General features: G+C 40.4%; 3 protein-coding genes across 9 annotated transcripts; 1 reads left to right on the plus strand and 2 right to left on the minus strand.

The window, feature by feature from the left end:
• Positions 1-4,659: 4,659 nt before the first annotated feature.
• mfsd14a2 (major facilitator superfamily domain containing 14A2) lies at positions 4,660-20,491 on the minus strand. The gene is made up of 12 exons (XM_068340288.1): positions 20,267-20,491; positions 18,555-18,650; positions 14,822-14,884; positions 13,706-13,833; positions 13,480-13,594; positions 13,044-13,262; positions 11,811-11,924; positions 10,675-10,746; positions 9,565-9,677; positions 8,337-8,434; positions 7,752-7,909; positions 4,660-7,670 (listed from the first exon to the last, which is right to left on the minus strand). The coding sequence occupies exons 1-12, from the start codon at positions 20,348-20,350 to the stop codon at positions 7,458-7,460; spliced, it is 1,473 nt and encodes a 490-aa protein (XP_068196389.1). The 5' UTR covers positions 20,351-20,491; the 3' UTR covers positions 4,660-7,457.
• Positions 20,492-21,627: 1,136 nt separating this feature from the next.
• On the minus strand, positions 21,628-54,330 carry LOC137612492 (myosin IXb). Of its 3 annotated transcripts, XR_011038846.1 has the most exons (43): positions 54,005-54,330; positions 52,892-53,732; positions 49,105-49,199; positions 48,848-48,910; positions 48,477-48,576; positions 47,279-47,379; positions 45,379-45,502; positions 45,051-45,140; positions 44,718-44,834; positions 42,998-43,132; positions 42,468-42,589; positions 41,021-41,162; positions 40,418-40,607; positions 36,545-36,620; positions 36,254-36,346; positions 36,088-36,127; positions 35,820-35,942; positions 35,034-35,114; positions 34,825-34,935; positions 34,350-34,472; positions 33,848-33,997; positions 33,527-33,657; positions 32,690-33,031; positions 32,391-32,472; positions 31,973-32,170; positions 30,854-30,960; positions 30,652-30,734; positions 30,295-30,479; positions 29,142-29,249; positions 28,811-28,981; positions 28,687-28,728; positions 28,495-28,606; positions 28,334-28,407; positions 27,996-28,188; positions 27,641-27,769; positions 26,698-26,803; positions 26,412-26,543; positions 26,094-26,217; positions 25,725-25,825; positions 25,505-25,641; positions 23,332-24,041; positions 22,416-22,573; positions 21,628-22,291 (listed from the first exon to the last, which is right to left on the minus strand). XR_011038846.1 is itself a non-coding variant. In XM_068341034.1 (40 exons), exons 1-39 carry the CDS (start codon positions 53,666-53,668, stop codon positions 25,509-25,511), a joined length of 5,406 nt encoding a protein of 1,801 aa, XP_068197135.1. In that variant the 5' UTR covers positions 53,669-54,330; the 3' UTR covers positions 23,038-24,041; positions 25,505-25,508. The 3 variants fall into 3 exon arrangements, 1 of the variants encoding a protein (XP_068197135.1); XR_011038847.1 differs by lacking the exon at positions 31,973-32,170 and having other exon boundaries at positions 21,629-22,291; positions 52,892-54,330; XM_068341034.1 differs by lacking the exons at positions 21,628-22,291; positions 22,416-22,573 and having other exon boundaries at positions 23,038-24,041; positions 52,892-54,330.
• Positions 54,331-60,325: 5,995 nt separating this feature from the next.
• Positions 60,326-67,652, plus strand: LOC137612253 (uncharacterized). 5 transcript variants are annotated; one of them, XM_068340691.1, is made up of 4 exons: positions 60,326-61,778; positions 64,802-65,449; positions 66,037-66,187; positions 67,125-67,652. In XM_068340691.1, the coding sequence occupies exons 1-2, from the start codon at positions 60,768-60,770 to the stop codon at positions 65,345-65,347; spliced, it is 1,557 nt and encodes a 518-aa protein (XP_068196792.1). In that variant the 5' UTR covers positions 60,326-60,767; the 3' UTR covers positions 65,348-65,449; positions 66,037-66,187; positions 67,125-67,652. The 5 variants fall into 5 exon arrangements, with proteins under 5 accessions (XP_068196792.1, XP_068196796.1, XP_068196793.1 ...); XM_068340695.1 differs by lacking the exon at positions 66,037-66,187 and adding an exon at positions 66,517-66,552; XM_068340692.1 differs by lacking the exon at positions 67,125-67,652 and adding an exon at positions 66,517-67,118.
• The last annotated feature ends 76,527 nt before the right edge of the window (positions 67,653-144,179 follow it).

Here is a 144,179-nt window from a genome sequence, read left to right on the forward strand (position 1 = left end):
AATGGGGTTCAGACATTATTCATCCCAGGCTCTTCCTAGACGCCAGTCTGCAACAGTTCCCCATCACAGGAAGACATTCTGCCGTGTGTCAGGGCAGAGTGGTACATCCGCCGTATGTCCACTTCCCCTGTCCCAGAGTGTAAGTGAGGCTCGAGGAGAATGGCTATAAAGAGACCTCTTCCTGCTGACATTTACGGTGTTTTCAAGGACAATAACTCATGGTCTGAGCCAGCCTGATAGATGCACTGCTTTTCTCACGTTAATGGACACTCATAATAATAGTAATGTCACTGTGGACTATGTATGGCCTCCAGCACAGGAGGCCGAACGTCAAACATGTGAACACTCTTCCGCTCTCATGCTTGAGGGCTGAAAAATAAATGTGCTCTGATACAGATTCTGCAAAAGAATACACCTCAAACACGAGCACAAGTAGCAGATTCACGCTTGTGCCTTAGAAGTGACATGAGTGGCTATATTCTCTGCAGTTCTCAGCAAAGTTGCTGTTGTAAACTTGCCCTGTCCTTTTTCTGCCAGAGAGCTCCTGTGTTAACCCTGACAATGCCTGTAATTTCTGAAATTATACTGTTGACATTTTGTATAAGCGACAAGCAGTGGAGGCCACAAGTTATTTTTTGTTGCTATGAGAGCATAAAACATATTAAACTTGTGTCTGCAAATCTTAATTTGTCGAGGAAAGAAAAGTGCTTTTAAATACAGTACTGTGGCGGCCATCTCTCTTATACCATCAACTGGAATTATGAAGCCCACATAGCACTGGATGCACAGCACTTTGTGCTGATGAGTTCATTGTAATTAAATCCTCGTCAGTGTCCAATGCTGTTAGAGGGCCTGTCGGGAAACAATATACATAGATTATAGCTAAGCATCTTATTATTATCACCTCTATCCGGGGTTAAGACCACAGGACACCTGCTGCCCCAATTTAACACTTTGTTGACATCAGTGCTTTTCAATTATTTTCTGTTACGCACCCCTAGCAAGAAGAAAACAATTTGCCACAACTGTAAATATTATCAATTGTCCATAAAATTGTTATAAGTACACTTCTGCATAACATTGTATCTTATAAACATAAAAGAAAACAAAAAAAAGAAATATAGTTCAATTTATAACAAAAGAATAATTTTATTAACATAATTTTTTACTCTATAACAGAAAAGTTTTAAGTGCATCAATTTGCCTGAACTAAAAAAAAATGTTGAAAGTGTAAACATTTTTGCCCAACTTATTGAACTATTTGATATTGAAAAATAAAATTAAATACAATCAATAAAATAAAATAAAATTCTAATTCAGTTCAGTAACATTAACTAAGGAGCACAATATATAAAACACCTTAACCTACAAAACAAAAATGAATGAAACAATTTGTGCTGATGTTTTTCTTTCTTTTCTTTTTTTTTAATCAAAATGAGGAAGTCAGGATTAATGGCTACAATGAGCATGTTCTTCAGTGCCTAGCTTTTCAGAGCGAGGTTGGAAGCATAATATTGAACTCTAAGCTCCTGCTCAATGTTTCAGCTCCATTGCTATGGTGGGTGCTTTTTTGCACTGAGCAGTTTGGTACCCTACCTCACAAATTATGATGCTAACAGAGCTCACGGTTTTGCTGAAGTAGCATTTGCAAAGTATGATGATTGTTAGCAATATTCTGCACGTTTTTGCTGAAAAAACTCCAACAGCTTATCAGCATGATTGAGGTGTAATGTCTTTAAGTTCCATCTTCATTAGGCTTCATGCTGTCTGCTGCAAGCATTTTTAGACACAGTAAACACATCGGGCTCTCCTCGTCTCCCACTGCAATCACAGTGAAGCTCAGCGCTACAGACAGATCTTCATAGTTCCTGGAACTAATACTCCCTGCGCACACCTGACAATGAGAGCGCTACTGTTAACTACATTAGTGGATGTGCAATTACACTTTGTTCTAGCAAGCAGGTAGTATGTCGACAGAATATATATTTTTGCAATGCTCTCCTCCTGAAATAAAAAAAGCATGCTCCCTAGGGTCACACGCGCCGCCCCTGGCATGGCACCACGTCCCCCTAGGGGGGCGCGCCCCACCATTTGAGAACCGCTGGTCTACATCATCGTATTTCAGCAGATAGAGGAAAACACCAGCAAATCAGTCTGAGCTGATGTGTGCAGTTTTATCTGTGATCATAGGGGAAAATGCTTCATTATGGAGACAGTGGGTGTCAAATGTAAATGTCTCTTAATGTCTGAAAAGCAACTGTGAAAGTACACAAAAGGCACCATCAGTCAAAGACAGGGGTCGGGAACGTTAAACGCAAAGAGCCATTAGGACCCGGTTTCCACTGAAAACACTGGGATCCAAAAAGCACTTTTTGACATCTAAAATGAAGATAACACTGTATATATTGTTTTTTTTAACCTTTATGCTTTGTTTAAACAACTATAGTGTGTTGCTTACAGTGCTACAGAGAACATGAAATCTTATTTACATAATGAATATATTTTGCACCCTTAAAATAAAAAGCATAGTTGAATTTGTCTTACAAATGAATTAAAAATTTGAACAGAAATAATCCATGTAGCAAACAAAATTTTTAACAATATTTTTCCAATTTACAACTGCAATAAAAAAACTCAAAAACAATTGGATATTTATATTTTATCGTCTCAAACCACATGGAGCCACTGCATAAGAATGAAAGAACTGCGGGTTGCCGAACCCTGGTCTAAGATGAGACAAAAAGCAAGCAGGTAGTATGTCGACAGAATAGAAATTTTTGCAACGCTCTACTCTTGAAATAAGAAATGAGTTTTTCAAAAAATCCTCTATTGACCACGATTAATGTTCATATCCTGCAATCCATTTCTTCATACGTCTGAAGTAAAACACATATTGCACATTTGAAATTAAATTGATCAATATATTGTGATAGCAGATGAGATGATTTAATGCTTTTATTCGATTAGTGAACCTTTCCAGTGTTTTTATTGATAATGAGTCCTAAATGCTGGTTGTGGCTTAGATGGCAGAGTGGGTTATCCAATACCCTCAAGGTTGGCGTTTCAAATCCCACTCCATCTTAGTCATTTTCCATTGTCTCCTTGGGCAAGACACTTCACCCACCTTCCTTCCAGTATCATAGACAGGTTTATGAATGTATGATGTCAGGTTTGGTGGCCTTAGGATTCCATCTGCCTTTTGCAGATGACATGGTGCTACTGGAGGCTGCAGTGACTCAGGTAGTGGAGCAGGTTGTCCAATGATCAAAAGATTGGCGGGTCGAATCCCACTCTCCCCAGTCATCTGTTGTGTCCTTGGGCAAGACATTTCACCCTCCTTGCCTCTATTGAGGGTATTTGCTGGTGTGTGATTTTTCCAGTGATGGTCAGAGAGCCCGTCAGCACAGATTGGCTGCCACATTTCCATCAATATGCCCCAGGGCAGCTGTGGCTACCCATATGGTTTATCATCACCAAATATGAATGAGGAGCAAATGAATAATGAAACCATTGTGAGTACTTTTGAGTGTTCAGAAAAGTACAATATAAATCTAATTATTAATAATACTGGCCTTGTTGAATAGTGACCTCTAACTCGCACTGGTATGGTTTTCAGCCAAGTGTGAAGCAGTCAGCTGAAAAAGTGTGGAGTGTCCAGTCCCAGGAGCAGCAGACTTCTTTGGGTCTTAATTACGAGCGAAAAATGTAACTTGAAAAAGACAGGTGAATCTGTTGTGTCCACAGTGATGCTTCTGCTCTACCGGTCTGTGGTGATGACAGAAATGAGCCACAAGGAGAACCTCTCCATTTACTTCTCTGTCTACACACCAATCCTCAAACGTAGGCTCAGGGTGAGGTCAGGATTCCGGAGACACTCAAGGTAGAGACACTGCTCCTCTGCATTGAGCAGAGCCAGCAGTGATGGTTCGGGCATCTGGTTAGGATGCCATGGAATACCTTCTGAGGGAAATTTTCCAGGCATGTCCGTCTGGGACGAGACCCAAATGAAGACCCAGGCTTCTCTATCCCTATGATAGACAAGTACCATGCACTCAGCAATTACCTTATGCCTTTCAAACATTCACACAGGAACCACTTACCATATAGACATAGAAAAAGCAGTAAAGTTTCCAAATTGGTAGCTGCTAATCAAAATAAAGAATCAACCATTACTGAGAAATATTTTCCTCTCTCAAATCTCAGTAGCTACTATATTACATAATGAAACTAAATTAAAAACAAATTTTTGTGGCTCTTCCCTTGTAGAATACTTATTTCAGGAGGTCAACGAAAAATATAGAAAAAAAATGTATTGCCTACATGTAGCTTTAATCAAGGTTCCTAACGCAAAAAAGCAAATGAGCTCAAGTGTATTAAGGTCTGTATGAAGGTAGAAGAAACCATTAGAGCTGCAGTAAAACTCTGAATGATTGGATTAACTGATTAACAACAAAGTTAGCACACTAAACAAAACCTTTGAAATTAGAAATGTTAATAATGAGAGCTAATAACATTTTCACAGACAGAATAACATCACACAGACAGAATTTTGGCTCTTTCCTCACAGACCTACAGTATCTAAATCCCTTCATTACCTCTACCTTCATTACCTCAAGATGAAAAACACAGTTCCCACCACAAAATTCACAGAATCAAGCATTTCATGGTACAATAAACCTTTAATAAATAGTTTGTCATTAGTTTCCCATATTTACATAATAACCACCATTTACTTACTTGCCGTACTCATTCTTGAATGACATTAGGCACAGAGAGAGAGGGATTTCAGGCCACAAGCCACATCGCAGTAAAGTAGGATTGGCAAGCAGGTAGGTCTTGAGAAATATAACTGCTCCATCCAACCATGTACACCAAGATGTGTCCATCCTCTTGAGCAATAAATATATAGATTTGCAATAGGTACAGGTGATTCAGGACATTTACAGTCATCTGTTTGGAAGCTGCCTTCATGGATTTTTGCAGGATGTGAATTTATGTGTTTATCAATGCGTTGGACTAATAATTGATTAAAATGAAAGAAAAAAAAAAGAATATTTAGTGGCGTTCGGTCAAGGAACACCCCAACAGAAAAAAATAAAACTTATAGGTTAATTGAAATAGTCATATTATTGACATGTATATCTTGATGTGGAGCATCCAGTGATTTTGTGAATGAGATTATAAATGAAATTCACCAAAGTAAAACACTTTTTGTTAAAGACTAAGAATGAAAATGGACTGATGGACATTCAAAAATTTACCAACACACCACAATATTGAAAAGATTCCTAGAAATTATTGAAGTTTTAAAAAGCTATTAAATAGCATTAAAACTTCCAACCTCCAAACAAATTAAGACAATTGAAACAAAAAAGTCACTCAAGTACAAGCACACATACAGTATGAAAAACAATGGCACAAATATAAAACATTTCCCTCCAGATGTTACGCAGCATGACGCCGTTTTTTTTTATTCCTTAATGAGTTAAAATTTGTTTACTTAAATGCACTTCAGTCACATATAAGTTCACTGTTAAAATAGCAAGGATAGTTTACCAGTTGCTGACAGAATGAGAACACGGAGAACAACGTGTCACTGACGCCAGGCCGCAGGACCGGACCAGTGAGCTCAGGTTCCGCTGACACCTGAAGCTGTTCAATGTGCGCCCTCCTCTGGCAAGAAGGGCAATAGCAGCGTTTTCACCTGATGGTTGGGATGATGTACCAATTCCAAACGACTATAATAAAAGTTGTTTCACTTCTGACACTACAAATTTGTAGATATGAGGTTCCAAATTTCATTGCCTTTCATATAATTTGCTAATTAAATATATTTGATATTTTGAGGAGACAGTACATAGCATGAGGAGCTGTTTGCCGTTAGCAAAACTTGTTTTTTTTTTCTCTAACTTTATCACAGCTAAAATGACAGTGGAGTAACCATATGAAAAGTGTATATCAACTTTTAAAAAAGCACTTTGTAAACGTTCCTAGCCTGAAAGGCACCACCTTTTTCCTACAAGTGGTGCAGGTTAACAATTGGTTTATCAGTGATCAAATTGCTTCACTCTGTGGAAGATCCAAAGCCTGTTATATGTCACAGACTAGTTTCACGGTGCTTCAAAATGAAACATTCTGAAGTAAATTATTTGTACAGTTGTAAATTGTCTGTTACAACCATTTTGTGTGAGAGATTAAATGTCAAGAGTTCAGTAAAACCATTTCATAGTTCTAATCCAATCACTACTGCAGGCATCTGCACCCACCACAACGGGCTTTGAATGAACTGCTGTAGCACAAATGATATGTAATAATGATACACCTAATATTTATTCAAAGACCGAACGTTAAAGAATCAGGCGCTGATTAAAACATTGTGGGTCCAAATGGCCATATAAAATAAAATGCTGGTTCCGTGAGCTGTAATGTCAGAAAATAAAGGAATAGGAAGTGCATTAAAACAAAAAGGAATAAAAAGGGTGTAACAGCTCTGATGGGAGCAATAGCATAACATTACAGAGCCTTCTCAGACCTTGGTCTTCATACAGGTTACATTATATACATAATGTCAAGGCAACATTTGTTTCTTGAGTAAGAACTTGAAGCACAACCGCCTTCAGTTTGAACAAAAAAAAATTATATAACCAAAACTTGTCTACTTATCTAGAGAATGGCAAGTAAACATTGAAACAGTTTCAGCAAATTAAGTGGTCTCTGACACACACTGATTTCAGCAAAAAGTGTACAGTATTGTTTAAATAAAAATATGGTCTAAGGAAGCTTTTGAAGTCTGAACTGATCAACCTATCCAAACAAGATTAGGCAGCATCTCAACATCGCTCTGCAGGTTCTACCCACAGGTTAAGAACTACGCGGTTCCCTGTTGAAGAAACAGAGAAAGAGCTTTGTTCCCTACTTAGAGAATTTAACCATCTTCAAGCTTCTAAACAGATGATAGCTTGGGAAGAGAGCATTTACCTAATGTTCAACTTCTGGTTTGTCACACTGTAGCTGGACAAACAGATAAAGTTGCCACTTCAATATGAAGAATCACACTGGGATTCAGAATCATTTGTGATATACGCCACTCACTCCAAACCAAATTGCTTCTTTAATTGCACCAGGAGGAGGCAAGCTGTTGTAGACTCCACTTTTTCCTGGATTCCAACACAACCAAGTGTCTCATCTCTTCACAACAGCCCAAACAATACTCAGCACACTCGGTACATTGGGTGTTCAGCCAGTCCTCAAAATACCCTGCTATAAAAAAGAAAAGGGCTACAAAAGAACGAGAGCCCACTTTTGTGCTGTAGACACCAAACACCTCTCAATGGCACGTAAGTCTGATGTGTGCCTGAGGCTAAAGTGTACTCATCTCGTAAAATGTGTGTATCCTCGTCCATGTGTGCAGGTGGGTGTTGGGTCTGAGTGAGGGTGTCTTCCACCCTTAGCTGAGGCTATACACTGCTGTCCTCCAGCAGAGGCTCCTTGCCTTCAGCCCCACTGCCTTGAGGGCTGTGGGAGTGACTCTGTGCTCCATTGTTGTGCTTCTTATAGGCGCCAGTCCTCATGCCAGGGCCAGTGTGCTCTGGGATAAACAGCGCCACCAGAAGAGACAGCAGCACTGAGCAGGCACCAAACAGGAAGGGAGGACCTGGGATGATGGCACTCTGACAAAGCAACAGAAGGATATTATAATGTGTGGACATCGTCATTTCTTATACAAACTTAACATTATTGTTCCTGCTCACCTCATCAGTAGGGTTAGCCATGTTGGATTTGGCACCTTTCTCGGAGCCTTCAGAGTCTGTCAACTCCACATGGAACAAGTAGAAAACAAAACCGTAGAGCGCAGGGCCCAAACCATTACAGAGGCCCCGAATTCCAGTAATCATCCCCTGGACCACACCTATACACCAACAAGTAAAAACATTATCAGAAAAATCTGTAATATAGTGCATGATCACAACGAGGTAAAGTACATAATTAACTGGAATACAGCAATCACTAGTTACTCGCGGTTAATGTGTTCCAGGATCACCTGTGAAAAACGAAATTCTATAATTTAGCGACGAACTCTTCATTTTATTATTTACTGACATTAAACCACCTTCTATCTGTACTACCTTTTCCCACACTCTTCCGGATACTGTTAGCCAATTACATGTGCCATTACATGTGTCATTACATCACGTGACTACCAGCACGAACAAGTGAGGGATTACTGTACAGCAATTCTTTCTATACTCTATATACATAACACATGTTATGTTAACAGTTTAACTCTCATGCAATTTTATTTCAAATATAAAAGCAGGGACAGTTGAAAAACCTACCTTGTTGATCTGGGTCAGCATTACGAGACACAATAGCGCTGATGGCAGGGAAAGTGATGCTGGACATGGCTGCAACAGCCCCAGCAGCCCACATCATCCTACAACCAGCAGCACAGATTTGAAAAGTGTACAATTAATATTAAACCTAAAGAACAAAGGGTGGAGCTTTTGAAAGTAAGTTAAAGGCTCCACATTGGTTAGCACTGTATCTTCTTCTTTTCCTTTCGGCTTTTCCCTTCAGGGGTCGCCACAGCGAATAAGTTGCCTCCCTCTAACCCGGTCTTCCTCTAGGCCTCCTGCCTGGCAGTTCAAAACTCAGCATCCTTCTACCAATATATTCACTACCTCTCCTCTGACATGTCCAAACCATCTCAGTCTGGCCTCTCTGACTTTATCTCCAAAACCTCTAAAATGTGCTGTCCCTCTGATGTACAGTGATACCTCTACTTACGAATGTCTCTACTTACAAAATTTTCTACTTACGGAATTTCTCAGCAGGAAAATATTACCTCTAGTTACGAAATAAATTTCGACTTATGAAAGGTAAAAATACAGTATGGGCTGATACTCGCAGCTCCCACAGGTTCCTGAACGCAACATTCTCATAGCTGCTCTGCCATTGGCTTTTACCTAGTATCTTCCTGGCATCCCATTGGCTAAGAGGGACCTCTGTCTGGAGGTAGATCTGTGTTTATGCAGGGCCCTCGTCACTCAGCCCTCAACCCGTGAGGTGTTCTGATAGTTTGCGCAAATATACTGTATTAACTTTTTGAGTATTCACTGTGGACCCTAAGGAAGTGACGGAGAAAAGCCCTTAGTCTAGCTTCAACTACTCTTTCCCATAACTTTATTGTATGGCTCATCAGCTTTATTCCTCTGTAGTTGACACAACTCTGCACATCTCCCTTGTTCTTAAAAATGGACTGTAGGTGTGTAAATCACATTGCATATGATTATTCCTCAATTAATAAACAAATCATAAAAAACTGAGTTCCGAAGTGTTTTTGTAGTTTATGTACACTGAAAGGTTAGAAGAAAATGTAAAATATTCATGATCATGCCATTAATTTATATATTTAACATTGTACTGGTGATGGAGATGGAATCTTTGATGGTCCCAAACAATATTTCATGAATGAATTAGTGGAACCAAACAGAACATCACACCATAAATATCTGGTTGTCACTAGCTTGAAAAAGTGTGCATGCTGGTTTGTCAGTTACTGACCAGGGTTGAGAGCCAAAGCCATACCACGCCAGCTGGAGGATCTGGAAGCCGAGTCCCAGCAGGATTGTGTTCTTATTACCAATGGAACGCATCAGAATCCCTAACACCACTGTCTGTAAAAGAACACAATGCACATCACATCATCATTAGTTATTCAAAAAACATTTATTAAATGAAATTTTCTTTGTAAGATCTGGATCAGTCACTTTTGATCTGTCAAAAAATGCCTAATTGCATTTGCAAAATCTCAGGTATAATCTGATCTTGGTTAAGGTCTGTAGAATTCTTATTGTTTTCTGACAGAAATTTTCCCTGAATATTACTTGAGTGTTTGATGTGTAGTACATGGGAGTCATTTTGTAGATTTTGTTCAACCAATGTTATCCACAGTTATAACCACGATTTATGCACAGGTACACTCTGCTTACATCATCTTACGTCATTAATTGGTTCCAGGAGACGCGATGCAAGTTGAAAAACGAGGTCTAGTTAACTTGTCACCAGGCTACACGGAAGATAACCATTGCCAGTTCTTTGCTGTACTTTATTTATGAGTGCATTTTCAATAATATTAGGTTGTTCTTAAGATAAGAACATCAGAATTGTAGTTTTTAATGTATCACAGAAAAAAATGTTGCAGTCTCGTCTTTAGACACTTTTTCGACATGCGGATCACAGAGACTGCTACGGGCTTATAATATATTACGTTTTATTCCCATACATACAGGCCTACAGTAGAAAAAAAATGATATAAACTTGACTTTTAATTTTCCATGTACATGTAATTTTTTTTGAAAACTGACGTATAAATGACAACAACGCAACTTGAGGCACACCTATATTTGTCTCATCCAGAAATGGCAAAGAATTCTCAAAGAAATATTCTATAAAAAATACTTTCCAAGAAACATATTTATAACATTTGTAGAAATCCTGGTAATGAACCCATAGACAAGCAAAAAATATTAGTTCCTGGAAGAAGTAATAACATACAGTGTGACATCATGTTATCAACTTTGGTTACAGGAAATTGAGAGAAACATTTTTTATGCTTAAAATAAATAATAGCAGCATTACATTCAGTTGAACAGCTGGTTTATTTTTCAGTACCTGAGCTAGTATTGAGAGGATCCCCACAACAGCAATAAAAGCAGCTACTGTCTCCGATGAAAAGCCAATGACCTGTGGGTGCAAAAGACTTCATTAACTCCAGGCACGACATGACAAAACAAGCAGTCAAAGACAAGCATGTGCTGAAACACAACCTCTGTAGTTGTTTGTTGGATTGGTCAATGTGATTAAAATGTGGCTAACCTCAATGTTGGCATGCCAAATACTGGCTGCTTAAAATAATTTTCTCTTTTCACCTTTTTTATGTTCTATAAGTGTTTAAGTAAGTTAGTATTAAATATGTAATTGTTTTGGATGTGTTTTCTTTGTTTTAGATGAAAAATACATAATTTACACTTCATTTTAGACTCTGGGAAACTGATGGTTAGGATTTTTTTTTTGTTAATGCCTGCTGTTAGTATTCCAATTTAAACTAACAAAAGGGCTCCTGTCTTCTGTTGTCTCTACAGTATTTATGTCAGATATGCAGCATCACAACTGCAGCAGCTGGTGCCATGTGTATCTGCTTCTTGAGCAATGACTGGTCTGTCATGAATAGACAACTTGACCTTAGAGGAGGTGGAAAGGTGTGCTCATACCAACTCACCTTTTTAAAACGGTTGCTGAGAAGTATGAGACTATGGGCTTCAAACTTGCCTGACTGGTTTATCAGACGCTATTCAAATAAGTTAAACTGTTTTTATTTGAGCTACTGAAAGAAGCCCACACATTTACTGTACTTAAAAGATATCAGATTCCAGATGCTACAGCAACTTTACCAGCTGGCCCAGCTCTGTTTTGGTGTTTTAAACTATATTAGTTTTCCAATTTTAGCATTCTGCTGCGACACCAAAAAAAGAGAACAGCCATAAAACCTGTCTTAAAGTGACCTGTAACAAGTTCAGTCATTTATTGATAGTAATATAAATAGATTATATTGTCTCATGCTGTTAAATAAACATTCATGTTAAAACCTGTAGCAACTGCAAGGGGCTGTATCATCTGAAAGGGGCTGTAATTGTTGATGGTCAATATATGAGATTCTTCATTAACATTTAAATGATACAATTGAATAACTAGTGACAAAGGTTTATGACATTTCTGGAAATATGGAAGCAGGAAGAGCAGAGTATTACCTGTCTGAGATAGAGGAAGAAACTGGAGTACTGGCCGGCCTCAGGGAGGTAGGAAAGAAACACTGTGATGCAGATGAGAAGAACCGTGGAGTCCTGGCCCACCTTACGCAGAGACTGGTGAATAGAACAGTAAGAAAACCTTCAAATTGTAGCATAGCTAAATAATTTCAAATACGAGAAATTTGGATACATCCTTTGCACAAGTTGCCTGACCAGTCTTCTACATAAACAAGCTTCAAGAATGTTTAACTACAATCACCGAATAGTTTATCTTGTGAGGAAACTAGAGCTGTAATAGAAATACAGTTTGAATAAGTTTATACTATTGGTCCTGAGACACCAGGCATTTCTACTAGTGTGTGCTCTAGACTTAAAAAATATCCTTAAGTATTTTTGAGTTCATCTTAAACCAATACTCTCATGTCCACAGGTAAGTTTGCTCTCTAAATACTCCATTGTCCATACCTATTAATGAAAAGACTTACCCTACCCATACTTCTAACAGAAGAGACTAAGAACAAAATTCAACTGCTTTATACTGTGCAAGACAAAATAAAGCATGATTATCATCAGAATTCATGATTCAGGCACACTGAACCAGCATGGCTACCACAGCATCCAGCTAGGCATGCCATTCTATATGTTTTGTGTTTAGTTGGACCATCATTTGATTTTCAACAGGATAATGACCCCAAACAGTCCTGCTGGCTGTGTATGGCCTAATGGATGAAAAAAAGAGTGATGGAAAGCTTGGTCAGATGATCTGGCCTCCACTCTCACCTGACCAAAACCCAACTGAAATGTTTGGGAGGCAAAAAGGCCAACACTTGTTTGCACCTCTGGGAGTACAACACAACTGTTGGAAACCATGTCAGGTGACTTCCTCATGAAGATCATTGAGGGAATGTGAGGTAGTGATGAAAGCGAAGGGTGGCTATTTTGAAGAATCTAAAATATAAAATGTTTTCATTTTTTTAACCACATTGTCCTATGAGTGTTCAATGTTTTGATGCCTTCAGTAAGAATCTACAATGTTAATAAAAATGAAAATGAATAAACAAATAGATGAATAATATTTTTTTTTAAAACATTAAATAAAAAGGTCTAAACTTTTGACTGGTAGTGTAAATGGATGATAAAAAACACAGTGGCCAACTGCTGTTGTTGAAAACAAGCTTCTTAAAATTCTGGGTTATAACTGACTGAAATTAAACAGCGTATTTTGTTTCTCACAGCAAATGGGTCTGCCTGTTCCCAGGAGATGGGAGCTCCCCATGATGCTGGTCTCATCTTCTCTGGCAATGACTCTGGTACTGCCACAAGGATGAAGCAGATGTCGAGCAGGGCAACAGCTGTGGCCAGGATCACCACCAAGGTGTCACCATAAGCCACAGACAAGTATGCTCCAATTGCGGGACTGGTAACCAGGCTGGCAGCAAATGTCGCAGATACCTGGAAGATGGAGGAGCAGGGGTAATAGGGGAAAAGCATGTATATGTGTATGTATGTATACCTTGTTTAACAACTTTGTCAGTTCAAATAAAAAAATAACAGATACAGACTCAAGAAATTACTGATAAATTGCTGCTTGGATTACATCATCATTCTGGAGGTGTTTAAAGACAATCAATCAACAGAAAGCTGTTTAGGTCATCATCCATGCGCTTACCAAACCATAGGCCGTGCTCCTCTCATGTTCCTGTGTTATATCTGCCACATAGGCAAAGATCACAGAGAAGGTGACAGCAAAGACGCCAGACATTGAGATAACTGCAAAGTACCACCTGAATAAAAGGAAATGGTTTGGCTTGTCAGCTCATACAATCTGAGATTCTGTAAAAAACAACAACACTTAAGCTTTTTTTCAATGTAATTGACTGATATTGTGCACTCACCATGGGCTGATCTTCATCAGTGGAATGGGAGCACAGGTGAAGAAGACTGTGAGCAGCAAGAAAGACTTGCGTCCCCATACATCTGACAATGCTCCAATCAGGGGAGCACTGAGAAATGATAGTAGGCCCTGGAGAGGAAGTGGGGAAGAAATGGGAAGGCCATAAGATAGAGATTAGTGGACCTAGCAGAAAAAAAGCAGTAAATAAAAAATGCAAGCGATCACTTGCAGATAGAGATTATAATGCATGGATAAGTTTTCCAACAGCTTCCACAAAAATAAAATTCACATGGCACAGATGTGTACTCATATTGATACAAGTGCAACCAATAGCTATACAAACTCTCTTCTTTGGAGAATATGAACTCTTTCTATTAGTTAAAGTGGCTTCTCTGAACTATCTGGTATGATCAAGCTTCAGCAGCTAACACTCTAGAAAGAACTCTAAATAAAGAAATTAAGACTTTTATTAGCCATCCATTAGCTGCTACCTCTTCACGTGATTAATGGCAAGCAGATTTGCACAAAATGTCCCCACTGAACTACCAAAACCAGAAACCTGCCACCTCATGATGCACATGAAGCTCTGGTGAACTCACAAATTAAGTTTTCATTTTTGTCACAAAAAATTAATGTTTTTCTTGTTCTTTCATAATGCTAAGACATTGTTAAATTCATTTTCCACATCATTTTAGAAACTGTCTTCTCCAAAAGAATAGATGGTCACAGTGTAAATGACACACTTTGCCCTCACTAGTGCTTCAGTGAGATATTTAGTGGCCAGACAGAGAACCTCTGGTTACTGGACAGCAGGCAAATGTTAACATGTCACTGAATTACTGTCAAGTCAGTTGTTGCTAAACAAGAATGCACATGCCCCGCAAATATTCTAAAAACAAGACAAACGTACAGCACACAGTTTAGACAAACGCCTACCCAAATGCTCATTTAAAGACATTACAAGTCTACCAACAAAGTGACATTGGTTACTGTTGAGTAATGCCAATATACAGACCAGAGATGGCTTAGCAACAAGTGTGTTTGCCTTTTTCAACATTACAGTGACACTTTAGAATGACAAAATTTGTTATTCTGTTTGCATGTACTGATGTGTTACCTTGACTCCATGGATTAACCCATTCATCAGGAATGTGTGTTGGGGAAATGTCTGGTGCAATACCTGCAGAGTAAACACAGATAACACCAAATAAATACACTGCATCCACAGAGTGAACAGCATACAATGAACTGTATCACTTGGCAGTAATTAAAGTTAGGGATCAAAGGATATGTGGTAGGATTGGACAAACATCACAATAAAAAGTGAATCATTAATACAGTTACTGAGGCCTATGAACCACACACTGCACATTCACTGGAATATAAAATAATATACTGTTGACCGCTTGCATGTAAACATCTATAAATATTTGACATATTTAGTCAATGACACTTATGTTAAACATACACAAGGCAGTAAGCAACTGCAACATGTCGCGCATCATCACATTAGATCAAAACTACTGCTTTGAAACCTTGTTTTGATCACCAAAGCGGTGATGTATAGTAATTACATCCCGTTTCAAAGCGGTGATGTATTGTAATTACATTACATGAAAATAATATGATGACCTTGAGAAAACTAGGTCAAGGTCAAAGTTAAACTTTTGTAGAGTCAGGAACAGGATTAAGAAAGACGAGGAAAAAGGCCAGTGTAAGACCATAGATCAAAGCTAGTGATCTATAAAAAGTAGGTCAAACCACTAAGTAGGTCAGAGTAATTTTCTTTAATTCAGGGGTGTCGTGGGATGTTGCAGTCTGTGACTGCCTTGGTTCTAGTTTACATTTGTTCGTAAAAAAGTGTGTCTTTATAAAGAGGGAAACTTAAAGACTAAATGTAAGCTCTTTGAGTCAGGGTTAATTGAGAAAAGTCACTGTCATATAATGCCTGAGTCGCAGAGTCAGGCAACATTGTTCATGACAGTGCCATTGTAGGCCTCATACTATGCTTGGCTCTGAGTATTCTCTAGTTAAGGGTATGAGAAGTTAGAGTCCACACAAGCTCTGGTTAATATTTAGGGATACAGGGACAGCTCATGACACAGACTAACATTCCTCTCTATTTTTCTGGAACATCAGTTACCCAGCATAAGCACACTGAACTCTCCTTGAACACTGCTGCTGCTGGATACTAACAGAGCTATAAGCGCACTAGAAGCATAAAAGAAGTCTTAAAGCTTCAGGCACCTTCTGATTAGTCCAAAACACTCACTATTTGCTTGAGATAGCAGTTTCTAAACAAAGCAAGTTGTGAATGAAAATAAAACACCAAGGTTAAAAAAAAAAGAATAAAAGCTTGAAATTTTAGGTGAAATTTGTGGAGAGCGTGAAAGTTCACTTTCCAGTAATATTACATCATGAAAGAAGAGCATTTAATTATAAGCACGCAATGGTGATTTATTCCTCTCAAACAACTCAAAAGCAAACAACAGTGGTGGATATAGTACAACACAAAATATCTCAGCTGATTCCCTTGGTTCCATATGGGATTCAGGTCTGGAGAAAGTGCGATTTTGCAACATCTAAATAAAAATGACTTTGGAGTATTAACATTCTGCAATCATCACGACGCAAACATCGTTTGAGAAACGATTCGGTGAGCTCAGAGAGGAAAAAAACAAATTATCATTTCCTTTTCCTCCAAGTCTCGATCCATCCCTGTGGAACAGGGGTCAGAAACCCCTTGATTTTAATTTTTAAAAATTTTTTATTTACCAATATGCATTGGGAGTGCATCTGTAGTGTACCTGGCCTCTCACCCATAGTTGCTGGGATAGGCTCCAGCATCCGCCCTGACCCGAAAAGCGGAAGAAGTGGTAGATGATGAATGCATTTTTTAAATTTATCATTTTTGCTGTTTATTTACTACTACTACTGTTGCATACCTTAACATCTAATTTAAATTTTTTTTAAAAAGTCCTTCAACTTAAATATGTGTCACATCAACGTCAATAGCCCTTGCCTTTACCTGCAGATGGCTTCTGAAGTGTGCGACCCCTGCACTAACCATGAGTAAAAAAAAAAGAAAAAAGAAAGATCTCTGAAGAAAAAAAGAGCATGGAGATATGTCTTCCCCTTCACCGCCAAAGACATTGGATTACCTGTGAGCTTAATACATGGCGACAAAACATTGTGAACCACAAAGAAATGTAACGTTGAAAGATATTTTCAAAACAAGCACTCAGAATTCGCCGAAAAATAACCAAGTGAAGATGAGCGAAAAAGCAATTTCTGAACTCCAACAGAAAGTTGAACAGAGCCAACTTTCAAGAACTGGATCAGCTCTCCAGAGTCAACTACAGTTTCTGGCTTTGTGGCAGTTCAGGTTATTGTAAGGAGGGGTAAGCCGTTCACAGACGGAGAATACATGAAAGAATAGTTTATAAAATATCAGAGCATCTATTCTGACTTTAAAAACCAAGGGGAAATTGTTCAGAAAAGTTGAGAAATACCTCTTTTTGCAAAGACCTTCAAGGACAGGACCATTAAAATATCAACAAACATCACTAAGAGGCAAATTGATGACATCAATTCAGCTTAAGCATTTTCAATTGCTTGTGACGAGTCTAGTGATGCAAACGACAGTACTTTTATGCAGATTTGTTAATGCTGATGGGCCGCAGGAAGAACTGATTGAATTTATACCGCTAAAGGGCGAAAGGTGGGGACAGGAAGAAATCCAAAGAGGATGAGCGCACACTGAAATGGACTTGTCACAAATTATGTTTACTTTTTTAAAGCTTTAGCCAAATGTTTTACATTCAAGTGGGCCAGTTTTTATTTAAATTTTAGACAAATATAGGAAGGACTCAAAAAGGCCATCATAGTTGAGTGTTTCAGTTATTTCAGAACAGGCTTACACATACCCACTGCATTTTTGTTTGTTGTATTCAGTGGCTGTAACAGGTGAAATTTAAAATAAGAATAAAACTTTTAAAAACCTCCTTTAACTCACTGGTTGCCATTGCCATCTATAAATGTTAATAATGTTTTTAAATGGGGGGAGGGCTGGGGGACAGTCTGGCAGTGCTCGTCAGTGGAAATCAGACTTCAGTCTAATCATGGAATTTAGCGTTGTGACGACTGATCCGGTAACGGAAAAGAGGATGGTGAATCAGAGGAACATGGAAACGTTGCAGCAGCTACAGTGCAACAATGTTTGCATCATGAAGTTCACCTGTAAAGGTTCCAATGCATTTTAGCTTCATCCTGAAATTTCACCCAAAAGCTTTGAGTGTTTGCTAAAATCACAAGTATTCTTACAGCTTTGCTTACATATTTGATTGATTTTGATGCAGCAATCATCAATCAATCACTAACGTATTGTTCAAAAAACTTTGTAACTTTTTCTAATAAAAACCCTCTAAAGTAATGCTGCTTGAGTTTCAGCACACTGACAAACGAGTGGCCTTTGTTCACACAAATGTTTATTGTGGCCTTACAACAAAAACACTGATAAACTTATTAAACAAAGATGTTGTCCCTACACCATACAACTACACTACTTGATGTCCCTTACATATTTCTCAGTCCAGTACTGCTCAATATATCTGCCAACAAATATGAATGAAAACAAAAGCAAAAGTGCATCACATGGGAAACCAAATAATAGGGTTTTAAATTCCATCATTTCATACAGTAATGGGTCTTGTGTGATTACAGTTAGTGCAAAATGCAACTCTTTGGCTATGTTCTCACAGAGATGTAGACCAACAACTATATTACAAACTACTACAGTATATTAGTTTTCATATCAGTGTTTCAATGTACATATATTTATCCTGGCTTACCGTGAGCATTGGAGTGGTAAGAAGCCCCCACGCAAAAAACTCCAGAAAGACAACCACAACAGCATGGTAAACACTGGGCTCACCGATTCCCTGAGGCTGGGTAGAGGGAGCAACACGCAATAGAATTTGGTTAGACAATCAACAGTCCGGAATGCATGTTAAAAGAAAATACATTGGCAAATTGAATCTTAAACTGATTACAATTCTGTTGGACAGCCTGCTGTTCAATAAATGACAGGATATTTTGATTGAGTTCATAAAACGTTAATTGTGGAATTAACCATATACAACTTCAAAAATATTTTAGGTGTGTTAAGAAGCTTCTGTTTATGCCTGTACTGTTTATACCCTTGTCTGTATTTCAGAAATGGTTTTTGATAGGCTTATTTGGACAGGTAGGGTATGGCCCAGGTCTACAAGGTGAAGACACAGTACGATAGCGTCAGCATAGATGTTGAACTTTGGCAGGACACCCAGATTCATAGTTCAGAAAATTATTAGGTTAGCCAGGGTTTCCACAGAAATTTGCTGCACACTTACCCTCTGATTTAATTTTTCATGGCCCCGTGTGAAGAAAGAGAAAGTATCACAGAAAACTACCACCTGCTTAATTCCACATGTCTGTAACCACAATAGCTGCTTAGCTGTGAAAATAAGGAACCATTTGTAACCGTTGCTTTATATGAATGTTGTAAGTTCCCCTTAATTGTGACAAATGTGTGAGTCTGATATTGCTCAAATGTGGACACTGGATATTTATAATAGAACTTATAACACAAACAGCAGCAATGTCTCACTGTATTCACATCAACTTTAACATGGGTCACCTAATTTGGGACAATTATGCCTCATCAAAACTGAAAAAAACATCAACAACAACAACAACACACACACACACACACACACGAACCACCCAGAGGTAAAAGTGTAAATGAAAAAGAGTTAATCCAACATTTTAAATTACATTAGTAAATAAACTTGCTAACTTACACGACATAAGTAGTATTTAAGTCAACATTAGTTAATTAATGTTAGTGCTTTTCTGAATTGTTTACTCAGTGTTAACATCGTGTTTCCAGTGTTTAAACCTTATAACCCCAACGCTGAAATGCTAAGCCTCGTCTCACATACTGTATAAATCAAACTATCGACTCATGATGTCGATTGCGTGACAAGATGCCTTAGTTTAACTCTGAAAAAGCTCTCCAAATCAAATATCCGCATCTACCAATTCGGTTAAAAAAAATAACCCAAATTAAAAACATATGCTCTTGAGCTAATGTTAACTTAGCTCCATGCTGTTCCTCGGTGATGCACTGTCACGGGTAATTTCAATAAGACCTCAACAAACGCAAGGTCAGCTTAACATTAGATATTGACCCAAGTTACACGAGTTAATGTTTCAGGAGAATTGAATTGTTGTGGGAATTAAGAAAAACAGGGGCTAGAGATTACATCGGGCAGCTAGTTCTACCTGAGCTGACGTGTTAACGACAAGCAAATGTAGGCCGCTCAACATTATCCGAAGCTAGCTGATAGCTAGCTGCTGTGTTAACGTTAGTTAGCAAAGACCCAGCTAACGGTAGCAATTCATCAGATTCCAGTCACAATACATTTAAAGAAACAAACAGGCCTGCCCAATAACTTCAATAAATGAGAGCATTGTGCCTCAGTGCCAAGCTGAGTTGACAGAAAATAAATATTTAACTCACACTTCCTCCATCTTTTATTATAATTTTCTTTGCAAGAAGAATGCTGCGGTTCAGCCGCTTTTTCTTCTTTTTCTCCCCCGTCATTGTTAACGTATGTCCATTCTTGTTGTCAGAGTGTCATCATGGCGCCAATCAAATGTAAAACACTCTACGGATACCGACGCTTTTAACACACAGGCAATTTGATGCAGACAGTTACCAGCGAGCTAACTAAGTGATGATTTCCTATCCCCACCTCATTTGATTTCGTCTTCCTGAACCGAATATTGCCCCACCCTTCTAAGGCAACGTCGCGCAACAATTGGCTGCCCAGAGAAAGACGAGACATAAACAGAACATTTCATTGGCTTTGGAAAACGCTGGTTCTATTTGCCCTCAAATGGGGATTTGCGAACATCACACGCCGGCGGGTTCAACGTCCTGAGAGGAAGTTCCTTATATGGGGCCGCTTGTGTTTACGAACCGATTGTACAAAAAGTTCAATAGTTTCTCCAATTCCGATGAGAAAACAGTGTGTTTTTAGAAATAAATAAGACACAATTCAGGGACAGCCCTCGTTCTGGAAGCCTTCCACATTGTGGAAAATTAAATTACATGTCTTAAATGTTACCTTTTTAAGATTGGAGTAAAAATGAATGCTCACATGTTTGGAATTTTTGATATATATATATATATATATATTTTTTTCTTCTCCATTCGGCTTTTCCCTTCAGGGGTCCCCACAGTGAATCAGTTGCCTCCATCTAACCCTGTCTTCTGCATCCTCTTCTCTCACACCAACCACCTTCATGTCCTCTTTCACTACATCCATAAACCTCCTCTTTGGTCTTCCAAAGATGATAGTCGAGCTTTTACTGCAACACATGAGACATGATGTCATGTATGCTAGTGCATATTCCTTCTAGATTACTTTACTACCTGAACAGTGATTTCCACATTTTATTATAACATTAAAATTTGAAGTTTTTGATGATGTAACTTTCCAGAGTTGGAAACATCCTGTTGCGAGTATTGGACACCAGGAACCAAAATCAGCAGGATGTCCATTACGGTGCCGACACCATCCTGACCTCCGTTGAGCCTGTAATCTGGTGGAGAAACTTTTCAAAATCATCTGTACAGAATGAGATCACAGTTGGGATTGAGCTCGTCTTCATCGGAGGAGCATTCATAAACTCAACAGAGTCTGCAGCAGAAACACAACTGGACGGTCTGATGTTTCCTTGTTGTTTTGGCCATAGATTGGTTGTTGATTGTGTACATGAGCAAGGCTGGAAGGAAACTTAATAAACGTGCAAAGCGAAGCTTTCATTTAATCCTTTTTAGTTGAGTTTTGCCCATTTTTTTTGACAATGGCACAACAGCATTTAGAAAAGCTTTCACCCCCTGCTGTTCGCAAACTGACAGACGACGCAAATATAAGAGTTTCCATTTACGCCAAAGTTGACATACTTTGTCTCGTCCCTGCTGTTTGGACTCTCTGCTCAAAAACATGAAAATTGTTGGAACAGTTATGACACTGTAAAGTTATGTTAACTGGGAAGACCATGTATAGTTATTTCTTCTAACATAGCAGAGGCCTTACGCCATATTGTTCACGTGATTCCCTCTGGCAAATGCACAGTGATTGGTTGGGCGCTTGATTGACAGGTAGAGGCTGGAGTTGGTGACAGCGTGAGTCTTTCAAGTGAGCTTATTCAAATATGTAGGAGGGGAGATCTCTCCTCTGGACATGTCCAAACCATCTCAGTCTGGATTCTCTGACTTTATCTCCAAAACCTCTAACATGTGCTGTCCCTCTGATGTACTCATTCCTGATCCTATCCATCTTGGTCACTCCCAAAGACAACCTCAGCATCTTCATCTCTGATATCTCCAGTTGTCTCCTGTCGTTTCTTCAGTGACACTGTCTCTGGGATCAACAGTCCGGAGAAATGGAAAGTGTGGAAAAGAGGTGAAGAAACGTGTACAACCAGGATGGTACGGCTGGAGAAAAGTGTCAGGTGTGACGTGTGATAGTTTCATCTAAAATGAAAGGAAAGGTGTACAAAACTGATGAGACGAGAACAGTGATGTTGTTTGGTCTGGAGCAGTGGTTCTTAACCTTGTTGGAGGCACTGAACCCTGCTTGTTTCATATTCTCACTCACCATCGTGTTGGGTGTTTTGACCTCCTTCTCCGCTGAACCCGAGACGATCGAACCCGATCGAACCCAGGTTAAGAACCTTTGCTTTAGGTGGAACGTTTGGTTTTGACCAGCCTAAAGGAAGTCCTGTTGATGTTTTGCTCTTCTTTATCTACCTTGACCTGCATGAGGAAGAACCTACTCAGATGTAGTCTAAAAAGCATACTTAGTAGATATCAAAATAGGCATTAATCACTAGGAATAAAATTTCATACTCTGTTTTCGGAAGAAATAAGCTTGACGAAGAGCAAAACAGGTTTCTGAAAATTACTTGCTCATATTCAATTAGTATTTATGATGAAACTATATTTTACAGCAAAATTTAATCTTAATTTTTTTTTTCTGGTATGGATCATAATTGTGATGGGTTATATTCATGACTTCATTGATATAATAGGGAAAACTCCATTTCTTGAAAGATGAAGTAAAATTTCTTCAGTATAGTTTCTTCAGATAGAACAACAAAAAGGAAGAGATCAACACACAGTATATACTGTACAATAAATAAACCACTGAATGTTATTTAAGTTGTGAACTACTTTCTTTAGAAAAACTGTTTGAATGGATTTCCAAGTTAACTACTAGATTCTTATTCTATTAGCTTGTCTCTTTCCTATTTATTTTTAACAGTGCTTTTTTGCAGTACAGTATATACATAAACTTGTGACAAAGTTGTATTATTTGTGACAGTCATTATACATGTTCTGCCATTCACATCACAGCAGAGGACATTGTATAGTCTGTTGGTTGATGACAAAAATTCAACTGCGCAGTTGTTTATCCCAATATGTATTAATTACATATTGTGTATTCTGTAAAAAGCGCTATTTTATATGACCTCCCTATACAGACAAAATCTGCTTGCAATAACAGTAAATACCAGTATTGGCAGGCCGAAGTATTTTCAGTCAGTTGAAAAGACAGCAATATGACCATGGTGAATCACTGGTCAGTCTCAAGTTAGACACCCAAGGTAAATGAAAAACAGAAAAACACAATAATGCACAATAACAAACACAATTAAAGGAAAAAAAAGACCACGCCAATCTGAATTATAGAAATTCATTCTGCTTCTGCAATTGATCTTTGTGGTACAATTACTGGACATCATTAAACATCATAAAGTCCCATTACTAACAGAGCAGTTCAACTCGAAGCAACATTCAATAGAGAAATATTATAAAATCATAAAAATTGATGTAAAATCCTCTATTTAAAAATCACAAAATGTGCCAGCATAAAGAGGCTGAATCCGTCATAAAGACTTTTAAAGTGGTTGTCCTCATAATATCTCATTAAATACATTAAGTACTGTACTTTGTTTCCATAGCAGCTCTGATAAAAGGAAATGTCTGTAAAACAAAAGTTCATCTTCCATAAACACACTTACAATATTCCAATTATTGCAACTTCTGGTTTTATACTTTAAGTCTTCATCCTCATCGATTTATGGAGTCGATTATCTGAGGCCACAGGAAGCACGTGCACTAGGAAAAAACTCTATGTTCAGCATCTGTTCTGTCCGTGCCAGGTTTGAAGGTCTCTTTAGGTCATCCAGTTTCTGAGTTTTCAATCACATGGTCACCTTATCTGATAACAAAAATGTCAGGCTTGTAAAATTGTGTACAGGTAGTTCTCAACCTACAAACACAATTGGTTCAGAGAGGCTGCTCATAAGCTAAATTACAATATACTGTATACTTGAGGGCATTGCTAGTCTAAATACAACTAGAACCAAGGCAGTCACATCCCTCAACATGGCAAACACAATCCTGAAGTCTGTTTTCCCCTGAATTTAAAATATTACTCTGACTTACTTGCATAGGTCAAAGATCAAAGCTAGTGCTCTGACCTACTGTCATTGATCAAAGCGCTAGCTTTGACCTACGGTCTCACTCACACTAGCCTTCTCCCTCGTCTTTCTATCTTATCTGGTTTCTGAGAGAACAAAAGTTGAAATTTGCCCTTGGCCTACTTTTCTCAAGGTCATCATCTCATTTTCATCCCCACTGCTGCCCGAGTAATGTGCTTTTTATTTCATCTTTCTATCTGCAATGGTTGCAAAGATATTTGGTGGATTCACTAACTAAGGAACGAACGAACAGACGAACCCCCACTGACAATTACAATACAGTACATCACGGCTTTGAAGAGGAATGTAACTAGAACCAATGCAATCACAGACTGCAACATCCCGCGACACCCCTGAATTCAAAATTTTACCCCGAGCTACTTGCATAGGTCAAGGATCAAAGCTAGTACTCTGACCTACTGTCATTCATCAAAGCACTAGCTTTGATCTATGGTTTTACTCACACTGGCCTTCTACCTCTTCTTTCTATCTTATCCGGTTTCGGAGTGTACAAAAGTTGAAATTTGACCATGACCTACTTTTCTCAAGGTCAAGGTCATCATCTCATTTTCAACCTCTTTGCTGCCTGAGTAATATACTTTTTATTTCATCTTTCTATCTGCAATGGATGCGAAGATATTTGGTGGACATACGAACGGACATACGGATGGATGAACGAACACTGACAATTACCTGTACAATACATCACCGCTTTGAAGCGGGATGTAAAAATACTATTCTCTCAGTCTTACGAGAAACAAGTAATTGGCTGAGTTTTTTTGACATGACATATAAAGTCCTAATCTATGAGGTGTTAATGTTACGCTGGTCAAAGGGGGTTGTGGCAGAAAGCGGAAAGTAGTCCCATAATGTTCATAAGTCAAATGTTTGTATCTTGAGAACTACCTGGACTGGCAAACGTTGCTGTATTAGTTTGTAATTGTGGATTATCAACTGGCATAACAAACACAACACGCTAAAAAGTACACACAAAACGTGCATAGAGGGGATGTATTTATGATTAACCTCAAATGTGTATAATACATTTATTTATATGCTTCTGTCATGTGTTAATCTGTATTATTTTTCCACACACAGATGGCTATCATGAGAAGATGTCAAATGAGTGATGCATTATCAGAGTCCTTGTTTAGTGTTGTACGTTCCTTTTAAACTCCAGAGGAAGGTTAAGATACCTTACCTAGCTAGTGACCTTCCGAATCCAGGCTACCCAGTCTATCATCTAGGCTCTCAGAGCTCATTGATGATGCCGAGTCCAGGTTGTCATTGTCAGAGTTCTCCTGCTCAAAGTCAGGTAACCTGCAGGCTAGGTCCAGCCTGAAAATAACAAGATGATACTCTTCAAATGAAATTCATAAACATAATGCATTTAGCACAAATAAAAGAAAATATAAACTCACTTTTCTTGTTTGATTGACTTGATCCTATCAATAAGGGTTCTTTCTGTTTCATCTGCATTTATATCCTCTGGAACGTCCAGCTCTGAGGGCTTTTCAACAATCTTCAACAAGATCAGAGAATAGATGAGCTGTCTGCTCATAAATGAAGACACTGACAACAATATGATTTTAACAATACAGTCCTAGTTTTATTTGTTTCAATTTTTTTGAAAAACTGAACATTTCTTCAACTACTGTAATTTACTATTTAGATTGTATCACAAGCTTAACTATCAAGTAACAGCAAAACGTATGTTGCTTTTGTCTGATGTGTAACAACTTAATAGAAATAAAAACATTCTGAGGAAAGTTGGAGACTTAATTTTGTACCGTGTTTTGCCTCCTTAGTTTGAGTTGATTGACAGCCAGGGCCTCTGCATACTCAAGTTCTTGGATATTCTGCATCATCTCAGTGTAGCGCCACAATTGCTCAGTGATCAGGATGTCTACACACCTGCAGGCAACATTTTCATATACCACCATGAATGTCACAAGAATAAAAAAAGTACAATGGAGGGAAGGGGTTAGATAGAGATAGGTAAAGAGATAGATAAATAGACAGGGATAGAGACAGATAGAGAGATGGCAATAGATAAAACTTCTTGACGATTGGAGAGTTAGCATATAGGATTGTACAGCATGACTCACGTTGTAGTCTTGGACACATCTTTCATACCAAGGAAGGGGTCGTCGAAGTCTGGTGAACGCAGGATACAGGGGGCAAACACAATAGCGAGCGAACTTGGTGACATCTTATTGTGTTGTTCATCCTTTGCAACTCTAGAAAGACATACACATGAAAAAGTCACTGGACTATTAGCAAATTATATGAAAAAAAACAGGTCAAATAATCAGCATTATGAGAATTTTTTTTAACATGATAGCATATAAATTATACATGAGGATTACAGCTAAACAATACAGATTATCCTACCTGACAAGGTGAAAGATGAGCCGCTCCAATGTGTTGTAATTAGAGGGGGGAAGTTCATCAATCTTTTGGTATACAGCTCTTATTCTCTCACGTTGCTCTGGCAACTCTGGGGATAATCAAATATACACACTGTCAACAATTGACATTCAGATTGCAAGTCTTTTTAAACTCCAACAAAGCGGTGCTCAGCTTAAGGGCTTGTGAGTTGCATTGTGGAGAATGTAGTGTCAGTGCGTGAAAAACACCAGAGGGCGGCTGTGGCCTGCGAGTCTAATAGTAATTAAATAAAATCCAGGGGGCCATAAATAATTCATTTGTGGGCCGGATTTGGCCCCCGGGCCTCGACTTTGAAATACCGTATGCCCTCGCGCATCAACACGCGACTCCACCTCATTGCAGATTTTTGGTAGACAGTCACGTGATACCGTACGCGCATTCTATTGGCGGACGGCATCCGGAAGCACGCTCGTTCCATCAGTCTTGTACTTTCGTGAGACACAAAAGTGCTTTAAACAGTCGATAAGAGTGTGGGAAAAGGCAATACAGATAGAAGGTGGTTTAATATCAGTATGGGGAGGGTTCATAAACATTTTAATTACCATAAATAATATGATACATAAATCGCAATCTCGATCGCAGATTCCTCAATCGTGTGTGGTTCCACAAAAACCGAGGGCGCACTTGTATGTGCCTTAAATTAAGCTAGGTCAAATTTAATTCAAATTTAAATTCAATCAAAGACAAACACTACATAAAAAATCAATTATTAGAAACCATCAGAAATTATTTAATGTATTGTCTACTTTAGAAGAGGTCAATCTTTAGAATTCAGAAGAATATTAAGCTTCTCCCCACTCAACCAACCTGATGGCCTGATTTTTGTCATAGACACAGACGTGGCTAGTTCATTTAAAATAGCCTTTATTTACTCAAAATAACTCACCCACGGCATGCAGAAAGTCGCTGTAGAGGTCATAGGTCATGAGCGGATCTGGTAGCTCTCTAAGCCAACGCTTAACCAGCCCTGTGATGGTGTGGATGGGATAATTGTCTAAGCATGCTCCCTCAGGATCTGATGCCAAATGACAGAACACAAATGTTTTTCAGTCCGCACAGTTTTAGATGATGATGGCTGTTACAAAACAAATTTAGGATCAAATGATTAGAATTAAACATATACAGTCCATTCTCCAAATGTGTAGCATTTTTTATTAATTTTTAAAACAAATTAAACAATATAAAGATCCTAGTTTTATGTGGCTCTCTACCCTGATAAGCAATCTATGAAAATTTCTTACTCGTCTCCAGTATCTGATGAAGCTCCCTCGCGCGACAGGCAGAACCTGATTTGCGGTAGATACCCTCTGTGTAGAGGCCATTCATCTCCACATGCATTAGCAACAACTCCAATACTTTTGGCACAGGATTGACTTTACTGGTGAGGACACAGACCTGTACCCCAAAGTGAAGGGAGCCCGGTACACTGTCATCCTATCAAATAGGATGACAAAGGGAGTAAAAAATGTGAGAGATTCATTTACTGTACAATGAGGCTCTAGAAAGCAGTATGGTTTCTGACTTATTCCACACTACTGCAGAATTTGTGCAAGTACTCAAAAAGAATTTCAGTTCCTACCAGCCTGGAACAGCGTGTTGAGCAGTCTGTGATGATTTTGCTGAGGCATTTCTTGTGACATATTAATTTGCATGCTAAAATAAAATACAGAAAAAGAGTTTAATTCTCACAGTTTTAAAGTACTCTGAATTTTTTGTCTCATCTTGGCGCTCTGAACTCACAGCTACACATATAGGCTTTCTCCATTCCCCAGATGTATGAGCCACACAGGTCACATGACTGCATAATATTCACCTGATAGGTGCTGAACAGGTGATCAAGAGGATTCTCTGGCTTCAGAGAGAGTAGGAGCAGATAGTGCATTGGAAATTATAGTGGAAAACTACAAAGCAAGTAAATAATATTAAGCTTACACATTTTTCCTTTTTTCTCCTCTTCTTTGTCATCTTAGTGGCCTGAGTGATGCCAAGAGTGAGAGGAGTGAGTCATGATAGTTTATATTGATCAAGTAGATGAGTCTGAAATTCTCAAACTTACTTTGGCAGGTTCAAACTCAGCTCGTTTTATCTCGCCCCTAATGAAGCCGTCCAGCACAGACTGAAACAAGTTGATCACCAGTGTGACCTCTGCTTCTTTCTTGGACCCTGCTAATGTGCTCACTTTGTTCTGGTAGCCCTTCATTAGGTCTTTGTAGGCAATTTGAGGCTTCTGTTGTTTGCAAAGCATGCAAGAAAATTAGTCAGTTACAATATAGAAATATTCCTACAAATATCATGCATGACAGATGTGCCTGTAAAAAGATAGATTTTTCCTAATTTCTTCCTTCAAAATTGTTATTTTTTAATAAAGGGGAAGACGTGGAACTTACCTTGACAGAAAACATGCTTTTGATAGTCTCTCTGAACTGCATGGTGGCTGTGAGGAAAATTGTCTCTGTCTCTGACAACTCTTTAATCCTTGCTCGAAGTTCATTTACCTTGAGGGAGGGGGTACAGAGATGTTACAATAAGTATTAGATACAAGCCAATAGTCATTTGGTTTATATCTAAATGTTTTTGGCTACTGAGGCCCAAAAATATTAGACTATTTGGTGAATTTATACAACTGAAGATAGAGCTAAAGAAGCCTCTTGGATCAGAGTTAAAATGTCCAGCAGACTTTTTTTTGCTCTTTTTGATTAGTTATAAAAGGTGTCAGTTTTAAAATCAATTTGTTATGATTTTTTTTTGTCTGTAATACATCTCACAAATTATACGCAATAGTTTTATAAACTTTATCGAACTTTATTTATCCCCCGTAGGGGAAATTTTCTTTCCACTCTAGCACATTGATGATGCATATATATACACTGTATACAGTATATGTGAGTACAGGCCCACACACACACACACACACACACACACACACACACACACACACACACACACACACACACACACACACACACACACACACACACACACACGGCCTGTAGGCATACAAGTTATAAGGAGGTAGACCATACGGCAGCAACTTCTTGGTGCACAGGAATGAGCAGCTCATAAGGGGGACGGCGCCTTGCTCAAGGGCACCTCAGCACCTCCCAGTTCATATGCCCAAAAACTAGCTTCACAAGCATTAACCTTGATATGTACTTACTGATTATAAAATTTGTAATTTGTAATGTGTTTTTCTGTTTTTAAGGAAATGTGATTTTTAAAGGTGACACTGGAGAAGAGTCATTTTCTCCATCATATGAATACATTAGCTCTTCTGGACTCATACTGCATGTTGATAAAGTACTCCTACAGTGCTTAACTGATAGCGTCCTGTGATGGTTCTATGGCATCTATTTTGTTAAAAGATTTTTCTCAATTTCAATGCGATTTTCCTGAAATTTATTTTACAGAAGCATTTTTCTCGTGTGGACAAACATTGTATGCATTGCATGTGGTTCACAGATGGCTTCAAATTGTATAAAGAAAAACAAAAAATCCACATCATCCATCACCACAGTCTGCTTGTCCTGTTGATTATCTCACCTGACTCCCAAGGAATTCATCTAGGTTTCGTAGCTCATCGGGGTTGGTGATCTCACGGGCCAGGGATGCGTTCCACTCCATTACTCGTGTGGCCCGGCTGATTCGAATGGTAGGGTTGCGAGAAACCCTCCCACTATTCTGATTTGGCATTTGGTAGTTATGTGTAGGGTAATTGGGTAAAGTCACTGCAGTCAGACAAAAGAATGTGGCATCATCATCAGTTACATCATCAGTTACATCATATACCGTTCTTTCCTTTTCTTCATTGTCCTCAAATGATTCACATTTTATTGAACTACATTGAATTTTGTGTTCATATTTAAACATCTGTTACTTTGGAGTAAAACATTAGGTTACCTGCTTTTCCTGGAGATGGAGAGTCATTATTTGAGGAGTGTTTAGGTGACCGCTTTTTTAAGAATTTAGTGAGGAACCAAATTCTGTAGAAAAAACATTCTACATAAATAACATACAGCAACATCATACAAACATTACGTATGGCCAAAAACGTCATGATAGACCCTGAAAACACTTGACTAATGTATTTGAAAGGTTTTACCTCTCAGGGGTTATGAGTTGCGACTGAGTAGATCCTTGTTGTCCTGAGTCCTCATTTTTGCTCCTCATTGGAAGACTGTACCTTGACCCATCAGGTTCTGCTAGTATCTGCAATTGCATCACAATGAGCATCGCAGAATTATTCCAAATACAAAAATCAATGAACCAACACATCGATAAAGAGTCCTTCTATCCCACCACGTCCCCATGCAGCAGCTGCACCATAGCTCCTTCACCACAAAACCAAACCACGTGCAGTATGCATGGTAAAATAGTGGCGGAATAGTATAGTACTTAACAACTTTTATTCATCATGCAAAGCTCGACTCCCTTGTGCCACCAACTCAACTTTGAATTTGTATGCATTAGTAGGACAAAAGCTAGTTCATTTAATAGTGTGTCAGGTTGTTATGAGCGTTCATCATTTACACATGTGACAAATCTAGAGATTTTCAACAGTATTCCCACATCAGCGTATTCAGTATTAAATGTGACTGCCTGCATATACAAACTGTTTGTTGTTTTAACTTCTGATGACATCGCTGTGACTAATGAACAATTTCACAGTGATAACTGTATGTAACCTGAATCATGCGGGTTCCTTTAATCCCTTCATATGCAAGACATACTCGATTTAACACGAGCTGTAAAAGAAATAAAGTTGCACTTATGTCTTCAAATTAATTAACAGAAATTAATTTACATACTCTAAGTTAGATGTGTCTGATAATTCACCTGAAAATATTATGCACTATAAAACATGAATCATAAACAAATAACTAAGATAAAAATGTAAATGAAATAATAAACTAAAAGAATGAGTCCCATTTCCTGTTTTACTTGATAAATAATTAGCAACACTGACATAACATTTCACTACATTCTGTTGAAAGTCTGAACTGTACCTACTGACCTACAGCTCATTTGGATTTATTGGCAAAAAAACAAACAAAAAGATCTGATATGCGCTAAAGACATGCTTGATTTCAGGAGGGAACAGCTCATTTTACTACCTTGGAAGCCTCAGAGCAATGCAACCTTCAACAAATTTTGGAAATACACATGCAAGGCCTCCATGCAGAGGAGTCATGGTCAGTCAAAACGACTCTTCCGTCACTACCTTGACCTGGGATTTGTTGGCCCGGACATCATTGCTACTGACTGAGGTCTTCAGACAGGGCGCCTGAGGCGTGATGGGAGGAAGTGGAAAGCTCCAGTATTCGCTTTCCTTGGAGTCTCCAAAGTTAACCATCAAACCGCTGCGGGCATAGGCTAAGCGCCGCTTGCGTTTGGGCTGCTTCCGGTAACGCACTCTGACCTATTTGGGCCAGGAAAGGTAATGAGGCATGGACTGGGAGGCCTTTTTGATTTGTGTGTATGGTGCATCCATTATGCGTTTTTTCAGTTTACAATACACACGGTGATCAATTTTGCCAATATTTATTACTGCTGATGATAATCACAACAACTAAGAAACAAAAAGAAAATGGATTGAATGGAAATGTTTTGAATTACAGTGAGACATGGAAAAGGGTTACCTCTTTGGTGGAGGGTGAGCTGTCAGAGCCTGACGAGCTGATCTTTGATAATTCATCAGCAGACATGGATTTTCCTTTGAACCTGTGATGAAGGCAAAATAATCCAGCTGAAATCTATTTTTAGAACTAAAATATTTTGAAACAGTCCTTTCTTGTAAAGATCTCTTCATAAAGTAGACAGCAGTTAAAACAGAAAGATGTTTTGATTGGTGAAACAAATGGGAAGCTTAATGGGGTCATGTTAGAGATGTAAAACATAGAGCCTTTCAGAATCCAGACTAGAAGTGAAAGATTCTTACTTAAACTCATCTGTCCTTTTGCCCGATTGTCGCCGCATTTCTGGACTTGAATCATCACTGTGTTTTTCCTTCCACCTCTCAGCCTTCTTCACCATGTCTTCTTGGTCTTTGTAGCGCTGAAGATGGCTCTTTGCTGGGTTGGCAGAGTGCGTATTATTGTAAACTTTAGGGTCCAGTGGGAGGGAAAGTGGTCTGTGTAGAACGGGAGGGGAGCTTCTGCCTTCTTGCTTCTCCCTGCTCCTGGCCCAAGGAGCAGACTCGCTGTTGACTGGGTCAGGTTGTTGGTTTCTGCTGGGGCTGAGCTCAACTTTGTGTTGCCTCTTCAACTCTCTCTTTGTTAAGCTGTTTTGTGAGAACAACTAAATTAGGTTTGAATTAAATCAGGAAGTCATATACAGCAACAATTATAGTTCATATGGTGGGCAATAAGTAGTAGGAAATATAGTACAGGATTTGGCCAGCAGAGAGCACTGAGGAAATTTTCAATCAGCAGAAGGTAAGGCTAAATAAAATGTTGGTTACATGTGCATAAACAAATCAAGTCAAAGACTTGTTATTAAATAAACAGTCAAAATGTGATCATAAAGTAATATTTTCTAAATACCCTAATTCAATCAGGGCATGTAGGAGTAGGAGGTATATAATGCTTACTGGATTAACCCAGTACACATTTCATGTTGGGATAACAAAATGTAATTTCATTTTGGGGTGTCTCTAGGATCCGCTTATGAGACTTTTGGTGTCTACCTTTTGATTTCTTACATTTTTTACATCCTCGAAAGTGAGATTTAAAGGAAGTTTACTGTGTAAGTAATTTTGGTAGAGGTACATATTTACTTGTCACGTCCAAGTCGGGTAGTGTTCCTGTCATCCTCATTGTGTGGCACCTGCTTCAGCGAACTTCTCCATGCTGACTGAATAACTGTAGCAGCTTTATTTTTCTTCTCATAAAAATCACGCCAGCTCCTCTGAAATACACCGATTATGCTTTGTCAACTTTATTCTTTATTTAACCTCAGAAACATGTACTTTCTGCTGGGAAACCCCAGCAGAGAGCCAACAACATTTTTGGAATGTCATTGGATAGTCTTGATAATGTTTGTGAATTGATTTTATATAGTCTTTTAATGAATAGTTCTTTTACACAATAAATGGTACCTGTATAATCATAGATGCATCTTTCTTTTGAAGGAAGTGAAGCCTTATCAGACAAGCACGAAACCAGCGCTGCAGTATGATTATGCGACGCATCACTTCCTTATTTAGAGCATCTTGAAGCAGTTGTCTTGCCTTCTCTTTCAGGAACACCTGAGTGTATGGCAAGCAGACACACATGATGATTCCACTGGATCTATGGTACATTTTTGGCACATAGTTTACCGCTTATACAACCTTTCTGTTTTTGATGAATTCAGCACAAAATGAAAAAATTTACTTTACAATGCCCTTCAATTATGAAGCAGTTGATTTGAGAGATCACCTGATATGATTTTGTTGGATGTTTTTCAATCAAGACACTACACAAATATACGTAGTAATCACAGATGACCCAAGAATGATTACATTTCCAGCTATGGCAATGTTACTTTCACTATTTGGACATTTTTATACAGAGGAGTTAAGGACAGAATAAATTAGAGGGATGATAAAGAATTTTAACCTGGGATTTTCCTATTTGGAAGGTGGTGTTATCCATCCCCATCCTCTCCAGGAGTTGGCTTATGTGCTCTGGTGTTCCCGTAGCTCCTCTAGGAAGCAACAATCTGTACTTCTTGATAAACTCCTGTTATCAGGAGAAAATAATACAATAAAAAATACAGAACTAAGTTAATGATTTTTTGCATTGCACATTATATATAACATAGTGCAGTTTTTTTTGTTTTTTTTCACAGCGGACCGTGTTTTTCGTCCTTTGTTTCTAAACAAGAGAGAAAAGTGTAAACTGTTAATGTGTGTGAGAATAGTGAAAAAGTTTGTAGTGAGGGATTTTACAGCCCTAAAACATCTAAAATAATTGTAAAAAATAATCTGATACTAATACTTTGTGGATTTTGCTTACTGCAGGTTTTTGAAGTTAACTTCCGAGATTAACAAGGAACTACTGTACATAACATCAAGGTCAAATATTTACCCACCTCAAATGTATATTTGGCACTGTAACCAGACTTCTGGATGTGAACCATCTGCAGTAAACCGGTGTATCGGACTTGCTGCAGCACAAGTTCCTCATCAAAATACATCGGCTTCTGTAAAGAACAGTTCCCCACATTAGGAATTAATCCATCCAGTTTAATAAAAAGGACCCAATATACCAGGATTCTGTGACAGATTCAGATGACATTACCTTTTCAGAATTGGAGCGAAAACAGAAAATAAAGAATGGCTCAGCTTTGCTGAGCTTCTCAATTAGCTTTCTGAGTGACACCTGAAATAAATGCAGATGCAGTGAGTGCTATTTGCTGCTGACTTGTTATGATGGCAGGTTAAACAATGTTAACAATGTTGAGAAAAGTATGTACTGGTGCTCTGAAGAAGGTACTTACCACTAAATTAGTGAATGAGGCTACAGCTGTATGTAGCTCATGTATGTTCCACAAACATTCTATTGTCAAATAACAAATACTGTAACTATATACAGTGCGCCCTCGTTCCTTGAGGGTAATGCGTTCCAGGAACCACACACGATTAACGAATTCCGCGATAGAATGACAAACTATTTATCTTATTATTTATAGTCATTTAAACGTTTATGAACCCTCCCCGTACTGCTATTAAACCACTTTGTATCTGTATTACCTATTCCCACACTGTTATCTACTGTTGAAAGCACTTCTGTGTTTCACGTAAGTCCAAGACTCACGGAACATAGCGCACTTCCGGATGCCATCAGCCAATAAAATGTATGTACGGTCACACGTGACTGCCTACCAAAAATCCGCGATAAAGTGAAGTTGCGAGCGTTGATGCGCGAATGTGCGAGGGCGCACTGTGGTACTACAGGCGTATTATAAAACTGTATGCTGTATAAAAAACTGTAGGAAGACAGACAACACTCCATGAAATGATAGTCTAATAAAAATGAAGTGTCGTTTTGAAAGCATTAATAGTTATAGATACAAAGAGGACAAACCTGAATCTGAGTGCTAATTGCAGGGGCCTTTGCCTGGCAATGAGGTTGACAGATATATTTGCTGGCCTGGTCATGTGCGGTGAGACCAACAATATGTTGGAGTGAGTGAAAATCCATAAGATTCTGTTTTATAAAGCAAAAATTCCATGAGCTTTAAGACAGAAACATGGCTAAGAATAAAACACAAAGACAGATGAACTAAAAATTACTGAAAAAATGTACTACATAAAATTCTCCATCTGCACTGCATCCATTACTAATTATTTACCTTTGGAATAAGCTGCTTCTGTCGACTGCCTCTACTTTTCCTGCAGAAAATACATAAGAGTGTTTATTAGCCAGACAGAGCACTAGAAATACCATGTAAAACGGAGAAGGAGAAAATGTCAGGAAAATCTTCACCTATTTAATCTTCATTTATGTAATCCACTTACTTTCTCTTTTCATAATTGGCAAAGATGTCTTCAAAAACATCAAAAGGCACTTCATCAGAGCGATCAAAGGAGAAATCCAAAGTCAAGCTATTGCTGCAAATGTCAAACGGATAAATGAATTTTATTGACTTTTTATTTGACTTTTTCATTGAGTTACATGAGACAATTGATCAAGAGCAATAAGAAATGGATGGTTTGCCGAGTTAATGATGAAGTGTTCATGCTCTTTAAAAAGAAAAAGGAATATTTGTTGATTCAAGTTTCATGGTTAGTTTGAATACAAAACTTTACCTGGACAATCTATTCATAGCACCGCTGCACTGTTTGATGTCTTTAAGGGACTTGCGGGAGGCTTTTCTTGCAGCTACTGTAGTGAGAACACAACAATGTCATTTGAATGTAATAAAAAAAAGTCATCAATACATAACAAAAAAGGTCAGATGGTCATATTCAGAAAAAACTATATAGCTAGTCCTCAAGATATACATTCAACTACTGCAACCCCCACCGAGCAGCAGATAGGGAAATTACATTACAGTTGCTACGTACGTGCATCACCATTACTAATCTCCCCCTTTTGTTCTCCATGTGTCTGTGAACATCACTTTTCGTATCTCCTTACTTTACCATTTATCATGGCTCATAACTCAAAGGCTAGTGGCTAGTGATGTTGGCAAAAAGCGTAAGGAAAGTGATATTGGTGGTATTGGCAAGTGCTTCTCACTCTTGTGAGGATTTAAACTGCAGTTTCCCCACACTTAAAAGGGTACTTGTTTCAGAAGATTGGACTGGAATTCACTCAATGACCAGCAATCCACTTTTTTTCTTTTATTTATAAGTGGTTAGGTCACACAGGTGAAAAACCTTATAGAGAACCTTACACAAATAGAAATTCTGAAAACCGTATCCCAAAACCACAATAAAACAATATACACCACAAATACTTTTAAAACTAATTTTAAGCCATTTCTACTACTAAAAATGAACCCTAAAAATAAGTAGAAAATACCCACATTTAAAGCACCCAAACAAATTAAATACATTTTAAAGCATCGTTCAACTATTTTAACCTAAGACATTTTTGGCAGCTTTCAGCTTTTCCATAAATACAAACATCACAATAATCAAATTACTTGAATCTCCTTTAAAATGCACATTTCTAATTTAACTTTTCATCCACTTGATATTAAATAAATAACATTTTACCATGCACTTTAATCAGTACATTAGGTTTAACCCTGACCACATGATTAACCAAAATCATACTGCAAAACTATTTCTAAATGTTCCCCGGCTCCTTCTTCCTTCTTTGAAACAAGGTTTAATTCTACAGTCTCTTCTTCCCACATCCAGACATTGCAACTGTTCCTTCCAACAGCTCCCTCTTCACTGTCTTCTGTGAGTGTCTCCAGCTCCACTGATTGTCTGATCATCTCCACGTGTTGCACTCAATCTCCGGCCTTCCAGCTTGGAGACACTCCCAGAGCTGATACACCCAGGCAGAGGGGGCACGGTCTGAAGTTCAGCTTAACACCTCCCACTCAATCTTCCCACGGAAACTGCCGGAAAGATCGCACACAGTGAACTTGTGGTCAGAGATTCCCTCCTGGTCTTCCTGCCTGCTCTTCCACTGGCAGCAGGACCACCAAACATTGTACGTCCCGGTGAAGCATTATGGACTGAAGGGCCCTTTGGATGCTGGAGACAGAATGCTTGGAGGCAGGATGTAGCTGTCTTCCTGTAGCACACGACGCTCTTCCTCGAGATGGCTGAACTGGGGAAGACTAGCAGTCTTTCTCATGGTGAGTTGAGCAACCTGCTGGCTTGTCCCCAATGTTAACTCTAGTGACTGCATATTTACCCAGCTCCTCTTCTTCAGAGTCACACCACAGAAACCTATGCAGATGCACCACTTGGTCTTCGAGCCACATTGAGTTGTACATTCTTTTATAAGTCTCCCAAAGCAGCAAACCTACCCTCTGGAACCACAAATGGAGCTGAGGATGCCAGGGCCCTTTAACAGGAGATCACTGACACTCACCCCTCTGCTACTGTTCCATACCGAATTTATGGCCAAGTGTGGGTTGGGTGCGATGAGGTGACTGATGTACCACACTGGACCTGTCCATGCGTGAAGGATGTCTTTAGACAACTTCATTGCGGCTCTGCCCTTGACCATCTCTTGAATATGAGCAGCACAGGCAGCCTTCCATTGTGGCTCCCTGGCCAGCTGCCTCTCCATCCTCAGAAATGTGGCTTCAACTGCACTCCTCTTGCTTGGTAGTGTGGCTGGATCTTCTGCCCAGGGGTACTTGGCATGCCAGTGAGGCTTCCCACTGTGGTCATCAGCACCTATGTATGTGAAGCCGCTCTTTGCCACCTTCAGATCCCATTCTTCTGCGAGGATCATTTCTTTACCGCCTGGTTGACAGTTTCCACAACGACAGTCCCCACATCTTGGGACACTAACACTGTCCCATTTCAACCACTGGAGGAAGTTGGATGTAGTAGCTGCAGAACGGGATTGCTGAGATTGGATGGCAATTGGGGCTTGCTGGCTTTGTGGAGGACGAACGGGGACTACACAGGTGTGTTCTTCATACTTAAAAGCAGCAGTTCTCATAGACTTTGCGAAGTGCGCTCTTGATGTGTGGGTGCCAGCAACTGTCTTTCCCATTGGTCCATCCCACAGCATTAGGTCCCCCACTGTGCGGATTTTCTGCGGAACCAGTTGACCCTCCTTATGACTTACAAGGAGGTGGATCTCTCTTGGCCTGACCAGGTCACTCAGTGGGATGTCTGAGAAGAACTGCACTCAATCTCCAGCCTTCCAGCTGGGAGACACACCCAAACCTGATACACCCAGGCAGAGGGGGCGCGGCCTGCAGTTCATTACAACACTCTCCGATGGCAACTATGTCTCTCACCAGCAATAACTCCTCCCTCCTCCACTCTAAAGCATTGGTCCTCAACCTTTTTTGGACCACGGACTGGTTTAAAGTCAGACAATATTTTCACAGACCGGCATTTAAGGTAAAATAACATGATATGACCAGCAAAAAACTAGCATTGTGCAGTCAATTTAGCAGTAATTTGTGTTGCTAGCCAAAGCGGCCCTTTTAAGAAGGTAGACATGTGACCAAGGCAAGCATCTTGCATCACAAGTGACTCAAACAGATGTGGTGGAAATAGTCTGCAATTTTCTAAAACAAAACAACATTCAGAATCAGATGATAAATAAAATGGAAATAATATAAGTTAAGTAAACTTTATGTGCGACCCGGGACCAACTGACCCACTAACTGGTACCAGTCTGTGGCCCGGGGTTTGGAGACTTAAAGTTATACTACTACAGTATGTTATTTCATTCATGTGTTGTTTTTGTTACTTTTGCATTTCAAGTAGTAATGGCATCTAAATGACTTCAAATGATGAGTACAGATTAAAATTTAAGAAATACACACAAACAATTCCACTTACAAGGCGCCCCAGAGGTATCCGCACCACATGCCAAAACCACCTCAGCTAACTCCTTTCAACGCAAAGGTACAGCGACTCTACTCTGAGCCCCTCGCGAACAGCAGTGTTTTCTCACCTTATCTCTAAGGGAGACACCAGCTATCCATCTGAGAAAGCCCATTTCCGCCATTTGTATCCGCGATCTCGTTCTTTCGGTCATGACCCATCGCTCGTGACCATGGTTGAGAATAGGAATGAAGATTGAACGGTAGATGGAGAGCTTTGCCTCTCAACTTAGCTCCCTCTTTGTGACAACAATGCGGTAAAACGACTGCAATACCGCTCCTGCTGCCCCAATTCTCTATCCAATCTCATGCTCCATTGTTCCCTCACTTGTGAACAAGACCCCAAGATGATTCAACTCCTTCACTTGTGAAAGGACCTCATCCCCCACTCGGAGAAGGCATTCCACCGGCTTCCTGCTGAGGACCATGGCCTCAAATTTGGAGGTGCTGATCCTCATCCGTGCCGCTTCACACTCGGCTGCAAACCGGACCAAACAAACAACCTCTCGGAACCAATTGTGTTTGTAGGTTGGGGATTACCTTAATTAACCTACAAACACAATTGGTTTTTGTCGCCAAGTTGTGACATATTCCCTTTTATGCAGCTGAAAAATCCTGGTCAGTAACTCAATCAACCTACTCAGTTCTGAACGTTGCTGTCCCACATTCTTGAATATTGTGAGGATGCGAATGGTGGCCCGCAGGACTCCCCATCTAAAGAGCGCTGCTGGACTGGATGCAACCAGGTGGTGCAAGAATGCCCGCTCACTGCTACGCAGAAGGGATACGACTTCAGAGGGAATGTTGTCTGAGTTTTTTTGCTGGAAATCCTGTCGGGGGAGAGCCATTCATTTATATCACATCATTGACAAACTATGTCCTGCATGTTACTGTTGCAGTCACACAGATGGGGAATTTGTTGTTCTCCCCATTCATTACACATTCACAAATTCAAATTCTTTTTGCAGGAGAAAACAATATTAATCATTCACATGTACTATTGTTACATGATGGAACAAAAGATTGATTAAGAGCTTTTCCAATAAGTGATAAACCAATAATCAATGGAATAGCCATAGAGATGGACACCCAAGATTAATGTCACTGATTCAGTACACAATAAGATGTGAAACGTTCAAAATCACTCCTCACTTCGTAAGTTATGGCATGGCGCTGCCCATTTAGTGAAAACTTGTAATTTACTTTAAATAAAAATGCTTGCATTGTGGGAAATAAACTTCACCTTGATATGATATGTTACTCTCCCAGCAAAGTGTTGAACTGCAAAAGTCTGTTCTGTATTTGAACAGTGTACCAAGAATGGGTTGTCCTGTTGGTGTTGCTTCAACTTGTCCAACAGTGTTTCAGCTGTGGTCTGAGGGAAACTTGAGATAAACAAGTACAATCGATTTTATCATCATATCTGGGAATGATACCTAATCCAACTTGAACCAAGTAATTAAATGTGTGGATAGAGATAGATGGAGATATAGAGAAATCATATTCTCATGTACAGACAGACGAATGTACAGATAAGGCTAACACTACAGTACATCTGACAGCAGCCTAAAAACTGATTGATAGACTAGAAAGGTAGGTTAAAACAGTGGATATACAATCAATCAGCAACAATTGGTGACATGACATATAAAGCTGTACGAAACTAGAACAATTTGGACTACATAAATGATTGAATCTCCACACTAATATCATTAAGACGTTACCTTTGGTTTAAACAGTAAAGATTCAGTTCCATTCATTACAATTTGTTTTCTCTGGTGCTGATTTGGCTTGATAAACAAAACCGCCTGGATGAGAATGTTAATATCACATCAAACAAAACTGTTCCACATATAAAATAATTTTATATTTTTAGGGACAGTAAACTCATTTTAAAGTGATATATATTTTGTTTATCATTATGAAAGAATAAAAATAAAAACATTTCCTGATGTCTGGCATCATCCCTGGTGTCAGGGAAATCTTAAAATCTGCGCTGCAGCAGCAACGTCGTGTGGGGTCATGTGTCATCAGCGACACCCATCGCTTCGTCAGTCAGGGCAGCCATTACAGCACATCGCATAGGGGCCTGAATAGTTTGCAGTTATAATGCAGTTATAACATCGGGTCATAATTATAGGGGATAATTACACCCCCAGCTGGGTTCACAGGGAACTCCTCTTCCGTATCTGATGATGATATGATTTCAGATGATTTCATGATAAATAAATGATAATGTTGACTTGTTATGTTGTCGCTAACTGTGTATTTATATAATGACGCTGATATGGATTCACCCCTTGTCCACCATTGCGTCACTTCCACTGTGAGAGAGCGCATCGTAACTTATGATATATTTTGTTTGTCCAAGGTCCCCATTGCTCATTAAAAAAAAAAAAAAAGCCACCAAAACATTTGTTTGGTTATGTACTTCAAATAATACCCTGGGTTCATTTTGACTTTACTGTCCCTTTAAGCTTGTAAAACTAGCTGCCATTATAGGCCTGAATCAAAACTTTCAGGGTTTGATAGTAATAAAAGTCATAACAGATGCAAATAAAGGAATTACTTCCATCTTTGCTCTGAGACCATTTATGAAAAACCAACTTACGACTATGGCCTGTAAAAAATGATGTCATCACATACATTGTGTTTATTCAGGGCAAGATGGAGGATAACAGATGACCTACTTGCTCTCATCATTTAGCAGGTCAAACAGTCCTGTTGATTCCGCACTGATCAGCTGAATGCAACCGCTGTTGTCAGAGTAGTCAAAGTTTTGCCACCTGATGCCCTCTGAAACATAAACTTCCTAGAATACATTTGAATTTTATAAAAAGGTTATTTAGTTGAAGCAGAGTTAAACATTTTTATCTGTCGCACTGACTAAAGTTATTTACTGGTCTAAAGTACACATAGAAATGACAAGAAACAGAGAAACTGCTGTGTGCTGTTCTAATACTGTTTTGTTTTTAAACCTTCATAAAAGTAAAAATAACAACAAAACATAGAAAACAACAACTAAGAACATCAAGAACCTTTACAGTCAATCTGTCTGTATTGGCATGTAAGGACTGATTTCTGATGACATTATTTTATATATTTATAGAGGAAATTAACAAACAGGATACAATAGAAATACACAAGACATGCACTGCAAAGGGTACTGGCCAAATTGGAATGAAACCACTTCAAATGTCATTAAAACTGAAAGACTTACTTGTTCAATCTTGAAGATGTGCTGGTTGACATAATACCGTAGTCTCTCACTGGTATAGTTGATACACAGCTGCTCAAAGCTGCTTTTCTGGAGATTTTCGAATCCAAACATATCCAGGACACTGATGGACAAAAACTAAACACAAAACAATAGTTTTGTAGTCAGCGGTTTCAAGGATAGTTTTACAGTTTTCATTCATTCATTCATTTTCTAGACCCGCTTCTTCTGCTATCGCGGGTCGTGGGGTGCTGGAGCCTATCCCAGCTGACAGGGGGCGTGAGGCAGGGTACACTCCAGCCGCGACGCCAGTGCATCATGGAGCCACATGCATACAACCACTCATGCACACACTCACGCCTACGGGATATTTGGGACTGACTGTGTGCCTAAAAAAAGTACACAACTACATATACAGTAATCCCTCGCTTGTTGGTGCTTCGAATGCCCGGCTTCACTACATTGTGGATTTTTAGTAGGTGGTCACATGATACCGTACGTGCATGCTATTGGCTGACACCATCTGCGGCTGGTTTCAGCCCGAAAGGACGACGTGGGCCCAACCTCTAGTGGACTCACCACCCACCGAGGAAACCATAGGGGACGAGTGCAGTTTGGATTGGGTGGCAGTCGTCAGCATGGGGCTCAATCTCCAGACAAAGAGTCTTGCTCTTTAGATATGGAATGCCACGTCACTGGGGGGAAAGGAGCAGGAACTTGTGAGGGAGGTTGAGAGGAAATGAATAGATAGTCCAGCTCACCTCCACCCACAGCTTGGGCTTTGGAACTCAACCCTTGAGAGGGGCTGGACTCTTTAATTTTCTGGTGTTGCCCATGGTAAGAGGCAAACTGGTGTGGGCTTGCTTCTAGTCCCACAGCTCAGCCGTCATTTGCTGGAGTTCACCCCAGTCAACGAGAGGGTCACCTGCCCCCTGCACCTTCGGGTTGGGGTTGGGTGTTGTTTTGGCCTACGAGCCACACAGCAGTGCGGCATACCCGGCCTTCTTGGAGTCCCTGGGAGGGATATTAAATAGTGCTCTGACTTGTGACTCCATTGTTCTCCTTGGGGACTTCAACACTCAGGTGGGCAGTGACAGCGAGACCTAGAAAGGCGTGACTGGGAGATGTAGTCTCCCCAACTTGAACATGAGTCGTGTTCTGCTATTGGACTCCTGTGCTAGTCACCGTGTGTTCATAACAAACACCTTGTTTGAGCACAGGGATGTCCATAGTGCACATGGCACCATGACACTAGGCCAGAGGTCAGTGATCGACTTTGTTGTATTTTTTGGAGACCAAGGGACTTCATCTCTGCTTTTTGCAGTTGATGTTGTTCTATTGGCCTCATCAAACCTGGACCTTCAGTTTGAACGCGAGCGGTTTGCAGCTGAATGCGATAATGAGTGGGATGAGGATCAGCACCTCCAAATCCAACACCATTGTTCTCAACTGGAAAAAGGTGCTCTGGCCTCTCCTGGTCAGTACAAGTGTGGGCATCCCTGCTGAGACTTGCCCCTGCGACCCAGCCCCAGATAAGCGGTTGAAGATGGATGGACAGACTATCCTCACATATCTGATGTAACACCCTTCTCTTGTTCCAAGATAGCTAAGTGACCAGACTTCTATTTGGTTGCATTCAAGAAAGAATTCAGTATAGTTAAATTCTTTAAATGCTAATGTGACCGGTGCTGTAATGATACCTAAAGTTTATCACATCACTTACAGGGACTGATTCCTCCATGTCTCGTCTATTGAGCATTGCATGGTTGATGCGAAGGATGATCCAGTCAAATAATGTGCTATATAAAGACTTGGCCATGGAGTCCCGCATCATGGAGGCCTAAACACACAGAATCAAACAAATCACTTAAACATTAATCTCAGCAATACTAAAACAAAAAAAGATGACAAAACAACTTTGAACTGTGCACACACCACAATATGAGACAACTTAATGTTAAGCAGGAGGATTAAGAACATGCTATTGTGTTACTCAATAAAATAATTGTATTTAATTATTTATTGATTCATCGTAAGTCTATATTGACATGACTACCTCTTGTAATGTGTACGGTGTCTCGACGGTGGTGTTGACAGTCACTATTTTCCTTTTGGTCAAAGTCTTTACTAGTAGTTCCTTTTTCACCTGAAACAAAACAGTAAAAGCATTCTTAAGTACTTTAACTTTTATTCATCAACAAGAACTAAAATATTAACTATAATCTGTTCAGATTAATGTGTGTTCATTATCAGCACAGGATTTTAAGAAAGATTAGAAATTAACTGCAGACTCTAAACAAATCCAGATGTATATTATGTAGTGTTGTATTGTATTTAGTGTATCAGATAACTTTCAAATCAGTTATTTTACATTAAGAACTTACTTTGAGCAGGTCAGACACTGTGGCTAAAACTTCTGCAGGTCCAGCCTCAACGACTTGGGTCTCCTCGGACAGTGTGTATGTCACATTACCCAAGAGCAGGATGGCAGAGAGGGTCGAGAATATGCTGCATATTTTAAATACACACACACACACACACACACACACACACACACACACACACACACACACACACACGGTTTTTTTTTTAAAAGTGACTAACATCTGGGAGCTGTATGGAGGACTTTAACTGCAAAAGAAGTTTTGTGAACAAGAAATTGCAAAATAAATGACCAAGTTGTTAAACAGTGATATTTTACATCAACAGACATTTTATTATTGCATAACTATTTTCACCTGAATTGCATCTGATTTTTTTTTTCTTTTATATGCTGTGACTTTTCTATTTGAATCATGAAAATTTGTGCTTTACTTCAAGCTAAGAATTCTTCTAATATTTTCTTTTGTAATAGAAATTAACATTCATGTATTCTGATGTCTCTTCATCTAATACAGTGTTTCTTTCATAGTTGCAAAGAATTCACCAAAATGGCAGCAATAACCTGAGCTGCTGACAAAGTGGTGCGCTGGTTAGACTAAACATTGTTGTGTTTATGTAAATAAATAATTGTAAGCACAACTATTAATTTGGGAACAGTAATTATTAATAGCATTTATATTTCCATTATCAGCTACAAATACATAAATGCAGATTAGGTCAGCCATGCAAATGCAAGTAATAAAAATGCATGCAAAGGAAAATTCTCATTTTATTTTTATGGTCTAAATTTTATGAACAAAGTATCATGAATGGATGCCTGTACCCTAGGTATTATGGAAGGTTTTATGGCCTTAATTAGGCAGGAAATAAGATGAGATTTGAACTGGAGATTCATCAGCAAACCAACCTCAAAACATTGCAAACTGCTGCCATTGCCTTTATGTTCACACTCTATCCTGAGGCTGCCAGACACTTGCCAACATGCTTCCTGCATTTTTTGGTCCTGTTTGACTTGACAAGCTCTGACATGTTGCTGACCCCAGAGTAGAAATCACAAACTCTGCCAGGAATCAATCAAATGACAAAGTTATACCTTTTTTTAATTTTTATTTTTACACAGCCTGCAAAGCTGGTACATAAGACTCCTGCCATGTTCTTTCAGTGAAGAATTTGATAATTTATATATTTATCATTCCTTAAAAACAATGAAAGTGTACAATTATCACATAATTTGAATTTAAATTGTCACACTTTCACTTTACCTACCCACCTCCATCTATTATCATGACACTGTAATCTTGATCAATATCCCTACAACAGCATTATCTGAGTGTAACTCATGAGAAAACTCTCCCTACGGGAGCAAGCTCAGCATAAGTGTTAGGATCACCTTTAATGAAGGATATTCCTTGTTTCCAAACTATACCACCAGAAATGTCCAAATACAAAGCTTACCAGACTTCAATCAATAGTCAAAAACAACAGCTTCAGTCATTCTCTGTAAATGGAGGCCTAGCATTTCAAGGTTAAAATAGCCAATATTTGTGTGTTTCCACATTCAACATTTTGACCAGAAAATTCTGTAAAAGGTTTGTTGATTTTAAACTCAAATTCCAAACAACCACAATATTCCATCCCTCATAACCATGGACATGCATCGCCAACGACAGCCAATCTGAAGAGAATCAGTATGTCTGCTAATGAGTAAATCCACAAAAAAGAATGCAACGTCTGTCAGAGGAAAAGAACATCCTTAATTGGCAAAATAATATATGTGATCTTTAAAAAAGTAGGGTAGGCACATAAAGAAAGGGAAGGGGAGCTGGCTGAAGCAAAGAAAAAGGAAGAGTTATGAGTGAAAACTGTGCTCTGGTGGTTGACTGGCTCAATTAGTGTACATACTGTTTCTTGGTGGAAGGGAGGAATCCAACCATCTCCATCGCCTGTTGGAGCCTCTTGTACTCCTGACCAAGTTTCTCCTTATCATCTAAGTGGAGGTCTTCCTGCAAAAATAATTGGAAGAGACAAAGACAAGTGTTGGCATGGATAGTAGTCTGATAATTCATTTATTTAATAATAGTTATGTTTTTCATGATCTCTTTGATCATTTTCTCTGGGGCGGCAGTGGCTCAGCGGTAGAGCAGATGTCCTGTAGACAGATTGCCCCAACCATCAGCGGATCGAATCCAACTCCCGCCAGGACATCTTCGGAGGGAGTGTGAGCTGCCGGTGGGAGGTGTCAGCTCACCTCCCAGCCACTGCCGAGGCGCCCTTGAGCAAGGCGCAATCCCCCCTACAAGCTGCTCAAGTGGGGCGCGTTCCTGAAGCTGCTCCCCATCACTCTGCCTCCCTATGTGTGTTGTTTGATGTGTGTACTAACTGCTAACTGCATGCTTACAGGCCCCCCTGTGTGCTGTGTTTCACGGGGCCTGTGTGTACACTGATTTTCATAAAAACTAACACAAAGAACATGTAAAAATACCTGAGTCACTATGTAATTTCCCTGCAGGGATTAATAAAGTGTACTTCTTCTTCTTAACATTTGATATTTTTGACTCGACAGAATTTACACTATTAGATTTGACACCTTGTATGCATTAAAGCAACAACAACAAGAAGCACATTCCCTTATTACTTTTAGAATTAGTTCAGACCACAGCTGAAATGCTGTCATAAATCACAGATCAAGACCGAGCACAGAGCAATAGTTACAAACGGAAATCATTTGTAACCGTCTGTGAAAATTTACTGTATTGTCACCACATACTGTACATGTCTATTACGTGACTTGACATTCACCAACATGGTGAAGTTAGCATTTTCTTGAGTTAACATCAGACCTCAAAAGAGCAGCAGCATTTTCTAGACATGAGTTCATAGAACTAGACAGACCAACATCTCAGTGTAGTAACAAATTATAAACAAAAAATGAAATCAAGCCTGGTTTAAGGTGTATTTTTATAGTTACATGGAGGTTTGTACAATTTAATTTGCATTATGGGTCTGCTTCTTTGAACATCTATCACATGTGGTTTAACACAATTTCTCTCGTTTCTCTCTGACTGCCTCTTTAATGTGTGAGGATCAAAGGTATAGGTACCTGCTTGAGGTAGAGATAATCTTGTATCTTTAACAGATGAAACTCCTCCTGCTCAGGTTTGGTTGCGCCTATCAGCAGATAGTAGAACACATGGTAGTTCCTGCAGTTTAAAGAATGGAGATAAAGTGAAAATAGGCGCATGTTACTTTAATTTCATCTCAATTTTTTTTTTTTAACATGCAGGAGGTGATGTAAAAGTTTCAATTTGCCACCTCCAGGAGGTGCTGAGACAAGAGATCGGATTTCAGAAGATAATCAAACTGCTGACAATGTCATAAGTGTCATCAGAGAGCTGCAAAATTCTCCATCTGGATTTTGAAGCAATGTGAATCAAGAACATTATTGAAAGGATTAAAATGTCTTCACTGTACCTCTCACTCTTTTCTCTGGATACCAGGCGGGACTTTTCTAATAGATACTTCTCAATAACTGCCCTGCAAAAAACATGCAAGATGACATTGTCAGTACAAACATGTGGCCCCTTATTGCATTTGCCAGCAGGAAAAAGTGAGATGAAAAAGAATTGTTAAAACAATAAATATATCGACCAAGACACAATGTTTTGATTTGCTGCAAAAGCCTTCAAGATTCATGGAACCAGTTCAAAAAGAAAAAAATGATGCCTCACCCTCGGATGACACCGCTCTCCAGATAGTTGAGCTGGATGAATTTCCCAAAGCGACTGGAGTTGTTATTCTCTGAAGTCTTTGCATTGCCAAAGGCCTGTTTACAATAAAGGGAACATATGTTTTAGCTTTACGTAAACAGAAAAATGTGTGGGCATATTTCTCACAGACAATGGCATCTAAACCTAAACATTTTGGATGTTTGCAGAGCAGCCTTCAAAATAGCTCACTTTGATTTCTGGATGGCAGGGGATAGTTTTTCGTACCAAACTTACAGTGTGCAACAGGTAAGATTAAGTTCATCTAACGCCAAAGTAGGTTTACAACTAAAGAAGACTTTCATTATGTATTAATATGTCCTCATTAGAGAACTATAAAATTCTATAAATTGATTCATCCTCTAATTGTGAAAGTTATTGAAAACTACCTACACAATCTAACTTATATAAGTATACTTAAGATAAAATTATATATGAGTGTTGTCATTTAAAAAAATTCCACGTGGCCGGAGTCAGTGAGATGACACTTACTATTAAATTTAAAATCAAATCAAATCAAAATTACTGCAGGTAATTACGGATCAGATCAGCTTTGATTTCCCAAACTTGAACCTTTCATAAAAGGAAAAGACAATTCAGAGCCCATGTCAGATGAAAGCATGATTCTTCATTTCAGTAAGAACTGTGTTGATGTTCATGTCTTAACAGGCTACAGTTATGCTCTCTGCAGCCATTGAGGTAGACTTGCATACTGTACTGCTCACAAGCTGACAGGTAAAGTTCTGCTGGAATGTTCCAAATCACTGCACATCTGCAAATGCACACGTGATTCTCTTTTCCTAGTAGATCAATCATACTACAAATGGATGAAATGGATGGATGAAAAGCATGTGTAGATTAGTTGGTATGACAAAGACAGAGACAAGTTTCAATCCTCATGAGGACAAAATTTATGACGCATTCAGGTTTCCTCCTCTAACCGGAACTAAATCAGCATTCCAAGTTTATTACCAGGATTTTGGCTTCAAAAACTACCACAACATTGAAGTAGCAGTGTAGAATTAGAAACAAGACCATATTTGAGCAGACAAAATAAGCTGAGAAATATGTCCTCATCTAGGCTATATGAAGATGTCACCTCAGTGTAACTGTGTTGACATTCTTTAATTTTCTATCAAACAAACAAATCATTAGCTTAACTGATTATGAAAAGAAGTGTCACTTAAACCTGTGACGTTATTTTTATAATTTAAATTAACTCCCAGGGTAGACAGGAATGGAAATTGGGCTTCGGGCTTAAAAAAACATATAGAAATACTGCTATTTCATTTCTAACTGAGCATATGCAAAAAAAAAAAAAAAAAGATAAAGCTACGGTTTACATTTGAGAAGCTGAGGAAAAGAAATCCATATTAGTTGAGTTAATAATACCTTAAATGTAAATGTAGGAAATAGCACCACAGACATTTGCTCATTTTAATGAATTTCAACTTATTGCGAACATATAAAATAATTCTGCAGTTGTCCTTTTGAAAATGTACAATCATAATGTTTTTATTTTAACTTTATATTGAGTGGGTCTATACTGATACTGATGTAGTAATTACTGATTACATTACTGCATAAATTATTAAAATACCAAGATTATTATATCTACAATTATTTTGGGCAAAATTCTTGAGATTTATTTGTTGTAACCAAACCACATTTCTTTCCACATCACTTTGGTATAGTAAAAAAGCTACTCTACTATACACTAGGTGTTGCTCTTCAAGGGTTTTTGCATTTTGCCTACAACATGGAATGTCAGACAAGAAAATTCCTGCTCCACATCCAACATTAAACATTAGCAGTGATCACCTGAATCTTTTTACTTTAAATGCAATGGACTGTGTACTGCAGGCAGTGAGCAATATGCTACAATTGCATAGAAAGTTTAGACATAATACTTCCTTGGATTTTAGAGATAATAAAATACTTGACGAGTTGAACAATGAAGAAGGGAGATAAAGAGAACATGTGTGAGAATGGAGTTTAAAAAAATAGAGAAAAGAGGTCACAGGCACTTTGTTGTGGAGGTTTGCCGGCAGACCTGGCTGAGCCTGTTCTGACACGTTCCAGTTTCTGTTCGCTCTCTGGTGTTCCCTCGAAGACAACGCCCAGAATATTTCCCAAGTAGGGCTCTGCTCAAACCTTTCTGATAACCAACAAACACCTCAAACAGCAAAATGTCTGACAGGTAACACCTAAAACAATACAACCCTTGGCAAAGATTATGTTGATTCCATAATGTTTTCCTCAGAATTGAGGTGATCCCATAATTTTTTTGCTTTATAAAAAAAAAAAAAATTAACTTCCTGACTTCCACAATTTCTTTTTATTTCTTTTAGTGTTTTGTTTCTTAAATCCAGAATCTTGCAATTTGAAATTACCTTAGTATTACATCATGTCTGTGACCTGACTTTTTTCTGCAAAATTAAACAACTGAATGGACATGTTTAGATACTGGTGATTCCTTCATTTTTGCCAGGATTGTAGAAGCGCAGGGCAATTATCTGGTGGCTACTGACTGAAAATGTATTCCTGTATTTAAATCCAAACAGTTTACAACAAACTTTAATATCCTTATCATTACTTCAGATAATAAGGGACTAAGTGTCTTTTACACAGATGGCCCTAGTATATAAAGGAAGTCTCAAAGTAGCCAAATGTTGATTACAATCAACACACAAGTTACTTAAGCAGGAACTCCTGTCAGTCGGTCATGTCTCAGCCTCTACTGATTTTTCAGATTGACCCTAATCATAAATGAGCTTGTTCTTTATTTACACAGTAAATATTTGCCTTTTTATCAGAAAAAATGACTGTCCTGGAGGAAGAGGAACTTGTTGGGACTTGTTCAGAGGGGGAAAGAAATCCATTTTCCGATGTCGCCTATCGTAAGGCGGTCACAGTGAGGTTGCGCAAGTGTGTGTGATGAGTAACAATGTGCAACAAGATCCTTTATGTAAAAGGTCAGCTGGTCACTAATGGTCAGATAAACAGCATTGATTAAGTAAGTACCATCTCCGAAGCCATCAACACTTCACTGTTTCTATTAAAGTTCCACCTATTAAGCAGTAATTGGGGAAATAAACATATCATTTTTCTTTACATGAATGCATTTTAAAATGACATGTAAACTTGATGACTTGTTCTCAAGCTTTAAGGCCTGACAAAAGACTCCTAAAGAAAAAAAAGTGTGCTGCCTTGTAAAACTCGGTTTGGTTAGGTGCCAAAAGAAGTGGGTATTCCCCTAAAAACATGTGGCTTATGTATGTATCAATAATATTTTAAAACAATGTGCAATTTAACAGATATCTTAAAAGTTTATAATCCAAACGTGTAAACCTAGCCTGATATTGTAAGTGGAAGATTTTTCAAACTTTCTTTTTCTAGGAATTTGTTTTGATGAAATAAAAAAAATGGAAATATTGAAATATTTATATTGTATTTAAAATTAATAAAAATTTAAGAAAAGACATTAAAACGACTCAATTTTTGTGGTCTTTCACGATCACTTCTCTTGCTGTCACTTACACTTCCTCTTCATGACTAACAGCAGTGTCCCTCATGGGTTACATCACCCAACTGATTTGAGGTTGTTGATTATATAAAATATAGATGTGATACATACTTCCTGTAAATAACAAGTGGGTTCTTTACATGATTCTTTCTGTATTAGAACATGAATGATTAACATGTTTGTGATATGTAGCACACTTTGTGTTCTACATATCAAAAAACCTACCTCTAAGACTTGGCCAGTCCCGAGGATTATTCGTTTCAGCCCACTGGAATACGTCTGTTGGCTGAGGGCAGTCAGGCAATGGATGAGATAGTTGCAGCTCTCAGTCTTTCCTGAGCCACTCTCACCAGATATCACAATACACTGGTTAACCTGGCGGTTCAGCATAGCACGAAATGCTATGTCCCCTATGGCAAATATGTGGGGACTTAGTTTGCCTAGTGGCTGGTTCTCGTACATCTTGACATACTTGGGATTGTAGTATACAGGTAGGAACTTATTAGGGTTGATAGCAATGAGGATGTTCCCAGCGTACGTGTAGATTTTGAGCCTGTAGAAACGTTGCCGTAAAGCCTCTAAGATACTTTCCTCAGTCACAGTTTGAAGGCTACAAAGATTGTCATAGTCATCCTTGCTGTTTCCTTCTTGGTTGTCTTCGTTGTTGGCATTCTGCTGCAGTATGAAATAGTAGCCACAGGTTCGAGTGTGCCACCTCTGCGTGTTTGGGGGCCATAACAGGACCCGGTCTAAAAGGCAGTCTTCAGCCTCCAGTAAACTCCCCCCGCTCCCACTCTCCCTGACCTCCAGAAGGCTGTATGTCTGGCTGGAGTCAAGTCCCAGAGTGACCACTGCATTGTGGATGACCCTCTTTGCAGTGTCCCCTCTGCTTATCTGCAGGGGACAACAGACAGCTGGGTCCTTGAACAGCCTGGGGTAGATCTGCACGACTCGGACCTCTTCATCCACTTTAGGGGGCCCGGCTCCATTCGTAGCACTCATTTTGATATAGAGATTCACAGGAAGGCTTCAGCATAACTCACTGTCCCAACTCTGCTGGCATCCACTGTGGAAACATCATGTTACCAAATATCAATTAAAAGGAAAAATACATTCATTAGGCACAGGTTAGGCGACTATAAACTTGATATGAGAATGTCTTTGATTACATTTCTACCCATTTTATCAGGATAACATGTGTGGTGTAAATACAATCTTATCCCATTAAAATTCCCACAGACAAATCTACACAGCCATCACACAGGACGAGTGTCACAAATAAATCTCACCTTTCCAAAAAACAAAATATTCATTTCACCCTTAAAATCCCAAACATACCTGAATGCGAAGAGAAACGCAGATCTCCGGTTGCTGCAATTTACTTACAATTTACTTAGGGAGAAAAAAAAGGTTTCTGCACCTGAGCTTCCCAAAAAAAAAAAAAAAAAAAAGGTAAGTGAACACTGCTTGTTCACGATTCCAAAGTATGAAAAAAATAGTTGTTTTTTTTTAAAAAAAGAAAGAAAAAAGTAAAAGGCACCTGGGCGACGTGATTTCTTCTGTAGAGCCGTTTCTCCTGGGAAATCGGACATTAACTTGTCGTCGTCTTGGTTTATAGGCGCAAGTTACTTCCTAGGTTTCTTCACGCGTTCTGACAGGCACAACCCTCCACGAGGTCCCAAAAAAATGGAAGGGTGTCTCTTCTTTCACCTGAAATGCGTAACCTTTCATCCAGCTGGAGATAAAACTGCAGAGAAGAACGACACGGGAATCTCAAGAGAGAAAGCGAAAGCGAAGCTTCTATAACAGCGATTAGTGGTTAATAGACTTCGACCTTCCATTGTTTAAATTCCATTACATGTTATAAATCAATTAGCCGTAGAGTTTGAGCCCCATCCAGTGGCCTTTTGATATATTACAACTAAATTATATGGAGTAATAGAGTTATTTTTGAAATACTGTACAGATACATATATACAGACTAGAGCAACCTCTGCAGGTCTAAACCCCTAACGCCAAACCAGTTTAATATTCCTAGGACTGCACAACAAACATAATTCAATAAAAAAAGTTGTCTGTCCTATAGGAACAACAAATAAATTTGCCCAGATAAATGTAGAGGGTAAAATTTTGTCAAAAAAATATGGGTGATCAACTAAAGAATTCCATACCGGATCGGACGTAGCACAGGTCAGCAACCTCCGCCACCAGCGCTGTTAACCTACAGGGCATTGATGGAAATTTAGCTACTGAAGGTCGAAGATGAAGGAGAAGTGGAGAGTGGATTCTCGGACAGAAGGAGAGGAGGAAAGGAAAGCCCCAAGATCTGAAAATGACAACTTTGAATATTGGGATTATGACAGGAGAAGCTAGGGAGTTGGCTGACATGATGATATGGAGGAAGATAGACTTGTTGCGTGTGCAGGAGAGCAGGTGGAAAGGCAGTAAGTCTAAAAGCTTTGGAGCAAGATTCAATTTAATTTACAATGGTGTTGATGGCAAGACAAATGGAGTTTGGTAATTTTAAAAGAAAACTTAGTTAAGAGTGTCTTGGAGCTGAAAAGAGTGTCATACCGATTGATAAAGGTGAAACCTGAAATTGAGGGTGTTATGTGTAATATGATTAGTAGTTATACCCCATGGGAGGATGTGAACTGGAAGAGAAAGAAATTTGGATGGAGGAAGAACAAGTAATTGTTGGTGCATTCCAGAGACAGAGAGACCTATGGTTGGTGCAAATGTTAATGTACAAATGGGGGAAGGAAATAAGATTAAGATTAAGAAGCTTTATTTGTCATCATGTAATGGTACAATGAAATTTCAAGGTTAGAATGGAGAGTTGATCCTTAGCCACTGCCCCTTGGGTGCGCCGCCACTACGTGCCAACATAACCAAACGTTCCTTAAATGCATGTTTTTCCTGATGATATGGCTAAATTGGAGTACCTGGAGAAAACCCATTCAGACACAGAGAGAACACGTAAACTCTACACAGAAAGTCCATTTTGGAACTGCCTCCGGTTTGAATCCATGACCTTCTTGCTGTGAGGCAACATTGCTAATCACTAGGAATTTAGAAGGGCAGATAGTAGTAGACTTTTTAAAAAGGATGGACATGGTTATAGAGAAGAACTTATTCCAGAAAAAATAGGAACATTTGGTGACCTACAAGAACAGCGGTAGAAGCACACATGTGGGTCACTTCTGTGTAGACCAGCGGTTCTTAACCTGGGTTTGATCGACCCTAGGGGTTCGGTGAGTCGGTCTCAGGGGTTCGGCGGAGACGGAGGTCAAGACGAAATCGTGTCGGGTGTTTTTGTCGAACATACACAAACATACACAATGTGTACATTTGACAAACCATGTCAATTCGTGTTGACACGCCCCCCTTAGCCATCCCTGGCTGCAGCTGATCACGCTACATCAATTAGCCTACCTGTGCTACATGGGATTTTGCGTACTCAGTAGCCGATTTATGCCTGTGATGATGGTACGTCATCTGATTGCTTTCTAAATAGTTTAATTCATACTAACTTTTCATACAATGTCGAGCAAAAAAGGAAGTGACGAATATGTGTAACTTGAATTTAAATGTACTGTATAATGGAACGTGATGGGAGTCAGCCTTCTGCATGATTTGCAATGTTAAGTTGAGCAACTCTAGTCTGCACTGGCAAAAACAAAGGGACACTTCCTTAAGCTGCATGGAAAACAAAAGAAAATGACATAAGAGTAGCACTTGCCAAGGTGAAGCCACGCATATCTGAACTGGTCTCTCAATAACAGCAGAAGTCACACTGATTTGCAGGTAGGTCATTTCATGTGAATTCATTCACCGTCTTACTTTTGTTCTTTGAAAAAGGTAACATTAATGCATAATTCATTAAATACACTAGTAAAACATATACTTATGTCTTAAATTTAAAAAAAAAAAATTTTTTTTTGCTATAGAGAAGGTTCGGTGAGTGAGCATATGAAATCGGCAGGGTTCGGTACCCCCAACAAGGTTAAGAACCACTGGTGTAGACGATGTCATCTGAAGAGTAAAGGGGCCAGTTAGCTGAAGCTTCTGCCTCCTGTTCTGCTCTAAGATGAGTAGACAAATGGATCAATATATGAGAGGGGCACAGAAAGGAGTTGGCAGTAACACCAGGGGAGCTATACACACACACACACACACACACACACACACACACACACACACACACACACACACACACACACACACACACACACACACACACACACACACACACACACACACACACACACACACACACACACACACACACACACACACTCACACAGTATATATTCACAAAAAGATATCATTCTAGCTTTACAAAACACGAAATATATATTCATATGAGTAGTTGTGCCTTTTGACACTTTCTGTGTCTGACTTGAGATTTTTAAGGTAAGTCTTGTTACGGTTCTGTTTTTCTTGCCCTGTTGGAGTGTGGCAGGAGGTGAGACCGAGCCTGTGGGCAGGGTCTCGTCTCCGCATGTGGAGGGAGATGGAGGGAGGTGAAGATAGCCTCCAGCAGGTCTCCTGAGCACTCTACTCATTCCCTCTCACCCATAGTCCCACATTGCGGTTCTCCAAGGCGGTTCATTTTGTTCCCTTCCCAAACTCCCCACTGCTTTGGAGGCCCGCCAGTCTCCTAGTTCATGTTTTCAGGCTCCATGGGATCCGCATGGACATTGTCTCAGACAGGGGTACACCTCACAAGTTTAGAGGTCTTCTGCAGTGCGCTTGGGATCTCCATCAGCCTGTCTTCGGGATACCATCCTTAGATGAACGGGAGGACAGAACGGGCCAACCAGGCTCTGCGCTGTGTGGCCTCGCGCCTCCCCACCACCTGGTCCACCCACCTTCCTTGGGTGAGGTATACTCACAACTCCCTGGGCAGCTCCACCACAGGTATGTCCACGTTCATAATAACCATGGACTACCAGCCTCGTTTATTTCCCAGCCAGGATTCTGGTGTAGCAGTTCCATTCAGACCCAGTACCGCAGTCCGGCAAGTGTGGATGGACCGCTGAGCATAATCGTCCTTTGGCCGACCTACAGAGGACCCCTGCTCTGAACTATCAGGTGGCGCAACAAATGTGCTTGTCAGCATGGGATCGTCCCTACCAAGTCGACTCCTGGAAAATGGCTCCTCGCTTCATGGGACCCTTCCCCATAGAAAAACATTATCAATCCCAGCACTGTCCACCTCTAGCTCCCAGCTTACCTCAAGATACACCCAGTTTTCCACGTGTCTCTCCTTGAGTTGTTAGTGGATAGCCCTCTCCAGCCACCAGAGCCACCTCCACCTCCTCCCTGCATCTTTAATGACCATCTCGCATACATGGTGGACTGCATGATAGATGTCCGCAGGCGAGGTAGGGGGTTCCAATACCTTGTCAACTGGGAGGGTTGCGACACAGAAGACCACTCCTGGATCTCTTGCGCCCTCATTTTGGACCCACAACTGCTGTGGGATTTCTAAGGTAGTTGGTGTGAGAGACGAGGATGCAGAAGACAGGGTTAGATGGAGGCAACTGATTTGCTGTGGCGACCCCTGAAGGGAAAAGCTAAAAGGAAAAGAAGAACTGCTATAGGATTTCTGCCACAACCCTGGGAAGCCTGGTGAAAAACCAGGAGGCGTTTCTTCGAAGGGGCGGGCACTGTTATGATTCTGCTTGTCTTACCCTGTTAGGCTGCATTCAGACTGCAGGCATATCGGATTTCCTTCCATATCAGATTTTTAGGGCTGACTGTTCACACTGTTTTTAGCAAGTGTCCAAATTAAATCTGGTTCTCTTCAGACTGGGCCACATTATCGGCTGATCTGACAGGTTGCTGTAACAACGACGTTGGGGCGGAGGTGTCGTTCACTACGTGTAATGTGTGAGATCATATAATTGCGCCGTCGACAACAACAACGACGAACATTAAGTTTTGTTACCTTAGCGTATTGGCAGTATCACTGTCTGGTAGAGGTGGAGAAAATCTCACACACACCAGACATTGTCAACTTCTTCCATTCTTTACCGCTGCATAATGCATGACGCTCTTTCTTCTGGTGCCTTGCTCTCGCATCGCGGATATAACGTCACGGACCATCATATCCAATTGGAATGTTTGGAGCTGTTCAAACTGAGACTACTTGTCCATATCTGATATGAAATTACCTCCCAAATGTGGCTTCAATCATTCCGCAAACATCGGATATCATGTGGTATGGGACTGTTTAGACTACAAAAGAGACATCTGATATCAATCTGGATGGGCTAAAAATCAGACATAGGCAACCAGTCTCAACAAGGCCTTAGAGTGTGGCAGGAGGTTGGGCCGAGCCTGTTCGCAGAGCTTCGTCTCTGTACCTGTGTTATACTTCCACACATGTGCCTCCTCAGGTTGATTGGCCTGAGGTGTGTCAGTCCATTTTGTTTTCATTTTCTGTGCCTGAAGATTTCCTCTTGCTTTCCGGCCCGCAGGTGGTATTGCTTATCTTCTTGTGTCAAGTGTCTTGATTAGTATTTATGTTTAATCTTATACCAGTTAGAGCAGAGCACCTGGTTTTTCAGTTGGATTTTTTTGTGAGTATTCCCCTTTGTGAAGATGTTTATTTGTTATCTTGCCCCTCGTGGCAAATCCACAGCTGATTCTATGTGAACTTTTGTATTTTGAACCTGAATGATGATTTTCTGTTGAACTTTTGTTCAGTTTCTCATCTCTGCATCTGAGTCCTGGCATTCTGTGGACAGTTTACTTGTGACATTTTTAAGGTGAATAGTTTTCATATCATCTGGAGTATATCATTGCACATAAGCTATCATGACAACCAGTTGTCCAATTTTGTACAGAGATTTTAGGTGACTGAAGGTTGATCATTTTATTTCTCATTCATTCAGAAACACACAACACAAAAATCTAGTCTCACCAACAATGAAGAATAACAGAGGGCAAGTCATTTCATAGTGTGCTGCTGTAAAGCATATCCTTTGCAAAGTGAAGATTTGTTTAGTTGTTAAAATGGTATAAATTAGAAATAGACAGAAAGACTGACAGAAATACCAAAGAACAAAGTGGAAAAGGAATTTGATGGACAGAAATACAGAAAGAAGGAGATACTGAATGATAGAAACCCATTCCCTTTGTTCAAAGGCAGTGGCTCTGTCTCCTTTACTTAGAGTGCTGTCTACTACTGGTCTGTGTTAGAAACCCATCCTCCCATGTTTCTTTCCTCCTCTCCCCTCCTCCTCTCAGTCTCAGGCTGCATTTAATTGCAGAGTGCAACGGCTTTAGTTGGGCCAATCAGCTCAGCTTCAGGACTGGAACTTTTTCACACACTCTGACAGAAAACCTTATAGTCCTTTACTAGGGGAGCCTCACAACACAACTGGATTTTTATGAAGGAGAAAGAAAGACTTCATAAATTCAGATATAACTGACTATTTGAGAGAATATGCTAGAGGTGGAGAGGTAGAGAAAGAGAGGAGAGTGGGAAAGAGGAAGTAAGGGGAGGGAAGGGGAGGGAAGGGGAGGGAAGGGGAGGAAACGGAAACACACAGCCGGAGAAGGAGAGAGGGAGAGGGAGAGAGAGAGAGAGAGAGAGAGAAAGAGAGAGAGAGAGAGAGAGAAAGAGAGAAAGAGACAGAGACAGACAGACAGAGAGAAACAGAGAGGGGCAGAGTGAGAGAGAAACCGTCTCATTTGCAGCAGCAAATGAGACAACCACGAGGCGGGAGAAGGAGAACAAGACACAGAGAGGGAGTGAAGTGGAAAGGGGCCCCATCTAGAGGGTTACATCGTAAGGAAGAAGAAGGGGCAGAAAAAAGTTAGGAGAAGAAGAAAACAGGGACCAAGGAACGAAAACAACAGAGATTGAGACTAACAACTACAGGAGTGAAGAAGGGAAACAACACACAGAAAGGAAGGGGAGGGATAAGGCTTGATTGGAGAGGGGAAAAAAGAGCTAAAGAAAAGTTTTCTTTTGGGAAAACTCAGATGAGGAAAACAGAGCGAGTGAATGCCTGGGACAGAGAGCTGGGACAGGAGGTAACCAGTTGCTTTCTAAAGCATTATCCACACAAGCCTCTGGACTTCTATGGACATGTACACAGAAGGGGCACAAAGTGCAGGACAACTTCAACTTCTTCACCACATCAACACCTCCGGTCCATGTCCTTGTCAGCACTGTGTCCATTATGGGGAGCCAGGGTACGGTGATCACGGTAGGCCAGGATACCAAACAGCATCAGTCAGAAAGACAGACCAACCATCTCTGGATTTCAGGAGGGACATCCAGACTCCTTGGACCAACGATGGAGGAAGGAGAGCATTCATAGTGGATAGAGTAGAGAGAAGTAGTAATCGCAGCCCACAAAGGAGGCCTATGTTTGCTGGGCCGGACATTTACAGCCAGTCAGATGACATAGACCAACTTTGCCTGTGGGAGTTGAACCGTGCCCAGTCAAGCTACCCACTGGAGCCTGGGGTGAGACATTTCCCGACTGTCACAGAACAGTGTGGTTGTGTGGTGAACAGCATCACCAGGGCACACCCCATTAACAATGGGGCCCCACATTCTCTCCCACATCTGCAGGCGAAAGGTCAAGGGTACAGGCTCAAGAGTACTGTCAGATATGTTGCTATGGATGCGGAAGAGAAAGACTGTGGATGTATCCCTGAGAACTATCATTTGGACATGTACAATCCTTATGAAAGACATTTACACATGCCAAATGGCCACTGTGGGCCTGTGTTCTTTGAGTTAGGGGAGGAAAGACATAGACATCAGGACCAACACATCATGAAAGGTGAAACTGAAGAGGGTTGTAATGGACATGTTGGCTTTCATAAAGTATTCTTACCTACAGAAAGCCCACATAAACACTTCAACCAAAGCATACAGAAAAGGAGCTACCTACCTCCCTCCAGCATCACCCATTCTGAGCCCTCAAAATCAACGACCAACTGTGACAACCATCGGAAAGGTTTGAAGGTGGTGAGGCAGAAGAGGAGGCAAGATTTGGTTAGAGATCAAATCAGACAAGTGGTGACAGAGCTAGAGGATGTGTTAGGGGGTTTAAAACAAGTTCACATGGAAATGAAAGAGGTAAGACTGCCTATTTTTCAGGATGTGAATCCCTTACCAGGGGTCTAGTCATCAAGATGTGCCACTTTCAATTAAATTAAATTCACTTCAATTTTTATCTGTATGATACCAGACCAGAACAAAATGTTACTTCGTCTTTGTGAGATAACTAATTCCTTTATTTGCACTTCCCTTGGTCACAACGGGCCCAGAGTGTACCCCACCTGTTACCTGTAGCAGAGGAAGTGGCTGTAGACATGACAATAGTGGTCATCTTGTCTACAATGAAATGGATGGATAACATAACATAACATAACATAACATAACATAACATAACATAACATAACATAACATAACATAACATAACATAACATAACATAATATAACATAACATAACATAACATAACATAACATAGCTGTCTGTGTTCTCAGTTATTCAGGTCATGGTTATCCAAAGCTGTTTAAATCAATTCACTGGACTTAATGAAAATTTCTTGAAGACATTTAGCCTCTCATCCTTGAGACTTCTACCACGACAACATTACATAACATAGCATAGCATAGCATAGCATAGCTGTCTGTGTAGGTTCTCTGTTATCCAGGTCATGGTTGTCCATGGCTCTCCTGTGGCTCAACACAGGAGAGCCAACTCATCAGGACAGGACTCAGCAGTCTTCTTTCACCTCAAGGAAGAGGGAAACTCATTTCAAGATACCGATGTTCAGATCTTGGACAGGGAAGACAGATGGTATGAAACAGGAGTGAAAGAATCCATCCATGTCAAAGTGGAGAAGCCATCTATGAATGAAGGGGGTGGTCTGCAACATCACCTTTCGCCCATTTATAATCAGGTCCTTTCGAAACTCCCAAAAATAATTTTCTCAGCAGACTAACTCAGATGATGTGTCTCATGCTAATGACCCCCATGAGTATACAAAGGTTCAGTGAAACTTGCATGTCAACGACACCCCCTTGTAACCCCCTGGAACCCCCATCAACCACCGTTGAGGAGCCAGATAGGTTTAATTGAAATATGAATAGCACTGACCACACCCCACAGGGTTAATAAACTGGCACAAGACCAGCCACCTTCAGAACTGAAGAAGCCTCTTGGATGAGAGGCAAAACCTTTTAAAGAAACTTTCTTAGAGTCCAGTGGATTGATTTAAACAGCTTTAGAAAGCATAGAATAATATAGAATAGCATAGCATTGAATAGAATGTCATAGCATAGAATAACAACATAACATAAAACTTGTAACATAAATAAATAAATATAAAAGCAGATCATTTTGACACGTCTTGCATCTCCGGTTGGATTGTTCATTAGAACATATCAGTATGTGTGTGTGTGTGTGTGTGTGTGTGTGTGTGTGTGTGTGTGTGTGTGTGTGTGTATCAATTTCTGTGACCCACTAATTGCTCACTAAAGTTGTGATTGAAAATGATTGACACTGACCTTTAATGCGATACTGATGAAATTAGCAGCATTTTGAGCAGCAAATTAAAAAATCTGGCATGAGGCAGTTGCTTAATGATATTGTCTTAAAGTATCCCTTCTGTATGCATAAGTAAAATAGCATTGATTTACAGACGGAAGCAACTGTGCAAGGCCATATACTGTAATGAAGCATCATTACATTTAAAGAATCTGAATGATTATGAAATAAGACAATAGAAACTGAAAGACTTCAAGATTTAATTTAAATGTTAGCTGAATTATTTCTCATCACTTTAGACAGAGACACATTTGTGGTTAGAAATCACATTTGTACCAAAGTACCTGTACAAATACTAAAATGTAAAAGCCCTTTTATTGCAAAAAGGGGAACTTTGCAAGTGGGGAAACCATAAACTCTATTTTACCCATAAGAGAAGCATAATATAATTTAATGTTTTACCCCAAACCATTACCATAAAAAGCAGGGGGAAAAAATGCCTTTCTTTTCTTCTTATTCTGTCGTCTACTGCTAAAGTAGCTTTGAAGCTAAAGCAGCAAAGAAATTGTCAAAAAAGAACGGCATCAATCATTTAAAATGGCCTTATATGTAATGGTAAATAATGTCAGTATTATTATACTGATGGATCAGTGCAAATTTACTGTTTTTTTTGTGCTTGTTTTGTTTTAGCTGCTTCAGGTGGCTCTAATTCAGATACTTTGTTTACCATCAGAAAGTTTAGTCAATGGTTACCAACCAGGTTGATGAGGTTATATGATAAGCCGATAGAATTTAATGCTCTTTCTATGTACAAAAAAATCATGTCAGTCCATAATTGCTCTATCCATCAATGCCTACGTACTTCTTTACATCAACATACAGTATATACAACTACAAAGGGGCACTGAAGTTTCAAAACTTTGACCCCACAAATATGGCGATGGAAGATGAGACTGATAATGTACCTAGAAAGTATAAAGCTGCATCAGTGGAGGTAATGTCTTATTTGTTAGTGGCCTGGCAACTAATAGGTAAAAAGAGATTTGATGACAGTTCCCACCCCACACTTTTTTCTTCTTCATTGTTTCTGTACAGTTTCGGCCTTGCTTGAAGCTAAAATGTCCTTGTAGTTTTCTGTTTGTATAAATCCATTTTGTCTGCAACTTTATGCTTTCTGGAGAATACCAAAATATAAATTATTGTATGTACAGAAACACCGTCCATATCCATCTTTCATTGTAGAACATAAATGGGCATAACCAGAAGGACTGGAAGGAATTATAAAATTTTGCTAAATAAGTTGTTCTTTGCTATTATTTCTTTAGTACCTCTTTTTTTCTCACATAAACATGGTCAAAACAAAATTCAGAACTTCTTTTTTAATTTTTAATAATAAATTGTGTGTGTATTTCTTTAAGATGTCATGTTTTATTCTGAAATGTAAACTGTCTACAATGACTACAGCATCAAAGACATATGATAGACACAAAAGTTACATTTTCATTGAACCTTGTGGAGTACAAAAATTGGAAGAAATGGGAAAATAAATGTAAGAGTGATTTATTTTCAGTTCTTTCAGTTGCTAACTGTTTTTATTGTCATTCAGGTGGTCGAGCAGATCAGTCGTCTCACAGCCGGTATTGACCTCAGTGAGGATGTGCCATGCGTCATTCAGACGTCTTCCAGTAATCTTCTTGGCTCTGTTAATCCAGGTAACATAAGGTGGGCTGCACTGCCCAATACCAAGCCAGCTATCGTCCAGGCATCACAACAAACCAATGAAGACTGCATCATCTTAAGAACAAACTCTCTCTCCTCTGTTCACATGGCATCAGTGGTTAAAACCAGCTGCTTTACCCCAACCAACCACAGTAATGAAATAACCTATGAAATGCCAAGTGTCAATGGTCACTTTACTCACAAGTATCCCCCCAGACACCCCAACAACATTGGCCAATCACATCCTGAGCCACAGTCACAAAGTCTTGAACCTGAGGTGGTTATTGGTAACAGCACCTCCAATTCAAGAACTCAGAAGCCTCCTCTATATCGTCAAAATGGGCAATGTCGAACGGGCTCACGCTTGCCTCCAAAGCCTGTGAGAACCCCTGCCATCTCTGCAAGAGCCCGCCAGATGACCAGCATGGTGTGAAGGAGGGGAGTGGTTTGCCCCAGAACCACGGGGGCCTGAAACATGAGACCCTGCTACACCGAGTGGAGGTCAGAGTGAGATCAGGCAGGGGAACAATTCATGGTAAGTTCAGACAGAAGAGGACTTCTTTACTTTTACTGTGTTGTATTCCCCAAGGCTTACAGCTGATGAAGTTTACTGTATTTACCAGCAGCATAGTTTTCAAAGTCAGTATATGAAATGCTGTGCTCCTCCCTGCTACAAAAAAGGGTTTGTGTGTCTGTTTGATGTCTGCGTGTGGACGTAATGTGTCTGCCTTTGTTGATGTCATGTGATTTACCCGTCTACATCACACCGCAAAATGTGTTTCTTGGCAAATTAAATGTCATGTGTTTTCCTTTTATTGCTTTTTATGTAAATTAAAATGCACCACTCAAAATGAGTTTTCACTTGATCATATTTTTGTCATTCAATTGCTTGAATCGGAAGGTAGATTGAAAGATAAAATGTTAAGACATTTCTCTACTTACAGTGTATCTCAGGCTCCAGGGACTGAGATTTGGCAAGAACTCAAATGCTCTTGGCTAAGGAAAGGCCCTAAAGCGGGCATGCTTATTTAGGAGCTGATCGTGGCACTTACCTGGGATTGATATGATTTATTTCTATGGGTTAATGAGAAGGAATCTTTGATTTTTTCATGTGTACTAAAGCCAGGTGTATCATCATTGACTGTGAACAAGAGGCAGACTTAATAACAACATTGCATCTGTGAAAAAGTCCCTCCAGCAAAGGGAATAGCTTTACTGCGACTGTAAAGCACGTAACACATGTTTCAGCACTTCCCTCTTGTGCCGAAAATGTGTAAGTACAATCTATTTTTTTGGCAATTCCAAGTTGAGCAAGCTAAATCTGGTTTTAATCATAAAAACCCTTGGACACGTGCCAGAATGTAGTGAGGCAACCTCTTTGAATATTTGTTACATCCATATAAACGAATGCACCATAGCATAGCAAAGTAGCTCTCCATGTTACGCTGCAGGGAAACGGTTCCAATGTCGACTTTTAGGTTGAGGCAGCCAGAAAAAGGAATTGAAACAGAACGTTTGGATGTGCTATCATTTCAATAGTAAGATAACTGTTTAATCCATTTGCAGCTTTCTCAAGTCTATGTCATTTCTTTTCCTTTTCAGAGTCTTTCAAAGCATTGATCCAGTTGTATTTCAAAGGTCTGACTCGGTTGAATTTGCCACTCAAAGCAGGTCCAGTGTCATAATGATTATCCCAATAGTTTAGGTGCTAAGCAAGCCAGAAATGCCCATGTACAAACATGTATATAAACACATTACTTTAATAAATTTCAGCTGTCCTCAAATAAACATTTTTATTTTACCAATTGTATGGAATTTAAAAAGAAATACTCTTCTCAAATGATGGTTACAGATGTTAATGTCTATATTACAGCCAAGGTGGATTAGTGACCTTGATAATCTTGCTTTTAACTCATTTGTATGTATATGATGAGTTTGTCTGTATTACATAAATCTGTGTTTTCTGCTTGATTTACCCAATTCTCAACTGCCATTTGATTAAGTCATGCAGCAATTAATTGAAAACTTTAATTAATTTTTGCCATATCAAAATAAAACCTGTTTTTCCTCAGGGACACATTCTGTGTAGTAGAGGATAACTATTCCTGTGGCTCAATCAGCCAATGTCGTTATAAAAACCTTGATTTGGTTGTCACTCACCTGCCTAGTTCTTTAATGATGTTTTAAGTTTTCTGTTATTACATTTTCAGGACAAACTGAGGCCACTATGATGAGCTGTCAGCTGGTGGAAATGGAGCAAGGCCTGAAGATGGGGGTATTTTTAAAGAAAAAAATCTATTAAGAGCGGACGCATGACTTTTTTGTCAGACAACGCACAGAAAAAAGAATGGTGTTGGTGAAACCTTGGACAAATTATACTTTTACTGGTGATATAGTGGAAAATACTGCAAAGAATAAACCCTGGATTGCTACTCAACAACCAATCATATTAAAAGGAAGGTTGTTTTTTTTTAACATTTCTTATTTAATTTATTGTTGATATTGTTTTAGGGTAAATCAATTGGTTTTCAATTATTCTACAACGTTTTTAGATACTACCTGATATGTACACTATTAAACTTTATAACATTACCGATATTTTAGAAACTAATTTAGACTGCCTATCCCACAGTAACCTTGTTCTTGCTGCATGTTTTGCTGACCACTGTATGCTCCATGTTAAATAAAAAAATGGCTCTTGCATTTCGTTTCACTGAGTATGGGAAATTATTTATTCACTGAGCCTAATAAATGTATCCCAAATGTTTGAGGAAGTTGAAGTACTTCTCTGGCTCATCTGGTGATAGAAGTAACCTTAATCTGTCAGGATAATACCTGGCCAGTTTCTGTTGGTTATGTCTGAGATGTTCACTACTCAGGTTTCACAACCACCTGCTTCTATCAAAGCACATCCCTAGTGTAGACCATCCGTCTCAAAAATCAAACATCCCTAAGTCTCCCTCTAATTTTTTGTTTGTTTTGCAGATAAGAGCTGGGGAGACAGACAAAAACATGGCACTATTGACTGTCATAAATGTGTGCTTGTGTATTCAGCAGTTAAAGGGGTCATATTTTGAAAACACATTATTTGTGGTCCCTACATATAAACAGTGTTCTTTTTGTTTTGTACACCTTTCCTTTCATTTTAGCTGAAACCTTTCTATCACACATCACACCTGACACTTTTCTCCACCCGTTCCATCCTGCCTGTACACGCTTCATCACCTCTTTTCCACAGTCTCCATTGCTCTGGACTGTTGACCCTAAGTGCTTAAAATCCTCCACCTTCTTGATCTCTTCTCCCTGTAACCTCACTCTTCCTCTTGGGTCCCTCTCATTCACACACATGTACTCTGTCTTACTGCAGCTAACCTTCATTCCTCTCCTTTCCAGGACAAACCTCCACCTCTCTAGCTTCTCCTCCACCTGTTCCCTGCTCTCACTGCAGATCACAATGTCATCTGCAAACATCATAGTCCACACCATCACCACAGTGAACAAGAAGGGGCTCAGAGCTGATCCTTGATGCAGTCCCACCTCCACCTTGAACTCCTCTGTCACACCTACAGCACACCTCACCACTGTCTTACAGTCCTCATACATGTCCTGCACCGCTCTAACATACTTGTCTCCCACTCCAGACTTCCTCATACAATACCACAGTTCCTCTCTGGGCACCCTGTCATAAGCTTTCTCCAGATCTACAAAAACACGATGCAGCTCCCTTTTGCTTTCTCTGTACTTCTCTATCAACATCCTCAAAGCAAATACTGCACCTGTAGTATTCTTTTTTGGCAAGAAACCATACTGCTGCTCACAAATGCTCAGTTCTGCCCTTAAGTCTAGCTTCATCTACTCTTTCCCATAAGTTAATTGTATGGCTCATCAGCTTTATTCCACTGTAGTTGCCACAACTCGGCACATCTCCTTTATTCTTTAAAATGGGCACCAGAAAACAATTTTTGAATTCAGGGGTGTCGTGGGATGTTGCAGTCTGTGATTGCATTGGTTCTTGTTTCACTTGAAATTACTAACAGAGCCATAAGAAAATAATGCTTTATTCATTTAATCATTAAATAACAAGTATACACTTAGTTCGAAATCATTACAATATGCTCTCATAAACACATTGAACCAGTCTGGCCCTTGGCTTCAATGAAAACATTTTTTTGGCCTGTAAATTTGACTTTGACATCCCTGTACTAGGACAAATGAAGCCTCAAGAAGGTTTGCATTGGGGTGAACCAATTGAATGAAAGGCTTCAATCCTTCATGAAGCTTAATCTGCCCAACACTGCTTTCAGCTCATCTCTATTGAACTATTGATAGATGCCAGAACAACAAGGCGTCCCATTCTGGGACTAGCGATGAGGGGGTTGAGGTCAGCAGAAAGTAGACCCCCCTTTTTTGCCTCCACCTGGTGGCCAAAAGAAGAAAGACTTGACAGAGAACCGGATGCTGCCCCCAGGACGGAATCAGAACAAAACCACACTCCTGTCTCATCTGGTGGCCATGAGATGGGAGATCAAATGGATGCAGGCTTTTACTGCTTGTATAGATCCAGTGAGGTCCAGTGAATATCCTGACTGGACCTTTGTGAAAGCTCACACAAGATCCAGAAAGGGGAACAACCCAGCGAGGACGGAAGAGAGCAAGCGTAATGGTATTGTGATCCCATATGTGTCTGGAGTGTCAGAAAAGTTGAGGAGGATCTTCAACAAACACAAGATTCTTGTGTAATTTAAGCTAGGCAACACCCTCTGACAAAGGCTGGTCCACCCAAAAGACCCCACACCACACATTCAGGAGAGCAATCTGGTGTATGCAGTTAAATGCAACGAGAAATGCTCAGATGTCTACATAAGAGAAACCAAACAACCAGTACACAGGCGCATGGCTCAACACAGAAGAACCAACACATCAGGACAGGACTCAGCAGTCTTCCTTCATTTCAGGACTCATTTCAGGACACTGATGTTCAGATCTTGGACAGTGAAGATCAATGGCTTGAGAAGAGTGAAAAAGGCCATCCACGTCAAAGTGGAGAAGCCATCTCTGAACAGGGGGTGGTGGTCTGCGACATCACCTTTCTCCCATTTGCAATCATGTCCTTTCAAGACTCCTAAACATATTGTCTCAGCAGATTGACCCAGGTGAGGTGTCTCATGCTAATGACCCTCATTTGCATACCAAGGTGAAACTCACATTTCAACGACCCCCTTTGACACCCCCATCAACAATCGTTGAGGAGCCAGACAGGTTGTTGGAATGCGAATAGCACTGACCACACCCCACAGGGTTAATAAGCTGGGACATGACCAGCCACCTCCAGAACTGAAGAAGTCTCTTGGATGAGAGACGAAAGGTCTTTGAGAACTTTCTTAACGTTCAGTGGATTGACTTAAACAGCTTTGGATCACAAACAACAACAAATACAATATTAAACCATCATACACCTAAAGAATACCTAGATATCCATTGATTGCTCCTACATTACTAAGCACATTAATACTACATAATAAAAATACGGGATAGATAAACCGAGTTTGAGTTTTAGAGATCCGAAAGCTTAGAAGATGCTACCAGATGCCAACAAGAAAGCCAGGCAACAGTTTCTTGTTGGTGATGCCAACAAGAAACTGTTGCTGCAATAAGTCCAAAGCAATAATCAACATGTCACACATTTTGAAAGACTCCCACGGGCCATTACGAATATCTTGTGATGCCTTTTGGTCTCACCAATGCTCCTGCCATGTTCCAGAACCTGGTGAATGATGTGCTCTGGACATGCTTAATGTTTTTATATTTGTTTATTTGGATGACATCTTGATCTTTTCTCGTGATGAAGAGACCCACACTCACCATGTCCGCTCAGTGCTTCAGCAGTTGCTTCAGCATCAACTCTTTGTGAAAGCGGAGAAATGAGTTTCACAAACCCTCTGTCTCATTTCTTGGGTTTGTGTTTGAAGGGGAGATCAGGATGGATTCCGAAAAGGTTTCCGCAGTTGCGGAGTAGGCCCCCAGTTCTCATAAAGAGATTCAAAGGTTTCTGGGTTTTGCCAACTTTTATAGAAGTTTCATTTGCAACTATAGCTCCATAACCGCACCTCTGCATGACCTCTCTTCTCCTCAGACCTTTTGTCTGGAGTCCCAAGTGTGAAGCAGAAATTCAGGGTCTAAAGAGAAGCTTCACCTCCGCCCCTGTTCTCGGCCCCCCGTACCCCAGCCAGCGGTTCGTGGTAGAGGTAGACACTTCTGACGTCAGTCAGGGCGATCCTCTCCCAAGTCTGTTCCAAGAACAGTAAGCTGCACCCCTGTGCATTTCTGTCCAGGAACCTCTCTTCGGCAGAGCGTAATTATGACATTGGTGACCGAAAACTGCTGGCTGTCAAGGTGGCCCTGGAGGAGTGGAGACACTGGCTGGAGGGAGCTTCTCAGCCTTTTCAGGTATGGACTGATCACAATAATCTTGAATATTCAAAGACTGCTAAGACACTGAATGCTAGGCAGGCTAGGTGGGCTATCTTTTTCAGTTTTAATTTCACACTCTCCTACCGACGTGGTTCAAAGAATGTAAAGCCTGATTCCCTGTCTCGTATATATTTTCTCATGATCATGTTGACCCTGAACCCAAGACCATCTTGCCCAAGACTTGGTTTGTTGCTAATCTTTCTTGGGAAGTGGAAGACAAGGTTTAGTCAGCGGCCTAGGGTGTCACCGTACCTCCGGAGTGTCCTGTTGGTAAGCTCTTTGTGGTTCAGGCTCTCAGGGGGGAGGTGATTCATTGGGCCCACACCAATAAGACTGTCTGTCATCAATAAGACTTTGTTTGTTGTACAACGTTTCTGGTGGCCTAAAATGGCGAAAGATGTTACTGACTATGTTAATGCTTGCCCTATGTGTGCCAGTAACAAGGTCTCTCATTAGAAACCTTCTGGAGAACTCAGGCCCTTGCCCATTCCCTAACATCCCTGATCCCACATCTCCATGGACTTTGTCACGCCCCCCCCCCCCCCCCCCCCAAACGGTAACACAGTGGTTCTGACGGTGGTGGACAGACTCTCAAAAATGGTTCATTTTATTGCTCTCCCCAAACTCCCCTCAGCCAAAGAAACGGCTGAGGTGATGATGTTGAACATTTTTCGATTCATGTTTTTCCCACGGACATTGTCTCGTATCGCGGCCCTCAGTTCATCTCGCGGTTCTGGAAGGAAGTCTGCAGTCTGCTGGGCGCCACTGTCAGCTTCTCCTCCGGGTTTCATCCACAGACCAATGGGCAGGCTGAACGCCTCAACCAGGAACTGGAGACCGGCCTACGCATCACGGCGTCCAGAACCCCGACACATGGTCACAGAAACTGGTTTGGGTCGAGTTTGCCCACAATACTCTTCCGTCTGCTTCCACTGGTTTGTCTCCATTCCATATTGTTCATGGTCACCAACCATCTATTTTCCCCTCTGTTGACTCGGAGTCTTCAGTGCCCTCTGCACTGGCCTTGGTGAGGCGTTGTAGGAGAACCTGGGAGCGGGCCCGCCAGAATCTCCAACGACACTCCACCATCTATAAGGCAGCCGCAGACCGTAAGAGAACAACCGCCCCACGTTACAGACTCAGCCAGAAGGTTTGGTTATCTACCAAGAACTTACCACTTTGGGTGGAGTCCAAGAAGCTCGCTCCCAGGTTCGTCGGTCCGTTCCCCATCGCCAAGCTCATCAATCCGGTCACAGTCCAGCTGAAGCTCCCAAGGACAATGTGAGTCCACCCCACGTTTCATGTTAGTCACATCAAGCCTGTCAGGACCAGTCCTCTTGTTCCTCTGGCCAGACCCCCTCCGCCCGCCAGGTTCATTGATGGCGATCCAGTGTTCACTGTTCGACGACTCCTGTCTGCTCGCTGTCGGGGCAGGGGGGTCCAGTACTTGGTCATGATCCTGTTTGTTAAGTGTTTATTTGCTTCCCTATGTTTCATGTCTTGTCTTCCTGTTTTATTTTGTGATCACTCACCCCTGTCTGTTCCAGATTCCTGTCTGCCCTGCCCCCTCGCTGTCTGCGTGCACCTGATCCCTGATTGTGTTTCCCGCACCTGTGTCCAATCACCCCCCATCAGTCCTGCATATATTTCCCCTGTGTGTCCCCTTTGTGTCGCCAGTTCGTTGTAGTTCAGTGCTCACGTCCCAGCCTTTTGTCATAGTTCTTGTCATAGCTTTTGTGTTTGAACCTTGCTTGTTTTTTGATCTTGCCTTTTTGCCTCCCACCTTGGATACCTCTGCCTGGATTGACTGTCTTACCTGTGTACCAAACCCCACCTGGAATAAACCTTGTTTTCTGATTTTCTGAGTCCTGCCTCCCTGTGCTACATTCATGACAAAATGCAGACCCTCAACCAGGACAACACAGTCAGCACTTATTACCTGGATGTCTGGATCTGGAGGCTGAATGGGGCCCCAAAAAATCTACCATGTGATGCCCCTGCAAGCCACGAGGTGGATAATTAGTATGAAATGGCTGTTACCAATTAGCAAGATGTTTCCTATCTGGGTAGCAAGGGGGTGTTTGAGGAGTCAAGACAGATATGCTTGAATGCATTTGAATCTAAAATGACAGGTAGAGGCAGATTAAGATTAAAATTATGATCTTTATTTGTCATTATACAAAGGTACATCGAAATTACGAGGCTAGATGGAGAGTTGGTCATCATATAAGTACCTGAAGAATAAACTGGACAGGTCTAACAATACAACTGCTCTATAGACTATATGCTCAGGAGGATGAGGTCTTTTGGAGTGCAGGAGCCACTCCTGAAGACTTTTTATGACACCGTGGTGACCTCAGCTATTTTTCATGGGGTGGTCTGCTGGGGGAGCGGCATAACTGCGGCTAACAGGAAAAGACTGGACAGGCTGATTAGGAAGGCTCTGTCCAAGGATGCCCACTGGACTCAGTGGAGGTGGTGGGAGAGAGGAGGATGATAGCCAAGCTGTCATCAATGATGAAGAACAACTTCCAGCCCGTGCAGGGCACGTTAACATCACTGGAGAGCTCCTTCAGTAATAGGCTGCTGCACCCGATAGGCTGCTGTGTGAAGGAACGCTATCGCAGGTCTTTCCTTCCTGTGGCGGTCAGACTGTATAACAAGCACTGCTCCCAGTCCACCATAAATAATCACGCACACAATATGTTGACCAATGTTCAGTATCTTGTAGTTGGTATTTCTTAGCCATAGATGTGGGTTGTTAATTGTAAATTAACATATTAACAAATTGTACAGTGGAAGTCTCCACTGTACAATTTGTTCAACTTATTAAATTGGTAATATTTATATCTGTACATATGCACATATGTATGTATGCATGTATGTATGTTTGAACCCCCTTTTCCCTGCTGCCAAAATTGAGCAAATTTCCCCACTGCGGGGCGAATAAAGGCATTCTTATTATTTTTCATAAGAATAAATGTGCCTGAACTCATGTCATATACTTTTTCAAAACTTCACTGATGCAGTAGATTCAAGCTTTTCACATTTCTCAAAATAAATTAGAGTAACCTTTATTTTGATTCCTCTTCCTCATTCAGACACCGCTCCTTCACCAGTACCTCCTTTCAAGCACTGCACTGTGTCTGCCAAGCCCAACCAAATCAACTTTTACACCATCAACTGGCAGGAAGTCCTGGACAGGTGAGCGTAAGGCTTTTCAGATCTTTGTGTGATGTGATGAAAATGAAAGCTAAGAATGAGCAGTTAATCTGCCACAGATGAAAGGTAGGATGAAGAAGGCTCTCAATTACCATGAAAACTAATTGTGTAACTCCCCCTCCTCTTCCCTGGTTAATAACTTATGTGTCACGGCAGCTATTTTTACTTTGGGACTGAGTGGAATGTGAAACTGTATCCCTGGTGCCAGTTGAAAGCTAATCACTAAGTGTTAATCCAAGTCTTCAAAGAGGAGAAGCAGCCCAGCTAAGATTTAATTAAATAATGTATTAAGCACTCAGTTCTGCATGACGAAAGATGAGATTTTGATTGGTCATGGAAAGAAAACACCCTATCCTGACTGGTTTTACAGCTACTTCTGACATTACGCGTAATTTGAAAGTGTGTAAAAAGGAATAATTTCCTCAACCTCTTGTCAAGGGGTCGTTTTGGGCAGTTGCACAAATGTGTCGAAAACTCTTCCTGCCTCACACTGACAGCAAAGGTCATTAAAGCTAGGAGTCTGAAAGAAAAGGTAAAAGCTGCTCCTGTTGTGTTTTGTTACAAACTAGTTCTATTTTGACGTTAGAACAACAGTCGGATGGATGTTACAAAAAGCAGAGGCTCAGAAAGAATTTTTAGTGCATTCTAGATCAAGGCCACTTGGAACAGAAGCAGAGGAAATACTTCTCACCTGGGTGAGAAATATTTGACCAAGAATAGAAGATGCATTGTCTTGAATCAGAACAGCTGAAACCTCTCGTGTCCGTATGTGTGCTCGCTTGTCCATGTGTATCTGTGCTCATGTGTCCACAGCTGTCTACATCTGTGTCTGTCTATCTGCTCCTGCATCTGTCTGTCTGAACCTGTGCTTTTGGTAGGAGGTGATGAAGAATGAGATCCAGGTCATGAATAATTTGGACCATGCCAGCCTGATCCAGCTCTATACAGCTTAGGAGTCAAGGAATAACATCCTTGTACTTGAATAGTATGCCCCCCCCCCCTATTTTTACTAGCGGGGACCCGTGGAAATTCCACGATAAAACAATAATATCAGACTTCAAACCAAACATATGAAAACAAATGTATTGGTATGATAAACCAAGCGCACCCAACATAGTCAAAAATCAACGTGGTGACGTAATACTGACTTTGTGTTGGCAAATCATTGATGGCGCTGGACGGGCATTGCGAAGCTGTAGATGAATGTTAACAGGCTAACTGGAGAAAGAAAGCTAACTAGTCATGAGATTGGGAAAGGAGCTAATGTTAAGTGAGGGTCAGTGAGGGTCCTAAAGCAAGACCCTTAATGCTATACGAGCCTACCTTAAAAATATGAGTGAACACAATAATGACGGAGTCATACCGGCTCGGACGTCGCCCGGGTTAACAAGGTCCGCGTCAGATGCTAGGGAACCAGGGCAATCTGATGACAAATGGGCTACTGGAACAAGACACACATGGACAAGGGCGGAGAATACGGAGTTGTTGGAATGCTACTACACAAGTAATCCCAGAGAGAGGGGATATATGGGGCGGATGTGGGACCAATGGATGCTTTGAAACCCACAATCAAGGCTAACAAAGAAACAGCTGTTAGCCCAGTGTTCCAACATTCGTAACCAAAAACTGCTGTCACAACTAGAGATCGATGAAATACTACAACAATGCTACGGCAAAGGGGAGCCAGGACGCCAGGTCAGTGGGGGGATATCACCCTCCCCACAATCCGTGATTGGGTACCAAGCCCCAAAAGACATTCACAGCCTCAATACAAGAGCTGCTGACCTGCGAAGGAAGATCGTGACCCAACTGGAAACCTGGAGCCTCCGACAAATACCGAAGCTAAGTTGTCAAGTACCTTCAGAAGATCTGCTAGAAGATGTGAATGCTGCAATAAGAACCATCCCCACAGGGAACATAACTGAGACCAACAAGCTGATCCACAGTACAGCAACAGTAATCCTCGAGATGCTGGGATATAAGATCAACACAGGGCATAATAAACAATACCCTCCATGGAAGAGACGGTTAGAGGCCAAGATAAAGGCGACACGGAGAGAAGTCAGTCAGCTAGCCGAGCTACAGAAGGGGAACATGGTGAATAAAGGGGCACCCAGGAAATACAGCAAGCTCTCCATGCCTGAAGCACTCGAAACTCGAAACTTTAAAAACATTTTTTATATGCCTCTCACCCTAGTAGAGGGGTATCTGTGTGTCATCCTCAAGCTCGGGTCCTCTACCAGAGGCCTGGGAGTCTTAGGGTTCTGCGCAGTATCTTAGCTGTTCCTAGGACTGCACTCTTCTGGACTGAGGCTTCAGATGTTGTTCCAGGAATATGCTGGAGCCACTCTTCCAGTTTGGGGGTCACTGCCCCAAGTGCTTCTACTACCATGGGGACCACATTAACCTTGATCTTTCACATATGTTCCAGCTGTTCTTTCAACCCTTGATACCTCTCAATCTTTTTATGTTCCTTATTCCTGATGTTGGTGTCAGCTGGAATCGCCACATCTATCACCACTGCTCTCTTCTTCTCTTTGTCCACCACCACTATGTCCTGTTGGTTAGCCAGCAGCTGTTTGTCAGTCTGGAAGCTGAAGTCCCACAGGATCTTAGCCGTGTTGTTCTCGACCACCCATGGTGGTACAGTGGTACCTCTACTTACGAACGTAAGTAGTGCCTCTCCATGTATACTGAGCCGGTGAGCATCTTACACCCTGCTACCACATGCTGGACTGTCTCTGGGGCTTCTTTACATAGCCTGCACCTTAGGTCAGATCTACTGTGGTAGATATTGGCCTCTATTGCTCTTGTACTTAGGGCCTGTTCTTGTGCTGCCATGATCAGTGCCTCTGTGCTCTGTCAGGCCAGCTTTATTCAGCCATTTCCTCTATCTGGTGGTGGTACATTCCATGTAGGGGCTTGTCTTTCCATGTTGTCTCCTCCTCCTCCCCCTCCTCCTCCTCCTCCTCCTCCTTCTCCCCCTCCTCCTCAGATTTCTGCTGTCTGAGGCATTCACTGAGAAGTTCATCTTTTGGGGCCATCTCCTTGATGTACTCTTGGATTTTCGATGTAACAAAGAAAGTCAAGACTGTCTTGAACAGGAAGAAGCAGGCGTTCAGGAGCAAGAATGAGGAGGAGATGAGGAAGGCCCAGCAGGAAGTGAGACTCTGCCTGAGGGAAGCCAAGGAGGCTTACGGGAGGAAGCTGTAGAAGCAGCTGGGGTGCAACCAGGTGCGGGAGGTCTGGATTGGTATGAGAACCATCACCGGACAAGGGAAAGGGCACAGCACTGTGGAGGGGAATAGTTAACGAGCGAATGAACTAAACAACTTTTTCAATCGGTTCAGCTTCCCCACCACTCCCGGCTCCTCGTCCCAGGCCGCTCCACTGATGCTCCCTCCGCCTGTGCTTCCTCTCCTTCCACCCCTGCCACTTTTCCCGAGCCCACTCCCAGAACTGTGAAGCTCAACGCCCCCACCTCAACCACTGGACTTCCAACCTCACCATGACCTCCTGCTCCCACCTCTCACTGCAGACCTGGTGGCGACAACGCTGTGGAGGCTCCGTCCTTATAAGGCGGCTGGACCGGATAAGGTCTCCCCAAGACTCCTCCGAACCTGTGCTTCAGAACTGGGGGACCCCCTGCAGCGATTGTTCAACCTCAGTCTGCGGCTGGGGAGGGTCCCGTCACTGTGGAAGACCTCCCGCATCGTCCCTGTACCGAAGAAAGGACGCCCCACTGAGCTCAACGACCACCGACCGGTTGCTCTACCCTCCCACGTAATGAAGACCCTAGAGTGACTGGTCCTGGACCTCATGTGTCCACAGGTGCAGGGTGTTATGGGCCCTCTCCACTTGGCCTATCAGGGCAAGGTTGGGGTTGACGATGCTGTCTTGTACCTCCTCCACCATGTGCTCTCCTACCTGGACGCTGGGGGCTGTGCCGTCAGGGTGCTCTTCTTTGACTTTTCGAGCGCCTTCAACACCATCCAGACCCGACTCCTGCAGGATCGACTGACCTCCATGGCTGTGGACCCCTACCTCGTGAGTTGGATCACGGACTACCTAACGGACACACCCCAGTACGTCCGTATGGGGTACTGTGTGTTTTCTATGGTGACCAGCAGCACGGGGGCGCCACAGGGGACCGTGCTCTCCCCCATTCTCTTCACCTTCTACACATTGGACTTCAAGCACAACTTGGATACATGCCACATGCAGAAGTACTCCAACGACACTGCGATTGTGGCATGTATCCAGGAGGGTGATGAGGGGGAGTACAGGGCATTGGTGGCTGACTCCCTGGAGTGGTGCCAACAGAACCAGCTCCAGCTCAACGTCTCCAAGACGAAGGAGATGGTACTGGATTTCCAGTGGGCACCTCCCTCTCCACAGCCAGTGATCATTGAGGGCAGTGAGGTGGAGGGTGTAGGAAACTATAAGTACCTGGGACTGCAGCTAGACAGCAAACTGGACTGGCCACTCAACTCGGACTGTTTGTACAAGAAGGGGCAGAGCAGGATGTACTTCCTGAGGAGGCTGGCCTGGAGAGTTCTGGAGAGCAGGACCATGTCCAAAGTTAAGGCTATCATGAACAACACCTTCTCCCAGCAGAGAAGCACCTTCAGCAGCAGACTGCTGTCACACAGCACCTCCAGGCTGAAGGCTGAGGCTGAAGTCCTCCTTCATGCCCCGTGCCATCAGGGGGTACAATGACTCGCTCCGGAGGAGTGGGGGGGAGGTGGTGAGGTCAGCACGTGGTTGAATGGATTTTATTTAATTTTATACTGTTTATATTTAAATTTTATTTTATCCATCATCACCTTCACACAATGGTAGACTTCACACAGCGCTTCCCAGCATTGATCATGAAGCAGACAGATTGCTCAATGTTACCAAACATAAATACACCAAATTAGAGATCTAGAAAAAAAAGAGGAAAATAAGGAGGTCTCTGGAACTCAAATGTAAATAATTTATTCATGTTGTTGTTGTATGTAATAGATAATTGAAGATCATTGTGTGTGCCCGGAGCTGATAGTTGAGGTCAGTCTGTGGTTATGTATTTACTTGTCTTTTATTTTTATTCTGTACCATGCCTTTACATGTTTGCCCCTCATAATGCTCTCAGAAACATCCACAAGGGGGAAGCAAGCTTCACATTTTGTGCAGGATTGCACGGTGAAAAAAAAAAAAAGATGCAATCCCTGCTTAACTGTCATTCTGATTTTGTGTCCAACAGTGATGGAAAGTTCTGGCTGTGGCATCTTTGACCAACCAACCCTCCTGTACATGTAAATGACCTCAAGTATCATAGTATGACACACACACACACACACACACACACACACACACACACACACACACACACACACACACACACACACACACACACACACACACACACACACACACACACACACATTCAGAAACATGCCTTTTCAGTATGTTGTTCAGTAAAATGACAGAAAAATTTCAATATTCAATATGGTCACCACTACCACTACTTTCACTAGCCTTTGCTTTATCAACTATGAAAAACAATAAGAGGAGTTATGAAGTCTGGTACACTGAGATATAATGATTCTGTCAAGAGGAGAGTGATGAAACGGCAAGATCAACCAATTCAGGGACCAGTGGATGAACAGGGGGCGGAAAAAGGCAACAATAAATTGTTGGGGTCCTAGGTGTTTGTGTCAAATTATATTATTGATGATGGATGTGCCTTGCCCATTATGGGCCATCGGTTTACAGTTTACTATGCATTCAGCATTTTTATGCTCTCTGCTTCTGGTTCTTGTTCTTGTTCTTCTCGTGCTTAGATGAAAATTGTATGTTTTTTTCTGCCTGTCTGTCTGCACCCCCTCTCCATTCATCTGTCGGTCCATCCATCCATCCATCTGTCCATCCATCCATCCATCCATCCATCCATCCATCCATCCATCTTGTCCAGGCCTTGATAATGAAATCTTTTTCTTTTTGGAGTTCTCCGAAACAGTTTATATCTTACCAGCTTAGTATAAATTTTATACTGTTGCATACCTTGATCACTTCTTTTGTTTTATTAACACACATAAAGGTTTAAACACAGAGAACATTTAAAAAAGAATATTCAGTTGTACTTTGTATTTGTCATGCTGCATTAGTCCCAATTTAACTGCATTGCTATTTTAATATAAATTCTTTAAAAAAAAAAAAAATCTTCTCAAAGCCTTTTTTAAAGATCCAATACCTGAAAATAAAGTACAACCTATCTAAGGTTGCCTAAGATGTGATGATGAAATGTTGTTAGAATTACTTTTTTGATTTTTTAAACTTGATGCAACTTGATGATCAATGTTAGCCAAAGATCCTCTTCATTGAGTGCAAATTTAGCTTGTATTTAACATGTGTGTTCACTTTCATTAAAATGAAAGCAATGTTTTAAAGAAGTGGGTATTTTATTTTTTTTAGAGTGCGCAGTTCATTTCAGAAACATACAGTTCAGCTAGGATTGGGAAACAATAATTACAACATAATTATAATTATTGGTGTAATAATAAATAAAGAGGAGGGAATACCATTGAAAACATTTTTAACTTTCACTATCTACTGTTGAGCTTTTGATATTGATGATACCACTTTCAGTGTCTAACTCATTTAAATTGTGTCACTGAATAAAAAGGGGAATCTTACAGTTCCAACCATCTTTGTCATCCACACAAAGACAGTGTTGGTTGATATGAAAGCATAGCTGATCTCTAAGAAGTGGTATTTGATGGAGCTCTTGTGTTTGACACCGCTCACTCACCTGAAGAAATACATGGAGTGTATACCATCATAATGATGGTAAGAGCAAGAGCTGAGAAGATGAAAAAATAACACCGACAATGAGGAAGCACAGAAGAGACTTGAGGATACCTTTTGAGTAACATTCCCACATAGTATGTCTTAACTGTCAGTCTTGCTCAATCCCTTATACAACATTAAGGTCTTATTTTACAGAACCCACATGGTTAGTCAGGGATAAATGCAGACTTTATGGGGAGTTCCATGAGAACCATGTATTTAATTGTACAGAAATACCATAAAAGCAAACTGCAATACTAAAAAGCATAAAAACCCAGTGTGTTGGCCACTTTTACATGCTGCAGTTTGAGAATGCTAAGACCATGAAATTGTACGGGCAGACAAAATAACTCAGTATTGGGTTATTTTCATACTCATTCCATTTTGATTTACACAGCTGCCGTGGACACTGACAAGAGAGATGGATGACAGGGGGAAACTGTCTTCAGTCGGTATGAAAACCTGAAATTGACTCCAGCTCCTTTTGTGGAAAGTCTTCTTAGAAAACTGGACATGAACAGAGATGTGCAGCTAAAAAAGGAAAACCGCCTGGAGAATATTTACAGGACTCCAGTAAGTGAACTGAGAAAGGAATATAAAAGTGCCAAAATGCACTTTTTGTTACGTTAACCACTTTATTTCACTTTTATCAGGGAAAAAAACCCATAGTTTCCTGGGATAGTCACTGTAAACAGAAGAAAGAACAACGGTTTGAATCAGAAATGTCTTAGATTCAGTGTTAAGGATGTAGGCACTGAGAAGCACACCAAGTGAACGCTTATAGCTTATAGTTTACAGCGTCGGTATCAGTTCAATATCCTATCGGTTCAATATTCTATCAAAGAAAGAAATCTTGTTTAGTCTATTTGTTTTTCATACATCATTTGATAATACACACAATGTCTAATGTCAGGTTCAGAAAGAGTTCATACATTCCTTGATCACAACCATAGTAATAGCTACTACTCAGAACATTCAAGTAATTTGGCAAAATAGGTGATACCGATTTTTTTCAAGAATCTTTCTCACTTTTTTAAGCATTGAAGATACTAGCTCTCATTCTATCCGTGGTCCGAGGCCCAAGTTGGAACGGTGAGAAATTCAATTTAAGAGAAAAAAAGCCTCCAAGAACTGCTCATCCACTGTCCCGCCTCATTCATAAGTCTCCTTCATCCACATCTCCAGGGGCAATCTCAAGGAGCCAAACCAAAACCAGATGGACATATTTGGCCTAAAGATAACAAATAGTGCCTGAGTTCCTGTCAGATAGAGACCACCAGAGTTATAAAGTAGTGGGTAAAAAAAGGGCTTCTTGACATGCCTACTTCTCTTTCTTGCAGTATAGAACACTACTATTGATAAGTATTGCGACACAGTACATGTGGATGTAAACTAGGATTTGAGGGCTGCGGCTTGTTTGTTTGGTCTGCGTGCCATTGATTACTTGTACAATGACGGCACCGTAGTTCTTGTGGGAGTCTGTGAGAGAGGTTGCATTCATGGACAAGGTGCCATCTTTGGGTGGTAGGCTGCCAGAAGTGGTCTGAAATTCTGGGTGCCATGTTATCCTGTTTGTTAGTCGAAACACTTACAGGACGGAGATATTCCGAACAGTCTCCCTGTACATTGAGTAAGCAAGTGCACTTTGTAACAAGAATTTCCTGTACATAATTTAAAAATATTGGGTCCTGCTCAGAAGGGAGGAGACAGGCCCTAGAGTTATAAGAGGCTATGTTAAAGGTAAAATTCCCAGCTCCACATTTTGTTTCATGTAAGAGCACTAGAGTTGGCCTCGATATAAGAGGAGCCTGCTCTCTCCAAGGAGGTCCGGAGAGATGACCAGCCCGTTCTCAGGGCCTGATGTCTGGTTGCTCTGATTTGAAGGGGGGAGGAGCAAGACCACATTTATGTTCAGGTAATGGTAGTCTATGTGTCATCACATCCAGCGGTGGGTACTTGCTTTGTGACTGATTTGTTGTTAACACCACTAAGGTTTGCCCCTAATAAGAGCATATTGTGTAACCAGAGGGCAGTTGGAGAGTACATACCCCACCACGCCAATTTACGAATCCTGATATAGTGACGCTGAGACCCGCCGTATTCTGATCAGAGTGGCAAAAGGATGATATTTGCCACATAGTCCCCTAGTTGAAAGAACACAAATTATGTTGGAAACTGGGCTGACTCTCGGGAGAGGCAAATGTTCACAACAGGATCTGGAAAAGTTGGGCTTTTTAACTTTTAAAAGAAAAACGTTCTCCTCCTGAGTTTAAAATGCTGAGAAAAATTCATAGTGACTTTCCCACCATATTTTTTGTCATATTGATCTCATCAGCAGCTTAAGTAGGCTGATGTTAGCCACTAGTTATGTGACTAATGTTACACTTTCTTATCATGTTCCACTGTTTAAGCACTTTCCATAATATTGTGATTGTATTGACCAGACTTAAAATTAAGGTGATCTTTGTAAAACACATTTCTTTCATTTTTTCCACATATTGGCTTTACGTTGAATTAAAATTAAAATTTGGTCTACAAGCTTTATTCTCAGTGCTTATTTGGGCTGCAGCGGGCACATGTTTTCTACTATAACTGCTTCAAATCCACTCTATGAAAATCTATTAGCGGCAACTGGCAACCAAAAAAACGTGAACGACCAGCCAATAAACATAGAGTGGTATTTGCAGTTGTGATACTCTATATTGCCTTAGTTGGTAGAAATCAGAAAGATCTAATGAATTCCATCAATCTGATGGAACAAACAGTTCTATATCTGTTTGGTGTGTAAATAGGTAAATTTAGTTTGTAAGCAAACATGTCAACTAAAAAGACATGTCAGTGCAGTGTTTACAGTATTTTTCCTATCATCCCAAAGTATAATACTCAAGTTATAACAAGTTTGAGCCTCAATTTCTTATTGCATAATATATGAAAACACTTTTCCAGTCCAAGAACCTGAAGTACATCTATAAAGATGGGATCAATCTTTGCAGTATGTTTCATGTAGTTCCCCCTGTGACGCATTTTTTTCAGTAACAGTACAACGTGACTTTGAAATGAAAACAGCCATTTCCCGCCCACACACAGATTGATTTCCAGATGAGGGGGAAACACAGCAGCTTGCTGTGTCCAGTGTTTTCCATTGGTGGTTTCAACAGTGATCAAATGGCAACGCTGAAGCCTTTAATGCTCTGATGACCCTGCTGTTGGGTCATCTCCTTGGATCCATATCACCTCCAGGTTGGGCCCTACTGCTGGTCAGGCAGTCCCACAGTGGGTCCTTTCCATCAGTTTTTTATTTACTCTTCCCCCTTGTTCACCCCTCGGCCTGCACGGGGTCTCTGTTAAGTCTGCTAGCCATGCTGAGAGGGCTCTGTGGCTGAGAGAGACATAATCCATCAGGCCTCCGTGTGTGTACACGCTGTACTCTTTCATGCTCTAGCTCTTGCTGAGGAGTCTTTGCTGAGAGATCTAAATGAAGCCAAGCCTCTTGTTCAAACAGATTGAATAAGAGGCTTGCTCTCTGTAACTCTGATAATACAAGCTTGTATGCTGATGTGTGACAGAATGAACATGATGCAGCGAGACAAATGAACTCTTACCTGACCCTGTGCCCATGCAAACAACCACTTATCCTGCTACATTTGACACTTTTTATCTACTCCTGCAAATCCACCCATACATGCATACAATACGCACTCGCATTACTTTCACATGTTACAGCACAGACGCACACAATATTAACACATATCCATATTGTGCATCTCTTGGACATGCTCTTCCATCCCAACCACTCCTTCTTCCCTGTAAACAGTGACTGATGAACTGAATCCCACTCTCTCTCCAAAGATGGGACCATACTGAGGGGAAGAAAAGCTTAGCTGGTTCTCTGTACCATTCCTAAAAACAACTCCCATAGCCAACAAAAACATTGCACAAGTCACCCGAATGGCAACCCGTACTGCTGCTGCTATTGTAGTGTGAAATGTTTCCCACGAGCTTAGACAAGGGAGGAGGATACAATGGATGAGACAAGCCTGAAATTGAGAGGCAAGGGTCAAACCGAGGTCCTGAACATATAATGATTTAATTTCATGTCATGACAGTTCATATCTCTTGGGGCTAACGAGTGGAGCTTTGTAACACCACGTATTTGTTGGAATGCAATACGCCCACAGCGGCGATTAAAATGTATTTGTGTTATTGTTAAGCAAAATCAACATCCAGTGGGGTTTTGAACATGGGGGGTTGGCAAAACTGTAGGAGAATTGCTGATATCTGACCATATTTAAGCTAAAATTGCTGGTTAGCTCTTGGTTTGGCATTTTTTGAGGCTGTTTTCATTTCTGTTCGCTGTGCTTTTAGATGGGGGAAACGGGAAGAGTGACAGTGCTGTGGTTCATTCTTCAGTCCATATTCAGTTGACCACACAAAGAGCCCATTTTGACAGAGACATTTTATGTGTTGTGTGGCTGGCAGTGTCAGCAAAAAAGATTTACTATGTCTATTCAGGGGTGTTTTGGCTGATCTTCAAGCTCTTACTGGTAGAGGCCGCAGATTTACTGCAGTAGGGAAACACCATCAGGTAAAAGTCTCTGATACAACAGCACCGTTTTATACATTAATGATAAAAAGTGATTTACCGCAATCCCTTGTTATTCACGGTTAATTTGTTCCAGGACCACCTGTGAAAAATGAAATTCTGTGATATAGTGATAAACTATTTATTTTATTATTAACGTTTCCCACGCTCTTATAGACTGTGTAAAACACTATTGTATTAAATAAAAGTGTTTCTTTAATAAGACGGTAGTGCGCTGCGTTCCCTGAGTCTCGGGACACAGCTCCCTTCTGGATGCTGTCAGTCAATAGCATGCACGTACAGTATCATGCGAGTACAGTGGTACCTTTACTTACGAAATTAATTGGTTCTGGAAGAAATTACGTAGGTAGAAATTTACTTAAGTAGAGACACGTTTTCCATGTAAATTCTCTAATCCGTTCCAAGCCCCCAAAAATTCTGACATAAATGTTTTATAAAGCATAAAAATGCATCAAGACATGTTACAAATACATGTTACGATTAGATTATTACATAATAAATGAGAGTTGTGCATAACGTAAAAAACAAAGTATAGAGTAAAGAATAAAAATGATGGTCATTTACCTTTTAACAGCTGTCCTCATTGCTTTTTGCCCTCTTTGGTTCTTGCGCTCCTGCCTCACCATGCTGAACAACAGAGTGAATTCCAGTCCTCCTTTTGAACTTCTCCAACCACCCATGCAATGCCTTAAACTCCTTAAACTTCCTTTTGTTTTAATAACGTTGCGATTGTAGATGCATTACGGCCATATTCTTTGGAGAGGTCAGCCAAATGCATCTCTTTTTCATGCTTTTCTACTATCTCTTGCTTTGTTTGTATGGACAAAAAACTCTTTTCTTCGTCTTTTTCTTGGGGTCCATTGCGAATACTCTAAAAGCTAATATATTTACGTAAAACTATCAGAACACGTCATGGGTTGAGAGACGAATGAAGAGCACACTGCATAAACACCGATCTAGCTCCACACAGAGGTCCCTCTTAGCCAATGGGATGCCAGGAAGATATTCGGCAATAGCCAATGGCAGAGCAGCTATGAGAATGTTGTGTTCAGGAACCTGTGGGAGCTGCAAGTATCAGCCCATACTGTATTTTTACCTTTCATAAGTCAAAATTTCTTTCGTAACTAGAGGTAATATTTTCCTGCTGAGAAAATTTTGTAAGTAGAGACATTTGTAAGTAGATGTACCACTGTACCTACTAAAAATCTGCGATGTAATGTAGCCGTGCATCTTGAAGCACTGATAAACGAGAGATTAGTGTATTCCAGTAGGTAGGTAATCATTACAACAATTCTGAGTTCCTCTTTGATTTGATCTTCTATAAGATAATTAGGTTATAATTCAAAATGTCAATAGAAAGGTAAAATGTGACTGATGTGTATTTACACCTTGCATGCTTATTTATACAGTATATGATATTATTTTTGCCAGTATTAACATTACACATTTTACAAAACAGACCACATTTTGAGGAGTTGTTCAAAGACAATATAAAGACGAGCTGAATTTAAAGCAGATTTGATCTGTTTTTCCTAACTTCAATTTGTCATCATTGCAATATATTCTTTCCTCTTTTTTTGTTGTTTTTTAAAACCTGTTTGGTAATATGTTTTCTAGAAGTGCTAGGTAAAAAAGGATATTTATTATTTCTTAACAAAGTATTAAAAAAATGCATCTTTTAAAAAATATCAAAGTTATTATTATCATTATTATTATTAGTAGATCGAATGCGATTATAAAACACATGCATTTATTTTTGTAATTGAATCAAACGTAAATTATCTTATTTCCTTTAAACAGCTTGACTTCGTTGAGTCAATTTTACTAGCCATGAAATAAATGTAAATGTATTTTATTTTGATGTAGAAAATAACGTAGTGCCCCAAAAATGCTGAATTGAATTCTAAAAACAATTAAGTTCCTAATAAAGGTTTGGTTCTTCGATAGCTAACATTATGAAAGTAGAAGAATTATGCATTGTTGTCATTTATTCTTGAACATGTATGTATGTGTGTATAGGGTGTATGTGTGTGTGGGTGGGTGGGCATGAAGACTGGTGGGGGAGGAGGAAGTTGTTCTACTGAGGTAGCACTTGGAGTGCCTAACAATGTCCCACTCATATCCTGTGGCTGTCAAGATGTTGAAGACCCTATACAAACACTGTGAGGGAAAAGAAACGGGGCTCGGACTCGAGTGTTCCAGGTTTTGTTTTGATATGGCAGACATTGTGTAGAAACTTGAAAGCTGCTTTTCATTTTTTTCTCGTGAAAATCTGAACTAAGTGATTGGTCTTTTGAGAAATAAGCGAAGCATTTTCTTTGCCTACCCCTCTAGAGAGTGTTTAGTGGATTCTTGCTCAGCAAAGGTTTAACTTGCTCCATCACCATCCTCATCTCTCCTCTTTATGTCATCTCAGCAGAACCCCTCCCTTGTGGCTAAAAGAGAGATACCATCATAACCAATGTTCCCTCTAATTTTTCATATGTCTGGGCAAACACAAAAGCTTCCTGAGTCCACTTCGGATCACTGTGAGCAACATCAGCTGTGCATGCTGCGGCCTCACACAGTATCACACTTGTTCAAAACTTTTGATCATAGCAAGTTACATGGCTTGTTAAAAGAATCAGACTTCAGTAGCAATTTTCATTAGTTTACTTTTAATATAAGTGATTTGGCCCACTTGAAATGAAAAAGACAAAAATCTTGCTCTTCATGAGATTTGTAGTATTTTATATGTCCATTTGTGGCCTGGCTTAGGTCCTGTTCTGGAAGAAATGACACATATACACCTTTCAGACATAATACTTTGTTCACATTGAAACATTCAAATTTTTACACAATGACATGTGCTGTTGCTTGTGATACAGTTTAAATACCTGTAACTCTTTGTCTGTAAGATATCTAATTACTCCTTTTTTATTAGCATTTGTACTACCCAAATTTTCCAGTAGTAACGGCATTTAATGATTAATATCCATAAATTTAAAAAAATCTTTAAAAATGTCATTAGAATATGCACAAATCTCACTTAAATTTTACCGTATTTTTCACTTCGTTGTACACTTTGTCCACATTAACTGCTCCGTCTGCTTCTTGCTTTTAACTTTCTCAAAAAGAAAAAAATCTCACCTAGTTTCACAGCTTGTTCTTCTATTTGCATAATACACAAGTTCTCTGACAGCCATTCCATCTTAAAAGAACCACATTTAATTTTTGCTTTGGCTCGGTGAGTGGATGTTTAGATGACCGTACGTCTCTAATTAATTAGATTACATTAGATCTAATATTAGATATTACTGTATTTAATACTGTGATACCCCTGGTGTCGCGTAATGTGGACAAGGATGAAAACCACGGCCTTCTTTAGGCGAGCTTCATTTCGGCGTCCAGCCCTAACATGTAACAATCCAGAACCTTTCAACTCCCGTTCAGTACTCACCTCACACTCCCCCTCCCTCCAAGTCTCGCAAACTCATGCACAAGTAACACACGCGCAGAACAACTCAGGGCAGCAACACACAACAGCATCAACACATGGGATAACACAATACGCTCATATTGAATTTTATATCTTGTGCGCTGAGGCTGTGCGAGCAGTGCACAATTGAGCAGGCACGCAGCTTAGAGGTAACACTGGTCATAACCTGAGCTCACATCAGCATGGGGAGAACACTGCTGATTGTTTCAGTGTGGGAACCCACTTTCCAAAAAAAAAAAAAACTCAGCACAGAATTAGTGCAGAGTTGCTTCTTGTAAACACCTGTATCGCTCCCCCTTTTTCCCCCTCCTGACTCCTTTTTTGTCAGCAGTCTCTCATTCTCCCCATCTGGATGTCTGCCCTCTGAAAATAGCTCTTGAACACCTCAAATGCAAAACATTTAGTATATAAATCTCCTTTCTCCCTCCTCACTACACATTGGCAGCTTTAATTGTCTTGCAAAAGTGCGTTCTAAGAAAGCCTTTCTATAGCTGCATGAACTCCATGGTAAAGGCTGTCTGTTCACTGACTGACCTTAACAATTTCACGGCCCAAATTTAGACCAATGCTTTCTTCTTACATTTGCAGGAGCTTGCTGTCACTGAGTTCAGTGATGTAAAGGGGACCACCCATGCAAAAATAGATGTCATGAAGGAGCTTGCCACAGTTGCTTTTGTGGTATAGTGTAGGTCTGTGCAAACATACCAAACTACACATTGACCAAAAGGAGCAGAGCAGTACAAGCTGTTAAACAGCAGAGGGCGAGCAAAGCAGTAGAAAGAATTCTGGGCTGTTAGGCCAACCTCACATCCCTCCCATATTCTCGTGTCAAAAATAACATCTCTATTTACATTCATAGCTGTAAAGGAAATTTAAGTAGAATGCTAAGAACACCTCCTGCCAACTGGTGTTGAGACAAAATGTAACCGTTGAATCTGCGAAGAAACTGTTTTAATAGCAAGGTGGAGCTTAATAAATTTTCTTTATCATCACAGTTGTTGTTTCTTCTAATCTATTGTGGAGAAACCTTTTGAGCTGACCTGGGCCACACAATGCTAAAACATCTCTATATATTGTGAAAGTCAAGGCCTAGCCATATTTAATCATACCTTCACCCTTCTGCCTGCATCAAACCATAACAAAAAATCCCCACCACTAAACCACCATCAGCACCGCTGCCCATCCCAGCACCTCTCGTCGTTGCTCCCATGATGAGGGCCGTTGCAGGCCAATCCCAAACAGCCGCCAGGACCTTGGTGGTCTGGAGTGTCTCCGAGGTGGCACAGCCGCAGGGCTGAAGAGAGTAAACAGGACACTGGGGGATGGAGGGATGGAGGAGGGATAGAGGGATGGGAATGTGGAGTCAGCAGCCTCTCCACCCTGCCTGGGGAGGAGGGAAGCCTGTAAAGCTTGCAGATTTAGAGGCTCACACAAACACTGGACTGGCCTGAGACTGAGAGGATAAGGCTTTGGTCAGACAGAGGGGACCATCTAATAACTGCTTAATTAGTTGTCCTAAGAGAACAGATCAATTAACTAAATATGCATTTTTTTTTACAGGAAAACATTTTAAATTTCCATATTTTGCAATGTTTTGATTATAAAATGAGTCAATATTTTATGTCTTTCATTGTCCACTCTTTCTGTTTTTCAGGAAATATTTTTGACTGTTATTTCTGATACATGTGAAAAATATATGACCATTTTGATTACAAGATGCTTTGTAGAAGAAAATTACCAAACTGATAACAAACTACACATTTATTATATATAAGTTACAGATTGTTTTAGACCAGTATTATTTTTTTGAATGTATTTACACATTTAAAATAGGATTATATACATAATGTAAAATATTGTTTTTACTGTCTCGTACTTTGTAAATATTTCACCCTTTGCTGTAAGTTTCTTTATTAATTTTTGAATTTTGTCATCAATTTTTGATGTTTTTTTTTTTTTTTAAGTTTGGATGTCATCTCATCTCAACAAATAACTACGCCTGAGAATGTAGCTCAGTTGTAGAGCAAATGCTTCGTATGTATGCTGCCCCGAGTTCATTCCCTGGCATCTACAGGGGCACAAGCCAGATAGATGCAAAAGGTTGTGACAGGAAGGGCATCCAGCATACAAAACTTTGCCAAACAAACATGACTGTTCATCTACAATGGAAAAAGGATGGCACACTGTGTCGACCCCTAACGGGGCAAGCTTAACGGAATATTTCTTTTTTGCACCAATCCTCCTGCCACATAAGGGATCAGTCTTGCTTCTTTGTTGAACTGCACCCAGAACTAAATATCATTGTTGGCTTCCAAAAGGTCTTTGACCTTCATGATATCGACAGCTGTGTGAAGTCTCAAAGGACATTTGCAACTGCCACTGACCTGGTAAAATTGTTTACTGTCTTTGAGGGATGCATGAAAGTGAATTTTTATTTTGTGAATAAAAGTTCTAACATATATAACAAATAAAATCAGCCGTGAAAGTAAAAATAATCTGGAACTGGTAATTAAGCTAGCCATGACAGCAAACTGTGTCTTCTCAATTGAATTGTCCTCTGAGAAACAATGTTTATCCACCAGTAGCTTTTTTCCCCCTATTATTTTCTTTTAGGATCCACATCCAAAGCAGTGTACTTAGTTCATGTTTTCATAGATTCAGAATTAGTCATCTGGGTTTTGTCTCTGTATTTAAGGGGGAGGCAGAGATTGAGGCTGTTCTACCCGGAAATATAGGTATCTAATAGAAATACTCCCTAGTCATATTTTGACAGCAGTGGCATGTCTGGTGAACTAATGGCATGCTTCTCTTTCTGCAAGGGGATGGGGTGGGGGTGGGGGGATACTCCACCACAGGGAAGCCACAATCCTAATAGGCAGCTGAATAAAGAGAGGCAGACACTAAGTACTGAACTGGCTGCTCCTAGACTCTTTCCAAGTAACAAATAGCATCTATTGAATTAGAACAGACTTGTATGAGTCATATTATGTGTGAGGTTAAAATGGGGCAACGTATCTAAAGATAATCTGAATTTTATCGTATTTCATCTGGACATGTGCTTCCCCTTTCCCGGATTACTGATACATGTAATCACCTGTATGCAGAGACATTAGGTTGAAGACATTAAAGAAATGTTTTGGCTAAGTGACAAAAAATACAATAAAGTCAAAAAGACACATTTCAACTGCTTTTTAATGCAATATCGTCATTTTTGAGATTATAAAGAGTGATATTTTTTAAAAAGAGTCATTTAATTGTAAGAAAATATGGAAGTTCTTTATCTAATATTTCTATGTATATATTAATGGTCTCTACGGTGTTAAGGCAAGCAGGGAAGACAAAAAAAGATATAAAAACAGCTGCATTTCATAGAGAGGAAGACAGTATGTAAAAGCTCGTCAATTATTTTTCTCGTGTGTGTGTGTTTGTGTGTGCGTGTGTGTGTGTCTGTGTGATGTGTGTGTGGCCCCAATGCCGGCATCTCGTGTGTTGGCGCGCAGAGCATGAAATGGCTCTAAATTGGCTGTGTTTGCTCTCAGAGGAGTCCTCTTTTGAGATCGTATCTTAATCCCTCAGAGAGGCGGTCCTCAGGGTGGTTGTTTGTTTAATTAGTCCGTAGCCTCGGTTTTAAACATACAGGGCAAGAAAGAGTGTGAGAAAGTAAAGGAGATGGAGCTCTGTGTGTGTGTGTGTGTGCGTGTTGTCTGTGTGTGTTTCCGTTAAATGGACAGACATCCATAGAAAGAAGAATTTAAAAAGAATTTAATGACCAGGACTAACTAACTAGGAATTGGACAAGTACATAAGGCTTTTTTTTTTTTTTTTAAATTATAGGAGGTTGTAGGTCAGGCCTTCTGCCAGCGGGGGGCGCCTGTATGACGCCTGACATGCGGGCGTAAATAATAAGAAGTTGATTAGAGGCTGGGGCTCCCTCAGTGGATCTTCACTATGCCTGAATCCCAAACTGAACTGGTTGCCAATGGAACAGTAAGTCTTCAATTATCTTCTGAAGCAAAGTCAACAAGTCCCTCCTCCTCACACAGGGAAAGATACGTTTCTGTTCTTGATGACAATTTTTTAAATAGTTAGGAATATGTGCAGCCAAATGTTACATGCACAATTTATGCTATTAACAGGTATGGTCTTATGAGTCATGTAATTTTTTAATTAAATGTGACTGAAGCAAATAAATCAAATAAAAGACAAAAAGTTTAATATATATGAAAAAAATATTCCTCTACATTGTTTTGGGTAGTTTATATATATACAAATATCTATCATTTTTGTTCTATGAAAAATCAGGTGCATCCAAAAACAAAAAGTACATGTATAAACTAACAATAGTGATTAAATTGTATTGCCAGTTGCCACGTCACTGGCTTGTTGTTTCTGATGGGCCTTTGTCATTAGAATTTCTGTTTCTTTACATTCTGAGCTAATTTTGAAAAGCATAAACAATATTTTATGTTACCACACATCTCATCTGAAAAACACAGAACAGAACTGTAAACCATTTCTTTTGGAAGTTATTGTAAACAGTCAAATATGGAGTGCTAAAAACTGATTAATTATTTTTTTAAAAAGTTTCAAAAGTACTTTGCTTGAAGTTTTGTGACCCTGTGGAATATTATGGCATTGCCATGGTCATACGACATAGTATAATTTCTTTAACTGGATTGACAAATAAAACACATTTTCCTTTGTAGGTCCTGGATGGACACTTTGCTGATGATTAAAACAGAGGCTTGTGGCAATCGACCCATGTGGTTTAGATAGCAGTAAAGCGAACACCTGTCTTAATTCTTTGTGCATCATTCAACATCAGTAAAACAACTAAGGAGAAACAATGACTGATATGTAAATAAAAACAAACCAGAAAGTTTATCTTTTGTTTATTTGTTGGTCTATTTATTATAAAATCTGCAAAAAATATCTGCAATATTTAAAATGTTCTTATAAAACTTTTGCATTTCGTCTTTTTTGTCCGCGGGAAACAAAGGATATTTTTACGGTGATCCAATAGATACTGACACTTAGACTAAACAAGGTGAAGGTGATGACAGAAGCTGTGGAATTCAAGTCAGGAGAGCTCACCCTGCCAACACTGCTTGTCACACTAGAGGTTTACTTGCTGAGACATTAGGTGTCATGAGTTCAACTATATACACATAAAACCGTTATGACCACTGCCAGGACTTCATACACACAGATTTATTAACTTTCAGGCAACTTCGTAGAACATGATTAGTTCATTGTGGCTGATTATCCCTGTTTGAATCTTCTGTTCCATTCAGCTTTTAGTGTTTCACTGTCTTATAAGCAACTGCTGGAGCAGCTTTGCTTTTTAATTCACACTTTCTGCTTGCTTAATGTCGCTTTCAGATGCAGAAAAAATCAGCACACCTCTATTTTTTTATATATTTATCTTCAGCAAAGAGCGAAGTTAGTGACTAGCTGCTGAACACAGTGGAACATTTAGCACCTCAGTAAATTGGATAGTTTTTCTTATGGGCCAGTGGTGACCAAAATGGCCCGTGAATATTGGACTTAACTACTCAGGTGGTTGGAAAGACAATTTCAAGTAGATGTTAATGTTATTATATTTCTGCTTGATTTGCAGTCAAGCAACACATTTCAAAGAAGAAGAAACTTTGTTAATCCCTGAAGGGAATTTTTTTCCCCACTTTTTTTTTTTTAACATATATTCCAAACATATACAGGCCAGACACACACACACACACACACACACACACACACACACACACACACACACACACACACACACACACACACACACACACACACACACACACACACACACACACACACACACACACACACACACACACACACACACACACACACACACACACAACTGGCAGCTACCATAACCCTAAACCAGCCACCCCACTGTTACCAAGCCAAGACTGTGGACTGAACCTCTGCTGCCCCAATCATTAATTCCATATGAACTCAAACATACTGTATGTCATTTGGTGTCTAAAAACAGAAGTCCATCCAGAGGTTCCTTCATCCTACACTCTGTCTGGTGACTCTACTGTAAAGATGGCTGATTCCATCCATCCATCTATCCATCCATCCATCCATCCATTCCATTCCATCCATCCATTTTCTACAGCTTTGTCCGCTATCGTGAGTCACGGGGAGCTACACACACACTTACTCCTAGGGTCAATTTGGGACCGGCCAATTAACCTGAAGTATATGCTTTTGGAGGTGGGAGGAAGCCGGATAACCCAGAGAGAACCCAAGTAGACATGGGGAGAACATGCAAACTCCACACAGAGCAGTACACAAACCCGGAACCACATTGCTGTGTGACAACATCGGTACCCAATGCCGCACCGTGCCGCTGGCTGATAACATGTAAGACAAAATAACACTTTCTCTCTCTAACCGCTTCATCCGCTTGACTATCTCAGCTGTCTTTCAAGACTTCTTCAATAAAGGACAGTTCTCTGTTTTGGATTCAATCATGGAGGAGGTACAGCAATGTGTTTCTTCTCAACAGCGGTACTTCATGTGAGATATATATAGCTTTTTCATGTAAATGTGTTTTCACAGTTTGTGATTGATAGAGTTCTAAAGTCAGCATACTTGTATGTATGATCCATTGATGTATGTATGATCCATTGATGAATGATAAAATGAGTTTCAGCCTCATCTTACAGACATGTCAATCAAAGTGGCATGTTTAATCTAGCATGGCAGACGGACAAGACATATAGCTCCCAAAAGAGTGTGTTTGTCTTTACACTGCATCTTGCATCTTGATTCTTGTGCAAATATGCCAATATTTAGCACAAGTCTGCCTTTCAGGTCCAGACAGCTTCTTATTTCCACCATATTTTCACTATATGCCTGCAGAAACATTCCAGTCATCAAAAAATTTTTTTTACTTCTTTGCAGGTTCAGGCAAAGAAGTAAATAAAAATCCAATTTTCAACAAGAAATACCTAGTCGAAGAAGCAAAATGCAACACAGAATGCATTTTGGATATTAATATAATTAGGACATTTATATGGTTTTATCTAGACAGACTGGAGTAATTCAGTCTCAGGGTTGTACAGTGGGGAAGCATGATGGCCCTCAGCACAGCAAAAATACCAGAGATGTATTTAGCATTTTCTCCTGCTCTTAAACATGTTACTGTTAGATTTTAACAACATTTTGAAAGCCAGGTTCCCATTTCAAAAAAAGTTATTTTTAATTACCTGAGGTGCCATGAGAATCAAGCACAGAAATAATTCATGAGCTACGCTAACCCCACCAGAGGTCGGGGCTCTATACTTTTTTTTGGCAAATCTTTGCAGCGTTGGGCACATTTTTCACCCAGCTGAACAAAAGATGAAACCTCGTTCAGATGAGGTACAAATGAGTGTTGCACAGCAGCGCCAACTAAGAGTTCTCCACGGTGTGGTGGGGGCTGACCTGCAGCCAACAAGCTTTTCAGAGAGCCAGACTCTGTCAGACCAGGCAGTCCAGAGTGCATAGCTTGCCGGAAACCAGGGCAGTTTGATTGAGTTCCTGTTATTGACTGCTTCTTTTGTGGAGAGCAGGTTTCTGCCAGGTTAATTTTTTCCCCTCTGCCAGCTGTCAGCTCACAGACTGTACGTAACCACACACTCTGGCAATCAAGACCCTTCCAATGGTTTCAACTCCAAATAGTCATTTGTCATCTAGCAGCAAGCATGCAATATTTGATAAGCAATTAAAATTCAGAACATTCCCTTTTCTATAAATAGAAATGTTGTGTTAGTCAAAGGATTTTTGTCTGCTCACCCTACAATGGCTCCTGCATACAGGGAACACACAAATACCCTCTGACAGTCAGCCCATGGATTGGGATGCTCCTGTTTGGAGGACAGATAACTTTGTGTGATGGAAGCCGAAGAGGTTAGGCGGTGAGAGGTTATGCGTTATTTGGCATGACTCCCAGCTCATATTCATGTTGGTGCTGGCTGGAAAGCCTGAAAGATGTATCTGTCGTACAATAAGTTGTAGCACCACTGCCATCTGGGCAAAGACCTTTGGTCAGCACTGTAAATGCATGTGTGTAGCGCCCTGTGCCAGAAATAATAATAATAAAACAAAGAGGCCCATTCATTCCACCTCCCCCAAGATGAATTTACAAAAGTAATGATATTAGAGGGTTCAGAGAGGATTAGCAGAGTAGCAGACTTTTTTCTTTTAATGTCACTACTGAGGGCGTCCAACATTCTTAAATCCATTTGGAAAGGGACCCAGCGGATAGAGTAAACATGCATCATATTTTTAACAGCTGCTCAAGCTGAGATTCCTTAATAAAAAGTCAGTCTTCCTGTGGTGTTACATTTGTGTCATCTTTGAAAATGAAAGCAGTGTCCTATCCTCTCTTTGAATCTGTTTTTAAAGGTGGAGAAAGAAATTACTTCGCTGTACTCAAGCTACATAAGGTTCTTAAATGGTGCGGTTCCATTTTAAAGTTGCAGTAATGACTGGAAGACAAATTGAAAGCATGTCTTTTATAATCAACATTTATAATGAGATGTGCAATATTCTTCAGATTTATAAACAGGTCCTTTTCATCATTCATGCTGAATGAGGAAAGTATGATACATAAATTACTAAACTATCGGTAGGATAATAGGAAGATTATAGGGTGTTTTTTGTTGGTGTTACATGCCAAATCTCTCCTCCAGGCTGTTGTTTACTTGTCACTATTTGTTATTGTAATTATCAAACGGTAAATTAAAACTAGGTCAAAAACAGACTTAACAAACAACATTTAGAGCATGTAAATATTTCACCTTTGCTCTTTTAGACATGTAAATTAGAATAATTAACACAACCTCAGCATGAGCTGATAGTTGCTTCTGTAACACTAGGCTATAGGGATTTTCTATAACCAAAACTATCAGTTATATATTTCTTGAAGTTTTTTGATATGATAGAAATGATCGATATAATAGAACTTGTTTCACTTTTCTTATGTGTGATGTTAGTGGAACAAAATATTTGACTAAATTTTAAAAAATTTAAATCAAATTAAATCAAATTTCTCCCAATGTATATATAATAAAATTATATTTATAATTTTATATATAATTTAATTTTGACACCACAACAATATCACAAAGGGGCCTCTTTTCTTCCACGTTGATTTGGAGGCACCTCCAAGCCACCTGTCAGCAAACACAGCAATCTATTAAGAGCAACCTAGTGGTGCTGATTGCTTTGCCCCTGACCCCAGTTGCTTGTTTATTCAGGGCATGGTTGCTAGTGGGGGGTGGGCTGGAGGGGTGGGTGAATAGGTGGGCGGGTGGGAGGGGGTTTGATGACAGCTAAGAGGAATAATTTAAATTCCATAGAATAGAGTTGTGACGAGGATTGCAGGTCCCTTTCACCCCTCTCTATTCCCCCTACCTATACGTACACAAACACCTAGTCTGTGTGACGGGCTGAAGCCAGGATCCTGACACACCACCGGCCCACTGCCTGCTTGCATGGTCAAAGCAGGGAATGTGTTGATTCAGCTGGGGTAGGCAGAGGTGCCGAGAAGTCAAGTGACTTGACCGAGGTCGAGGCACCTCTCTCTCTCACAACACATGTGATCACATGTGCAGGCTCTCTTTCTCTGTATCTTTATAATCTTGTAAGTCTTGATTAAATTTTTCCTGCTGTTGCAGTGGTTACTGCTCAAGATTTGCACAGAAGTGAATGTTTATTGAACACCTCAAAATTGCCTGTCCTTTCTTCTGTAGGTCACACCAGCTTTCAACATAGTACAGTACACTTTTGATTTGACCTGGAACCTCACCTTTCTTGTTTCTGTCATTGACCTAATCTTTGTGGGAGCCACAGACAGCTCTGGAAGGCAAATAGACCACAAAGGAAGTCAATACCCTCCTCAGCGTTGGCTGTCTTTTTAATGTCTTGCTTCAAACATTCATCACTAGGAGGTGTATTTCACAGTGTGTTGCAGTTTTATAATCAATAAGGTGCATGTTTGTGACCTCTGGTGCACAATTACAGCCTCCTGCTTCTTCTTATCTTTAGAACAGATTCATTCTGAGCTTGAATGATGAGGTTCTTATGTCTCTTGCTCTTTCTTTTTCTTTCCAGTGGTGCCTTAGCAGCAGAGCTAGAATTTCAGACAGCTACCAGGATTCCATTGCCAGCCTGGTCCTATACCATGCCCAGCTCCATCTTTATATGTCAGAGGTCGTGTCAGACTGATGGCTCTTCGTTGTTCTGACAGGGTCTTTCCACCGCACGAGTCAGCCCAAAGAGGCCCACATGTTTTTAATCCAAACTCCGAACAGTCCCTGAAGAAGATTGATGAGCCTTGTTATAAATGTCCAGACAAATGCTAACTGCCCTCAGCCATGCCAGATGCCCCGCTCTCCCTCTTCCTAACTTTCTTTCTCCATAGGTGTGGTATTGGGTGGTGAATTGGGCGATTAAGTTGGGGAAAGGTTCTCTCTAATGAGTATCTGCAACAGTATGGTTAAGGGTTCGTGCCTTCATGTATAAACAAATGTGCAAAAATACTAGACTAGAGCAAATGGTCCTAAATTCAAACGACTTCATCAAAAATCTGAAAGACACAGTGTGCTTTACTTTGGCAGATAGTCATGTAAAAGCTCAGGGACAGTCAAAGTTTCATGAAACAGTCAGGGGATCCTATCCTCTTAGGAAATATTTCCAGAAATGCATTTAATATTTGTTGACAATTTTCACTTAAAAAACGAATTTAGAGGCAATCTACTCCTTCATTAGAGTAAAATTCTCCAAAGTCAGTAGGTTTCAGCATCAGGGATCCTCAGGTGTCTGTGCAAAGTTTCAGTGCAATTCATCAAACTGAAATGTTTCAGCCTTATGTTTCTCACGGTGAGAAAGAGGATACAAACAAGGTCATAAGGTCCACATCACCAGGTCATTGAGCTCTATTGTCCAATAGATGGTAGTTATTTTAGAGCTGGGCTACTGTTTTTGATCACTTATCCCATCTGTGACGCAGCATGACTGATTTTGTATGAGATGGAAAAGCTGGCACCAGGCGCTGGCCACTGTGGGGCCTCTGGTCTTATCAGCAACAAGGTCACAAGGCAGACTGGCAGGGCATGTACGCAGGGGCATGATGGGATAGGAGGAGACAGAGTAGGAGAGGGAAGGGGAAGGGAGACGGGAGTGTGGGACTCCTCTGTGCCCGCCGGTGTTAGTTTGTTCTCCCGGGGGTCTCCTGCTGTGCTGGCCAGGCATGCAGAGGGCAGATAATTATAGTGGAGGATGACTGGATATGAGGAAAAAAAACAGGAGTGAGAGTTAACAATGACTCCTGGGTGGGGTGTTCAAATGCACACAACGTGGTCACTGCTTGTTTTTTGCACCATACCAGATTTTTATTTTATGGTGGCGCCTTGTTCAAAACATGGCTATCAACTCTTCAGTATTTGAAAGCTGACGATGTACTTCTTTTGAAACTAAAATAAAATCTTTGATAAAAGAAAACCATAAATATTTGGGAATTTCAGAGACATTTGAGTTTTGCAGTACAAATGCACTTGTAGATTTGTGAGTGCATTGCTTTCTTTTTTGTGTTTGTGGTACACATATTTAACTGGCACAGTCTGGTTCTCTTCTGGTCTCACTCTTCATTTTCCAGTCTTTTCTTTTAGTGCCTGCAATTCCTCAGGTTGCTTCAGCAGCGGAGGACAGGCCCACAGGGAGCCGCAGCTGAAACGCTAAACTGACTCGTTTGCCGCCATGTCTCCAGTGCCAGCAGCCCTGCCTCCCTTAAAAGCACATGATTTTTTTCTCCGATATCCTTTACAGAGTTCAGCTTACCACAATACCTAAATGCTCCAGCAACTTTATTCAGTTAGAGCTTTGTTAGAGGCCATTTGAACAACAATTAGCTTGATTGTCTGAATGGTGATGTATGGAGCTGAGAGGAGGATTTTCCCCCTGCATTATGACCTGCACGTCTGGTGGATATCTGCTGTAATTTGTTTGATGATATAAGGTTCTTTGTGGTTAATGCGTTCCAGGAGCCACACGCGATTAAGGAATCCACGATCGAGATCGAGATTTATTTAAATGTTTATGAACCCTCCTCATGCTGATAATAAACCACCTTCTATCTGTATTACCTTTTCCCAAACTCTTAATGTCTGTTTAAACCACTTTTGTGTCTCAGGAAAGTCTGAGACTGACGGAACGGAGCACACTTTTGCTGTCAGCCAATTGAGTATGCGTATGGTATCACGTGACTGCCGGCCAAAAATCAGCGATGAGTTGGAGTCGCGAGCGTTAATGCGCGAATGCACGAAGGCGAATTGTACATTCATTCCATGACAAGCAGGTGTGGACACTAAGTGAAACACAGAATGGAAAAGGGAGGGAATCTTGAAATGTTGGAAATTGTGAAAAAAATTGTAGAAGAAAGACAGTGGAGGGAGCAAAATTACAAACACAAAAACTAAGTTTGAGCTCAGCAAAAATAGAAGTGACCCTACACTGAGACTGAGTGGTTTTTTTAAAAGGCTGACAAGCATTATTGTCTTAAAAGCCCTAAATTAATTCCAGAATTCACCTTTTAAACTGAATCCACTGCTAATATTTTCTTCCCTGCCAAATGCCAAACCTTGCCAACAAACAAGCAGACTGGAGCAAAAGCAAATATAAGTAAATGGTCCTTCGTGACAGAGCTAATAAGTAAGCAAAAGTAAGTCAGAGGGGAAAAGGGAAAGTTAAAAAGCATTAATCCTAATTATTTGATGACCTGTCAGAGGATCCTGTCTCTGATGCATTAAGACTAGCACTTTCCTCCACAGGATGTGAGTGAGGAAGGGCCACACCATGTTTGTCTGGGCTGCAGCCTACTCCTCAGCGCTCTCTCTTTCTTTTTTCCCCACTCGCTCAAAATCATACTACAGTGCGCCCTCTTTCCTCGCAGTTAATGCGTTCCAGGAACCACACACGATTAATGAATTCCGCAATAAAGCGATAAAATATTTAGCTTATTATTTACGGTAATTTAAATGTTTATGACCATCCCCATACTGACATTAAACCCCCTTCTATGTGAATTACCTTTTCCACCACTCTTATTGACTGTTTAAAGCACTTGTATGTCTCACGTAAGTTTGAGACTCATGGAACATACGGTGCCTTGCAAAAATATTGGCCACCCAAGAACTTTTTGACATTTTGCCACATTTCAGGCTTCAAACTTAAAGATAACAAATTGAAAATATTTTTTAAGAATCAACTACATGCGAGACACAGTCGTGAAGTGGAAACAAATTTATTCAACATTTTATATTGTTTTTACAAATAAAAAAAAACTGCTGAGCTTCAGAGTCTGAGCAAAGGCCTGACATCGATTGCAGAAATGTGTGCATGAGAGATGGACGGGGGATAGAAAGTTATAGTACTTGAGGCGGCGACCATGTTGGGCCTTGAGGGTGCACTTAAGCACTGTTCAGACCTGGTATTAACATCCATCCTGAGTGATCCATTGACGAGCTGATGGCTTTAACTGCAGGTGTGAATGCACACTCAAAGCACTGAGGCAGTGACGTGCGGTGAGGTTCATGACTGGTGAGGCACTGATTTCATCATAATTAGATTTACAAAAATATGAACCTACAGTTGAGCTTATTCACCATTTAATTAGCAATAGGTCATTTTTAAAGTCTCAGAGCAGAATTATTTACACATACAAACTGTAACACACAATTAGCAAATTTGATTAAAAAAAAAAGTTATGTTGTTACCTGCATGTTTGCTTATTTGTTACGTTTACTTATAAATGAAGTCCATCTGCCGCTCCTTCTGGACAAAGGCATCAAAAAAATTTTGAGTTGAGATTTGTAATCCTCCGTTTTTATAGTAAGGCAAGGCGAGCAGAGAAAACAAATGAATGGCTGCACTTCACTATACAGCAGATTGTAGTCTACTGTCACTTCTTCTACGGCCGAGGAAGAAGAATCCTCGGCTGAATCCTGGGATCACCAGCGCCCCCTCCCATGAGGCAGGAGAACTGCATGCCTTACTTTGTGCCTTTTCCCAGTCGCTTCATGACCGCTCAACTCAAGAAAGATGTTACACACATACAATTGTTGAGAAAAAAACACTGTACATTATATACATTAGCTAAATTATGGAAATTTAGTTCATAGAGCAGACGTGTTTGAACATTTAAATAATGACATGGAGAGAGATATCATTACGGTCTCACTGTATAGCATACCAATACAGCTAATCGAGCAATTGCACAATCTATGGTGAGGCTCGGCTGGCTGGTTCCTCACCGCAGGTCTCTTCTCGGTATTTCAGTGGTAAATGTGACAATTCAGCGATTATGAGTAAAACTGGTGACGTTAAACGGAAAATAACTTTATAATACACATAACTGGATAAAAATAACCATTTAATTTATTTCTTTCGGCCTCACCTGCCTCTCCTGACCGCACATGATTGGCACTGAGGGCTCTACAAGATCAATCCACATTCTGCGATGGAATGCAATCCATAAGGCCACACTCTTCCAACAGAGTACAGTAGTACCTTGAGATACAATTTTTTGAGATACAATTTGTGGCTCTGTCCATATTTTTGTATGACATAGGAGCGAAAATCCAAGATATGAGCTGTGCTTCAGGACACCAACACGAGTTGGCGGATGGATACAATATCAGCTGAGACCAGATCTTGTTCTTTCCTGCATGTTGACGGATGGATACAACATCAGCTGAAACCAGATCTCTCCCTCATTTGCAGAGTAACGATGTGACTCATGTGTGCTTGTGACTTTTGCGTTTCTCTTTATGCTTTATCATTCTTTGTGTAACATAACTATGCACAGATAAAGTGTAATTGTCTATTGGTTGAGACATTTCTTTTTAATAATATCGAGGGGTTTGGGCCTTTTTACAAGGCTGGATCACTTTAAAATTATTTTAATTATTTTAAAGGGGAATATATATTTTTTGTTGTTACAAGTGACTTACGAGCTCAGTTATGGAACAAATTAAACTCATATTTCAAGGTACCTTACTACTGTATATATAATGATGTTGCCAAAACAAGCACAATGGATATCTTTTTTAGCTTTATACTTTATACTTTAGTAATCCCCAAAGGGAAATTAAGAGCACACTGTAGTTAGTCAGACAAATCCAATCACATGCATATGTTAGTGTGTACAGGCCCTGAACAAACACACACACACACACACACAGGGGGCCTGTGCGCATGCAGAGGAGATAGAGTGGCGGGCAGCTCCTTTGTGGTGCGCCCCAAATGAGCAACTTTTAAGGGGGACAGCACCTTGCTCAAGGGGTGCCTCGGCAGTGCTCCGGAGGTGAGCTGACACCTCTCACTGTCAGCTCACCTCCGGGTGTTTTTTGGGCGGGAGCGGGAATCAAACCGCCGATCTCAGAACATTGGGCGACCCGCTCTACCGCGCGCTCTACCACTGAGCCACTGCCGCCCCAGTGACATCTGATTTCCCGTTGGTTTATCATGATATAAAATGATGTTGACACAATATCTTCGTAAAAGCCTGTTTTGAATGTGCATCTTATCTTCATCATATCTTTCATCCCTATATTAAGCAAGTTTTAGAGCACCCTGTTTCAAATTATTTCACGTGAACTGTAAGCGTGTAAGTAAGAAAGATTTTGGTCTAAAAGATAAGTTAATCCTTTATTCGTCCCACAAAAATACTGAGATTTCTTCAAGCCTGGATTAAGTAAAAGGCTCTCCATTTGCAGCAGTGATAAGTGTTTATATGCAGATAGAGAAGGATGCATAACATGATTTGCAATTACACACACAAATAGTGATGTCTGCCACCGTTCTATTTTGAGACAGAATTGTAACAACACAATCTACTGTTGACAATGTGATTTGTAGTGTTTCCTGCACACATTCAGATGTGTTCATTATGATGCACAGGCTTGGAATGACAGAGGGTGGCATGATAGCACTGTGGCCTCACAGAAAGAAGGCCCCGGGTTCGAGTACTTTCTGTGCAGAGTTTCGTGTTCTCCCTGTCTTTGTGTTGTTTTTCTACGGGTTGTCCAGCTTCCTCCCACCTTCAAAGATATACTGTATAATTAAGATGTATATACAAATCTAAAACTGACTGTAGATGTGAATGTGTGTGAGACTGTTTTTTTGTCTTTCAAGTGACTCCATGATACACTGGCAACAGAATCTACCCCGTCTCTCGACTGTTGTCAGCTGGGATAGGCTCCAGCACAACCGTGGCCCACAAGGCAGAAAATTAACTTCACTGAGACGATTATGGTCATCTCTTGAAAAATGGATGGACAGTTGGAATGACAGGATAAATAAAAGAGAAGTATATTCAAACATAATTTTTGGGAAAAAGAAGGACAGGCCAGCTATCAGTGTCATTGTTCAGGATTATGTTGACATGGATGAATCACTTTCTGGACAAATCTGCCCATAAAACAAGGCATACGGGCATTAATGGTGAACTGTCCAGCTTGAACAAAATATTTATTTCAGCGCCCACAACAGAGTTAATTTCATTTTGACTGTAAACCAAAATGTTTTCACTTGTGTGGTCTTCAAGATCTTTCACTACGTCAGTGGCTATTAAACAGCTCAGAATTCTTTCAAATTCTCAGTCATTTGTCCAGGACTTATTTTAATGGTTCAACATAACTGATCTAAATGTGTTCTACTCTTATTAATAACTCAACCTGAATATTTGTTTTCTTCATATTCAGGTTGAGAAATACAGAAAACTTTGAAAATGATGTTCGACCTGAAAAACCCTGTTGGATTTATAACCTCTTGTTAAGTGTCTCTTGTCCTTGCATTTTATAGTCATGCTCTATTAAAAGTTCAGCATCCTCAACTGCTGATGACAAAAGAAGCAGCATCTATAAAATTGCCACAAAAAAACAAACAGGTTTTCTTATACAGTCGTAGGTTTTTATTGCTTTATGTTTCTTTTACACTTTCATTATTTTAATTTGACAAGAGCAAAGCAATTTGGGAAAACTGAGTTGTAAAATATACTGCAGTAATTTATTAAAATAGGAAGTTGTTATTTTTTGAGAGTTAACAATCAGCTAGTGGCAGAAAAAGTCTAGACCCCTTCCTCTCTCTGGGAGGTAAACCAATCTAATAATATGATAGTTAATAAGGGTTTGGTAACAATAAATACAACACAATGAAGCATGGCAAAACATTAAAGTCAGTCTACATAGCTTCCTGCAGATAGCGTGTTTGACCTCAGTTAAGTAACGCAAGTAAAAGTCTTTTCATTCCTCAAACTCACCCGTTATGTCTTAATAAAGAGCCTGAAACCAAATTCTTCCAGCCAAGGCAGAGCTGTGGTGGTGACAGCACCAAACAGATGGTGGTTAGGTTAACATTAGTCATAATAATCATGACCATGATGGCGATGACAATAATAGCTCCAGCAGCAGACAATGACTGCAGTTGCAGGTGGTGGATGCAAGGATGAGGAAATGTGTATATGTGTGGCCAAGCATAGACTTGCTAGTCTTAGTAACCCTCAGAGGAAGGGTCACGTTCATCAGACATTCCTGCTGCAGGACCCACTCCCTGTGGCAGACCCCCTAATCAATGGGAACAAAGGGGGGAGGGTGTCTTGCAGCTCTAAAATAGCATGAGGAGCAGCAGTGGAAGGATGTAAGCAATCTGATGCAATGTCTCATAGAGTGTGCATTAGTTGTGGTCAAAGTCAGCTTAAGAAATGATCTGCCTGGTTAATATCTGTCTTATACAAGCAAATGCCTCATATACAGGAAGAGAATAAAGGAAAACAGCGAGCAGTGCTGGAGAAATAAGTGAGCCTTTCCGGGTTTATTGTGCATGTGATAATGTGAATCTGGTGGATGATGTTGTGTGTGTGTGTGTGTGTGTGTGTGTGTGTGTGTGTGTGTGTGTGTGTGTGTGTGTGTGTGTGTGTGTGTGTGTGTGTGTGTGTGTGTGTGTGTGTGAATGTACGCGTGTGTGTGCGCACGTGTGTCCTGACGCCTGACGAACTGAGGCTCAACTGAGATTGCATCAACTTCCTGATACCACAAGCCACAGTGTTTTCCCTGATTGACTTTTCCTCTCACACACCACACAAGATGACAAAAGTAATGATTTCGGAAAAGGATTACATCACTAACAAATAATAACTAACTAAAATACTTCATGTGTACATACAGATGGTTACTTGCAGCCTGGTTGGTGGTTGTATCAGAATTTCTTCTTACATGATTTTGAAAAAATACACTCAAATGTCCATAGAAATCCTTCCAAGCAGGTGGAAGCATCCTCATAAGCTGCCTGGACCGTCTGCAGCATTTCATTTTCACAGTAAGTCCCTGTCCATATGGAGAAAGGCCCACCAAAGCTAGAGAAGATAAAATGGACAATAAGCGGGGGCCACCAGGTCCTCCTCCTCTGGGGGCGACAGATTAGGCCTCCTGCACTTCCTTTGGAAAACACGCTCCAGACCCACAGGAAGCTCCTGTCAGCTGCGCTCCCTCACCTCCCTGGCCTCTCTCACTCTAACTTCTAACTCCCTCCCTCACTTCTTTACCACTGTCTTTCTCTGTTGAGGAGATTTAACACAGGTCCTTCCATCCACAACCTGCCACGATAGTCCACCCGGATACTACAGGCCATGCCTCATCAAGCTACTGCAGCTTGTCACATTGACACTCCCTTCTTCCTCTTTATTGCTATATTTATTGCTATTGCTGCAATGGCTGAATTTAAAAAGTCAATCATTTTTTGCTCCTAGTCTTTATTATTAGTGCATCAAAACCATACATGTCTAGATTGTGTGGAGATGTTGGCTTGAACCGCAAATCTGACCAGAGTATTTTGCCCAGCCCTGACAGACAGTGAAACTAGGAAAGGTAGAGGTCAGGTGACCAGAAGAGATGAATATTGATTTCGTATTGTCTTCATGTTGACCTAGAGAGCTAGAGTAAAACAAAGACAGTTTTTAACCTGTATCATCATACATATAGCAGACGGTGAAGAATACCTGGCATTCAATCATTTAACACAGTAAAATAGATAAATAGATAGATGGATGAATGGATTGATGGGTCGGTGGGTGGATAGGTAGGTAGGTATGTAGTTAGGTGTGCTATTCAGGAATTGAGGTCTGGTCTTCGTAGACATGACAGGCGTTTCAGAGCACTTAAGTAGTGTAGGTTCAATTTGCAGCAAAACCACCACAGGTAATTTAGATATTACTGGGTAAGACGTGCGCCCACTGTGGTGCACATGGAAAGCCTAAGCAGGTAAATCTGTCAGGCTTTCCTCCTGTGGCCATGGAAGCATGGCACACAGTGTCCTCTTCACCACAGGCACTGCCACAGGTAATATTTTCCTGAAGTCATGCCAGTGTTTAAGAATTTCCATGATTTGAGGAAAAAGACCCAGGCCCACCTCCTGAAACACAAGTAGTCTTTTCAGCCAAGACTGGCATTAATGTAGTCCAAATTTACAGACAGTGAGCAGACTGGAGCTCACCTGTCTTGGAACAGAAGAGGTGAGAGGATTACGGCTCAGCACAACATTTAACGATACTGAACCTTATTTGATTTAATCAAGCGTGGCAAGAAGCAAGCACTTACAACTGACCTAAACCTTCTGTTTCTGACCCTTTCATACTATGCATGATTTTATATGTATGTATTTGTCCTCTCTGAGTGGGAGACTTCTGTCACATTGCCACACCTCACGGAGGATGAGGATGGATTGAATGTGAAGCAAATTCCATCATATTTTCCCCTGACAAATATAACAAATTCAGCCATCAGTGGCTTGCATCACTGATGAGATTAAAGGTGAGACACTGGTCCTTTCAGAGAAGCCTTGAATGCTAAACCATATAACATCTGAATGAGTAATATTAACTGTAAGGAAAAAAGTTTTTACTGCTTAATGTGTCAGTGTTATAAATGCCGGATCGTCATTTTCTAAAACTGCGATTATTAAAGACTCTCACTCTTTCCTTCAAGTTTGCATGAGCCAAACTTGCCATTTCGGTATTCTTTCTGCGTTGATTTTTTGTGAATGACTAAACTGAAGACAATTTAAATACCCATCAAACATTTTCAAAATAAAAGCTCAATAGGTCTTGCAATCTTTCCTTCATTGCACCCACTCTCCCTCGAGACAGGTTCAGTCATTGGACTGCTCGGCCCTCAATCTGGCCCGGACTGAGCAGAGCGAGTCACAAAGAACCAGCATGTGATAGAATAGTCTTATCTGGAGATTGTGGCGTTGGGAAGCTGACTCTGTTTTCCTGTGATTACATTAGCAGGCAGGAAAATAGGACTCAGGGGAATGGCTGGAATTCCATAGATCGTGGGGTAGATGTTCATTTTCACTTGTTTGTGGTATGACAGTCTGGAAATGAATGAGGTCCGCCCAGTATTTATCGTGGTTGTGTTTTTATCTGACAACAAATGGAAAATGACATCAATTCAACTTTAGTTTATCTGAAAGTTCATCTGCGTGTTTGTTGTTCCTGTAAATAAAAGGTGGGTGTCTGACCTGAGAGGACTTTTTATAGCCAGCAGTGATTATGTGGGTCCATGATTGGTCCCATCATTGGGTATCAAAGTGACACCTGTGGCACATGACCACACTTAAGTGGATTGTTTCCCGGCCACAGATCTCCGTAGCAATGCGCCATTCAGTTCAACACAGGGGTCACAAGGTGATGTATCAACAGCAGATTGCTCACAACATGTAGCAGAATAAGATTAATATTCTTGCATGTAATAACTTTGAGTACTTAGAATATATGGCTAAAGCAAAGCATGTAAGGAGCTTCAATCTCACGCTTCTTCTTCTTTTCCTTTCGGCTTTTCCCTTCAGGGGTCGCCACAGCGAATCAATTTCCTCCATCTAGCCCTGTCCTTTGAATCCTCTTCTTTCACACCAACTACCTTCATGTCTTCCCTCATTACATCCATAAACCTCCTCTTTGGTCTTCCTCTAGGCCTCCTGCCTGGCAGTTCAAAACTCAGCATCCTTCTACCAATATATTCACTATCTCTCCTCTGGACATGTCCAAACCATCTCAGTCTGGTCTCTCTGACTTTATCTCCAAGACCTCTAACATGTGCTGTCCCTCTGATGTACTCATTCCTGATCCTATCCTTCCAGGTCACTCCCAGAGAGAACCTCAGCATCTTCATCTCTGCTACCTCTAGCTCTGTCTCCTGTCTTTTCTTCAGTGACACTGTCTCTAGACCAAACAACATCGCTGGTCTCACCACAGTTTTGTACACCTTTCCTTTCATTTTAGCTGAAACTCTTCTATCACACATCACACCTGACACTTTCCTCCACCCGTTCCATCCTGCCTGGACATGCTTCTTCACCTCTTTTCCACACTCTCCATTGCTCTGGACTGTTGAACCTAAGTACTTAAAATCCTCCACCTTCTTGATCTCTTCTCCCTCTAACCTCACTATTCCACTTGGGTCCCTCTCATTCACACACATGTACTCTGTCTTACTGCGGCTAACCTTCATTCCTCTCCTTTCCAGGACAAACCTCCACTTCTCTAGCTTCTCCTCCACCTGTTCCCTGCTCTCACTACAGATCACAATGTCATCTGCAAACATCATAGTCCATGGAGATTCCTGTCTAACCTCGTCTGTCAGCCTGTCCATCACCATAGTGAACAAGAAGGGGCTCCGAGCTGATCCCTGATGCAGTCCCACCTCCACCTTGAACTCCTCTGTCACACCTACAGCACACCTCACCACTGTCTTACAGTCTTCATACATGTCCTGCACCGTTCTAACATACTTCTCTGCCACTCCAGACTTCCTCATACAATACCACAGTTCCTCTCTGGGCACCCTGTCATAAGCTTTCTCCAGATCTACAAAAACACAATGCAGCTCCCTCTGGCCTTCTCTGTACTTCTCTATCAACATCCTCAAAGCAAATACTGCATCTGTACTACTCTTTTTTGGCACGAAACCATACTGCTGCTCACAAATGTTCACTTCTGCCCTTAGTCTAGCTTCCCTACTCTTTCCCATTGTATGGCTCATCAGCTTCATTCCTCTGTAGTTGCCACAACTCTGCACATCTCCCTTGTTCTTAAAAATGGGCACCAGCACACTTCTCCTCCATTCCTCAGGCATCTTCTCACTATCTAAGATCCTGTTGAACAACCCAGTCAGAAACTCTACTTCCACCTATCCTAGACACTTCCGAACCTCTACAGGTATATCATCAAGACCGACTGCCTTTCCACTCTTCATCCTAGCTTCAGACTCATCACTCTATCTGACACTCTTTTTACCTCCAAGACATTCCTAACAAACTCCTCCTTCAAGATAACTCCAACTCCATTTCTCTTCCTATCTACACCATGATAGAACAACTTGAACCCTGCTCCTAAACTTCTAGCCTTGCTACCTTTCCACCTGGTCTCATGGACACACAGTATGTCTACCTTCCTCATCTGCATCATGTCAACCAACTCTCTACCTTTTCCTGTCATAGTTCCGACATTCAGCGTCCCTACTCTCAGTTCTATACTCTTGGCATTCCTCTTCTCTCTCTCTCTTTACAAGCACACTTTCCTCCTCTCCTCCTTCAACCAACAGTAGTCCAATTTCCACCGGCACCCTGTAGGTCAACAGCACAGATGGCAGTCATTGCTAACCTGGGCCTTGACCGATCCTGTGTGGAAGTCACAGGTTTGATTCGTGGGATAAGTTTTACGCCGGATGCCCTCCTGACGCAACCTTCTGTATTTATCCGGGCTTGGGACCATCACAATGACACACTGGCTTGCGTCCTCTTGCGGCTACATTATTTAAAAAAATAAATAAATAAAACTAAAAAAAAAAAAATATATATATATATATATATGTGTATATATATATATATATATATATATATATATATATATATATATATATATATATATATATATATATATATATATATATATATATATATATATATATATGTGTGTGTGTGTGTGTGTGTGTGTGTGTGTGGAAATTGGTGAAATCACCACAGACAGTGATGCTGACCCTGCATGTCAGATGTGTCTAGATGTCTTCATAAGTGATTATATTTTTTTAGATCATCAATATCACTGGAGGCAGTGGTATCAGTATTTCAACTTTGAAAACTGCTGCTTCCTTTCACTTGCTGTTTCGCCTGGCATTTTGCATGATGGCAGGAAGGAGAGAGGTTCACCAGTGGCTCATTAAAAGCCATTATAGGGAGCAGCACACAGACAGGATGCGGGCAGTGACTAGAAAGCAGGGCAGGGATGAGGACACTGTTTCTGCCCCCCCCCCCCACACACACATGCTGCTATCTTATCCACACAGCACTTCCTATGGCCCCACACATATTCCAACAAGTCTTGCCAGTTCATGTCTTGTAGCCCTCTTACCCGAGTCTCTGATGAACACACTCCTTGATAACATGTTTGTCACTTGGCTACTTTCACTATCACATAGTCTGTCACCTTATCTCTCATTTGCTCCCTTTGTTTGTATATCTTTTTGCTGATTCTCACCTCGGGGACTCCATCTCTTTTAATAGTTGCGTGCCTTTTGGCACAATGCGTACAGTGATTGAAAAGACATTGCTCAGTAAAAGCAGAAACCCATCCAGTAAATAGTTTAGGCTTGCTGTCAGGGGTTGTGGGTCAGATATTTACAAGAAAAAAAAAGATTCTCCAGGTTGGGATCATGGCCCTGTGGCGTCAAACAGAAGCTTCACCTGAATGTGACCCACACCCTGGGAGGATAGAGACAGCCATTATCAGCAACCCTGAACAGAAGTGATGAATACATTAGGAGGGATGTTTCCTGGAGGAATCTGTTAAACATGTGATGCATCATTTAATTTTCATGGCACTCATCCTGTAAAATTGCTATAAATTTTTTTTTGATATCTAATGCAACAAACAAGAGATAATGTCATTACCTTTGTTTCTATCATCTGAGCAGCATTTAAACACCCTGACTTTAAAAACCTGTGGTGATGTCAGCGATAAACTACAGAAGAGAATAAGGGTCTGATAACAGGCTCGTCGCTTGTTTATGTCGCTGCCAATCAGCCCAAATCAAGAGCTCTTTTTGCAGACTTCCATAGAGTCTCTTCATCACAGTTCACAGACTGATATAATTATTTGCAATTTATTGCAATATAAGCATGTCATTGTAGATTATCTGATGGTTATCTTAAAACACAACAGAACATTTCTTGTAAGTGTGTGAACAAGAACTAGAAACATTATGATGTCGGACAGAATCAAAATCCATTTTATGAATGTCAAACTGAATAACTGAAGTCTACAAGTTGAGATGCCACCATTCAAATTGGATTCTGTCAAAATCTACCCATGATCCTGGAATGACCACAGGAAGATTGAGACTGAACGCAGCCTCTGAGAACACAGTTGGCTTTTTGGCTGTAGCAACATGTAACATTTAATGGTTAGCATTTCATTTCAAACTTCATAGTGTGAGATGAACAGCCAGAAGACATCAAAGGGAAACAACTGAAAACATTTTCTCCTTAAATTATTATCCAGGGAAAACAGCATGAGTTCAGTTTTTTTGTGGTTGGGTGAGAGAGCATTAGTACTGTATATATACTGTACCCCAAGTGCAAGATGAGTTAGCAAATTTTTTTGTTTATTGCTTTCAGAATATCGAAATCACTAAAATGTCATCAATAATATGTACAAAAAACTTTTGTCATTGCTGGACTGACTGAGATACTTGTGTATTGAAAATGCTCAGCAGACAGCAGATGTCATATCTACTTTGACTACATGACATCATTAAAAATTATATTTTCATCATTCTTTACTTTCATGTGAATGTTGGCTGCAGTGCAATATGATGTGTAATGAGGAAAGTAAGAGGTGAAAAATTATTGAAAGTCAAATATGAGTTTAACACATTTATTTGTGAGCATAATTTTGTGACATACTGTACATACAGAATCGGGAAATATTTTAGGAGCCAACATGCATTATATAGATTAACATGTTGCCATGTTGCCCTGAGATTGCTGAAGGGGAAACACTTGAGATATAAAAACACATGATTTAGCACAAAATATACTGGCTGAGCAAAAGAAAATGTTTCCTCATTTCAAACTATCAATCTCCTTGATTTATAGTTAAAAAGAAAAAGGGGTTTGATTTGTGAAAATTCAAATTTTGGTCTTTATAGATAAATCAATACTCTGCAAATGAACACATACTGTATATCTGACCTCCTTCTTTACGTCTTTTCTCACCCAGGAAAATGTTAATATGAGACAAACCTAACAACCAAAATTGTTAATGTCAGCCAACTTTTTTCCTGATCAGCCACATTATTGCACTGATTCATTGACATTCTGCAGAACATAACCTCTACTTCCAGTAATCAGGAACTCTGAGGACTCAAAGACACTTGACACAATTGGCTATGTATTATTTGGAAACTTTTTTGTTACACTTCACTTCTGCGTTTACAGTCACACTGGACATGTTTTAAAAAAAGCTAGTTATAATTAATTAATGGCCAAACTGTCACTTGCTAAAGGCAAATATAAATATAGTAGTAATTATATGCAGCAGTTCACAAGAATCTTTTTTCTTCTTTTGCTTGCACATAGTGATGCCAGGCGTTCCCATAGCAAGTAATTCTGTTTTTTCCTGCTTCCACACTAGCGTTTGCAGTCACTGTGTCCTGATGAGCCAAACTCAGCAAGCCTTGGATGCAGAATTGTATTGTTTGCACACACATTAAGACATGTCATTGAGATGTACTATACAGTTTTGTCAGTTAAAAAATATCATCACTTGCTTCCTATGTGGTACTCGCCAGAGTCTGAGGCAAGAGTATAAAGATTCAGAATTTAAGGACGTATCAAGGGATTCTTACTGCCGCACAAAAAAATAAATCAGAATTCAAAATAACAAATACTCACACAATGTGCAGAAAAAGGAATTTTATGAAAAACAAAAGAGAAAGTTCATTTTCATATTGGTTATTACAAAAACATTTGATAAAAGTACTCATAAACCCAGTCCTGAAAAATTAATGATCTGCAGTGGTTATATACATAACAACTGCAGTGAATGGGATGATCACAGCAAGGCTTCTGAATGGAAAGACAATAAGATACCATTCAGAAATAATTTCTCTCCATGGTTACCAAAATCATCTTAATATGTTGTAAGTTTGTCTCCTGTCATTGTCTCATTTCCTGTTCTTAGAATAAGAACCTTTGTTTAGTTTATCCTCTACTTATATGGCAAACAGTTGCAAATGACTGCAAATTAATACTCATTCCAGATCTATTTGTAAAATGACTAAATCAATGAAATATGTTTCCTTGTTGGCCTTTTTTTTTAATGGTCTGGGAAATGTCACATGCTCAGACAGCATTCCTACGACTACTGGATCAGCCCTCGATGGTCAAAAAGCTTAGTCATGCAAACTGTTCATTATCAGTCTGCAGTGAAGCTAGTTTAGTTTGATATTTGTTTTCATCTTCTGTAAATGTTGTACCAAAGCACATTCCGGCTAACAATGGCTCAAGTTGAGACTACAAATGGCCATGAGAAGCTCAGTCAAACAAAACAAAACATAGACTGACCGAAAAATATTTATTAGGAGGCTTTGACTCGATCTGTTAATTTGGTAGGAAATCCATTTGCTAATTGATTGGTGCATATTTTGAAACATGGCTGCAAATTGGTTTACTCATTTCCTGATACCTATTTATATTACAATTTCAACAGCTTCCTGTTTGGCTATGCCTCGCAAAACATGGTTTCTCTCTAATCACTCATTTATTGAGAGTTGGTCAGCATCAAGGAAATTTTACTGTTGTTCTATAAGATATAAATCGATTTTTTTATTCAATGGAAATCTAGTCATTCAAGGTTATACATTACTTTAATACTGTTGTTTACCAGGATGATAAATAATTTACACATTTGCACAGGTGAAAATTGGCTCTACATTTAATGTAAACTTTTGCATTGGTTTTACACAAAATCAATGACTTGATATTTAAAAAAAAATTCTTATACTTGAATGAATCACATTGAAATTCTCAAATTCTTTAGCATAATTTCTGGGCAACATTCAGCATATTCAGCAAACTAGTCTCGCCTCCGACCTGATCCTAACGTGCTCTTCTCCAGGGAGACAGGTGGCAGCAGAGAGCCATGAGTCCATTGCAACTGATGCCTCGGGGTCCCTGCTACACAATTAAAATGCCTGTGTTTTATTCCAATGCCAGCTCCATCTTTGAGTCACTCCTCGGGATATCCAGACTTCAGCGACAGCAACCGTGACATAAAGAAAATAAAGTGAGGGAATACACTCGGAGGAGTTGATGGGACGCAGGCCTGCAATCATATGGTAGAGCATGTTTTTTTAAAAAATCATTTGTATTATGCAAGAGTCACTTGTGCTTGGTGTGGACTTGGGATTCAAAGAGGGCTTAAATTTCAGAGTAAATAAGGACAAGAATTTGGTAATTGTGGCTGAATGGAAAATAGACGAATGATTGAGAGACACGAGCATTTTATTGTATATGTATATGTATACTTATATATGACTGTGTGTGTGTGTGTGTACACACACACACACACACACACACACACACACACAAACACACACACACACACACACACACACACACACACACACTCACACACACAAAATCACACATGCGGGATATAAAGCAAATATTTTGTCATGATTTTCCATGACAAAATATTTGCATCAACATTTTGGCACAGACAGGTGATTTTAAGGTACATGGAATGCTTGTCATTCCTCCACACCTGTCTGTTTCAGTCTGCCCTCAGTGTGTGGAACAAATAAAGCGCTGGGGCCTTCTTTATTAGCTCCAGGACAGAGACTGACAACTTGTTCTATTAGTATTTAGAACATTTCCCAGTTAAGACCATGTAAGTGAGATCTCCTGATCAACATTTGTGGGTAAATAGTAGAATACAAGTCACAATAATCTTGCTCTTCATGTTAATATTAAACTACCTTAACTTAAGTTTCTACCCTTTTAAAAACACTTTATTGTGTAACAGAGTGCTGACACTGTGAGCACACACTTCCAAACAAAGTTTATGTTGACCTTAAATGTCTGCCTAACAATTGAGAGAAACAGAGCTTACCAGGGGCAAATAATTGAGTTATTAAAAAGAATGATTACACTGCACATGAACATTTAGGCTTGGAAAAATATACAGGTAATTAAAATTTTTTTTAATTTTATGGAGAGAAAAATGTTTTTATGGATGCAATAGTAACATAATAAATTGTAAATAATGACTGACAAAAAAAGTCAGTCAACGGTGAAAACAGTGTCAACTGAGAAAATAAAGATATTTTAGCTTTTGATTTTAAATTTACTCCCAATATTTGTTGTCATTGAATCAGAGTAATCCCTGGATAGCGCATTTGTTCGTAGGTTCTTAGACATTTATTATGTTGATGATTTTGGCACAGCATCAGAGGCGTGCCTGCACAGATGAAGACTAGAAATTCCATTACATGTGTTAGATATCAAATTTCAGTTCCCTGAAAATCCTGCAACCCTCTCCAGGAACACCACACAATCACTCCAATCATACCACTGTTACGTATAAGTAGCAATATTTCTTATTCATATGTTACACCATGGCACTGTATTTGTAATAGGAAATATGGATTGACTGCTGATTGATAAAAATTAATTATTCATTCCTTCATTCATTTTCTTTCGCTGTATCCGCCGCAGCGGGTCACGGGGAGCTGGAGCCTATCCCAGCTGGCATAGGGCGTGAGGTGTTGGAAACTCCGGGCACGATGCCAGTGCGCCACGGAGCCACACACAGAGACAGACAACCACACACACACACACACACACACACACACACACACACACACACACACACACACACACACACACACACACACACACACACACACACACACACACACACACACACACACACACACACACACACACTCCTATGGCCAATTTGGGACCGACCAATTAACCTGAAGCGCATGAGGTGGGAGGAAACCGGAGAACCTGGAGAGAACCCACGCAGACACGGGGAGAACATGCAAACTCTGCACAGAGCAGGACTCGAACCCAGAATCTCCTTGTTTTGCGGTACAACAGTGCTACCCGCTGCGCCACCGTGCCACCCATAATAATTAATTAATGGTTCTGTATTTCTTAATAATGCTCCTAGGCTCATAATGTCAGTTTTCAATTTCTCGGTTGTTCTCAGCATGCCACAATCATGACCCTGAAGTTTTCTTTTGGTGCAGAGCCCTAGAAATTTTTATATTTTAGTATAACGGTGTGAGGCCGTATCCGATGCTGATGGGCCTGATGTTTATTCAGGTGAAAATCTTCTGCTGCTCTTCAAGTGTAATCACAGGGGGATTCCTTTTCTCTACAGGCATTTGAGATCTCTGTTGAACTTGATGAAATCCCGATTTATGATACACTGTAAATACCTATACAATACAATATTTAGTATTGTATTGTAGTTTCATTATTACTTTGTTTCATAGTGTTTCAATTTTAGAATAAAGTCAACAATAAAATGTAACTTACACATACTCATCAATTGTGAACTTTAACCCAACAAAATGCAAAAAACTGAAGAAAGACTATCATGTGCTCTTCAGTGTCTGCTGCAGTTCTGACCATATCAAAAAGCTTTTACATCGTTTGCTTCAACAGTTATGGTATATATTCTATGTTTAAACAGTCAGTAATGGAAAATAATGAATGGTTGAAGCATTCATCACAGCATCCGTCACACGCAATTCAGTATGTGATATTTTCTAGATGAATATTATAGCATTACGTTTATAGGGATGTTTAAAATTAAAATCATACAAACTAAGCCCTTTAGTTTGATACCCTAAATTTGAAGGCTTTCAGAATATACTGATCATGAACATCTACGGTAATTTGTTGTGTTTTTTGTTGTAGATGCCAATCACTAATTTCAATATTTCATCAATTTTATATTTAGTTGCATAAATAACACATGCAAACAGATGTCAGATGGCATTTTTTTACTTAGGTGCAAAACTAAACAGGAAATATTTCCCTCCTTAAAATAAAGAATCTACTTCTTTATAAATGTGTTGAAAATTATTTCTTTGAAGAAGATAAATAAAATTATATAGTATATTACATAATATAAGAAGACACATTTGTATTCAGGATTTATTTAATTTACAATACATTTTTGATTGATTTGAACTGTGTTTAATCTTGCATTTGTAATTAAATTATGAAACTGATAGCAGATACGGTAATTGTATAAATGGTGTTTATTACATTTCTGTTAGTTTTGTGAGCAACTCAATTGCTACAAACAATAATAATAACAATATTTAGAAATATGTAACAAATACCTACAATTAACTGACACGTTACTGAGCAAAAGAGAGGACATTTCATTCTCAAACATCTTAAAATTTCAAATCATCTGACAGTTCAGAAATCAAGAATCTGTCCAAAAATGTATATTCGTGATATTTTTATGTTGACTTTATTTATTTGTTTGCTGTGCAACATGGGAAAATGAACCATAACAAGAGAAAGAAAAAAAATCCTCATTTTTTTATAATGGTAACAATTATTATTATTATTATTATTATTATTATTATTATTATTATTATTATTATTATTATCATTATTATGTAGGCAGTAGGAACTTTGTTTGAAAGATTGATTGATAATTTTATGTCATAGCATTCTGATAAAATGTATACAAATATAGCGCTATTTACATGATGTACAAATATATTAGTCTAAAATTACTACGTTTTCTTTGCAGAATTTGGGTGAAAAAATAAGGGTAAAAACAGACTGTCAGTATCCTGCCATGTACTTGTATGTACAGTAAGTGTGTTGTTTGCTGCATTTTGATATTGAAGCATCAATGATGCCCGCTAAACAGAGACACATGTCTGTCCTGTTCTGACCTCAAACAAAACATCATGTCCCAGGGAAAAATCGCACAAAGGGAGACTGATGAACAAGTTATATTAAAAAAAAATCATTTGTGAAGCACGGTAAGACATAAAACTGATGCAAGAAAGACACCTCAGGAAGGACAAATATTGTCCTTTTCACAGAACGTTTCACAACTAAAAAAATGTGGAAAATCCTAACTATTGACTACAGAAAAAAGTTACAATAAATGCTCTGCAAATTCTTATTTTATTTGCATAGAAAAATAAGAGACTTAATAATTGATAATTTTTCATTTTACATCCCAGAAATGATCATCTTATTTTTTTCCTCCCTGTCCTGACAAAGGTATAGTGTATATGCAGTAGAGCTCATGAGTCAGGTGACTTTGCGGACATGTACATAATGTTTTCACTCACTTCTTCAGCTGTGTTTTGACAAGCATGCCTTAGGCAAGCAAGCATCTTTGCGACTACCAATGAAGCGCCAACACTAGCAGTGGATTGTGAGCATACCAAGGAAGAGATGCCTTTGAAAGGACAGATGTTCCCAGGCTAAACCTGCCTCCCACCCAAATCACTCCCTCCTTACATTGTATATTTGTTCTTACTCCATAAATATGTAGCCAGTTACTCACAGAAAAATGTAACTGATGTGTGACTGATGTCTATACTTGTAATCAAAGAGCCACAGACGCAACTCATGGGGAGAGGTTGTCTCATCTAGGTATTATAGGGAATCCAGGAATATGTCCAGATTTGTCCACATAAAAATTATTTTAAACTTCTGAACTGACTCAGCTTTCTTATGCAACACCAGTGTGTAGTCCTGGCAAAAGAGGCATGATTGGTACAAGCCAGCTCTGCCAAATTGTCCAAAATTAAGCTGGCCATATTAATTGGAGTGCGTGCGTAGTTGTCTGTTTACATGTGACTCCTTGGTGCACTAGCGTTGTGCCAGAGTGTACCCTGCCTCATGCCCCCAGTTACTGGAATAGGCTCCAGCCCCCCGTGACCCGTGACAGTGGAAGAGACGGGAATTTGAAGTTAAATGAATGAATGAATGAATGAATGAATATTCAGTGGAGAGCATAAATGTGTTTATGTTGAGGTTTTGCTCCTTTGAGTATCTACGTGAGCGTAGGAGAACTAATTTTTCTTTTGTATTTTTAAATTCATCACTCTTTGGAATCAGCCTTTTCAAGTTTTGAAACTGCAGAGTCTTTGCCATTTTGCTGTGGCTCCAGGAATGAATGGACAATTGCTTGGGGGCCCATGTTATGACTCCCATGGGGCCCATCAATTCGCAGAAGCTCCTGGAACATCAGGTCATGGCTAACCCGGGTCTGATGTTGACGTCTGGCCTGACCAAAATTGTGACAGTTAGGGCTGAGGACCTCCAGGGAGCACAGCTGGGTCCCTTAAAAAAGGCCAGCTGAATGGTTTTGGAAACACTGCATCTCCTCTTACCCTGCGCTCTTTCCAGCTTGCTCTAAATGTTGCACAGCAGATATCAGATACTGTGTGTTCTACTTGATATGTTCATTTTTGCTTGCCAAAGCCCCTGGAAACCATTCTAAAAAGCCTACATTCCATATTTCTAACCAAAAGGCCTTTTCAGTTGAAGAATTTGTCAAACATTTCCATTATTCTTCTCTCCTTCTCTTTCCTCTCGTCTCTGTTCTATGTTCCGTGTTTCCCTGTCCCATCTCCACATGCTAACACATTTTTTTTCACCCGCCGTGCTGCTATTGTGTTGTATCAGTTACATCTGACCACTAGTCAGGTGGGTCTGCAGGACATTTTAGATCATGGAGGGGCAGTTGGCTCACTCAGTGCTCCAGTCAGCTCCAGTCCTGGGGCCCATGGACGCCTTGTCCCGGGCAGGGCAGAAAGACACCTGGCCAAACCACAGAAACACTTCCAGCTGCAGACTGCCTGATGTTCACCACAGAGAGAATCCAGGCCAAAGGTGGGGAGCTTACAGGGAACTACTGCACAACCATCAACACAACTTCTCAATTTCATATTTATTTTAATGGAAATACTGAGCATTTTTGCACTTGTAGTCTTTAAACTGCTTAAGCCTTATAGTATTAAATTATCTACGCTGTGTCACAATAAAAGTTTTCTTCCTCTTCAGAATGGAAAACAAATCAGAGAAATAAAGACTGTTATGCTGAGCTCCTCCAAGTGAAAGTGGGAGAGCAAAAGAGGTGAAAAAAAAACAGACGGAGAAAAACAACTCCCCTTTTTCACTGGCCAGTTGACATGAAAGACCACATTATGTCTACGATTAGAGGCAATTACACTGGGAGTGCGCTTTAAGACCTTTGTTTGCCAACATGACAGGAGGGAGCAGGGCTGTAATGTGATGAGGGGGTAGCGTGAGTGAGAAACTCTGTATGGCCAGCTCCCAGCAGACAGAGGCAAAGAGAGGCCTTTGTCTGCAGCCTGGACACAGCAGTTGGCAGAATTGTGAACATTTAATAAAAAATTTATTCTACTGGGATTCAGCAATTAGCTGAGCTGTCTTCATTCACATTGCCAGGTTTATTGTCCGGCTGCTGTTTATGTCCAGACAGTGAGTTGAAAAAGCCTTCACAGCCCCAAAGGAAACACCTTTGTCTTTGCGTTTTGTTCCAGGTGACGGTTCAAAAGCTGCTATTGCTTTTATTATTGTTCCAACATTTATGTCCATTGAAATTGTCTTGGTTCATTCAAATGTCACAAATATTGTAAACATATGATTCAGCTTGAACCTGAAGTCAAAATAACCAACCAGATCTTCAACATGAAATCTCCTCCCCTCTGCCCAGATGTATTGTTCAAATGAGCAGCAAGTTTTCTGGACAGGAAACAAGAAACTTCTTTTCCAGCCTGACCGGCGAAACGGAGCTACTTTGTTTGAGGGAAGTCATTCTGTTGATACATAAAACACCAAAGCAAAGTTTCCTTCCCCCTTACTTTCCTGGTGCTATCCCCATCAAAAGGACCCAGTCCTTTATACTGGGCTCACATGCACACATGAGACCAGAAGCAAAACAAACAGAGGCCATTTGAATATCAAATATCTTCTGTTTGACTGGAGGAGCAACCGCACAGTTCGACCTGGGTTGGTTAAGCACACTGGTGTTACGTGCTCTGCATTGAGATTGCATTGAATGCTTGGTCTAATTATTTGTTTTAATGAAATACCTTCTGGTATTATTTTCTGTTAAGTTTGTTTTTGCATTTGAACTTACACAGACAAATCTGATGGGTGTCGATTTTTTATTCAACAGAGAAATGTAAAACAAGCCAAAAAGTAAAAAGATTTTAGCATTCTCTCCCCTGAGAACTGACACCTTATCGTGGTGGGGGAGTTTGAGTGTCTGAATGAATCCCAGGAGCTACGTATGTTGTCAGGGGCTTTATGCTCCTGCTAGGGTCTCCCTTAACAATCGGGTCCTGGGTGACGGGCCATACTAATGGCAGTACCAAAATGCCTTTGATTACAAAAATATCAAGGACTATGATGTTGCCTGGTATGGCGCAACCGGGGCCCCACCCTGGAGCCACACCCGGGGTTGGGGCTTGTATGCGAGCGCCTGGTAGCCAGGCCTCTGCCCATGGGGCCCGGCCGGGGTCAGCCTAAAAGGATGGCATGAGCCCAACCTCTGGTGGACTCACCACCCGCCGAGGAAACCATAAGGGAGGGGTGTAGTGTGGATTGGGTGGCAGGTACTGATTAGATTGAAAGGTTGAGAGGTAACGACTAGATATATTTGGACTCACCTCCACCCATAGCTTGAGTTCTGGATCCCAAGTCATCGAGGGGGCTGGACTCTCCTCCTTTCTGGTGTTGCCCAAAATGACAGGCTGGTGTGGGCTTCCTTATAGCCCCACAGCTCAGCTGTCATAGGTTGGAGTTCACTCCAGTGAACGGGAGGGTCGCATCCCTGAGCCTACAGGTTGGGGACAAGTGTCTCACCGTTATTTCGGCCTACAGGCCAAACAGCAGTGCGGAATACCCGGCCTCCTTGGAGTCCCAGGAAGGGGTACTGAATAGTGCTCAACTGGTGACTCCATTGTTCTCCTTGGGGACTTTAATGCTCATGTTGGGAATGATATTGAGATCTGGAAAGGGATGAATGTGATGAACGGTTTCCCTGATCTGAACATGAGTGGTGTTCTGTTGTTGGACTTCTTTGCTAGTCACAGTTTGTCCATAACGAACACCTTGTTTAACATGGATGTCCATAAGTGCACATGGCACCAGGACACTGTAGGCCAGAGGTCGATGATCAACTTTGTTGTCGTATCATCAGACCTCTGATTTTGGGTGTTGGACACTCGGGTGAAGAGGGGCAGAGCTGTCAACCAATCACCACGTGGTAGTGAGCTGGATCCACTGGCAGCGCAAGAGGCTGGATAGACTGGAAGGCCCAAACGTGTTTTGAGAGTCTGTTGGGAATGTCTGGCAGAACCTTCTGTCAGTGAGGTCTTCAACTCCCTCCTCCGGGACAGCGTCTCTCAGATCTTGCAGGAGGCTGGGGACATTGAGTCAGAATGGACCATGTTCTCCAACTCCATTGTCGAAGTGGATGTTTGGAGCTGCGGTGGTAATGTCCCTGGTGCCTGTCATGGCAGTAACCCCAGAAACCCAGTGATGGACACCGGAAGTAAGGGATGCCATCCAGCTGAAGAAGGAGTCCTACCAAACAATGCTGAACTGTAGGACTCCGGAGGAAGTTGACGGGTACAGGCAGGCCAGGCGTACTGCAACCCGTGAAGTCGCGGAGGCAAAGACTCAGGTCTGGGAGGAGTTCGGGGATGCCATGGAGAAGGACTATCGGTCAGCCTCGAAGAAATTCTGGCAAGCCATTTGGTGCCTCAGGAGGGGAAAGCAGTGCACAACCAACACTGTTTACAGTAGAGGCGGAGAGCTGCTGACCTCGACTGAGGATATTGTCGGGAGTCGGAAGGAATACTTCAAGAATCTCCTTAATCTCGCTACCATGTCTAACACAGAGAAAGCAGAGGCTGAGGTCTCAGAAGTGGAACTTTTATCTCTGCTTTCTGCAGACAACGTTGTCTTGTTGGCCTCATCAAACCTGGACCTTCAGCCTGCACTGGGAAGGTTTGTAGCTGAGTGTGATGTGAGTGGGATGAGGATCAGCACCTCTAAATCCGAGGTCATGGTTCTAGACCGGAAAAGGGTGGTGTCCCCCCTTCAGGTGGGTGGAGAGTCTTTGTCCCAAGTGGAAGAGTTTAATTATCTTGGGGTCTTGTTCACGAGTGAGGAAAGGATGGAACGTGAGATTGACAGACAGATTGGTGTAGCTTCCACAGTGATGCAGTCGCTGTATAGGTCTGTTGCGGTGAAGAAGAAGCAGAAGCTCTCAATTTACTGGTCAATCTACGTTCCTACTCTCACCTATAGTCATGAGCTTTGAGTCATGACCGAAAGAACAAGATCCTGGATACAACCGGCTGAAATGAGTTTCCTCTGTAGAGTGGCTGAGCACACCCTTAGAGATAGGGTGAGGAGCTCAGTCACCAGGGTGGAGCTCGGAGTAGAGCCGCTGCTCCTACACCTCGAGCAGAGCCAGCTGAGGCGGCTTGGGCATCTCTTCCGAATGCTTCCCGGACACCTCCCTGGGGAGGTTTTCCGGGCAATTCCTACTGGGAAGAGACCTTGGGGAAGACCCAGGACACGCTGGAGGGACTATTGCCTGGCCTGGGAATGCCTTGGGATCCCCCAGGAGGAGCTGGAAGATGTGTCTGGGGAGAGGGAAGTATGGGCATCCCTCCTGAGACTGTTTCTTGTCATTTATCATCTTTCATTAAATATAACCAACTCGTTTTTGTTTTTTTAGAACTCATGTATTTTCTAGTCTCAGCTAAAAAAGTTGACACTCTGGTTTTACAAGTTTAAAATTGTCCTTTGATGATGAAGCTTACAGCTGTGCTGCAATTGGCTGAGACTTTCAGTGATACTGTGAGGTCCTGTTTCCTCCTCTGCACTGTTAATGCATGTTAAGAACTTGGTACCTTCATTCTGTTATTTGCAGTTTTTCATTCTTTATAATTGTTACTATTGAACCATGAAGAACATGTCTTTGTTTACTCTGCTCAACAATACAGTGTGCCCTCGGTCTTTGCAATCAATGCGTTCCAGGAACCACATGCGACTGAGGAATTTGCGATCGAGATCATGATCTATTTATCTTGTAATTTAAACGTTTATGAACCCTCCCCATACTGATATTAAACCACCTTATATCTGTATTACCTTTCCCCCACACTTTTATCGACTGTTTAAAGCACTTTTGTGTCTAACAAAAGTCAGAGACTGATGAAACGAGTGCACTTCCGGATGCCATCAGCCAATAGAATGCAGTATCACATGACTGCCGACCAAAAATCCGCAATGAAGTAGAGTCGCAATCGTTGATGCGTGATCGCACGAGGGTGCACTGTAGTTTGTATGTGATTTTAAGACAGCATACTGGTACCGAAGAAATATGACACAACAGAGTCAGTGTGATGTCTCACATCTGTCAAGAAGCAGTTTGTATTGAAGTAACTTGGCGTATTTACAGTCCATGTTATATGGCGATAGCAAGCAGCAGCTGATTCAAAGAAGAACAAAATCTTCTGGAAATGTCTTTAAATAGAAAAACTTGACCAAGGATTCAACACTGCCTAATTACACATTACTCAATTTTTGTATGCAGAAAATCTCTGTTGTTAAACGCTGGATCACCATTATGTAGGAATTGCAGGGTACAAAAATACAAAAGATGCAACAATGTCTTATCTATAAATGTACACAGAAGATATTACAGATATGTAAAGCAAGAACACAAGTAAATAAGTAAAAGCAAAATATCACTAGCTTCCAATGTTTTAGTGCTAGTACCAAAACTATAGCCTCCAACTGCCACCAAATGTTATCAAAACATTTTCAAACAGCAGGCCCACGTTTCACTGCTCACTGTCTTGTTCTCCTAAACCGCATTTCCCCCTACGTTTGTGTGAAACGAGGAAGAGGACCACCTATTAAAGTGAAATCTTAGGAGTGATGGATGGGAGCTTGTTGAAGGGGAGTGGAGCAGCATGCACCCCATGAGACGGAGATGATGAACAACGGTGAGGAAGTGTGTGTGTGTGTGTGTGTGTGTGTGGGGGGGAACTAAACCCCCACTCACACTTCTCACTATGCGTGGAGTGGATGCAGACCTCCCATGCTGTCTGACTTAAAAACTTGATTGATTCGTACCTCTAAAGCGCTTTAAACTTTTGTCTGTTATTCCTCAAATCCCTTACTTTAATGTATATTATTTCAATTGAAAAAGTATGCACCTGAAAGAGGTGCTTAGTATGGAAATATGACTCAACTTACTTCTGACAGCTCGAGTGTCCTGTCCTAAATTGCGATGTTTTTGCTAAATGTTCAGCAAGCTCATATTTTAACATCTTATTGAGGAAATATATTTGCAAAATACATACCAACTATACTGCAGTCTGATATCTCGATATTTCATGTGGGAAAAAGATTTAAAAATTGAAAGCTTTATTTAGCACTGCCCTTCTACGACACTGGTCATGATGGATAATCCTTAAAACAGGTTTTGGTGTGTTACGCCAAAGGAAGCTAAAGTAACCTCGAGCCAGAACCCTACATCACAAATGAGGAGCTACTTCCATTTCCAAACTTACTATCTTAAGACCCACCTGATGCTAACATGGTGTCAAGTAATATCAGACACATAGTTAATGTTAATAAGTTGACTTTACTTTTAAATTATTTTAGCAAACCAATTGCCTCAACTTTTTCCAGTGAAACAGATCATTAATTAGAAGTTATTAGTTACTGTAAATGGAGCTTTTTCAGCTGCAACAATTTAAAATGAGTAGATCTGCTTTAGCTTGAAATTTTGAAGCAATCAGTTTCCTGTTTTTTATCTAATGTAAACTTGCAGTTCACTGAGTAGCTTCCTCTAGCTTCCTTTCGCAGCTTTTCTCAAGACCAATAAACACACTTTGATGTATCAGACCAGTGCAGCTCACCTATTGATAAGTGAATACAGGGTCATTTTCAGCTTTGAGGCAAGCCTATAAAATCTAGCTTAGAAATAAAGAGAAATTGTTCAAACCATCTTTCAGTTTTTAGATATGACAATAAAAAAATTGTAGATGTGTGTTTTCCACTGCCTAGTAATGATATCATAAACAACATATCCCTTTGCTATTGCTACAGACAGAAGAACAATTCTGGTCTCATTTGGTAAACAGTTGAGGTGATATGAACGTCAAAGCTCTCATTAAGGTCAACTATGCATTCTAGCACACAGTGAGTAGTTAGATGTAGGTTTAATGCAACAAGGATCAAATTTTTGAACTAATGAGTCCGATTTATATGTATAAGTAAATTTTAAAGTCTTATTTACATTTTCGGACAATAAATCCAGGCAAATGGACAGGCTGCAGCACTTTCAGTTTAGTGCCTGGTGTCTGGAGGAACTACTGCTGTAGTATTTTGCCTTTAACTTTAAGGAAATGACCAATAATCATCAAGCATTTGACTGTGGCAGCATTCCTGTGAAATGACAAAAGCTGAGTTAGATTGTGGGCTGGGTAATTAGCTCATTAATCAACATAAACACATGGCATGTCTCCCCCTACTCCAGACACCCTAACCCCCTCATGCTGCCCACAGCTGGTGGCGAAAGTAGGTTTGTACACACACACACACACACACACACACACACACACACACACACACACACACACACACACACACACACACACACACACACACACACACACACTGCACCTCTGGTTCTCCATATTCTTTTCCTTTGTGCATTTTTCTTTTTCTCTTTTTTTTTCTTTTTTTACAGTGTTCAATGTTTTTTTTCAGGTCTCATCATCTTCTCTGTTCTACTTCACTCCAGACAAATCACTCTTTCATATTGCATCCCTGGGGGCTGAGGGCCAGCCACTTTTCGCCAGCACCTTGGGCTTATCAAAGCACTTTATCAGCCAAAGGGAAAAAGATGTGGGCTTTAGCAGCAGGCTGTCAGCAAACAGCTATTTGTAAGCTGGGACTCAGAAACATGTGCCTTCTGACAAAAAGAAAAGTTTCAGGGGTCATGTATTTCAGTTTGTGTTTGAGTGTGTGATAAACACAGGAGTGCGAGTTAGGCTAGTCTGTCATGTTGCGCGTGGGACAGATGCTAACCCCTGGAACCCGGGACAGCCCTTCACACCCTCTAAATGTAGTAGGAGGCCAAAGTGTTTTTATCCACTCCATTTTCAGACCTGTTGTTCACCCTCTACTGCTCCTCTCTGGAGATCAGCTTACTGCTCTCTTTCACAAAGGTATCAAAAACTTTTGCTACCTTTGTCAAGAAGATGTTGAAAAGTGAAACATTCCTGAGTTTGAATTCCGCTCCTTTGATAAAAACCTGCAGAGAGAATCTCACCTTTGAGTGTCAACACTTCCAGGGCATTTTAGCACCTTGAGTTTTGCTCACAGGCAACTTTTCATTTCAGAACAGGGCTGGGTGTGTTTGCCTCAATGCCATTAGAAACAGAGGGTCTCTTTAATGGTGTTAAAAGATTGATATGAATGAACATTTGTGCAACCTTTCACTGTACAGACCTCATTTTGAGTTGTGCGCCTTGGTTATGTGACTCTTGACGGGGCAGAGGTGGAAAATCTGCTGAGTGATAGAGAAATACCGTGCCAGAGATCAATCAGCTGGGGTCAGTTGCACAGTCGAGCTAGAAGTGAATGTTGTGTTTACATTTAGCCACACAATCATCAGATAATGTGGATGATCGATCCGTCCATCATCACCTGCACAGCACTCATGTTGATCAGCCATCTTTTTTTATGGTAAAAAACCCACGTATCCATCCCCTCAGTTACATCCTACATCTTATTCTGTAACTTTACATGGTCATGTTTAGGAAAAAGATCAGCGAACCATGCTTCTCAATTCTCCTGGGAGAAAGAAAATCTCTATACCTCTTTGTCACTTTGGAAAACACCAAAGTGTTTTCCAACAACAACATTGTGTTGTTGCTCTAATTGTCTCATACTGATGTAGATGTGTTTCCATTGGAGACACATTAAAGCCTGATACATCTTGTCCAGATTCCATCTGGGCACAAGGCCATGATAAAGAGAGTGTGAAGAGTGACTAGATGCAAATCAGACTGGTCTTATTTAGTAGCTGTTTGAAGGAGACCATGTTTCATAATTGTTTTATAAAGAGTAATATGTTTCTATATAATTTAAGTATTATTTTAATCAATTTAAGCGTCCTTACGGGATTTTTTCAAAAGTTCTATGTTAATTAACAAATTAACAACGTGATCATTAAAGTTAACTTAACTGATCACTTTGTCTTTATTCTTGTATGTTTGGGATTTTTGAACTTTCTAAAGCTACTAAATTGATTAAGTGTATGTGAGTTTGTGCTTATTTGGGCCATTTAAGGCAAAACAAACAAATGAAGATAAAAAAAATGACATCAACAAAATTAAACAACATTAACATTGACATCAGATGATTTTTTTTTTCAATCTTCCTGGAAATACCATGGGGACATGATATTAATAAGAGTACGAAAAACAAACTGGTTGTGGGGAATGCAATGATAACTGGAAAAAAAAGTACCACACCTTGATCTTTGGCAGCGGGCCACGGCCTTAACAGGCTTGATGAATTTCATTGACACCCAAGCTATCTTAATGACTCCGTCTATCTCCACATCCTCCCTCTCCTTCGTCTCCCTTTTCCCAGCCCCTGGCCTTGTTCCTGTATCCTTCCATGTCTCAATATCCATTTGATTTGTGTCATTGCATGTGTGTGCATGTGTGCATGCTTTTCTAGATGCAAATAGATTTATTGCATATACTGTCTTACAGTTTGCAGTGATGTGTGACTGAGGAGAATTTTTAGTTGTCTTCATTGACAGCCAGCATGAGAAATGACTGACTTTCAAAGGCTTTATTGTGTTGTCTCAGAAACAAATACATAATAAAAACTAAAACACATCACATAACTTGAAGCACACCACAATCTATTTTAAGAGTATTACATGACTTTCATACCATGTTTTCTTGATGACCTCATCCGACAGTCCATGTTTTTTTCTGTGTTGAAAGGAGTTGTGTTGCCACTAAAGAAGGTTAAATAGATACTGCACCCGTTGTCACCATCTGCCCTGAGACAAAGTACTTTGAGGGTGAAAAGACAAGGCTGGGATCCGTCAGCGACCATGATTTTAGAGGACAAATCTCTAATTTAGTCATTAGTCTGAAATTCCGTGTCCTTGTGAGGGTGAAAAGACTGAAATTAATGATGACGGTCAAATGGAGGACCAAAACTGCTGAATGTTATGCTGGTGAATGTAAATGCTCTTTAACTCATTGTCACAAGTACAAATGTGTTATCCCAGTGGGCGAGAAAACAAATAATGATGATAATAAAGAAAGATATGTGGGAGCCGTTATACATGCATGTAACCATACATGGATTTGCATGAAATGTGGAAAAAAGGTATAAAAAATAAAGTGAAGAATTTTTGTTGTGTTCAATGTACTGAGTATTAGTATTTTCATTTGATCGAAGGTGGTTGTAGAAGAAAAACATCAGTAACTGAAAATATCACTGCAGCCTATTTTCTGATGTTCTGAAAAGACAGTCTGGGTTTGAGAGTAGGGCATGTTAATATCACATGGATAGTCTGTGTCCTAGCCTCCTATAGCTGCCATTATCTGAATCCAAGATAAGGAGGACACAGGTGGTATCCGTATCCCACTATTTTAATCTCTACCCTTAGCTGAACTTCAGCTTTATTACTGGCTACCTTACATGAGTACCCATTAGCAGTGATGCAGGACAGAACAAAAATCTGGGGCAAATTTCCTAGGAGGAGCAGAGATTTGTTTTTTCTTCTCTTTCTACGTCACAGCGGGTAATTGGTGTGCGGTCCAAGTATTCTGGTCATAATAGTAGAACAGGGTTCCGGGAATTCTGGAATGAAAAGTGAAAAAACAAGGAAAAAAAAACAAAAGAAAACGAAACAAGGCAGTGAGGTTTTCTGGGTAATAACCTCATCGTTCTGTTACAAGAGGGATGATGAGTTTCTCTCTTTCTCTCTCTCTCTCTCTCTCTCAAGGTGGAAGGTTCGTCTGACCGCAGTGCAGAAGCCATTTTAAGAAGAATGTATTAAACAAGAATCAGAATTCAATTTTAACTATGTCAGAGCCATGAATGATTTAGACACTTTTATGAACTTATGGTGTGTCAGAGGTGCCTTACGTTCTGTGTTGCATAAGAAGCTTGTTTTTAGTCAGTTGTTGGTTTTATTCAAGCACATTTTATTTATTTTTCTACTATTGTTTGTTTTTGAAATGTGAATTCCTTTTTGCGTGATTCTCTTTTGGATTTTGTGTCAGCGTGACTATCTTATAATTTGGCTGAATAAACAATTTAAAAATCTCTCTCTCTCTCTCTCTCTAGCTCCTTTTTTCAATTTTTTGCTCTGGCAGGTTCCACAACCTCCTGTCCATGGAAAGCATACTCGGCACATTCTGCAGACACTGGTCTTTAGGGAGGAAATAGAGAGGAAATTGTGCAGAAAGTGTAAAAGAAATCAGTCTCTGATTCTCTCTCCCTGCCTCTCCATGGCTCACTTCACACAAAGAACAACTCCATGTTCAGTTTACTTTAAATTACTTGAAAATAAATCACAAAAACACAAAACACAAATAATAATAATCTTAGTTGATTTGCCCAAAATTACATTGAGAGTTGATCATCAGAATGGGAAAGAAGATTTATTTGAGGCAAATTTGGATCAAGGTGCATATCTAGGAAAATGTTATGCAGTCGTTGAAGAGGTAAGGCTCATTGTAATTATTGTGGATGTCTTTTGTGCAAGATTCCATGGTTGATCAAAACAATAGATACTCCTCCACTATTACTACAAAGTAAAATAAAATAATAAATAAAACTTACACTCCCCTAAACTGTGCTGGTTTCTCTCCGAGTTCTCCGGCTTCCTCCAAAAAACATGAACTTCACGTTAGTTGTTCATTCCAAATTGCCCGTAGGTGTGCGTGTGAGCATGCGTGGTGATCTGTCTCTGTGCGGCTCCACAGTGCACTGGCGTTGTGCCCGGAATTTTCCCCACCTCACACCCTATGTCAGCTGGGATAGGCTCCAGCTCCCCGTGACCCATGACGGCGGATAAAGCAGTGAAGGAAAATGGATGGGTGGATAAAACTGACACTCCATTTCTGATGTTGTATCAACAATTTTAAAGTGTAAAAGTTAATTAAAATTCATTAAGACCATTCATAACAAGATTATTTATGCTTTCTACCACACAAAAATCTATTTCAAAATAGTACATTTTTGAAAGAAGTTACAAATAACAAAGGGTTAATAAAGAAAAGACAGACAGGAAAAAAGCTTCAAAGAAAGTTCAAGTACATTAGGCAGTGGGGAGCCCTGCCACAAAAGACCATGTTTGGGATTGAATGAAAAGAAACATGTCACCGGAGGGAAATGAGGTGAGCCACGTTGAACATAGGAAAAGAATCTTTCTGATGAATAAAGGGTGGATGGAGATGTTTGTAACTTCGAAGCTTGATCTGAGGAGGGAAGGGTCCCCTGGAGAATGTGTTTATTTAAAACAAAGCTTTTTTCGGCTTCTGTAATGGATGTCATGCTAATAACAGAACCATAGAATCATAAGCTCGTACATGGAGGCCTGATGCTCAGCGACCAAATCACATATGAAGAGTGCAGTCCTTGAATTGCAGCATTAATGTTCTCTGTCTCCACTGGATTTATTGTTGTATGCATGAGGTTGACCAGCAAAGTCATTTGAACACTTTTTTTGGGTCAATTTTGCCTTTATTAAAAAGGGAAGCCATGAGAATGGGACAGGAAATAGGGAGAGAGAGCATGTGTTTGACATGCAGCAAAGGACCAAAGTGGAAATCAAATTCAAGGTCACCACACAGGGTTATTTTACATTAACTTGCATAAGCTTACTTAAATCTTAACTTCAAAATGATGAAGCTCATCTTACTTCAAATTAAAAGCTCCAAAAACCCAGACATGATTAAAGACACACATGGTGCAAAATGATCTGACATATTATATTTTATTTTAAGTAATCCTTTCTCATAAAACATTTGCAAAACCAAATTTTTTTAGACGTACCATGTGTAATCATCCATAAATCAAACTTTGCAGTCAATCACATTTATCACAAAAATGTGACATGATCACTGTGTTCTACCCTAAACTGTGGGCTCAAAGATGTCTGCTCTATTATCTTTTATGTAACATATCATATTCACTTTAGAGAACATGAGGCTGATCTTTTTAAACATTTGCCACAAGGTCTGTAAATTTGTTCCTTCAGCAAAAATTCTGAAAGCTCATTCAATAAAACTCATAAAGATCATTTCTTCATTCTCAAACTTTTTATTTATATCAAACCCTAGAAAGCTCAATTGTCCTCACCAATATCCTGTAACTAGCAGATGCTTATTAATCTGCATATTGTTCCTTGAGTTGGGTGGTCCTGACAACCCAGGTAATAAAGCCTATATGAATGGATCAGATTCCACTACAGAAAAACACAACCTTTAAGAAACTCAGCAAGCTAAATAACAAGAACATTGCCACGGCTGGCTCGGTAAAATAAAGCGATATGGTACCGAAAATTCCTCAGGTGTAATAGAGTGACCTGGTGGCCATGTCATATTCTCTATTAAAAAAGCAGAGAGCTCATGATGGGGCAGCACACACAGCTATTTATGCATCAACAACGGAACTGCTCATCTGTTACCAGATAAGTAAAATTGGGGTCTGTGGTAGAATATTCAGGAATCAATTTTAGGAGCGTTAATCAGGCCGTGGATGTGGGTTTTCCGACACAAACCTGATTGCCACCAAATGGGCCAGCAGCAGCAGCAGCAATAACAGCTGGACCCGACAACAGAATCCAGTTGAGAGGAGGTGGAGGGTGGGACACCATAGGGAGGGTTGTGGGACATACGATATGAAATTGCACATGAAGACTTTCCACAATATTTCAACTCAAGCCTCATACTTTACTTCTTGGCAACAACGAGAGGAATCTAATCTGTGGCTCCACTATCTCCATGACGTATGATGTGTTCATGACAAAAAGCTTGATTGGTAATTGTGGTGATAGGAAAAGCTCACTATTTAACCTTCTGCAGCCCACTTATGCCATTATCTGTACTCTCCACTCACAGGTCCATCATCCTTTACTGCTAACAGACTTTGTTAGCTCATTAATCCCAACTGCAGCAGAGGAATGTGTTTTTTCTGCCTGGAAGATTGGTCCCAACAATGTGAGTTAGCCAGTGACTCTTAAAGGACAATCAGGGTTTTTTTCCTCTCTGTCTGTGCTCACTACTTTACTTAACCTTGCCTATCAAGTTTCAAGAGACACTTCAACTTCCTTCTCTGATGACTTGGCGTTCCTCTTCTCCGGCACCCTGTATGTCAACAGCACCAATGGCGGTCGTTGTTAACCCGGGCCTCGACCGATCTGGTATGGCATTCATTGATTTGATTCGCATGTTTGATTTGGCAAAAGTTTTATGTTGGATGCCCTTCCTCACACAACCCTCTGTATTTATCCAGGCTCGGGACCGGCACAATAATTTGCAATTTAAGTCAAATATCAACGACATATTTGTAATATGTCATTGATATTTGAAAAATATATTGTGTCAAATATATTGAAATATATTGAAATTTATTTTATTTGCCGAAGACAGAAATGCATTTTGTTCAAGGGAAAACCTTCAGCAGCTTTTGGACGTCAACACCCCAGAAATGAGTAAATGAAAACACGGGTTTGACATAAATAAATTGTCTTTGAATTTGAGTAAAACCAAGATTATGCTACTTGGAAACCGCACAGTAGACGTGCAAGTACAAATTATGATAGATGATGTTTAAATCAAAAGAGTATATGAAAACAAATTTCAGGTCATACTACTGAACCACAAAATGTGCTGGAAACCCCATATAAGTCACGTAAGAACAAAGCTCGCACGTAGTATTGCAGTTTTTAGTAAAACAAAACACATACTGGATCATAAATTGCTATACATCTTATATTATTCACTTGTACTACCGTATCTAAATTATTTTGCAGAAATTTGGGGTAACACCTACTAACGTAACTTGAAGCCATTATGCATTTTCATTATGTATAGTTCGATTATGCATAGTGCAATTTCGGGATTAATAAAGTACATGTCTGCCCTTCCGTCTGTCCGCCTGTCTGTCTGTCCGTCCGTCCGTCCGTCTGTCTGTCTGTTCGTTCTACAAAAAAGAGATATAAGAATAGTTAACAAGGAAGGCTATAACAAACTGTTTCTATAATCTTTTCCCATGGACCCTGTTGTATACAAAACTGCAATAATAATGTTTAGAGCAAGAAACTATTGCCACCTAACATCCAAAAAATGTTCAGTGATAGAGAAGGCATTATAACCTTTGGAACTTTTATGGCTGGCTACATGCTGGACAGCTGGGATTCATTCAAAACTATGTGTCTGGCCCCATTGGATGTGGAAGACGTCTGGGATGTCTATATCTTTGCCTCCATGGCAATCGGGGTTTGGAGTTTTCATGCTGCATCGCAAGCTGAGAAAAATGGCAATACAACAGATTAAAGTAAAAGAGGATTACGCCCAAGTGGTGGAAGCAACGGCCAGAGTGCATGCTGAAAGCAAGGAGGCTCTGGCTCTGATGCTGAGTGATGCCATGGCCAGGATGAGTGACCCGCAGGATGATGTCAATGCTCGGTTCAAGGAAGACGTATGGAGGCGATGGCCAGGAACCGTGATGCCGAGGCCAGTGACTATGAGTGGGGGCAGACACAGAATTCAACATCATTTCAGCGACACAAAACAAGAAGTTCAATCAACACCGACACCTTATTGTGGTGGAGAGGTTTGTGTGCCCTAAGGATCCTGGGAGCTATGTTCTCGGTAGTGTTGTTCTCCTGGTAGGGTCACCCAAGGCAAACAAGTCTCAGGTGAAGGGTCAAGCAAAGAATGGTTCGGAAGATCTCATGAAAAAACGAGAAAGGAAACAAGTGACTCTGCACAGAGGAAGCCCGGGGCCCACGTCTGGAGCCCGGACTGGACGGAAGGTACCTCAGCGGGCGCTTGGTGGCTGAATCTGCCACGGGGCCCGGCCAGGCTCAGCCTGAAAAGATAATGTGGATTCTTCCCACCCCTGTGGACCCACCATGCGCAGGGCAGATCAATGGGGTCGTGTGTGTTGCCATATGGGTGGCAGTGACGACAGGGGGTCATGACAGACCAGACCCGGGCGGTAGAAGCTGGCTTTGGGGATGTGGAATATCATTTTTTATTTATATTTAATTATATTATAAAGTTGATGGAATTTCTAGTGTGGAATTGATTCATTCTTCTTTTCTTTAAGAAACTCAAAAAGCTGACTTGTAAGGGTTATACTTACCTCAATAAATTATTTAAAAAGATATTCAACCTTTTTAAAAATATGGTTTTAACATGAGCCAGAAGGACTGCTGGTGACCTCATGAAGATCAATGTGAGGCTTTCACAGCGAGAAAAGGAAATGTAACAATGCAACAATATGATTGTTTTGTGCTTCCTCTAACATGAAAGCCACATGAAAGACACAGATCTATTCTGAGCCATAAAAGACTCATGTCTTGTCTTATTTTAAGCTTGTTCATTTCTGAGAAAAATTTAGAATATTTTTAGGCTAAATGAAAAGTAGAATCCTAAAATGACAACTTCAGCCGGTGTACATGCTTCACAAGTATCTTGTGTTGTATAAATGGCATTATCACAACATCCGGCTTTTGTACTTTAAAACCATGAAGTGACCACCAGAACGTTTTCACTTGCAATCCACCATGTGATAATAGGTCTGAGCGCTCTTCATGCCTTGTGGGTAAGGAACCATGGCTGATTCCATCCTGGCTGCTAGAGGCCAGATGAACATTTCTAAAGCTTACACTTTTATGTTCATCTTAATAGGCAACCAGGTGAAGTGGGCAAAGCCTATTTAAAATAAGTGGATTATTAAGCCCCTATCTTAAGCCCTCACATTAAAGCAGCAGAGATCTATGTCTGATGTTTAACACAGCGTTAAAGTGTCAATAGGCACCAAAAAAATGCAAATATTATTTTGCTCCTGACTTTGTTGTTTTCTTGTTGCTATTTTGTCTCTATTTTGACTAGACTATAAATTACAATGACATCAAGGATAACTGCTAGATGAGTATTAATAATGAATCATTTTTTTCATTTTAAAAATCATATTAGAAGAAGAAGAAGAATGTACTTTTTTTTTTTTACTACCATTTAACAGGATATTCCAACTTTGTGTCTCCTTATATTTATTTCTATGATGTTTTTAAAAGTCAAATTACAATTTTATGAGGCTGTGCAACATCCTAAAAAAAATGTAAAATTAGCCTTCATGTTGGTTCAAATGCCTGGTCACTTGAATAAGGTAAGCCCCTTATTCTCCCTTTTTTCAGGTGTGCTTGTGGCTGTGTGCTGGTCAAATGCTGTTCTGTATGCACCTGCAGGCCTGGATGGAACAAAGAAAATCTGCCCTGACATTTATGGCACAAGCTGTCCACCACAACTGGTTGGACTCAGCCCACCATGCAGTACACCACTCTTGCTGTCCTTTTAAATATGCACATGTAGTGGTTCTGATTCTGCGTAGTGTATTTTTCGCTTTATAAATCAGGACACCTCCTAATTGTGACAAAGACTTTAATTCTTCCTGTGCACAACTTTCTTTCAGATTTTCCACGTAGCTCATCAACAACACGTTGCAAAAACTGACAAAGTTAATGTCCACTGTCTGAATATCCATCCATTCATCCATCTTTGAACCCTTATTCGGAACCAGATCAAGCAAAAATCTCAATAGGGATGGCCAGCCCTCTAACCAGACACCTCATCCAGGTCTTCTGGAGGAATTACGAAGTGTTCAGCTGAGGCATACAGTCTCTCTAATATGTCCTAGGTCTTTCATGGGGCTTCCACCCACTATGAGATGCCCGAAAAACCTGGGATGTGCTCATCTGTAACAGATGCCAGATTAATCTCAGTTAACTCCGATTGATATGGAGGAGCAGTGATTCGACTCCAAGTTCCTCCCTGGTGACTGATCTCCTCACCCTATCTTTAAGGGTGCGCACAGCCACTCTATGGAGGAATCTCATTTCAACCACTTGTATCTGGGATGTTGTCCTTTCAGTCATGACACAAAGCTTGTTGCCATAGGTGAAAGTAAGAACGTAGATTTTAAAAAAAAAGAAAAGTAATACACTGTTATAATGCCCGAAGGGAAATTAAGAACGCACACTCTAGTTTTTGTTAGTCAATCACATGCATGCATATTAGTGTGTACAGGCCCCTGTAACACATGCAACCACACACAAGGGGGCCTGTAAACATGCGATGAGAGGTAGAGTGGCGGGCCGCCCCTTTGTGGAGCTCCCAAATGAGTAGATTGTGAGAGGGGATGGCGCCTTGCTCAAGGGCGTCTCGGTAGTGCTCCGGAGGTGAGCTGACACCTCCCACTGTCAGCTCACCTCCGGGTGGTTTTTTTGTGTGGGAGCAGGGATTTAATCGCCGATCTCAGAACATTTGACGACCCGCTCTACCACCCGCTCTACCACTGAACCATTATCGCCCCAACCAGTAAATCAAGAGCTTCGTCTAATGACCCAGCTCCTTCTTCACCACAACAGACCTATACAACGAATACATCACTGCAGCTCCTGAACCAAGACAAGTCCACCTCTGAGACCTTAGGTTCTACTTCATCCATGGGAGATATGATAGTGGGATTGAGGGGATCTTCGAAGTATTGTTTCCACTCCTCGACAATATTCTCAGTCAAGGTCAGGAGGTTCAAATGTTCACTGTATACTGTGCTGGTGGTGCACCGCTTTCCCCTCCTGAGGCACCGGATGGTTTGCCAAAATTTCTTTGAGGTCAACCGATAGCCCTCCACCATGGCCTCCCCGATCTCCTACCAGACCCAAGTTTTTGCCTCTATGACCACTCGTTCCACAGTATGCCTTGTCTGCCTGTACCTGTCAGCTGCCTCCAGAGCCGCACACTTCAACAAGATTCAGTTAGACTTCTTCAGCTTAACACATCCCTTACTTCCAGGTTTCTAACTTGCTCTTATTCTGTCTCATCACCTAGGAACCATGGGAGACCCTACCAGGAGTGTATAGCCTCTAACAACATAGCTCTTACGATCATTCTGGTACTCAAACTCCCCCACCACAATGAGGTGACAGTTCGAGGGGGAGATTGACTGAATAGAAAACTGTACTTTGCGATTTGATTCCAGGAACCATTTTTATGACAGTTGGGGGTCCATTTCTCCATGCAACACAAAGAACAGCCACTTTAATTAAAAAAAAAAGAACAAGGCTTTTTAAAGAGAAGGCAAACCTGAACCAGAACAGCAACCAAAAACAGAAATGTTGCTTCCTGCTTCCCAAAATAAAAACACATACTTCCCCACACAAAACTTTAAAATATATGTGCTGTCCCATTCATCATATAGTGCAATAACATAGTACCGCTACACACATATTGTATTTTTCACCTTCTTCTTCTTCTTCTCATATTGTATTTTTCACCTAATCTACCACAAATCAAGTCAAGACCAACGGTACAAGTGCAAATGCATCAGTGTCTGCTGATTGTAAGTGACCACATAAAGTTATTTTCAGAGATTGAAACTGATAGAAATAACATTTAAAGTGATTTAATCAAATTCAAATGCACAATTGATTACAATTAGTAATCAAACTACATACATATCAAATAAATTAGCATTAATTGAAATAATGTTATTGTAAACATTATGGCATGGATCTCAGACACTGCCGTATATGTTTGTAAATTCTTAAATTTAACTTTTGGTTTGTGCATTCTGACATTGAATACCCTGTTTCATCCAAAGACTTAGCAGATCTGAGTGGAGAGAGGGAAGGACGGCTGCTGCCTAGCAGGAGATGTGAATAAATCAGCCGAGTGTCTGTATCTAAAATGAACCAATAGGCTGCACACACATAGATGATAAAATAATCCATAAAGCTGAGTGGGACTATAATGTCAGGCAATATTGTAAGTAGGTTGATTAAACATTTGACCCCTGTCAGATACAGTACAGTCAGACATGTTGTTCATAGCGGCTTTAATGGTTATTTTAATGCATAATTCAACAAAGACAACATACAGGGAGATTGTTTTCAGAACAGTATGGAGTAGGGGGAGACAGAAGGGGAAATAATGATGTTTGTTTTGAAAAGCATAGTGATCTCTTCAAACTCTCAGTCCAGAACAATCATATTCACTGCCACATAAATGGCAGTGTAATTGTGTGTAATGCAAAAGTCTGTTCAATGCCCTGCTTTGACTTCCTCAAGTACTACTAGATCCATCCTGTCAGTAAGGAGCAATCCCTTGATGCCTCTTTGTAAGTGATTGAGTGAGGAAACCAAGGGCTTTGCAGGATGAAAGACACCCAGACGGGACAAAGCGAATAAAGGCATCCACATCAAATTTGACAGACTGTGGAACTCAGATTCTACACATATTGTATTCATCTAATTTTTACTGTCCAGACACTGCCACTGACGTCCAGCTATCTCCACTGAAAGGCATTAATAAATTAAAATACAAAAGCCAAAAGCTATTTTTTTTTACATCTCAGGCCTTCATGCTTTCTGGCGGCGGACGACCCCCATATTCCCATCCCAACCCCTTCAAAAAATGTTTAAAGCCCCTCTGCCTGCTGGGTTCTCCCTTTGTACGGAGAATGTTCAAAGTATTGCTCTGTCACTAATCATCCATGTTACAACATTTCAAGCAGTAAGGGCTCTCTCTCTGACTACAAACCATTATAGTGCCATGGGGTTGAAGGAATAGTCCACTTTGATCTCCTCAGAGGAGAGCTATGGAGACATCTCTCAGCCTCTCGGCTCCTCTCCTAACTCCCCTTGTCTCACCCATCATGCTATTCTCCCTCTCACTGCCTCTGGTGAGAGACTTTAAACAGTAGGCTGGAGGCTGTAGGGTGTTATTTTGGGAGGGCTGAAGGCCTAGGCGGCGAGTGAAGAATAATAACTTGTACTCCAGGGCCCGAACGGCTCCCCAAGCCCATCAAACGAGTAACAAATGCTGTTACAGACTCATAAAGAATAAAGGGAGGGGAAAGAAGAACGAGGGGGCAACATTTTTCTGACACAGTTTTACTGGTCTGTTTATTACAAGTAGCAGCTTAAAGGTCCCATATTATATTATCTTTAATTAATTTCACACAACTGCCAGATGCCCAACTGCACTTTATTTGAAATGAATTGCAGCAAACTGATCGATGGTCCTGAATTTCAACTGTTGAAAGTTGCCGAAGTGAGCTTGACGAAAAAACAGCTGTTTGTCTGGCTATTAACTGTCAATGAGTTCCCTCTGTCAACGCCGGCTACACGTACCAGCTGATGAGGTGTGCAAACACCACAGTGTACAAGCACTTACCTGTATGTGTACCTGCACATGGTCCGCTGTGGTCGCTTTTACCTTTGTAACTTTGTTACTACTTATTTCTCTTATTTTTCTCTCTTATTTTACACTCGTTATATAACTGGCAACTTTACTACCGTAATCATGGAGGTATTTTCACTCTCAGTCGTCCAACCGTAACAACACCATGGCTTATTGTGTAAATACAAGATCAGCTGGTCAAACAGAAAATGGAAAGCCGTGTCTCCCCACAGTCATCACAGACAATGAGATATCACTGTCTAACAAATTAAGGAGTTAACAGGACTTGTATCACGACTATTGTTACACCCAGTCTAGGAGTGCCTGAGCCCTAAAATTGAACAGGTCCCAAGTCCCAAGGAGCCACCAGACAAATGTTTGAAGTACTGTATAAAAAGAAAATCAGAGTTTTTATTTACAAGAACTAAATATCAAATAATATGTTGGGCTCACCCGCGATGTTGGACTAATGCCAAAATAACAAACAAAACGATCCCATCTGCAAAAGAATTATAATTAACAAGAAAAGCAAATGACAGGATCTAACCTTCCTAACTAAATTGAACAGGAGAAAAGTGTTACCAAATAATCTGGCAGTCCAACCCTACTTCTCAACAGAGACTAAGCAGTTCATACAAAACAATGTGTGGCTGGTTGGAAGATGGAGAGGATGAGGAATCTGCTGACTGTTGCCCTGCTGCCTCCGAACGACTGCCATCTTGGATCCTTATGTATCCGATGAGGCCTTGGCATAGCCAGTCAGGAGAGGGAACAGGTGCTCTCCACCAATCACCGTCGAGCGATGGCACAGGCTAATCTGCATACATAAGCAGCAGACAGAAAAACAGGGGGTAAGAGGGCAATCCCAAAACACACACGACGCTAGTTGTCACACTATTAAGTTGTAAACAGAGAGTATCGAGTTATTGGTCCACGTGGACATGACGGA

The sequence above is a fragment of the Antennarius striatus genome, chromosome 18 (assembly GCF_040054535.1).
Source record: "Antennarius striatus isolate MH-2024 chromosome 18, ASM4005453v1, whole genome shotgun sequence".
NCBI lineage: Eukaryota > Metazoa > Chordata > Actinopteri > Lophiiformes > Antennariidae > Antennarius > Antennarius striatus.

Coding starts and splice junctions, on each gene's coding strand:
- mfsd14a2 (XM_068340288.1), bottom strand. CDS start 20,350: ATGACGGGGGAGAAAAAGAAGAAAAAGCGGCTGAACCGCAGCATTCTT. Junction 8,435..9,564: donor GGCTTTGGCTCTCAACCCTG/GTCAGTAACTGA, acceptor TGCTGGTTGTAG/GATGATGTGGGCTGCTGGGG. Junction 7,671..7,751: donor TGGCTAACCCTACTGATGAG/GTGAGCAGGAAC, acceptor TTGCTTTGTCAG/AGTGCCATCATCCCAGGTCC.
- LOC137612492 (XM_068341034.1), bottom strand. CDS start 53,668: ATGAGTGCTACGAATGGAGCCGGGCCCCCTAAAGTGGATGAAGAGGTC. Junction 33,032..33,526: donor ACCCGACTTGGACGTGACAA/GTAAATATGTAC, acceptor CTCACAAAACAG/CTTAACAAAGAGAGAGTTGA. Junction 30,961..31,972: donor CCAACAAATCCCAGGTCAAG/GTAGTGACGGAA, acceptor ATGCAATTGCAG/ATACTAGCAGAACCTGATGG.
- LOC137612253 (XM_068340691.1), top strand. CDS start 60,768: ATGGACATGTACACAGAAGGGGCACAAAGTGCAGGACAACTTCAACTT. Junction 61,779..64,801: donor TTCACATGGAAATGAAAGAG/GTAAGACTGCCT, acceptor ATTGTCATTCAG/GTGGTCGAGCAGATCAGTCG.